The 117,897-nt window shown below is 41.1% G+C and overlaps 3 protein-coding genes across 4 annotated transcripts; 1 reads left to right on the top strand and 2 right to left on the bottom strand.

The window, feature by feature from the left end:
- Positions 1–13,055: 13,055 nt before the first annotated feature.
- Positions 13,056–71,642, top strand: slc4a4a (solute carrier family 4 member 4a; the record flags this gene model as incomplete). 2 transcript variants are annotated; one of them, XM_080499466.1, is made up of 23 exons in its annotated part: positions 13,056–13,263; positions 20,766–20,939; positions 30,187–30,322; positions 36,311–36,471; positions 39,875–40,054; positions 44,530–44,606; positions 50,921–51,078; positions 52,747–52,834; positions 53,627–53,781; positions 55,342–55,455; positions 56,662–56,836; positions 56,922–57,055; positions 57,803–58,118; positions 60,286–60,471; positions 60,779–60,892; positions 61,560–61,721; positions 62,195–62,373; positions 63,612–63,684; positions 64,750–64,818; positions 65,036–65,209; positions 66,247–66,408; positions 69,162–69,241; positions 71,513–71,642. In XM_080499466.1, the coding sequence occupies 23 exons, from the start codon at positions 13,056–13,058 to the stop codon at positions 71,640–71,642; spliced, it is 3,405 nt and encodes a 1,134-aa protein (XP_080355592.1). The 2 variants fall into 2 exon arrangements, with proteins under 2 accessions (XP_080355592.1, XP_080355593.1); XM_080499467.1 differs by lacking the exon at positions 71,513–71,642 and adding an exon at positions 67,849–67,942 and having other exon boundaries at positions 69,162–69,205.
- Positions 71,643–77,399: 5,757 nt separating this feature from the next.
- On the bottom strand, positions 77,400–99,438 carry fkbp15b (FKBP prolyl isomerase family member 15b). The gene is made up of 28 exons (XM_080499938.1): positions 99,302–99,438; positions 93,455–93,558; positions 93,280–93,358; positions 93,083–93,152; positions 92,902–92,976; positions 92,722–92,820; positions 91,756–91,905; positions 91,598–91,666; positions 90,836–90,979; positions 89,995–90,143; positions 89,564–89,612; positions 89,362–89,478; positions 88,392–88,476; positions 88,208–88,305; positions 88,016–88,103; positions 87,693–87,808; positions 87,529–87,627; positions 87,345–87,439; positions 86,775–86,877; positions 83,949–84,120; positions 83,662–83,798; positions 82,709–83,017; positions 81,794–81,880; positions 81,578–81,694; positions 81,021–81,128; positions 80,051–80,658; positions 79,048–79,144; positions 77,400–77,843 (listed from the first exon to the last, which is right to left on the bottom strand). Exons 1-28 carry the CDS (start codon positions 99,349–99,351, stop codon positions 77,763–77,765), a joined length of 3,555 nt encoding a protein of 1,184 aa, XP_080356064.1. The 5' UTR covers positions 99,352–99,438; the 3' UTR covers positions 77,400–77,762.
- Positions 99,439–101,706: 2,268 nt separating this feature from the next.
- On the bottom strand, positions 101,707–110,698 carry fgf17 (fibroblast growth factor 17). Its single transcript, XM_080499172.1, has 5 exons — positions 110,433–110,698; positions 110,286–110,322; positions 109,931–110,108; positions 106,330–106,436; positions 101,707–102,151 (listed from the first exon to the last, which is right to left on the bottom strand). The coding sequence occupies exons 1-5, from the start codon at positions 110,462–110,464 to the stop codon at positions 101,861–101,863; spliced, it is 645 nt and encodes a 214-aa protein (XP_080355298.1). The 5' UTR covers positions 110,465–110,698; the 3' UTR covers positions 101,707–101,860.
- Positions 110,699–117,897: the final 7,199 nt, after the last annotated feature.

The raw sequence follows: 117,897 nt of genomic DNA, 5'->3' as shown, positions 1-117,897 counted from the left end.
CAATAATTGAAGGCACAAGTTAACATTTTCCTCCGGCCTTTTTAAGTAAATTTAGGCTGCTTTCTTTTTTATCCATTATTGGAGGTTTACCTGTTTTGGGCCAGTTTTAGTAGATGCAGTTTTTGGTTTTTAGAATTTTTTTAATTTCCCCCTTTCTAACATTTAATTGTGTTTCCAGTTTTTGTTCCCCACCTTGTTTGCTCGTTCTGCTGTTTTAATCTTTTGTAGCTATGTTGGTCATTTTTATAATTCATACTCATTAAGTGTATTTAATTGTATGTGTGGATCACTGGTTCCTCGCAGCACACTAACAGGCCTCAATGGTACTCAATGTGGGCCATGACAGGTAAATTATAATAAGTTAATTTGAAAAAAAAATCAATATTTAATTTGTATTTGAGTTTTGAATTATTAGAAGTAAAACAACACCTTACAAACCAGTGAGTAACCGACTTTAATGTAACACTGAAATTTGTATGACTTTTATGACTTCAGACTCTTGAAGTCTTATCAGTAATGAAAACTAAACAATGATTTTGTTGAAAGATTTGGGGGCTAATTTTGCGTCCCTCTATTATCTGAACTTTATTTACATGAACCAGTCCATATTGAATGATTCTGTTTGTGAAACACATGTTTGGATGACATTGTGGATATTACACTTGGCCGGGCTCCAACACGACATGACAACTGGAAGAATGTAAGCAGAAGATAAGTGGAATTTCAGGTAATCCATGTTTTGTACCGCTTTTATATGAAAACCTAAAATAACTAATAGAACCCAATTTGCCAACATATAACCAGTAATAAGTGTTCTAATAACATTAAATATACCTTTTACAACATTTCCATGTAATTTCTTGTACTGATATGGATTTTATTTGAAAAACTTTGAGAAAATGAGAGAGCTCTGTTTAATGTGTAATTCCCAACATAGACAAAAGGGGGAAAGAGAGAGCTGTTAGGATTTCTTTTCATGGCAGGAGTCATCAAATTGTAAAATAAATGTATGGTACCTGTCTAAGTTTGAAATGACACCAAGAACCTGAATGTGTGGTCATTTTGCTGGAGGTTTGATACTTCTGATTCCAATGTGAGAGAAAAGAATAAATCATCTGTGCTATTAACGGTTAGAGTTCTACAGTGTATATCAAACAAAACTTATCAATGTATTTCTTTGATGTTGTTTTCATTTTAAACGCCCATTGAAAATAATACGAAAGTAACTTCTAACCTCGGCCTACACTATTCAATTGATATAAAAGGATATTCTGGATATTGGAGGCAAGTTGTTGTCGCCTCAGCCAGCACCTAATCTATAAATGTGGCTGTTTAGATGTTTGATGTAGCCTCTTCTCTTTTTCCCTCCCAGCTTATAATATTCTAAATACGTGATTGAAACCAGGATCCATGCTTCTTTTAAAGCCCCGGTTTTGAATAAATTTTCTTGGCTGTGGCACTTATGTATGGACAAAAATAACAGTTACGTTGAAACTGTTTTGTGATTTTCTGTCATATTGTAAGGTACGTTTTTAATGTATTATATTGTATGAGCACTTTGAGATTTTTTTCAATGAAAAATGCATTAGAAATAAAATGTATTATTATTATTTTTTTTTTTTTATTCTATGTTTAAAGGGTTTTTGACCTTGGCAGTGACTTTTGAACCGATATGTGACAGATACGCAAGTCCAGTATGTGGAGTAGTTTTTGAAATTGTAAATAAGTTAAAATGACCTGATATGATCAAAACTTTAACAAAATATTAAACAAATATAGGTACCTGCTATGTCTGTTTCTGTGTACCTGATACATGATCATTTTAGACACAGTTTTAAAAACAGGTTTAAAACTGCTAAATATTCTGTGTTCTAGTAGGATAGAAATTTATTCTATTTATATAGATATGTTTTGATCCATAAACACAGGCTATCCTAAAGGAGCTTTATGCTGCTCAACACTGCCCCCACAGGTCACCAGAGGTATTACTATGTTTGCTTTGCATAAGCCCCTTGGAAACGAGCCAAACTACTCAGTAATGAACAAAGGCTCCATGTGTGTATTTATTTATGTTTTTAAATTATATTTGATCCTTAAAAATCTATGGCCCGACAGTGAAATCAACTTTGTTTAGCAAACAACCCCCAGCCTGTTCTGTGCTTGTAATACCACTGTGGACCACAAGAGGCTGTAGTGAGTGACTCCAGTGCTTAGATCATTGGGATGAGTGAGTGTAAAATGTAATAAATGCCAGAAATGGCACTGATAACAGCTGTGAGTCGTGGCTCCTGAAAACAATATTACTGTGCATCACAATAAAAGGTATTTTAAACCACGTGGCTTTATTGAACCTGAGGCTTCTCTATTCCTGAACAGGTGGCGGAACAAATTCTCAGGTCAGCTCCAGATGTTCAATATCATCACATTCCTCAAAGACTGAAGTATTTTTTCAGTCCCCTCCCAGTTTCTCCTCCCTGTGCACCTTAATCCAGCTCTTCAGTATCGTCGTATTTGTTCATATCCTGGTTCTTGTTAAGAATCCGTCTCTATTTCCTCGGCCTTGCAGGCCTGCCAGCGGCGCCTTTCTGGCCTCCGCTTCCATTCATTCTGGGCTTTGGCGATGGATATCTGTGCTGCTCAGAGTCTGAGGGTTACTTTATTCCCTGGAACAAAGTGGAACAGCAGGTCTTGTCTGATGTTAAAGCTCAGCACACTTGTACACTTGTTTTTTTATTAATTCACAAAAGTTAGTCTTTTCTGATCACCCAGCATATTAACTGAATCAGAATTCAACAATAAATTGATGAAATGTTATGTTTATCTTCAGATTTTTTTTTTCTTTTTTTTTTTTTTGCCTGCATTTATTGTCTTTTTCAATATTGGAAAGGTAACCTGCACATTCAAATAAATGCGCACCAGCTTAAATCCAGCATATATAAACAACACTAAAACCATACACACAAGAAAGTGTAAAAAAAAACAGAGTATCCACTAAATGCTGGTTTATTCCTAATCTTGGATACAGTTGCTCACAGAACCACAAAGACCAACCGCATAAACGAGCCCCTTGGTTTGGAGTGGTGTGATTTGAGGTAAACAGATCAGGTGGATTTACATTTCGTGGAAGAAAAAATGTCCCTTCAAAGGGGCGAAGCTGGCAGAAAGTGAAGAGTCCTGTGGGAAGACAACAGGGTTCAAAACCACGGCGGAACTCTTTTGAAACTGCGCGGCGCACAAATACCTCTCGGAGCTGCCTTTCAAAGGGAAATTGAGAAGAAATGCGGCTTTGTGTTCCTGAGATGTAACGTGAGCTCGATGTGCAGCTGCTGAGTAATCGAGACAACATTCTGTTTTCTATCTTCCCCTTCTGTGTCCAAAAATAAAAGTGGCCATTGCACGAGGGGAAAATACGGAAAAGCTGACATGCTTGAAACTGCTCGTGTCCAAAAAAAAAAAAAAAAAATGAGCACAGACACTAAGTGAGCCAATAAATGCATCTGACTGACACTCTGACGTTGGACTTCACGCTGTTGGGCGACACCAGCACCTCTGTAAGTAATGTTTAAAGTTGAAGTTAAACATTATGCCCACTCCCCTGCTCATCCACGGGACAAAACTCAAAATGTGAAGCGTGTGAATAAGCAGGCTCCAGGTTACACAGCAACTAAGGTCAGTGTGTTGAAACGGCTGCAAAGTCCCGCCGAACAAGTGAGCGGAAGGGACAGTGTGACCGTGTCGAAAACGTGTCGTGACGACGTGTCTGCACTGAGAAACCTGCTCTCGGTAACAAACTGGATTTTGTGGAACTGTGAAGCTGATGGCAAGTTGATCATTTACCTGAACTGCAGTGTAAAGAACATAGAAATATAAGATCATGACAAGGGCGAGAGGAGAAACAGAATCAGGCCTCCAGAGGTCAGGGGTCGCAGGAGAAGTGGCTCCATGAAGCATTCAGAATATGTCATTTAAATAAACATTTGTATTTCATTTGCAGCTAAACCATGTAGAGCAACTACGACAGCCATAGTTTTGAGTAAATGAAAAACTTGAAACAAGACATATGGAGGAAAAAAGAGAGGAAAAAAAGAAGAACAAAATGTCTAGTATATCTAAACCTCATCTAATAACTGGGAAACGTACAGCAGCTATAAGCAGCTAAAGAAACCAACTTATACAAAATTGGTTCTGCAGTTTTCTTCCTGTTAAAGGTAGTTTTTCCTTTCCACCGTATATTTGTTCACATGCAAATGTAGCTTTTTTCTCTGCAAAAAATGTCTTGAAATAACTGTGCTTTAACACTACAGAAACTCACATTTTATTAAATTGAACAATCTGAGAAGAGACAACAGTCAATCAACCCAAAGGTATATTTTTTTCTAACTTTCTTTCTTCTTCTTTTTTATCCCCAGAAAGGAGTCACAATAAATAAATAGATAAATAGATAAATAGATAAATAGATAAATAGATAAATAAATAAATAAATAAATAAATAAATAAATAAATAAATAAATAAATAAATAGGTTTTCTGTGAGAAAGTGGTGTGTTTCTGCCTGTCTGTGTAGAGTTTGGATGTTCCTCCTCATAGTCCACAAACGCGCAATAGAGGTTAACTTGTGACTAGAACGGCCCGTGTCTGTAATGCGTTGTCTGTGTTTGTAATGTGTTTGTAATGTGATGAACAGGTTGCAACCTGCCTCTGCTAATAATTGCCTTGGATTGGCTTTGATAGTTTACAGTCTTTTGACCATGAGATTTGGAAGATGGGTACAAATTGTGCCTCGGACTTCGCTGTTCTCAGGAAAACATTAAAAACCAAATTAACCCAGAAACTTAGTACAAATCTTGGATGAATTACCCTCAACTATAATACTTTATATCGTTTATTCTTTGCAAATAAAGAAAGCCAAATGTATTTATTTTTTCTTCTCTATAATTCACATCTGAGAAAATAAAACGGGTTGTGTGTTATGACGTATTTGTAATAATGACAATTAGTTTTACTTAATTGGACACGTTTTTTTCTTCATCTCGTTCTTTTTTGGCCGTGGAATACCGAGCTGATGGAACAGGCTTGTAATGAATGTATAGTTATTCGGGTCACCGCGGCTAATCTTGTCACGTTTCCTCCAACAGATGGCGCTGTCTGTCCAAAAAGAAGGAATAAAAAAATTCCTCAGCCAGATGTCCCATGGAGAAACTGCAATGTTTGTGGAGTAAATCAAGAGAGGCCATGGAGGAACATCACTGGGAGAAAATAAAAAGGAAATTCTGAAAAAAAAAAATGTTTTTTTTGAAAGAAGCTTTTTAGTTTTACAATTTTAAGTGGGTAAAAATGCGTTGTTTTGGTTCATGATATCAAAATGAAGATGTCACAGGTCACGACACACGCAGAACTATTAATGTATTCATTTACTTGTTCTAATAATGACAAAAGCACAATAGGGACATTTAGTTTTACCTTGTGTGATGAGTTAAAAAAGCAAATCATATACGTATAAAGCGTTATAAAGAAAAAACAACAACAACAACAACTAACAAAGAAAGCAAACAATTCAAAATCCATTAATTTAGATGCTTGACTCACTCGGAAATGCAACTTTCTTCCACTTCAATGCGAAGTCACGTGGATCGTGTGCGTATTTACGCACGGCGATCACTTTAAATAACTGGACAGAAGGAGAACAAACATCTGAGAGATGATAATGATGGTGACAGTGATGGAGGTGGTGGCGCACTGGGGTGGGTGGGGTAGTTTGACCTCCCCTCTGGAGGAGTGGCGTTGACAGAAGGATGGTCCAGTCCGGCGTTGGTTGGAGGCGGCGCGCCTGTGCGCAGCCGCCACACTGTGCCACATACGAACACGCGAGCGCAACACGACGAGACTTCTTCACCTTGGTGCTGAGAGGAGACCCCCCCCCCCCCCAGAGATCGACCCCAAACACTGCGGTAAGTCTTTCACTTACCCTGGAGAGATGGGTCTGCGTTTCTTTTTCCTTTTTTTCCATTTAGGACCTCATGTGCATGTGGGAAGACGCGCCTGGGTCGCAAATCAGCGTCAAATCTCCAATCTTCTGCCTTTGGGATGAAGTTTCTTTAAAATTCTTACCCGTTTTTGTTTACTCGCGTGTCTGGATTTTGTAAAAATCCATGTTTAAAGTGCGAGTTGTGCGTAAATGCGCAACTGGAACGCTTTTACGCTGGGGCGCGCGCTAAAAGTTTATTTTCTTTAGACTCAAAGCACACGTTTACTCTTTTAAATGCATCCAATTGTCATAGTTTCATCACACACACTTTACAACTTTCCTCTACATTGTTAATCCAAGACATAACATTTTCGTGGTGGGTGCAAAAATCCTTCTGTAAGACATGTTCCATGTGTTTCCCTGTTCTGGTGTTACACTTGTCCTTCCAAGTCGATTGCATGGTGTTGCGAAAGCCTCGTGTGAATCCAGAGCGGAGAAGTCACCGTTCCATGTGTCTCTTTGTCAGGTCAAACATCAGCAGCCGCTCCGGTGATCCGCTCTCCTCAGCGCCTTCACTTAAGGAGATTTAACGCACGCAACCTGAAGACATGAGTGGCACGAAAAAGTAAGTGGCCGCTTTAAGCCGAGCAGCACCGGACGTCATGGTTCAGTCCTGGTCCTGCAGGTGTCCGTGTCTCTGTCGATAAGATAACTTGCTTGAGATAAGGTGTGTTGCAGAACGCAAGGAGAGATGTGGGGGAAAATGCAGAACAAAAGTCGAATAGAGAAAATAAGTCTGACTTGACTTAAAATGTTTAAACATATTTAATGTTGTTTTATCCAAAGTTTTACCCAATGTTGGATTAAGTACATTCCATGCATATTATGCATGCATATCAACAAAACATTAAAGATGAATAAACAAATTAAGTGGCATAAACTTTTAAAAAAAAGTGAATTCACCTAATCCTTTGAGCTTTTCTAACATAGTCCTTCTCTTCTTAAACTGGTATTTCTTCAATAATGCATTAATGGAATTTCCATCTGGAATGAGTAAAGTATTTCTATTCTACACTGAAAAAAGAAAATACTTGGACTAACTTCACTAATTGCTTCAATTGGTAAAACCTAAATGAATCACAAACTTAAGTCAATGAGTCTGATTAAGTTCAAACTTAAGGTAATGCATTGTTTTAAATTCAATAAGTAATTTTGCAAAATAGTTCAAGCAAATGAAACTTAGTGAGTAAAACAAACCAGTTATTCCTACGCAACAAATGATTTTCAGTTTTTGGCTGGACCAGCCCTCGCAGACCTACTTCAAGTCAAATCAGTCAAATCAATCATTAATGGAGAAATAAAGTGGAGTTTTTGCTGAATGCATATCCTCAGTCCTCGGTGGGTGTGGGAGGGGCGCGGGCAAATTTTCCCCCTCTTTTCAGGCTTTTATTAAAAAGTAAACCATTGTCATGAGAGGAGCTGCTGGACTGATCAAACACACATATTCTGGGAACTGCGTGAGATCTTAAAGGTTGATTTCAGCTTGAGCAGGTTAAAGTTTAAACAACCGCACATTAACAGTCCAAGAAGATGGTGAGAGAACCCCCCCCCCACACAGGTCAATAAAATTCACATTTCTATGGTTGAATTTCTTGGAAATGTAATTAAGGTCAATCCAAATCATAAAATATGCTATAAAATCTTCAGTGTAACAACAGTAGCAGAGTAAATATCAATCCTGCACAGGATGAGTTGCTTTTTATAGCTCTCGCCTGTCGCTGATATTGTCTTTTAATGTGACAAAGATTGTGGAATCTGGCATTCTCCCAACAATCTCACTTGGTTTATAAGTTGGATTGAGTATCCATAACCTAAGATTAACTCAGAATTCCTCATATCTAATGCCAGTGACTCTCATTGGATTTCGCTTTGTTAAAAAGTGCTGAATCATCACTCGTTCTTGCAATTCAGAGGAACATTGGATTCTCTGGGTGGAGCTGTCCATCTTTCAAAAGTTAATTATATTCAAATTGTCTGGGATCCCACTGTGTTTATAGGATTCTCTTTTGTTATAGTCATAGACAACCTGCTCAGAACACACAGAAAGAGTGAAAGCTGATTGAACAACTTCAGTCAAGATTGTTTCAGAGCCTATTGTTCCAGGTGTTTTGTGTTGCTGAAAGCTACAATCGGGTCCAAACCTCCCCCCCCCCAGCGGGACTATCGATTCCCAAATACTGAAGACCTCCTCTTATTGTGTGGACGGACGCTTTGACCTCCAGAGAAATATGATACTGCGTGACATTTCGTCTCGGTCTTATGAGGGCAAATCCGCAAACCTCCGATTGTGTGAATACCGAATGCAGGTTTATTCCCCCGTGGTGCTGACTCACGCTTTGGCTGCTTCGGACCCTTTTATGCCGTAAACGTGGGGCCGCATGCCTTCTGGCTGCGTCACGCTCTCGCACGGTTTCCTCTCCGGCTGGATTATATTCTACATTGCGGATTATTGTAGTTATGGCTGGGGGGAAAGCAAAAAAAAAAAAGAGAGAGAGAGAGAGAGAGAGAGAGAGAGAGAGAGAGAGAGAAGGTCTGATAAGATATCTGTGGAGTGGCTTGCAGATAGCGGCTTTTACTCTGCAAAAGAGTGCAAAGTAACAGAGTGTCACGTTTCGATGGCTTGGCCCACACGCGGTTTGGTTATTTGAAGATTCAGCCGTTGGTCTGACTGTACGTAGAATTGAAAATCCAACTTTGGAGTTCGTTTCTGCTGCTAAATCTTTTGGAAGTTTGCTTGTTCGGCTCCTTGTAGCCGGACGAGGTTATGAAACGTTCCGTGGAAGCCACTCCAGTGATCGTCCTGAGCACAGCACAGATCACTGCCGGCCATTAATTGACGAGACTCAGACAGAAGCAACTTTGTTAGAATATTTTGGAGGAATATGCAGAGAACGAGGCAAAGTCAAGGTCAAAGCCTGAACTTTGCACTTGAAATATGCAAGAATCCATTTAGTAGCTGGTGCGACTTTCCCCTCATTTCTATTGAATTACAAATGAGAGACTGACAGTAAAGGCTTTTACTCGAGGAAACAGGACTGCCTCATCATATTTGGCTTCATCATTTCCTGTTTGGGTAAAACTAAGGCCGCAAAATGCAGTGAAAAAAAAAAAAAGGTTTTTTCTTCCGTGGACGTTTTCTACAGATGTTTTCTATTTCACATATTCACCTGATGTCAGGTTTTTCAGTCTCTGCCACACAGCTCTGTGCATCTGACGTTATGTTGTACATTGTGAATGAAATGCAGCGAAATATAGGTTTTTATCAGCTTTTTTTTTTCCCCTGGGGCCATTGTGAATGTCGATAGAAATATTCTCCGTTACACCTGCTTGTCCTGGTCAGAAAGATGTGAGTGGTTTAAAACAAGAACACTACTTTAGCACATCCGTGTCTCATGTAGATTAGCGTTTATTTCATCCAGGAGAATCGTCAAATTAACGTTCTGGTCCTACAATGTTGAAATTACTTCCATCTAGAACAGGCGCTTGTTTCTGGAACCGAATTAGCGTCGTTCGCATGTTAGCCGTTAGCTCATATCGATGCTAACGAGCCTGTCGGGTAGCAACATCGCTGTGTGAAGCACCGAGCAGGGAGCGTCTCCATGGCAACAGACGCTGATCCCATTTGATCTCCTCTATCCGGTGCCTCTCCCATCCACTTTGTATGGGACTTTTTTTTCCCACAGTTTTTGGGGATTTATTTGGAATCATATTACATTATAAGAGTTTTTGAGAAAAGTAGGGTCATATACGTACATACATACATACATACATATAAACCAATATATACATGCACACAGACAAAAACAAAACCGTCCCCCAACTTTCATTGGCAAAGCTCCTGAGAACGTTACACAATGATTGACACCACTTACAAGAAAGGACAATTTGAGCGTTGATATTTCTCGTTAACACTTTATCTTTTCAATTTTAACCAGACACGACCGACCTGCGTCTGCTTCTCTCTTCAAACCAGGTTTCAATCTGGAATTCATTTTTCTTGTACTTGGTCTTTCCTGTGTCCATATCTTCCCCAATTTACCCGGGTAACAACCAATAATGGGATAGTTTTGACCATTTTGAGTGTAATAATGCCAATAATAAACAAACAAACAAATAAATAAATAACTTGACCACAATGTAATAAAACACTAAACACTTTTTACAACCATGATTGTGTTGCACTATAAATCCTTATTGAATAGATGAATATATCGACCATGCCAACCACTATACCTATTATTCATAAGAATAAAGCAGTCCTATTTATGCATTATTACATGATAGGCTGCAGTTTTTACAGTTTCAAAAGATTTTCTTTAATGCTACTTCAGGGATGAAATAGCCTATTAAATTTTTGTCAAAATGTTTTACTATAATGCATCAAACCTCTTTTTAAACTATTGCTAAGTTATTATATTATAAGCTCCATTATAATGACAAAGGACGAGGTAATTACATGATTGTGTGTTATATTCCCTTAAACCTGCTTTTCTTAGTGAAACATTAAAAAAAAAGTGTAAACTTTTAAATCAGCATCTCAAGGCAGCGACATGACAAACTATTTCAGGCGCAGTCAGTTTACTTTAATGCTGCATTTCACTCTCATCTTTTTGTTCTTCACTTGCAATTATTGGTTGTATTTTCTTTTTATTTCAGCTGAATTTCTGTCATATTAATTCTTCTTCTGAGAAAAAGAAAAAAATGGACACCCAAAAATTCTTAGGGCTTATCATGTTATCCAACTTTTTTTTTTTTTTTTCTTTTTTTATAGTTTTTCTCTTTTGGATAATGATCTAAGTGCTGAATTGCACATGAAATGCCTCTGCGGAGCAGCCCAGGCTGCCTGTCATGTCCGCGGTTGTTCCATAGGTGGCATTGGAGGAAGCTGCTGAGAGCAGGAGAGTCCTGCAGGAGATCAGCTTGGACGCAACACACCACTTTAAAATCCCACAACACAGGAAGTCTTCAGAGCTGAAAGCCTGTTGAGCTGCCGTTCCATTAAAAATGCTTTTCACTTCTCATCGGGATCAGAAGTCTGTGAAACGGGAGTGAAACTATCCCAACGTCTGAGAAAAAACTTTGTCCAAGTCATTAAATGTGGCATTTCTGACGAGTTTTACTTTCACAGCCATGTAAAAGAGCAGTTGGGAAAGTTTAATATGGGGGGGAAAAGCATCTTCAGTCACAGTATTAAACCATTTTTCTCCTTCAGTGTAGAAATGTATAGTTTATTACTAACTTATATTTATGTCAGTTTCACTAAAAAGCCTTAAGTGATTTAAATTTGCTGTTTAGAAATCTGTCTAATTTAAAATCGGTTAACTTCTTTTAGATAGTTACTGAGCATTAGGTACAAATTTGTTGGTTTCAGTCATTTTATTCATGGTTTGAACTTGGACTTCAATATATAAAGTAAATATGCACCATGTGTTAATTTTCTCTGATAATTTTCTTGGACATTTTCACTTTATTTTGTATCTGAAAGCACCATTACGAATGGAATAATGTTGATATTTCTTTTAATAAATGTAAGGAAATGTTGACCCGTTCATTATATATCCATATTGCAGGGCTCTAAAAGGAACTAAACAGTTGGAGTCAGTCCAGGAGAAACACACAGCCCACAGTATGGTCACAACCGAACTGGATCAACAAAATAACATGAAATCGAATGTTTCCCTTTGTGCAAGTACATAATGCAAATGTCTGCATTTAATCATGTTTTATACAAACTGTAATTTCAGCACTTTGCTGTTTTCAAAGATGAAGTCAAGTGTCAAATTTGCCGCTCCTATTTTGTCCTTAACTTTTCTTGCACACACACAATATGATAATTTGGGTGAATTCTGAGCATGTTCTCAATATCTGGAGTGAAAAATCAAGTGGTTCCAAAATATCTGAGACACCAGACCTGGTTTTTAATGTCATTAAATCCTTTGTTATATATTGTCGATGAGCTCGTTTTCCAATTAGTCAAAGTAAAAAAAAAATTCACACTTTCTTTTCATAAATGAAATTCCTTCATGTGGAGTTTGCATGAATGCGCAGTGTGTGGAAACCTGTTTTTTCAAGGTTCCATTAGTCAGTTGCAATATGAAAATTGTGCGTGTCAAAATCGCAATTCTAATAATTTCCCATCATATTGCACCACCCCATTTGTTATGTCAGAGTTTGTCGGGGAAATGTGGGTGGACACTTCTTGGAGAGCGTGTGTGTGTGTGTGTGTGCGTGTGTGTGCGTGTGTGTGTGTGTGTGTGTGTGTGTGTGTGTGTGTGTGTGTGTGTGTGTGTGTGTGTGTTGTCACTTGAGTAAAGCCGTTGTAATCCTGTAAGGGCGGATGAGTAGACAGACATGTGATGGCCCACTTGTTTCTTAGGTGGGCGGGTGGTTGTGGTGGTGATGGAGGTGGGGGGTGGAGAGAGGGGCTGATAGGCATTACCAGACAGATGGAGAGGCTTTGTAATGAGTGTGTAGGTGTGTGTGTGTGTGTGTGTGTGTGTGTGTGTGTGTGTGTGTGTGTGTGTGTGTGTGTGTGTGTGTGTGTGTGTGTGTGTGTGTGTGTGTGTGTGTGACTGATGAGACAATAATTCTATTCTCCCCACTATGGATGAGAAACACTTTGATTCGGCGTCGGTTACGACTCGAGGAGTTGACAGAACCCGGTCCGTTATCCTCGGCGGGTTCCAGCCTCAGTCAGTCAGTCAGTCAGTCAGTCAGTCAGTCAGTCAGTCAGTCAGTCGGTCGGACGGTTCCTCTGCGCATGACGGCCACAACTCGCTCCGTCCATCATACCCAATTAGCAGACTTCCTGTCCTCTCCCTCACCCCCTCCGCCAGATTAAAGCCGCTCCACCGTCTCTAACCGACTGCGCACTTTGCCCTCCTCAAGGACGACGCTCGTTCTCACAGCTACCCTCATTCAGAACTCTGACCTTTTTTCGTTGTTGTTGTTGTTGGAAGGGCGGGGGGGCGGGTGGGTCTGTCTGAGTCGCTCGCCCAGGTTGCCGGTCAATGACTCGTTAATGGGTGGAGATGAGCGCCACCAGCAGCACCAGACTGAGCCCCAGTCCGAACTTGCTGCAGGTGAACGAGCCAAGGCGCTATGGCTCCACGCTGTCGCTGGAGGAGAAGTGTGAACAGTCTTTCTTCCTTTTCTACTACTACAGGATGGAGGACGAGGCCGTCCTGGACCGGGGGGCGTCCTTGCTCAAGCACATTTGCGACGAGGAGGAGGTGGAGGGTAAGTTGACCTGTGGAGCTCCGCTCTCGCTTACCTCCACGCGATTAAAACAAGGCTTGCTCTACATGTTCGACACGATACATTCGGTTAAAGGTTTTACATTTCTCGAACCTGAGAAGTTGTCGAAAGCTCGATCACTTCCTGCATGTTCGCTTATCTGTTTAGCGAGCTGGCGCAAGAAAGATGTAGAACGCGGAGAGCGTGACGCCGTGTTTACCTCACTAATCCCCTCAAAGACCTACGAAACAACAAAGACGAGGAGGGAAATCTCGCAGTACACACTCGAAAAGCTGTTTACATGGTTTTGCGTCCGGCTTTAAGAGTGATTCCGACTGAGTGTGGTGAATAAGCTTTGCTGTCATGGTCGATTGTCAACGCGAGGCTTTAAAGTTGACCGTGATTGTTGAAATGTCTTTGAGTGTTTTTAGGCATATCCAGAAGAAAAAGGAAAAAATAAAAAAAATCGCATCAAAAGTAATCATATACAGAATTATTAAAATGTAAATGTTTTTTTAAAAATGTGTGGCAAAATAGTTTATTTGAGGATTGACATCCGTTAATTCCAGTGGAAGGTGTAGGATTAAGTGATTTGTGGCTGGAGCACCACATAAAAATGCACATATTTCGGGATAGAGGTTCCCGAAACTCAAATTTTCAAGCAACTTCTGGATGCACTTAAAAATAAGATTGACTTCTGGAAATCCCTTCCGCTGTCACTTATTGGCAGAGTAAATGCAATTAGGATGGTCTGTCTTCTAAGCTCCTATACTTGTTTCAAAGTATCCCCATTAATTACAAGAACTTAAAGCTGTGTGTGTGTGTGTTTGTGTGTAGATGGTGCCTTGCTTTTTCTTTGTGTATCTTTTCACGTCGTAGCTTTAAAAAGAAGATGCGACATCATTTGAACCAACATGTATCCTCTCCTTGGCTTCTTAATAAAGACATTTGAAATGAAGATACACCTGTAAATACCTACAATTTTGACATTTTGTTACACGGCAACAGTAGAAACCCTGAAAACAATAATGGGCCGTGAGTTGGTGACGTTGACTGTTTTTGTAAAGAAACCACACACGCACGCAAAGAAAAATACACCTTGAACATTAACAATGCAGTACACGGATACTTTTATGGACAGACGATCAAGTTGAATTGTTATGACGGTCAACTATAAAACTATATAGTCCCGGGAGAATAAAGACTTAGAGTCATGACACTCTGGACGATTGTTTTTAAGATAAAAGTAAATCTGTAACATAAGAAAATGCAAGACCACTGAGACTTTAAAAAAAAAACATAAAATGACCCTTAAATTCGCCATTGTTGTTATTGTCCATCTACTAGCACATGTGCAGGAAAGTTGAGTTTTTGCTCGTTTGCAAGAGAGTTGGCGGATTTTTTCCAAAAATTGTGTTTTCAGTGGCTCCGAGCACCATTGTCGTGTAAACGGGTCCAAAGTCGTCGCACCGGCGACTGAATTATATCCGTAATGAAATGTATCATGAAAAGGAGAAAAAAACCGAAATAAGATGAATTTAGTTATGTAAAACCATTGATGATCCAGGTCCAGCAGCTGCTTTGTGAATTTGATCGTCGGTTTTGACCGTCGTGCTTTTAGACCCCAGTCATCCGCTCTGCTTTTCGCCAGTCGGTCTCAAACGCTCTTTGTTTACATTTTCTTCTGCAGATTGTAATATATTTAGTTCAATAATTCTGCTATGGAGCTTGTTTTTAGTCTGTGACATTTTTCCTGCTCTGTCGGTAAATATAGTGCCGCGACTCATAGTCCAGATAATACGGTAATTGAAACGAGGTTGGATGCTGACGGCGAATTTAATGTAAGACTTTCATTAACGGGAATTAGTTGTTAGGGGGCAGTTGTGCCACTGACGGTTTAGGAGGATCTAAGAAGTAAAATGCATTTACAAGAAATTATTTTGCTGTTTGGTTCGTCTTCCGTTCCAAAATGTCGCTGATTGGCTTTTGGTTAAATATCATAGATTTGACAGTGAAATGTGTTTATGGCATCACGTCTTTTATTAAGGAATGGTGAATTTCACCTCAATGCAATCAGAATGATGAATTTGAACCCGGTCATTATAATTGCAGCGTCACAAGTTCTTGTTTTACCGGCTGTGGCCACTAGGCGGTCTCAGTCATTATGCAAAAGCTCGTGATCACAGCTTGCACAATTGATCTTCACGGCTCTTTTTCACATGTGAAAGGCTTGTCGGACGTTTTTCTCCTCCCAATGAGTCACAAGCGAATCACAAAAAAAAAAAAAGAAAAAAAAAAGAAGAAACAAGAATTTTTCTTTTGGAGACGCTTAACATTCAACAAGTATTTCCCTTAACTCAGCGATATCTTTAAAAAAAAAAAAAAAATCCCATCCGGCATTAGTATGCCGGCGGCGCCGTGTTGCCATCTTCCCCGCTGATCTGGGCAGGTCGTAGCGGCGCGGTTACTGGGGAAACTGGCGATGGCGTTGCCTCTCCTCAGAAATCTTGTGAGCTAAACAAACCTCCCAGCAAAACACCAGGATTTGGTCTCATTCAGTTTGCACTCGCAGGCAGCTCCAAAAGAAGTCCTCCCCCCCACCCACCCCGAGAAAAAGAAGAGGAAGTCGTTTCACAATGCTGCTCTGGCAGTGTGCAAATCTTGCTTTCCAGCCCCTCGACTTGACTGTTTTTTGTTCCTTCTCCTCCCGTTCTTCTACTCCCTCTCTTGTTCCAGATGTCTTCATACTCTTCTTTATTGCTCATCTGTCGGCTCTGACGGGACGGAACACACTTTATTAGCAGCTTCTGTCTTGTTTCCTCTTACTGTCACCATCTGGCTCTCTGCTGTTTTGGGCCTCCCTCTTGTTGTATTTGTCTGAGAATTCAGATCATTTGGAGCCTCTGCTGTCAAACCCACAGGTATTTGACTCTATCTGGGTGAGCTTGGATTGAATTGGTCATTATTTAGACTATTCAATTCAAGACTTAACGCCCACCCAGTTGTAAATGTTGCTGCGCTACCCAGTCTTTAAATATCTTGATGTGGGTTAGGGTTAGGATCCTTTGAACCACCTGAGGTTTCGAAAACATTCACTTCAGGGTTGCCTGGACTTTAAATGCAGCAGCTGAAGGTGTGCAGAGATAAACCCCAGCGAGTTGAAAGCCTCCAAGTTCCGTTGAAGTATGAAACCCGACTGGGTCGTCTGAGGTCCTGCCCTTTATTTGCCCCAAAGTTCTTTGAATCAGGTTGAGCAAGGAGAGCAAGGCAGCCTGGTGACTGAAGAGCGAGGCGGTCGGAGGGACGAGAGGATGGATCAGACGTTGGACTTTAAATGTGGTTTGAAAGAGGATGAAAGTCGGCACAGGAGTCGGTGATGAAAGGACGAAGACATGCTGATGTTATCCGCAAGCGAGGTGGACTTGGGATCAGGAGGTTGCAGGTTCAAATCCCCACAGTGGGTCCCTGAGCAAGTGGAAAGTCCTCCTTCCACTATGGAAATGGAGCGTTTCCACAGAGCCGGAACTTTTACATAAAGTTCCACCGTGGGAGCCGTTTTCAAAAATCTGCATTTTTCAGTTGTCGTGGAAACACACACACCCAAAATGCTATGAAAGTTTTGCGTTTTGACTTAAACATGTTGTAAACGGAACTTTAAACACTCTTTTTATTCGAACTCCTGATATATATATTTGTCAACTGGTTGTTTGACGCTCCTCCTGCTTTTTTCTTCTTCTTTTTTTTATAATCATTCTCTTTTTCCCAGTATTTTGTTCCTCAAAATATAAATTAAGTTGTGCTGTCAACTGATAAAAAAAAACTAATCAATTGCGCAATTTTCTGTAATTAATTGCGATTAATCGCATTTTTTTTCTACTGAAGCTTGTAATGGATATTTATTGAAGGAAAACCACGGAATTAATGCCGACTCAGCACACAGAGACTATATTTAGCTTTTAGTCTTTTTAGCTTTGCGTGAAACTGTTTCTCTCCAAGATGAGCAAAATAGTAGAAACATAAATGGATTAATTAACAAGCATCTAACTTAAGTCTGGATTTTTGTTCGAGTGCAGGTCCACCACTTTAACAATTTGAACATTCCTCGAAACAAAGTTGTAAACTTATTACATGAACAAAGTGGCAGAGGAGAAATCAATACTTTACCTGCAGGTATTTCCTCCAGCTTTAGCAGTTTGGTGGCTCGTGGAGGAGCATATTAGTGACCCATCACTTTATTTTGAAGAAGCCCTGAAAAGCCAAACAAACAAACCTCCCGCCATTGTGCTGCTGGGGAATAATGAAAGCCGTTGTGTTTGAAGAGCGATCATTGTTGGTTGTGTGGAGGGTTCAGCCACTTCCCCGGTCGGGTCATGTGCTGTGCTTGGCTCAGCTTTGTCCGACCTGCTCCGGTCTGACACCGATCGCACAGACGCACACAGGCTTCTGTTGTCACAAGCACTCTTGATGTTTCCACTCTTAAGGTTCCTTTTCCTTTGGCTTCCCTTGTCTCGGGGTCAAAGGTTTCAATGCGACTTCTAGCACAGCCCGGCGAATGAAGCAGGTACAACCAAAAAAACAAAATAAAACAGGTAATTGGCCAATTGGCTCATTGGACGTGCAAAATAACTCCCACTGTCCATTCAGTGCCTTCATTAGTTTGGAATCTCCGACGTGTGTTTGAGGTGACGCAAAATACTGAGGACTGTACGCTAATAGATTAATGTTGCATAATAAATATATTTGTCCGTGACGCTTAAAAAAAAAAAAATAGGTGCAACTTCACCTAGAAATTAAACTGGATGATGCTGTTATATTACTGACAGGCAATTCTTCACTTGGCTCGCCACGACTTTTATTTGCAGACTTTATTAAGAGATATTTTCCGTATGGTGCCACTTTTTCAGGCTTGTAATCTTTTCTGAATTTTCTCAGTTGTTGTTTTTTTTTTTTTTTTTTGCAAAAACAGAACAACAAACCAACTTTGTGGCTCGTCCATACGAATGAACTTCCATTGTTTATGTTTGTATCGTTGTCTGCGTGCATGTGTGTGTTTCCATTACAAAAACAATCAACAGTGCCAACTTGTGGCCCGGCGTGCTAAAACCACATTGGTTTCAGATTTCCTGCTGTTTATGTGTAAACGTACATTATTTTGTAAATGTAAAATTTTTCAGTAACAAAAAACGATTTTCACTTGAAACATTGTTGTGTAAATTGTGGCTTTAATCAAATCTCTCCAGTTCTGTCATGAAAGAAAGTTTTAAAGAAATTACCTGTCATCCAAATGTTTTTGATGAAAACTGATTTAACCAGAATTTTAATGGACATTCAATAAATATTGACCATTTGCTTTCATTTTAAAATTTGTGCTTGGGTTGACTTCCTGTCTCACTGACCTCTTCATTGGAAGGATAGGCTAAGAGTAGATTGCACCACTGCCACCTAGTGGCTGAAGCAAGAAGAAGTCGCTTGTTTCCTTTAATTAGCAGAAAATGGGGCACCCTTGAATGTTTCCTGCTAGATATTGACGTTTAAGGGAAACTGGGGTGAAAAGGCAGATCTCGCTTTTATGATTTTGGGGAAAAAAAATTTACACGTGGAGTTTCTTTTTATTTAAACTACCGTTTCTCACAGCGCAGTTTAACGCGTCTCAATGAAATCCACATCTGTTCCAAAGTCACATGATTACCAATCGACCTGTCCCACTCATTGTTATTGACCCCAAACCTGCTGAGTTCAGGTAAAGCTGTCTGTACGGTACAGTTGGAATTGCGTCAACGTGTTTAACAGCCACATAGAAATATAAGGTGTCTTCGCGGCTACGTGCAACGTCTTTTTTTTTTTTTTCTTTTCTGTTCAAATATTTGTTTTGACAGTGTACTGCAACCTGGATTACTCGGCTCTGCTGGGCTGTGTCTGGTGTGTTGTGGGTCATGTGAAAATGTTCCCTCTTGGGGGGCGGGATTCGGGACATTGGGCTCAACACGATGTTCCCAGGTTGGAACAGTCTGTGGCCCGACATCGTCATCACTTCACATTGCATCATAGCAATTCATCAGAACCTTTACTTTGACTTAAGGTGTGCAGAAACTTAAGAGCTGTCCAGAAATGCCATAAACTCATAAACTCCTTACTGTATTCCAGGCAGAAGAGTGAAAACTTCCAGCTTCTCTTCACCATTAAATGTCTCTTCTACTAAAAACGCTGACTCAGAATCATACCATTGCTTAATAAAGCTCCTTATCTCGACGTTTAACCACTGAAAGCGTCTACAACTTTAACGTAAAAGTTCCTTAACTTTACACACAACTATTCTAACTATTTATCATTCGACAAGTGTGACATAATCCTTAAACGCTTCAGAATGACAAATGTGTCCATTGAATAAGGTGAATCTGGGAAATATGACATTGCAAACATGCTAATCAAGGCATCATGCTTCATTGTTTTCCTTAATTATATAATTTAACAATTGATTGCCAATTTGAGTGATTTGCTGTGGTTGTGATGATGCACTGCTGTGGGCAGATGTTAGAAATGAAAGATTTATCATTTTGTTCCATATTACCTGTAAATGTGATGTTTCTAGCATGAATAGCTTAAGTTTATTAATTGCTATTTGTGAGAAGTGTTTTCCTTTTTTTTTTTTCATATTAGAGTTCAAAGCTTCTGTTACAGAAAAGCTAAAAGGATTTTTTTTTTAAACTTATAACTAGTGGTCAAGCTATTACTGTAAAAAATGGTTTTCTGCCTTTAAACACTGATGTTCCTTCTCTTGTCTAGAATATCGCAAACTGTATTTGAATACTCCGTCTGGCATATAGAGCGTAATCTGGCTATTAGCCAACTGAGAGACCATATTTCAGAAGTGGAGGACAGGTATCAGTGTTGCACAGTCCCTGGGAAACTACACACTTCTTGTAGGAACATTTTAAACTTAAACACACAGTTTTCCTTTATTCGAGCCCAGTTTACGCCGCGAATGTGAAAACACAAAACTTTTGTTGTGTTTTAGGTGTCTGTTTAAGCGACAACGGTCCTGGAAGATGGATTTTTATACTGCTAGAATACTGCTCTCTTTTTGAAATTGAGGAAAATGCAACTTTCTGCGTATTGTTCTCTGCGGGAATGTGTGTGTGGTTCCATTGCAAAAACACACATCGGCACCCGCTGGTGGCCCGACATGAAAACTGCATTATGTTCACTGTTTCTGCCTTTTTCTCGGAAACGGACATCGTTTTCAAATCGTTGCCGTGTAAACATTTCCACTTGAGTTGTCGTGTAAACGGGTCATTAGTATAAAGTTTTGACGCCTTCACATCTTGGGAAGTTAAAGAGAAAAATGGCTTGAAACTTTGCCGGCTGGTTGTTAAAATGACATTTTTATTGACGAACTATGTAAGAAAATGTACCGTTAGAAATGTATTTTCCACAGGCTGCGGATCTAAACACTCTTTATATACCTTATGTATATATATCCACTCTCAACTTTTCTTTTTCTGCAGGTCACCACACCGTTTACATCGGCGTGCACGTGCCGAAGAGCTACCGGCGGCGGCGGCGCCACCGTCGCCGAGCGAGTCACAAGGACAAAAAGGAGAAGCTGACGGAGAACGCCTCTGACAAGTCGGACACGGAAAACAACGATGAGGCCAGCAACAGCATCCTCAAACCTCTCAGTAAGTTCTGATGGATGCCCGTGTCAAGGGCGATTACGTACCGTGTCTGTCTCAGCTGAAGGTTGTGCTTTTTTTTTTTTTTTTTTTACCAGAGGGGGAAAAAAAATTACAAAATCTCCCTGTAACTCCCCGCGACCGCGATAAAACTTGCTGAGTCCACTTTCCTGGCCAGAAATAGCATGTGTCGAGCTGAGTGACGAGCGAGTTTGGACGGAGCAGAGTGAATTTTCCTTTCGGAAGCGGCGACGGCTCAGATGCGATCGCGCTGGTCGCCGGTACGAGTCCGTCGCTGTGTCTTCCTGCGGTTTGTGCTCTTTGCTTGTTGACATAAGCGCGTCTGTGCGTGTCCGTGCTTGTGTTGCTCCCCGTCGCCTGGACCGTCTTCCGTCCCGTGGAGAGTCGAACGTGCTCTCGGGCCGCCGCGATCTGCGGACGGCCTCACAAAGAGCCAGTTGGAGGGAAGAAGGGACGGGAAGGGAGGGAAAGGTTACGCCGGGTCGACGTGACTTAACGTGCAAAGATTAGAGTGTAAGCCCAACTCCTTGAGTGCAGGTTTGAGTTCGAACGGCCACAGTTGTTTCAGCATTCGGATGCCGGGCGATTTATAAAGTGCGAGTGACGCTGGTGAATTTAAAACAGGATGAGGCTGCAGTGAAATTTAGGTCCGATTGGGACTTCAGTTTGAGGGAGAAAACTCGTCTGGATTCTGAGGCAGAGTTCACATGGTAGAGAGGAAAGTAAAACAAAGAGAGAGAGAGCGAGAGAGAGAGAGAGAGAGAGATTGCATTGTGAACTTCATTTGAACTGAAATTCACTTAATTTTGCACTGAAATTGCACTTTTAAATTCACAGTAGAGAAAATGTGAGCAAAATAAATGCTGGACATCTTCAACTGTCATCCATCCATCCATCCATCATCCATCCATCCATCCATCATCCATCCATCCATTTATCCAATTAGAAAGGAAAAAAGACCTTACAAAGCAGCAGACTGATATTTTACGAGCATTTTCTAACAAAATGAATCAGCAGCAGCATCAACTTGTTATTAATGCCGTTACCTGGGTAAAGCCAACGTGCCGTTTCCCCCAGTGGAGACAAGCAGCTTTCAGAACATGTTACAAAGTACTTATACAAAAGAAATGCTTTTTTTTAATTTACATGTTGCACTTTATTTTACACAAAAGACCCGGAAAGAAGATCCATTATACACCTTAAAAAAATTTACTTTTAAAGTTTTGCACAATAACCATTCTTAAAATGGCATTCTAGATTTTTTTGGAAGTGTTTATTCTGCTGACCAAACCAAAGGCGTCTGCAGGAGGATTTTACTGTGTGTGTTAATGACGTGAAGCACAATTTGTCAATACAAGTTTATGTTGACGAGCATGAAATCGTACTGTGAGGTTTGGCTATTTCAGGATCCAGTCAGACTTCATAAAAAAGGGACATTGTTGGAGTTGTGGTCGATTATAGTTTTGTTTTTCTTATACTTTATATGATTTTGCCAATCAGACCTAATTGTGGTCAAATCATGTTGCTGAGATTTCCATAATAAAGAAAAGTGCTTTTAATTAAAAACAAATAATTAAAGCTATTTTATGGACTGAGAGCTGTTCCTCAAGAAGTATTAACCTGAGGGGGTGAAGACATTAACATCATCTACATAAGTGTAGATGCGCTATTTAGCGCAAATCCTATCGTTTTGCCAACACCAACCAACTGTCATGTCGTATGATAACCTCATCTGGTGCAGCCTTCATACGCAACATTTTGTCGGAAACGAAAAGAAACACAACTTCGGCACACCGGTCGTTTGGCACATCGGCGTCATCCGATGAAAATCAAAAGTAAATCAAGATTGTTGGGCTTGACTCGCCCTCTGTTCTTTTCACACTGACAACACGCGCCGCACAAGAAATTCTGGGAACTGCCGATTTACACCGGCGTTTCCTTCAAGACGGCGGACCTCCCTCCGACAATTGCATGCAGTTATTTGGGGGAAGACGTGTGTAATTCTGCGGTGACATGAGGTTTCTGTGTAACGCCGGCCCCCCTCTAGGAAAGTCCTTCACCGACTGTTTAATCCAATGATGAAGCACGCAGGCTGCGGTCATTTCCCGACACTGATGTAATTTTACACGCGCCCTGCGTGCACATGGTGTGACAAGTGGACGGAGATATGTCCGAAGTGGATTTCGCCGTGTGTACACAATCGCTTGATGAGACAGGGATTTTATTTTGGATGTAAATCCAATCAGAATAGATTACAGGCAGCCCATCTGGGTGTAGCCAGCGACTGCGCTTGGCTTTGGGAAAAAGGGGGAGTTTCTGAGATTTTAAGGCGAGATCCACGAAGTGTGACGCTCGAGGGACACGGAGGTTCTCTGGAGGGGCCGATGGAGCGACCTGATGTGCTCAGCAGGAACAGATCAGAGGTCAGCAAATTGAGCCGATCGGCACAACTGAGCTTTGGTTAATTACCAATCAAAATTCTGCTGTAAACAAGAAAACCTCAAATTTTACAGTTTTTAAAAAATGTTTTCTTTCCCTTTCTGGAGGTTTTTGTAAATATAATGTAAGATTGAAGCACACAGAGAGAAAGTTTAATGAAAGACAAAACACACACACACACACACACACACACACACACACACACACACACACACAAAAGGTGGCGTGCGCATTTTGTCCGAAAACGGAACTTGGCGAAATTTTAACCTCCAAGAAAACGTCAGTATTTTGCCTTTTTAGTGTTTTCCTCAAGAATACACGATATGCAAGTTTCCAACAAGTTTCACTGACATTTAATTTGATCCGCAGAAACAGAATGAATTTCTAAATTGGACTCACGTTGATTCGATGCATCAGTTGTCCAGTCAGTGAGTCGTTTTTAAAATCGAAGACACCCCCCCCCCCCCCCCCAAAAAAAAAATACTAATCCTGCTGAGCCAAATGTGAGTAAATGAAGAAGGAATACAGGAGAATAACACACACAGTTCCACAGATTGAGGACAGGCTGAGGATTTGAGGAAAAATAAACTTAAAATGATGTGAAATCTATTAAGAGAAGGAAGCAGCTTCCCTCAGGCGGGTCAGGGTCGTCCACGCCGTGTCCATTAAAAGAGAATCAAGAAGAAACTAATATGAAGCTGAATCTCCAACTTGCAGGGTGACGGATTTCTGACTGAAGCTCAGACGGGGGGGATTTGCTTGCAGTACATTCATTTTTTTTTTTTTTTTTTTTTTGCAGTACATTCATACTGTACATGTGTGCGCACATATTATGTCTTTAATATCAGGCGGTTGCATGACATAAGCATGAGGATAAAACACTGAGCGGCTAATATTAGTGGTGCAGACCCGAGGGGGGGGGGGGTAGAGAGTTAATGGGTTTTATCCCTCCTGTAAGACTTTGTGCTGAAAATTGGTTTAATGTTGTCGGTTCTGCCTTCATGAACTGTTCGTCTGGCTGAAAACTGAAAACACAACTCTGCAGGAGTTTGTGAGTCATGCGGTGCACCTCACGTCCCGCTGTTCTCCCTGCGTTAGGCTTTGTGGGAAACACGTCTCCCCCCCCCGAGGGGAAGACCGTCTGGACTGGAGAAGTCGTGTTTGGTCAGATGGCCTCTGCGGGGGAACGCCTCCTCCGTCCTCCGTCCTCCATGTATGTTCGCTACACGGCTACTTGACCCCTGCTCATTTTGATGAGTCTCTTCCCTTTTTTTTCCCCCCTGCCAGGATCAAATGTTCTCTCAAAGTGGATTACTGAGATTACCTCCAAACTTTGCTTGTATACCAACTGGTTTAATTTCCCAAAGTCGGGGAGAGCAAGCGAGGCCTCCTGCGGTTTAACCCAAACACTGAGATACGTTTATATGTCCATGTTTTACTGCAGAAATACTATTAATGTGTTTTTAACGTGTCGTTTATCACCATTTACTATGTCCTCTTCTGTACTGGTGGAGACGGACTTATCACACACACTAACTAATAACTATTAACTGCTATCTGTACATAACTACACAACTGGCTGCCTTCAGTGCAAACTGCTATTTAGTGTGTCTATCATGTTTGTGTGTTTGTGCTTGTGTACTGGCATGTTTGTGTGTGTCGTTTGTGTCATGCTTGTTACCTGTCTGTCGTGTGTGTGTGTGTGTGTGTGTGTGTGTGTGTGTGTGTGTGTGTGTGTGTGTGTGTGTGTGTGTGTGTGTGTGTGTGTCTCAGGTTTGTATCGTGTGTTGGTGTCATATTTGACTGTGTCAATTGTGTGTGTGTTTTCGGTCATCTTTGTGTATTTGTGTCATGCGTGTCTCTGTCATGTTTGCATGTTTGTCGTATTTAAGTGTGTCATTTGTGTCATGTTTGTCACGTGTCTGTCATGTGTGTGTTTGTGCGTGCGTTTCTGGCGTGTGTGTGTGTGTGTGTGTCATTTATGTCACGCTTGTCACACTGTTCATGTGTGTGTCTGTCATGTGTTTGTGTGTTTCCGTCATATTCGAGTGTGTCTCTCTGTAGAGTGTGTCTTTGTTGTGTCGTCTCTGTGTGTTTCTCGTACGTTTGTGTTTGCATGTCTGACTACAACGAGAGCATTTTCAATGTTATCAATACGTTGCTGTCTGTACCCGTGACTTTTCCAAACCATACGACCGACTCTTACAACCATTAGGTGATAATTAGACTCCCTTTCATATAGAAACCGTAAAGTTGTGTGGCAATATTTTCTCTGTTGTGACGAGAACTAAGACCCTCGAAACAGAACCCAGTTTTCTCTCTGTGGACACAACTTTGTTGTGTCAGTGTAAAGTTGTAAACATGTTGGGAATACCATGTGGAAGTGTCCACACAGCGTCTCTACCAGCAGAGTGTGTTCCTGATCCCACACTTCTTCAATCACACACACACATTCACACACGGATAGAGCACCTTGTCATGCAAGGTGCTCAAACCTCGGATTGAACCATCACATTGAGATTTTCTAGATATAAATACTTATCCTCACTTTTCTAAAAGCCACTACAGAAGGTCCGAAGAGCCACATGTGACTCCAGAGCCTGATGTTGACTCCACCACATTTACAGTGTGGCTTTACGTTGAGCTCGCTAACAGAGGTGATTTCATCCCTTAACCCCCCCCCACTCCCCCGAGGCTGGCATCTGTTACATTCTCATCAGCGCTCGACCACCTCGGCCATCACAACAACATACCAGAGCTGGATGGTCGGGGGTATAATGAATCAGCCTCAGGGTGTCATTCTGCATTCAGCCCGATCGCTGCTCGCCGTCCGGGCGCTCGCTGCCCTGCATACTGAACGTTGGACGTCAGAGCCTGTGCAACATTCCCTGCTTTTCTTTTTCTCTTCTCTTCTCCCCACCCCCCCAATATGATGCGAATAATCGTCAGATATCGCCAGACAGTAAACCCCGCTATCGGACCCCGTGTTTATCGCTGGGCTGAGATTTTGTGAAAAGTCAGAGGACGACGGAAGGTATTTGTGTAGGATGCATGTCAAGAGTGGGACTAAACAGGCCTTTAGTGGCAGTCACACTAAGCTTTCTGCCGGGCAGCAGGCATTCTTCCTGCATCCCCTATCCCATGAGCCTCTGCTGCCGGGACAAAGTCCTCTTTGTGCGCCCATGGCTCTTGGCGAGAGCACACAGAGCTTTGAAATTGCGTTTGAACGATGGGATTTTCATTTCCATCCCTCCTTTTCGTGCTGGCTCTCACCCCTCTTTGCTTTCACTCTGGCCCCTCCAGCCCTCCTCACCCGTCCTCCCGCCTCTGTCTCTCTCTTAGCAACTGGTCAAGTGGGACAGCACATCCACACTCTGCCTGCGACCCGCTTGGTTTTCTTCCGAGATTGCTTGCATCAGCTTTCTCATGACTCTGCCTGCTGGAAATGCATCATTGAATAATGTTTAACTTACAACAAGCTAGAGTCCCAGACATGTTGCTGAAATTGTGTGTGTGTGGGGGGGGGGGTCATGCATCAGCCTTTACTATAGATTGTGATTGTCCTTCAGTCGCGTAAAAGTTGTGTTTTTTTTAATTATTATTAACTCGGTGAACTTATCACATCTTCTCTTGCTCCTGTCTCGACCTGTTTTAAATGTATAGATTCAAAATGATCTCGCATCAACAGAAAGAGTCAATAATCTATTTCTCCAACATGTGATAAGCCCTCCTCGCTCTCCGGTCGGTCCGTCTGCTCCGTTCTGGCTTCGCCACAGCTGATTATGTTTAAATGCTCTTCCTGACACAAACTGAACAGTTGGGGATTTGTGGCGTTAAAATGTGACCCGCAAACTACAGGTTACAAGCTCACTTGCAAACCTACAGGCCAACACTGCCCGGCAATGATTTATTGATTTGTCTTGTTTTTATTAACAAGTCGGAATATTTAAAGTTGAGCTTTTTGAAAACATGTCAAGATTGTTATGGTCTGACTTTTAGTAATATTCTTCAATTTCCCAGTGTGAAAACTTGTGTCTCAAGTAATATCGGATTCTTTGCATAGGCCATAGTTTATGAGCAGAAAGTTTTATGTGACATATTCCAGCTGTGAATTTGATGCATGTACTTCAGATTCAGACAGAAATACACTACAAGGCTATGGGGGCCTGGTTGCTGCATGAACAGCATCCACTCTTCACTGTTCCTGTTGAAATCTGTGGCCATTTAGTCTGGATGGCATTTATCAGGTGAGACAGTGAGGGTTTAATGCAAAAATCCCAGTTCTATTTCATCCCAAACATGGAGGTTGTGCCTGACGCCCTCATTTGACGTATTTTAAAATATCTTGGTTTGTGTTTGTCTGGGAAAAGAGTTTGGATTAAAGACTTGAATTCAGTAATTAACACCATATATTGCAGTTTAGTATTCATAGAACTGCAGATTTGCACTTCGACGGTTCATTCAGACCCATTTTCTGGAATGAAAGCCTGAGCTCTCGGTGGTCTCCGTGCCCCTCCCTTGCCCCGCTTGCAATTGTTTGCGTGCGGTTTGGGCCCTATGGGTACTTAAAGCTTGTTTTAACTGTTTACTGTAATCAACCTAAATCGTCCTGGGTGTCGGTGTCAGCTGAGTGTGTGAAACGCACGTGGGCATTACTCCTCCGGGCATGTTATTAAGCAGGTTGTGGTTAGTTTGGCCTTGCTGCACCTCGCTCTGTGTGTGTGGGTGTGTGTGTGTGTGTGTGGCAGACAAAGTTTATCCCTCCCACCTAGTAATCTTCCAGCTGCTCGTCTGGCACGAACCTGCCGTTGTCACGGTGCGGCAAAGAGGGGGAAACTGTAATAGTCACACTACTGACGGACGAACACACTGATTCAATGAGTGAATGAGTGAATGAGTGAATGAATGAATGACGGCTGCACAATGTCGTGCACATGTGCGATGATGAGTATAGTGATAACTCCACAATTTGAAATAAGTACAAGAACTCATGCTGATGACATTAATGTATTTGGTCTTCTTAAGTCACAGTGCTCTTTCTCTTGCCCTGAATTCACACCAGCTTTGATTGGGTTGTTGTTGTTTTGTTTTTTTTCCCTTGTTGCTGTTCAGAAACGACAAGTAAAGTTCACAAGCCAAGCAGTTTCTTTACTTTGTTCTGTAGTAATTTTTTTTTTTGTTGCATTTTTGACATTTATCTTATTGCCAACAGGAATGCAATCATTAGGCTTTTTCTCATCAAGAAAGTACTTTAATTTGATGCTGAGTACTGATGTCTACTGATGGTTTCGCCTGCTGGCAGAGTATGTCGTCTCTCAATGGGACGGTTTCAGGTTCGATCTCCCATCTGGCCATGTTTCATAGTGTCTTTGAACAAGATACTGAAACCCACTGCAAATTATCTGGCACCTGCCAAGATGTAAAATCATATTTTTAGACACGATACATAAGTTACTTTTCGCTTATTTTTATTTCTTGATTTTTACAGTATAATCAAGAATGAAATTTAAAAAAATGTTTCACAAAATTGCTTATCAAGTGAAATTTACTCGCCACATTGACAGATAATTTGACCTGTTTTGAGTGTTCTTATATTTGGGCTGAACTTTTTTTCAGTGCTCAAATTGCTCACAGTGGATGGATTGGTGAGGCGTATACAACCGACTGAAGGCCACGTCTAATAGTAAACAGAACTTAGCTTTGTGACGGAGGTTAGATTTCCACACATCAGAGCCTTTGATTCTCGGCGCCTTCCATAATTTTAAGTCCTGCCTTTCGTATTTGAAGTCACTGACTTGTAATTAGGACATTTTGTACATATTGAACATCTATTTACTCGACCTCTGTATGACCATTTTCATTGGACAGGTGTTGAGGTTTCAGAGGTTTTCCCTTTTGGTTTTTGCATCGTCTGTCTTCTGACAAACCGAACTTGCTTTCCAAGACTTTACCAATGTCTTTTCCAAGTTTCACAGCGTCGCTTCCATTAAAGTGTGCTGTTCCCTCTTCAGAGTCTCATTAGACACTTGGTTATTGTCTGCACTTGGTTGAACGTCGCTGTCAGCCTCCCGCAGCCGGTTTTAAAGAGCCCTGAACGTATTATTCACAGATTGTTGAAATTGTGTTGGAAGGAGTTTTTTTGTTGCTCTCTAAATATTCAAATGAGAAGACAAGAGGAAGGAAAGCCAAGCCTGGGTTGAAGAATAGGCCAGTTTGTGCACCACTTCCTAATTGTTAATGAGGGGCTCCAGGGCAACGTGCCAGGACTTTGGAGGGCCAATGGCGAAGGCCTGTTTGAACAGCGAAGAGGTGGGGGGCACATCGGGAGCTGGGGGCCTGGCTGTGGGGACTCTGTCACCGAGGGTACCCCCTAAAACCCCATCGGCCCCCTCCAACCTGATCCGCAAAGTGCTGGAGCGAGTAGCCCAGAGTGGCTGTCACTTCCACCCAAGACTTTAATGAGGATCTAGCAGCTGTTTCAGGTCCTTCGGTCAACTTGCAGTCTGATTTAAAAAAAGAAAAAAAAAACCCGGGGGGGTCAGGTGACTCGCAGCGCCGAAGAAGGGAGGGATAACTTTCTGAAAAATGTCCAACAACAACAATAACCAGGAGGAGAAGGAGGAGGACACTGAGGAGAAGGAAGAGGAGGTGGTGGTGAAGATCCCGCCGCCTCCGCCGCCTCCCGAGGTCGACGGGACGGCGCCGGCCGAGGACGAGAAGCCGGGGCGCACGCCGCTGCCCAACGGGCATCACTGCCAGGTCATGAACCGCAGCATATTCCCTCTCTCCGCAGTCTCGCCGGCGGCCGAGAGGATCCGCTTCATCCTCGGGGAGGAGGACGACGGCCCGGCGCCTCCTCAGCTCTTCACCGAGCTGGACGAGCTGCTGTCTGTGGACGGCCAGGAGATGGAGTGGAAGGAGACGGCCAGGTAAGGACGAAGGACTCCACCGTCCAAAGCTTTCGCCACATTGACCTTCCTGTCTGTTGATTGGTCGGCGATGTCTGACGCTTTTTTTTTTCTCGACGCTATTGACTTTGCAGTGTCACAATGTGTTTTCCGTTAAGATCACGCGACTAAAAGTCATCGTCTGCTCTTCAGAGCTCACTAAGAAAACCTCTCATGTCCTTGTGAGTCTGCAGCCAAGGTCCCAGGCTCCTCTGGTTCTTTCTGTGTGGCCCACTAGTGGGATGTGATGGGATAGAGGTGGGATGATTGTTTATACATCATTAGCATTGGTTGAGTGAAGGTGAGGGGGGGGGGGGGGGGGTTACCCCCCTGGACGCCCCTGGACCCCCAAGTTGCTGCTGGCGGAGGCACCAAAAGAAAAGAGTTGCTCTTCTAACCTAAAAGCAACTTTATTTGGCAAACGAGGAGAATTTGGTTGTAAAACTTTACTAAAAGTCTTTCAGCTGCCAGGTCGGTCAATAGTTTTCACAAAGTTTTGCTCGGGACAGATAATGACTTAATGTTAGATGTTGCGTAAAATGAGCTCAGCTTGACGTTAACAGGCACTGAAGTGAAACTGATATTCACCCTTGAGTGAACAAAATATTCACATTTTGGTTTTGACAACAAGTCATCCGTTCAGTTTGTTGAACTGTTTATGAAGCATCAAGTTTATCTATGCTAAAACTGATCAGTTGAATTATTTCTGATCTGGTCTATCTTGTCTATTTCAGAAAGTGTTATGTAAAAAGTGACCTTAGTACAACAACAAAAGAAAAATCTCTGTGGGTTTCCTTGATTAGCTTAACAAAAGACAAGCTCTTATCAAATAGTGTCAGTTCCATTATTAAAATTTTTTAATACATTAAACTGATCATGCATCTGCACTGACAAACTCATTATGCTTCAAATAACTGCAGAGATTAAGAGTTGGTGCAATGTCTCACTGTGAGCACTCAGCGGACTCCCAATGAATTAAAGGTCCCACGAGTGCCGGGGAGCTCTGGCCGCCGGCCAAGGCCCAACTTTGGCAGCCAGAATGGGCAAAGTGAAAGCCCCGTATAGAAACAGCTGGTTGGTACCAGTTCAGTTTCTCGTTCCTCCGACCCTGAAGGAGGGAGGAGAGGGACTGATTAAAAACATACTCTGACGCTATGCCCAGATTAAAGAGTTACATGTACATAAATGATCAGGCTCTCAGTGTTTAAATCCAACGCAAACCCTCACATCAGCGTCGGTTTTCGTTGGATTTTGGACTTCTTGTTTTTCCTTACATCATAAAGTGTAGTTAACGATTGAAGAAGTAGTACAAAGAGTTTTACAAAGAGAAGGGAAAACACAACTATGAGACTGGTAGCTAAATGGGAAATGGCAGAAATGTCTGAGGTGATTAAAAAGGTGGCCATCGTCATACTATGAGGGTCTAACTGGCCAAAATGTAGAAACTCACATTTGTGGTAATTTTTCTCTCAAACTAACCTTCGTCTCATTTATTCAGTGCAGATTTAGTGACGCAGCAATACAGGTTAACCCTTGTGTGGCGTTCAAAAAAACTTCCTTATGTGGCGTTAGTGGCTGTTTTCAGCCACTAACTTTGACAGCCGTAAAATTATATCAGAAGAATATTTTTTTCAATTTTTTTTTGCATAAATCTGTTAATCAACCTCAGTCCTGATCAAAACTACCAATTTTTTTTTTAAAAATAGTAAAAATTAACCCTTTAAATGCCCAGTAAGAAGATGAAGTCACTGATTTTGGGAGGGGAAAAACACAAAATTACCTCTTTTCAATATAATAAATGATCAGAGACAAGAAATGTATTACATGTTATCACGGTCTTGGATATGTCAAAGATTAGTAATGCAACTGACTTTGAAGCATATTTAGTTTTTGTGCAGCATCAGCTTTTCCAAAAAACTCCCTTATGTGGCGTTGGTGGCTGTTTTCAGCCACTAACTTTGACTGCTGTAAAAATATATTGGCAAAAAAATTTTGGAAATTTTTTTTGCATAAATCTGTTAATCAACCTCAGTCCTAATCAAAACTACCAAATTTATTTTAAAAAATAGTAAAAATTAACCCTTTAAATGCCAATTTAGAAAAGAAAGGCACTGATATGGGAAAAATACACGCATTATTATCTATTTTTTATATAAAATGTGATCGGACATCGGAATTCTTTTACATGTTATTACAGTCTTGGCTATGTCAAAGGTTAGTAATGTAATTATCTTTAAAGCATATTTAGTTTTTGTGCAAAATCAGATTTTCAAAAAAACTTCCTTATGTGGCGTTGGTGGCTGTTTTCATCCACTAACTTTGACCCCTATATAAATATATCAGATAAATATTTCTTCAAAAAAAATTTCAATAAATCTGTTAATCAACTTCAGTCCTGCTCAAAACTACCAAATATTAAAATAAATAAATTCAAAATTAACCCTTTAAATGCCCATTTAGAAGATGAAGGCACTGAAATGGGAAAAAATACACACAAAATGACTCATTTTCAATATAAAATGTGATCGGATATTGGATCTTTTTTACATGTTATTATAGTCTTGGCTATGTCAAAGATTAGTAATGTAATTATCTTTAAAGCATATTTAGTTTTTGTGCAAAATCAGATTTTCAAAAAAACTCCCTTATGTGGCGTTGGTGGCTGTTTTCATCCACTAACTTTGACCCCTATATAAATATATCAGATAAATATTTCTTCAACATTTTTTTGCATAAATCTGTTAATCAACTTCAGTCCTGCTCAAAACTACCAAATATTAAAAAAAATAAATTCAAAATTGACCCTTTAAATGCCCATTTAGAAGATGAAGGCACTGAAATGGGAAAAAATACACACAAAATGACTCATTTTCAATATAAAATGTGATCGGATATTGGATCTTTTTTACATGTTATTACAGTCTTGGCTATGTCAAAGATTAGTAATGTAATTATCTTTAAAGCATATTTAGTTTTTGTGCAAAATCTGATTTTCCAAAAAACTCCCTTATGTGGCGTTGGTGGCTGTTTTCATCCACTCACTTTACAGCTGTAAAAATACATCAGATAAATATTTTTTTCCCATTTTTTTTGCATAAATCTGTTAATCAACTTCAGTCCTGATCAAAACTACCAAAAATTATTATGTTTTTTTAAATGAACCATTTAAATACCAATTTAGAAGATAAAGGCACTGATATGGGAAAAATACACACAAAATCACCCATTATCTGTGTGTGTGTGTGTGTGTGTGTGTGTGTGTGTGTGTGTGTGTGTGTGTGTGTGTGTGTGTGTGTGTGTGTGTGTGTGTGTGTGTGTGTGTGTGTCCTTTGTGCACTGACCTTGATATAGCTAAAAAATGTAAACATGCACCCAAGTTCTCGGAGCTACACAGAGTCTACATAGAGTAAACAAAAACAAAGTGCTGGCCAGGTGGCCTTTTCATCTTGAGAAGAGGTCCCTTGGCACTCAGATTTCACAGAGTTGACCTGGGCCAAACATAAACATAAACAAGGTAAGTCTATTTCAGCGCGTGCATAAGTTCTGCTGGCCATTTGCTAGTGAGAAGAGCAGGAGAAACATGAAGAGGAAATTCAGTGCAAGAGAGGCCCTGGATCTTATAATGGAGAGTGAAGAGTCATCCTCCTCAGACACCACCACCTCAGGAGAGTCCGATGCTGACTTTGCTCCACCCTCGACTTTTTTTTACCACCTACCCACTTGCCCAGGAGCTCCTGAAGAGGAAATTGGCCTTGGTTGGAACTGTGAGAAAGAACAAGCCGGAGCTGCCACCCAACATTGTGCAGGTGAAAGGTGGAGCTGCTCTCTCCTCCATGTCTGGCTTCACCAAGAACACCACAGCTGTGAGCTATGTTCTGAAACAAGGCCGAAATGCCATCCTGCTGAGCACAAGACACCAGGAGCCAGCGCTGACGGAGGGCTCAAAGCAGAAGCCAGATTGTCGTCGCCTACAACCGCTGCAAAGACGGGGTTGACAATCAAGATAAGGTATGTGCCAATACATATTTACCACATGCATCCTATTGCTGTTAGCTTTCTACTGAATTTCTGTGCTCGTAAAAGATATATATTTTTTAGTTTTGATGAAGTTTCCATATGCCAGGTGCAGCTATTTCCCGTTTTGAAATCAGGACTTATTGTTTTCTTCTTCGATTATCTTTTTAGCTTGTCGGCACCTACAGCGTCAAAAGGAAGACCAATCAGTGGCCCCAGGCATCATTGTTCAACATAGTTGAGGTCTCAGCCTATTGCATTGGTTATCTTCCTGGCGGTGGATCCCTCGTGGAATGAGGGAAAACACTACAAGAGGAGGCTTTTCTTAGAAGAGCTGGGCAACGCTCTGGTGTCTCCAGCAGTGTTGAGGAGAGAGCATCTTCCTCGAGCAGCAGTTACTGCCGCACTGGTGAGAAATGCAGGTTGCTGCAGCTGCCCCAGCAGAACCAGAAGAAGAGCCAGAGCCATCAGCAGCCACCAGCAGGTCAGGAGGGAAGAGGGGGGCCTGCATCTTGTGCAAAGGGTGAAAAAGAAGTGGACACATGCAGCCGTTGTGGAGGGCACACATGCAAAGTGCACCAGATCACATGCTGCAAGTCCTGCTGGAAGGACTGAATCCCTGCTGCTGCACAAAAGTTCATAATGTTTGTAATGTAAGATAAAAAAAATAAAGAATTTCCTATGTTCAATCACTTTATATTGAAAATGGGTAATTTCATGTGTATTTTTCCCATATCCGTGACTTTATCTTCTGAATTGGCATTTAAAAGGTTAATTTAAAAAAAGTAATACTTTTTGGTATCAGGACTGAGGTTTATAAACAGATTTATGTAAAAAAATCGGAAAAAAAATATTTATCTGATATGTTTTTACAGCTGTAAAGTGAGTGGATGAAAACAGCCACCAACGCCACAACAGGGAGTTTTTTTTTTAAACTGATTTTGCACAAAAACTAAATATGCTTCAAAGATAATTACATTACTAACCTTTGATATATCCAAGACTGTAATAACATGTAAAAAGAATCCAATATCCGATCACATTTTATTTTGAAAATGAGTCATTTTGTGTGTATTTTTTCCCATTTCAGTGCCTTCATCTTCTAAATGGGCATTTAAAGGGTTCATTTTTAATTTTTTTTTTAAATATTTGGTAGTTTTGATCAGGACTGAAGTTGATTAACAGATTTATGTGAAAAAATTTTGAAGAAATATTTATCTGATATATTTTTACAGGGGTCAAAGTTAGTGGATGAAAACAGCCACCAACGCCACATAAGGAAGTTTTTTTGCCGACAGTGCATTATTGACCGAGGGAAAAATTTAAAATCAAATTTTTAAATTGCATGTAAAAGTAAGCTTCCTCAGCAAAAATCATGCCATTTGAGCCAATACAGTGAAAGTTATGGCCAAATTAAGAGGAAAAATTACTCCAAGTGGACGTTTTTTCCCCCAATGCCACACAAGGGTTAAGAGAACTATATGTTGTAATTCCCTTGTATTTCTTTTTAAATGTCCAACCTGTTCAGGTTGTTGTTTCTTAAAAATAACATATTGAATATAATCTTTTTTTCATTTTATAGTTGGGGCTTTCCGTACTGAAGCAAATGGAAACATTTGGAATTGTCCAAGATTGTGATCCTTGTTTAATTTTATGTTTTGGCTTCTTCAGCCTTCAAATCAAACTGTTGCACCTGAACGACACTGAGTTTGACTCCCCTGCTTTAACATGACTTAAGAGACACACCAATAATGTCATATCTTTTCCTTTTTTTTTAACATCAAACAAACACACATATGTCTCGTATGTGTTTTCTGCAGCAGTAAACCAGCATCTTCACTGAAGTCATTGCTTTGTTTTTATTTATCATGTGAGGAATAACATAAAATGAACTAATATGATAAGATCTCCATGCTGTTCTGAGTTCTCAGCCTTTCCTCCTCCCCACCTTTGCAGGTGGATCAAGTTCGAGGAGAAGGTGGAGAAAGGAGGAGAGCGCTGGAGTAAGCCCCATGTGGCCACACTGTCCCTGCACAGCCTGTTCGAGCTGCGGACCTGCATCGAGAAAGGCACCATCATGCTGGATATGGAAGCTTCCACTCTCCCACAAGTTGTGGGTAAGTTCGCCCCCTCTGGCTTTGTGCTTGGCGCCGTCGACCTGGAACAGGGAAAAGTCTTAATCACTTGGAGAGGAAAGTCAAGTGTCGTTAGATTGAATGAATCTCAAGGCTCGTGTTGGAGTTCTGTTTATCTGCAAGCAACCGAGAAGTAAAAAAAACAAAAAACAATTGATATTAACTTTAGAACAAACTGTTGTTGTTATCAGTGCGTGATGTGCACTGGTCCAGTGAGGATCGGACCATGTCAGGGACCAAGCAGTTAGGCAAACAGGTTTCTCTGTCAAAGGGTTTTATTCACCCAAAGAAAATACAAAGTACAAATGAAGTTTTCTTTGACAAAAAAATGAGGTCAACAAAACAAACTCAAAATATCTAACAAACTGAGATGTTCACACAACAAACTGACCTCCCAAAATGAGCCACTTGGGAGCATATATAGTGATCGGGTAAAACCAACTAAGACGCGAGGGGGAAACAAATGATGATACACAAACTAATGATGGGGAAACTACTGAACCGAGAAGAAACCCCGCCTCTGCTATGGCAAGAGATGGTAGGGCCAACTGCTTGGTTCAGCCTCTGGTCTGTTGCCCCGCCTTCGTCACTGCCAGACGACTCCTCCCATCAGCAGAGTAACTCAAAATAGAAAAGCCTAATTAATACAATAGAAATGTGACAAACGACAGTCTTTCAGTGTGAAAATGTGTGCACTTCATTTAAACAGTGGAAGACTAGATAATCAATTATAAATAAATGGATTGAATCAAGTGTGACGTGAATATGAAAATGTTTGGGGCGTGGCTGTCTGTCAACAAGGAAGTGAGGTGAGGCGAGTGAATGCGTCACCTTCAGGCTTCGCTGTGTGGACTTGTCCGTCACAGACTATCTATGTCAGAAAAACTATCGTCTTGCAAATGTTGGAGCTAAATTAGTTTAAACTTGGCCTCCCCGTGCCAGGATAATCACTCGGTAGCCCAGTTCCTTCAAAAATATAGCTTTTTTGGTGAATTTGCGATTCTGAAATGGTTGTACGTGGGATTTTTGTGTGAGAATTTGGCCAGACGTAGCGCTTCACCTCGCCATGACCCAAAACCTGAAATAAAGCCACTTCAATAGATGGATGGACTTGTTTTAACTTGCAGTGTTCCTGGAAGGTACTCAAATGACTTTTTTTTTTCGTCCATCCAGCCTTTTTCAAAGCTGCTTTGTTCGTCTTGGACTCGTAGGGGACTGGAGCCGTTCACAGCTCACAGTGGGGGAAAGTACACAGCTCAGCCATGTGGCCTTCATGTTATTAAGTATGCACAAAGGTATTTGCAGGCCCCCGTCTTTAAAGTGCCCCTAAAGATGCGGCGAAGCATTTATTAAAGTTCTATTGACTATTTGTGAAGAACACAACCGGGTATTTAAAGAGCTTTTTGGAGGCTGTGAAGAAGTCCGAAGAATTGTACGAGGAATGGAAGTGTGTGTGTGTGTGTGCGTGTGTGTCACATAGGCATATAATGGGAAGCGGGAAATTGATGGATCCTGCAGATGAGTTAAATACAGTTTAATCGGATTAATCGTACTGTCAGATTAATCCACATTGATGCATTTATTTTTGTCATGCATTTCTAACTAACACATATAAACTAAGATATTCATAGTTTCAGTTGAAATATTTCAGTTTTATGTGTAAAACTCATTTGAATTGACGTATTACAGTATAAATTAGATTATGGGGAAAAGTATTCTCCTGTATTCAAATGTACCAGGATGCACTTTTGTTCCCCCCCCCCCCCCATACACTTGAACACATTACATGTTTTAAAATGTGTTCCATCTTCCTCATCGCCTCGTCTGCACTGCCTGCTAAACGCCTGTGAGACAACGAGGCCTGCGCCGTGTCGTGCTTTACGGCGCTGCGTGCCCGTTGTTGCATTGATGCACGTCACCGCACTCACTTTCTTCCTGCTCACTGTTTTATTGTTGCGAGCGGAGGCCCGGGCTGTACTGTACCCTCCATCAACAGTACTCTGGATAAGGTCCCTCACACACACACATATCATGCAAAAAAAAAAACTTCCCAATTTGTGGACAGCCTTCCCTCTCCAAACACTGCGAGACGATCACGGAGCCCTGCCTTCCTATATCATGCCGCTTTCTGTCCGCATGAGGGGGCAGGAGGAAGATTTTACCGCCGCGGCTGATTAATGTGAAGTAATTGAGTGCGCTGCGTTGGACCGCACAGGCCGAGCGGCGCGGGGCCTCTCGCTTTGAGGCCTGCCGACTTGACGGATGGGCCATTAGCGGCGCTGCCCCGACACAAGAGGAGGAAGTCCCCGAGGCGGCTCTCTCTCTCTTCAAGGCTCCTGACCCTCTTTTTTTTTCTTCTTAAAAATAGACTCGACCTCTTTGATTCATGTCACACCACCAAGGCTCTCCCGGAGGAGCTTTACAGTCTGGAGGGTTTTAATTGTAAAAGTGCAGTTGCTTCATCTTCATGGGGATTATTAGCTTGGACCGACGGACGGTTTCGCGAAATCGAGACTTTTTCGGGTCGAATGATGCTGAAAAGTGAGAAACGTGGACTCATTGGTATTGTGTAACAACGAGGCAGTGTGGGGACAGTTCACTAGAAAGTTTAGTAAATAGTAAACTCACTTGTTTTCTTATAGTTGTGCACATTGACTTTGTTAGCATCGCCTTTGTGTTTTTGCCTCGACATGCTTGATGAAATATTGCATCTTCGTAGAACAGTAGAAAAGAGATTAGAAATAACAAAGCATTTATTATTATTATTTTTATTAAACCTTTAATTAACTTTGAGAGCCCAAAAGAGCCCATTGAGATGGAGATCTCTTAATGGCCAAGAGGTCTGCGGCACACCACACATCCTCACAATTAAAACATTTAAAACTGATTTAACACAATTAACAATATCTAGTCACTAATAGACAAAATATAAAAGTAAGGCAGATTGCAATAAAGTGCAATAGAATTTTAAGGTGCATTTATTCACTGTAAAACACAGATGAATCCAACCTCTCTTTGAAGAGCAATAAAGAACGGAAATGATTTAAAGAAGCCATTTTTAATGTTTTGGTTTCTATTTGGAGGGTGTTACACTTTAATTCAGTTAGATTCTTTATTAGTTAGGTGTTTTCAAGGCACTTTTACAGAGAAAAACTCAACAATTCCATACGAGCAAGTATCAATTTCTTGCCAATCGCTTGGTGGTTTTCGCCCGTTTGGGCCGTTTAAATGTCCGTTCATTTGACTCTAAACTGCCTTTGTTCGTTTGTCCTGGTTTCCTTTGTCTTCAACCGGTAATCGAGGAAAACCCGAGCCGGATAAAGACGGGGAACAAGTTCTCAAATCTCTTGCCTTTCCTTTTCTCCGACCTCTCCATACCCTCCAGAGCTGATCGCAGACAACCAGATCGAGATCGGCCAGCTGAAGCCCGAGCTGAAGGACAAGGTGACGTACACGCTGCTGCGGAAGCATCGCCACCAGACCAAGAAGTCCAACCTGCGCTCGCTGGCCGACATCGGCAAGACGGTGTCCAGTGCAAGTAGGCTGTTTTCCAACCAGGAGAACGGTAATACTGATGCCAGTGTGGTGCAGTCTTCTTTTCTTTTTTTTTTTTGTTCAAGAAACGCCACAAAAGACCAAACCCAGATAGCTCAATGCAGATTTTTATTTGTATTTTTTTAGCTTGAGGTTACAGAAAAATTGATGAAGCAGCTTGAAGCTGCTAAATGCTCGCTAACATCTTAAACTGACCTTTACTCATCATTTTGAATGTTTTTAACTTGAAAAATCGTAGAATAACTAACCTAACTGTGTAAATGGCTCACCTGAAACGCCCACTCTAGGTCGTAGTACTAACTTCATCTTAACTGATCGTTATGGAGTAAATCAGCACTGATGACTGGGGAAAATTGCTCTCGATAGTTCAAGGCTTTGAGGAATCTTAAACGTAAGCGGGTGTTTCAATTACAGCTATAATATGAAGTTTAAACCTCGTGTTCAGTTTTCAACCGGAGTAACCCGGCTGCCCTCGGGGGACAAAATCTCCACTTTAAACTCTGATATTTGTAAAACTTGAGACTTAAGTCAGGTTAGAAGTTTGTAAAAGTATGTAGAGCTTGTCAAGCCTCCGTTTGTTTCAGTGAACATTTTAAGAGCGCTTCTGTCACAAAAAAGTTAAAATCGTCACGGCTTTAACAAAGTCAGGATCTTATTTTTATTTTAGGTACACACTAGATTATCTTGTAAAAGGCGTCTTATCTTCTGGCTAAGAAGGCTAATTGGTCAAATTGAAGACTACAATGACAAAAACTAAACTTATTTCTGAGATACAGCTTAAAAAGGGGAAACTGTCTAAAATCTAAAAGAGCAAAAATGACTAAAAACTGAAAAAATAGGCAAACTACTCAAAAAAATTAATTAGACAGGAAGAACAATCAAACTATAATGATTAAAATTGCTTGTTTGGCTTTTTTTTCTTCAGGAAAATAAAAAAATAAAAAAAACAAAACAATGTATATTTATAAAAAGAAAAGTTAAAAAATGCAACAAAAAAGATCAAATGGAGAAAAGGAAAAATAACTGAAAAATATTTAAAAAACACAAAAAAATTAAGAGAAAAGGGAGAATTAAAAATGTCTGGCAGCTCAAACTGCTGTAGTTAAAAGCACACAATTGTAAACAGCATCATGGCTAAAATGGGAAAATCCATTTAAAAAGAGGAAAATATCTCTGTATCTCTTTTGGTCATAAAATGCGTGACCCCTGAGTTAGAGTGACTAACAAAACTGATAAAACAGCTGAAATGGTTAACAAAGATACAATTACCTCTGTGGAATAAGTAACAAAAAAAATAATAATGAGGGGTGAAAATAGATAAAATGGAGAAAACTGCTAAAGTGGCGAAAATCAAAACAATTAGTGAACGTAAGACAATAGCCAACAAACAGCTACCACGTCTAAAGATGTGATAAAACTCTTCTAAATAGTAATGAAACATCATTCATGTAACCTAAGATGCAGTTTTTGTGTTCATGAGTTGTATTATCTTCTCTTTAAATGCAAAGTCCCGTGTCTCCAAACAAAAGATCTTCTATAGGTCATAAAAACTTCTGCGTCTCATTAGACGACGGGCTGCAGTATTAATCTTATTAAAGTGTAACGTGAACGTCCTGCCCAGGTCAAAGCTGACATTAACAATGTGATTGCTGTGATTGTAACACAATGAGTAACCAGATGTTCCGCCGTGTTAACAGTGCCATTAATCTCTCTCCGGACTTGGGTCTTTGGAAAGAAAGTCGGCAGCGATAAATAAAGATATTTATTGCTTGTATCGGGCTGAGGTCTTCCTCTGTTCACCGTCCTGCTCACTGGCAGTGGTGAATGGAAATCGGCCACACACAAAGAGCACAGTAGAGATTAAGAAAAAAAAAAAAAGACATCTTTACAGATTTGATTAATAAGTTCAACCTGTTGCTGATTATGTGGGAATAAACTTCTCTCCAAGGACTCATGCTCTTCCATCAAACCCCTCGTGTTGTTGGGCTCATTAACGGCTCCCTGAATCGCTTCTACTAACAGATCCTCGCTTCCTCTGGGCTCATCTCTTCGCTCTCCTGTCGTCTCTCTTCCTCCTTTCTCCTTTCGCCATGACATGCCGCCGCCGCCGCTAACTGAAAAGCCCGCAGTCCCCTCGAGAACTCGGTGACTTGTCTGTCGAGTCGCATCTCGATGGAGGACTTGCAGACGCAGAGGAGTAGCAGCATGGACCGGCTCAGTAAGTCCCGACGGTTCAGGTTTGACGACCGACGATCAGTTCTGATGGAGAACTCTCCGAGGCCCGGTGACTCGAAGCAGTCGAAGCTTCGTTTTAGACTGTGAACTGATGAAGCCACACGGATAAAAGACGTGAAATGGAGACGTACCAGGAACCTGTATTGGCCTGATTCGTGACGACAAGTTTTACAAATGACTCCAAATTTTACGCAGACAATATATCAGATGTGAAACCTGAAGATATGAGTTAATTTTGAGGTTCACAGCTGCATTATGTTTAAAAAAAAAAAAAAACAGTTGGGAAATTACTATATTATCTTTTTAACAGTCTGGGAACTGAGAAAACCAAATTTCCCAAGAAAAGCAATTTTTCCCAAAGCCCTCCGACTAAACTTAGCTCCTTTACTGCCGTGCTGTTTCTCTCCACATCCAGTCTTGAGTTGCAGATGAATATTTTTGTCTGCTTTACATGTGGATGAATGTGATTTTGTAATTATCTGGTCGAAAAATGTGCTTCCTTGAAACAGACGTCTCTATGTTCCCTGGAAAATCTCTCGATAATGGCGAGCAATAATGAAGCTTTGTAACAACCAATAATGTGATTATGACGGCCAATGAATTCATAATTTTGTACATTTTCAATGTAATATAGATAATAACTTACTCTCGACTTGTCTCCGTTCTCTTCACTATCGTCATTTATTATATTGTCTTTGTACCAAATGTAAGGCTTATGATGAACACAACAATTATCCGACACCAATTGACATTTTTCTGAAACAAATCGACTTTACAACCAGATTAAATATTGGCGGTTACCTGGATTTCACATTTACACCTTAGTCAGTATCTTAATTTGCATCAGAGAAACATGTGACTACATTATAACGCCAGCCAATAATATATGTACCATAACATAACATGCCAATAGTTCAATAAGTGATCGAAGTAGCATTAAAAATAAAAAAAATCCTTTTAAAATATAATAACTGCAGTCAATAATGTAATAATACATCAATCTTGGGCGTTTTTAGAGGCTTTGTGCAGTTTGCTGATTAATAACAAGCACAGTGGGTCGGATAATCATATTATTCACTCAATTGAGGGTTCAGGCCTCGATCAATTATAAAAAATACTCTATTTTATCACATTATTGGTTGTTCGACTAACATTCTTCATGGCGATGATACAAATTTTAGAAAGCTTGGCTTCGTTCTAAATGAGCCATCAGAACTGAGAAGTCGGTCGGCTGTAGTTTGTAGTCGTGATCAACTTATTTAAAAATCTCATGCAGAACCCATGAATGCAGATTTATTTTAATCACCTTAATGTAAATCTTAAAGGTCTTCTTTTTTTTTTTTTTTTCCCTTAATTAGATCCCTCAGTTTTAGTTGCCGCTGGCTGCATCCTACTGTCATTGGTGTTATTACCTGTAGTATTTCTTTTTTTTTTTTTTTTGAAGGGGGGGGGAGCAGATGCATGGAAATGAAACAGTGGCACCAGGTCTTGACTCCGCTGACATTCCTTAACGTCTGTATCTCTCTGTGGAGATGCCCCGATGTCCTCCGGGACTTAAATGCGAGGTCACGTTCGGCTGTTTGACGAGCCGAAGCCAAACGTCCGCAGTGCGTCAGTGACCGCAGTAAGACACACCGGAGCACCCGGAGGAAAAGAATTCACTGAATTCTGACCATTCTGATCAAGATGGATCCATATTTAGCTTTTTGATTGTGTATTATAAAAGATAACTGTTGTCTTTGTGCTAACATCACACAATAATAGTAAATTTTGCGGTTTTGTTAAAGCTAATTATTCTTAAATATATGGCGCACAAGTTCGCACTTGAAGGTTACGATCAAAAAAAAATTATTCTTCATAGTTGTGGTAAAAATTTAGGGAACGTGTGCGGTTTCATTCCAGAAGTGACCCGACAGCACCCACTCGTGGCCCAACATGAGAACTACATCATTTCCGCGTGTAAAGCGACGTCGTTTTCAAAACGCTGCCGTGTAAAAGCAAAACCTTACCGAAAGGAAAAAAGGCAAAAATGATGTGTTTCCGTTAAGATAAACCTGCTGGACTCGTCCTCTGGTGCTGCATGAAACCTCAAGCTCTCGTCTTCTTTTTTTTTCGGTGTTGCTTGTAGAGCAAACTGTCCGGGGCCACTGTCCTTTCCTGGGTGTCTGCTGTCCTCTCTCTCTCTCGCTCGTAAGGAAGCGTCCGCGTAAGGAAGCGTCTTAACCGCTCAGCTCTGCTGTTTCTTAACAGACAGTCCCACGACGACTCACAGGAACCTGACATCCAGCAGCCTCAACGACATTTCGGACAAACCAGAGAAGGACCAGGTGAGACTCGGGGGGGGGGGGGGGGGGGGGTTTAGTCCATTTTCCATCCTGTCGCTGTTTTGTATCTTCACTCCTTCGTCGTCGTCGTTTGCCAGAATGTGACGTCAGTTCTGTTTTATAGATGGGGTGTTTTCAGATATCAGTTAAAAAACATTAAAAGTGAACTCAAGTAGCCAACCTATTATCATACAGGAAATAATTTTACTCACATAAATAAACATGTGCTCTCTATTGGTGGCGGCCATAACGCTACAGTAATCCAGTACTAGTACATCAAAATATAGCAGCATGTACCGTCTGTGACCACTAGAAGTCACTGTATGACAACAGAATGCTGCTACAGGACAGGAAAAAGTACTACAAAAGCAAAATGTTTGCAAAAAGCAAGCAGAATTCATACTTTAATGGATGAAAGATGCTTTAGGAGATAAAAAGATTTTATTGTACGCATCATGGAAGATGGTCACATCTTCGTTTCTTATTATGTAAGAGTAGAACTGCAGTGGTGGCTGGTGGCACATTTCTTTGGTTGGGCTCTTCGTTACTCTTAAATTTCAGGCAATGTGAACTTAATTTAAATACAGTGTGTTCATAAAACGTTTTCAAAAACGTGTTTACATAAAGACCTTTTCAGGGAGTTTTTAAAATTTGCATTTTCCTTTGTTTATTCAGAGATTTGTTGCATTTCTCCTCCATTTACAGAGACTAATTGGAGCCGTTAAAAAAAAAGACGTTTAGTTTTCCCTTGTCCTCGTTTACGTGGAGACGCAGTATTTTTCAAAAAGTTGCGTTATCAAAAAGTAGCTTTTCCCCTTGATGACAGAGATGGAGCGTTTTTCAAAAAGTTGTGTTTTTCTTTGTTTACACTGGGGCGGATTTGAATTGTTTTCAAAAAGTTGCATTTCCCTCATTTACATGGATTCAGAGCACGGTGACGGAGCCTAAGCATTTAAAAAAAAAAAAGAAGCTTATTTTCAAAAAGTTGTGTTTTCACTGGCTCGACCACCGTTGTCTTGTAATCTGTTTTCACCTGAAAATGTTGTTTTGTAAACGTTGTACACAAGTGCAAAATCTTTATCCCTTTACTCCTCTTCATGATGAATTTTTGACAGTTGTGATTTGCAGTTTGCAAAAACGCAGTACTAGTTTTCTGCCACACGGAACGTTTGAAAAGGCGAGCAGTGGCTCGGCTCCAGAGGTGAGACGTGTCAATCATTTGTCCGTCGGCTGACCTGAAACGGTGTTTGTCCGAAACAAAATGCCTTTCATGCCTGAACGGTCCGCAAGGACAAAGGTGCAGGGTGGCGGTCAGATGTCACTTCGGCTTCCCGCTGAGGCGAAGAGGTCAAAGCGAGCGCAGATAACATTGTCTTGATTCCATTGTTGAAGCCACTGCGGCCGCGGCCGCTCGGCTTTGTCGCGGCTCCTCTTTAACCTGCCGAGTGTGTCGGAGTGCGGAACTTATGTAATGGTTCTGCTTAGTCAGAGAAGAAAGAGTCAAGCCGATAACTGAAAGAATGGACTGTTCACACCCCATAACACGCCTGGAATTTTCCCCCGACGAGTTTACAATCTGCTTTTTAATCTGTCCTTTAACCTCTGGTATTATCTTGATGCCATAAATACGTGAATTCCCTTTAACTCTTTAAATTAGCTGAAGGTATAAAACTCCCTCTCTCCGACAGATGAACAACGACACAAGAGATCAAATTTATGTTTGCCTGGTCTAATTATTACAATTAGCAAAAAGCTAAATTCTTCAACAAAATGTGAGCAAACAACAGCTGGACCTATCTTGTAATTCCAATTTTCACCACAAGATGGTGTAATGAGTCCTTCCCCGTGGATGATACAGTAACCGTGATGAATGACTCTGGAAGAGCCAAACTGAAGAGAGAAAGCACCCAATGTTGACTCTCAATGCGGATTAATAAGGTATTTTTATTCTATTCTTATACGAGCATACACTTGGAACCAGCTACTTTAATTCATAGTTTGACTTTTACCTCCTTAATGGAGTTGAAGGTTATATGATCGATCCACGCCAACCTCAACTTAAAAAATGTTTTAAGCCAACATTGTATATTATATAGACCTAAAACCTTCATTTCATTTTCTCTAATATACTTATTATGACCACGAGAGGTCACGTTATACCTAAATGTAGGTTATAAGTGCAGCTTTAGTAAATAAATCTACCTATTTTATATTTTATATTTAAATGAAGAATTCCTCTCCACTATGACGTGTTCATGTTTCTACTCCACTTATGACTTGTTTACAGGTCAATGATATCAAGTGGAAACGTAAAGCCTTTGTTGTAGACGGACATAATTTTCAAAACGTTACCATGTAAACGAGAAAGTTTTCCGAAACAAACACAAAAAGAACTCAAAACAAAAACAAAAGAAGGGTGAAAAAAGTGGCCATGAAGGGGCGCTGTTGCTTGTTTTTGGAATAAAACCACACTTTGCAGAGAGCAAAATTGAGAGAACCCGACACAACTAAAAATTCACATTTAAAAAGTTGCTCTTCTTTTTAATACTTTGTCTTGATAGAGACACTGTGTTTTCCGGAGCTGTGCTGTGGAGTGTGGCTTTTCTTTTTTAATTTCCAGTGTGCGCTCAAACGTTTTGCTCACATGTTTCCCTGTATGAACCGGAGCAGACCCCTGGGAGTTCGGCCCGCTCTCCTGCGGGACTGACGAGAGGCAGCTCAACAGGAAATGCACCTCCTGAAGTGACGCTCTTGCACACCCTCGCAAACTATAAATAAGACTGGAGAATTTCCGCAGGTCCTGATCTTTCCCACACTTTCCGCAAGGAGAGATCATTTGAGGACGAGGTCCGAGCTGATAGGAGGAGCGCAGTTTGATTCGGTGCACTTTTAATGTAATTTACTTTTGAAGTATTGTATTTTCACATTCTGCATAATATTTGTAACTTTGAGCAGGCCGTATTCAAAGTTTCTGTTGTACTACTTTGCCAGTTATAAGCTACCAAGTTCTGTTTTCGCTTCTGCTTCTCTCAACCGTTAACAATGTGCATTTAATGAATTAACAGTCAATGTTTTATTTACAATATTTCAACACAAGACATGTCAACGACATCGTTTTTGGCGTTTATGCCGAAACTCAGAGGGTTTTCTGAAATGAAAACACAAACAAATGCGTTTTTTTTTTCATTTTTACTGCAAACGTCACAAAAGTTGTTTTTCCATTCCGGAAAGGTTTTAAAACGGTTTGCAGACATTCGCAACGCCGCCATTTCTTAACGGCGCAGCCTAAATGAACACATGATTTCTGAAAAACACGAGTCGCGCCGTTGGAGGCTAATTTGAATGATGACGTGCTTGCTAAATATCGAAAACAATCAAATGACAACTATTATATAAAATATATTAAATAACTTTGGCTAAAAATATGTCTCGTCAGTCAAAGAATCTAAGAAACAATTGTCACAACAAGCAAATGTATTCAGTCGATACGTTTGTTCATTTTCTGGATATTTAGCAAACGTTTCTGCAGATTTTACAAACTTTTCTGTCAATTTTACAAACTTCTCTCGATCAGCCGACAGATTCAACTCAAGACGCACACAGAGACCGTTGCATTTAAAAAAAAATGTAGAACCTGGATGGTGTTTTCAGACTCTCGCGTCGCTGCCGTCGTTACAAATGAACGGCCAAAACCCAAAGACGGATTGTTTTCACTGTAAAATGTGGCCAAGAGTTTTAAACCAACTTTAAGTCTAACTTTATTTGCTACAATTTCCTCATATTTGAACAGAACCTACATATTCCTTAAGTACTTTCAGTTGATGCTGTTTCTTAGTTTTTCTGCAAATGTAACAAACTATTTGGTAAAAAAAACAAAAAACAAAAAAAAACACCAAGACATGATAAATGAAGTCTGTTTTCACCAAAAAACACTGTCATGGGATTAAGGCCTTAGAATATTGAGGTGAAGCTCAGTCCATATTTTATAAAAGTGAAACCACTCTTTTCAGATTGGATACTTAAACTGAATATATATATGTATTTTTAAAAAACCGTTCCGCTTGGATTAGCAGTCAGAGATGTACGCTCATGAAAAGCCTCCTGAAAACAAGATTTATTTATTTTTTACATTTCGCCCCCCGTCTGAAGCGTCCTGTCCCGTCACAGATCCGATCTTTGAGCCCCCGGGGGGGTGGGGGGGTGGGGGGGTTTGGGGGGGTACCGGTTTGTGAGCATGTAGTTTACGAGGGCAGTGTGTTGTGGATTAGCAGCCATCGGACACAGGTCAGGGTGTGCGGTTACGCTGGTTTAACCTTTCGACTCAATCATTTACAGACAAACTTCTCTGCCAGGGGAACGGGCTCAACGGGCTCTGATTGGATTGCCCGGTTGGTAGCAGTGGAAGGTCACCCGTTTATGGGATTCTAATCGTAAGAGCTTTTGAGGACGTGATCTGGATATTATCGACATGACGATGAAGGCCAGACAGGACTTATTTATAATCGGTTCCTTTCGGTCTATTAAATTATACATCTGTATTTTTGACGTATTCGTAGCTTTGCTCGTCAGCTTCCACTCCGTACATTAAGACTCTGGATCTGATTTGGAGGAAATCTCAGTGCCGCTTTCGCTCTAATCCAATTTCGATTCTGGCACTTGACCGACTCTCAAGTCACATTTAACTTTATCTAAGACTCTTAGCTCAGTTTGGCAACGTGAAACTTGAAACACAAGGGACTGCTTCTTTCCTTAGTTTTCTGTTCTATTCTACTCTCCTTCTGCCATTTCTCGCACTCTAAAAGGTGGATGATCGATTCAGGTGAAGAAAACCCCAAAAAAACAACAACCTGAAAACGTAAATATAATCAAAGCAACATTTTATGTGTGCCTGTCGCTTTAAGAGGTGAGCCAGTGCTTTTTGGGAGCATGTAGTGAGAATTCAGGAATACCAATGCTTTGGTTAATGATTTGGCCAACTGTGGCCACAAAAACTACAAATCAAATGCAACAAATGTTGTTTCATGTTGAAAGCACATATGGAGTGGACACTAATCAGCAGCGAGCGGCAGGCATACACAACATTTCATCTTAAATATTTGTAGCTTAGAAGTAAAGCATAAATAATTCTCTGGTAGTTTCTGAGAGAAAGAAAAAAGAAGATTTTAAAAAGACAAAAGTAGAAAATAACATTGTTAATAATAATACTGATTCAATGTGGTGGCTTAAAAAAGCTAAATGCCCAGATTTACTGTCAACAAGTCCAGGAATGAAGATCTGTGCTTAATCTGAATGAATGTTTCACTGTAAATCAGTCGGTACATTGGAGTATGAGTGTATATTTTGTGTGGGTGTTTTTTTAGTTGGAGGGGGAACAATGTCTGAATGAATGTGTATGAGGGTATGAATGTAAAACTATAAATAACTTAAAAAATTATTTTTAAATTACTTTTTAAAAAAAACAAACATAAATCATAGAATAAGTGTGTTTTTATCGAAACATTTGTGGACTGAATTTGTTTTCTTGAGTAATGGAGTTTATCTTGACGAATATAAAAAAGCTTCTAAACCAATCACAAGCATTCTACTATTTCAATAAATTAGAATTAGATCAAGTTTAGAAAACCCTTTATGCAACTACCCATTGTGGGGGGGGGGGGGGCACCGTTTGCTTTAAAGTCATTAAATGGGGCTCATGATCCCACATTTTAAACCCCCTATTATGAAGAACATCCCACGTTAACTAGCCTCTCCAGCAATTTGTCGTTTTTTTAAAAAAACGTTGAGACGATGACGACGCGTGTGCTCTGGGTGTGCTTTCACCTGCACTTCTTAAACGACGGCAGATACGATGCCTCTTTTTAAATCAAAACCGCAGCGTAATTCTTGGATTCTCATTTTCACACAACAGCAGGAACCTCAAAGATTGAGAAAGACGCTTGAGATACAAAAGCTCGAAACTTGTAAAGCAGTTTATTTGACTGTTGGAGGAGAGAGAGCGAGGAGGCGTGGATCAAAACAGACCAGAAGAGTTGATGAAAGACAATCTCGCCACGTCTTTTCGGTGCTCAGCAACTGTCTGACCTCGGCTTCAACGGCCTCGGCTTTGGGCACGTCAGAAAGAAATACAGACCTCATCTTACCACGGGGATCTCCACAGGAGGCCTCCGCCTTGGTATTTAAGTAGAATGGGGTTGTCCGGTTTGATGTAAGTGGTTTAATTCCGAGTGCGGCGGCGGCGTCGACGGCTTGCTGGTGTGAACGTAACATTTAAGCGCCTCGCCCCTCCTCTTTGCCCCCCCCCCCCAACCCCCCTCCAGCTGAGGAACAAGTTCATGAAGAAGTTGCCGAGAGACGCGGAGGCCTCCAACGTGCTGGTGGGGGAGGTGGACTTCCTGGACACGCCGTTCGTGGCGTTTGTTCGTCTGCAGCAGGCCGTGATGCTCGGGGCGCTGACGGAAGTTCCCGTTCCCACGAGGTGACCGACTCCGGCTGTCAAGTCCCCATAATACATCGAAACGCAATCAAAGTTTACACACCTGTCCACACTTTCCGGTCACGTTCTGGCATGTTTGGCGTTTATAAGCGTTACATGTGCGCAGAGCCGAGGAGCTTTATCAGGCCTGTGACCATATTTGGTAACTTCCTGTTTTTCTTCCAGTGTAGTTGACTTGTCTAAATCTAAAATCTTAACAGAAATGATAAAAAAAATGCACTTTTCTGCGTGACAGAACTTGTGATAAGCGTATAAGAAGTTTATTGTCAATCATGAAATATGATTGAACATGTTCAGCTTTATAAGGCCATTTTTGTCGTTTTAGTTTCAGAAAAGTTTCGCCTTTTCATGGCGACGTTTTGAATACGATGTCCGTTTCCATGGAAACAGCAGAAACGGCTGCTTTTCACTTGGAAGTCATAGTAAACGGGCCTGTAATTTCCACGCCGTGATGAGTTACTGTACCTCTTGGGTCTCATTGTTGGACTTGACGTTTGACACCCCTGATACTCAATAGTGTCGTAAAGCTTTAATATGTGGCCTCAATAATGAACTAAATATTTTAACTGCAGACAATCAAAGTATTTAAAGACACTTGAAATAGTTCCATTTGCATGTGAGAGTGTGTCATGCATTATGCAGTCTGGCACGATGTAAAATTTAATGTGAACCTGTAGATCGTGATAACTGAATTAGGTCAAACTGATTACTGTGCCACTGGGAAAGATGACTTGAGTGAGTAAGTAAGTGTTGGTTTTATTGTGTTGTGTTGTAGCGCTGCTCTGGAGTGTTGTTCTAAGCAAAGAGCAGTAAACAATGTCATTATGTCTCATTGGAAGCTTTTCAAGTGGTAAACTTGACAGTTATTTTTTGCTGTAATTTAGGAAACGCTCAGTATCGAGAGGAAGTTAGTGGTTGAATGTAAGGGTTTCTGTGTGGCATTTTAATTTTCAGACCATGTGTGTGTTTTTTTTTTTTGGGGGGGGGGTTTCTCCAGAGATTCCAGGTTCCAAAGACATTCATTTGAGGACATGTGGTCACTCTAAATCAGGGTTGTCAAACTAAAGGTTCATGGGCCTAAACTGCTCCAAACCACCAAGAATTGTAAACATTTCAAAGAAAACATAGATTCCTTAAAAGAAGCAGGTACAACACAAACCCCGAGACCCGAGCTGAGATATCAGTGATGCCGCCATAAAAGCGTCAAGGTCATACTGTCAGGGTCAGTTTTTGTTTTTTTTAAACCCATAATGCAACAGCTACAGATGTTTTCTGGACATTTCACTGTATTTTGCACCAGAATTTTTTTTTAATTCAAATTGGCCTTATTTTAATAATTTTAGTCATTTTCTGAAGTAATTGTTTGGTTTCTGTGAAAATATAGATATTTTCATTACGCCCTGCACCACAACAAAGAAAAGACTTTGGAATTCAAGGTATTAAATTATGGCACTGTTTTGGCCACTGAACAGAAATGTGTTCGATGACCTTGATCTAAAATGTCCATAAGTGTTCACCCTGTGATGGACTAATATCCTGTCCAGGGTGAACTCTGTCCGACACTCAGCTGTCAGTCCTCCAGGGACCCGTCACCCTGAGAGCACGTAAAAGACGGATGGACGGCTCACTCTCTCTCCTCTCGCTCTGCAGGTTCTTGTTCATCTTGCTTGGACCAAAAGGCAAAGCCAAGTCGTACCATGAGATCGGCCGGGCGATCGCCACGCTGATGTCAGACGAGGTCACACCGCCATTAACGCACACCTGCTGATGTCACACTGTTTGATGGACGCTCGCTTATTTAGCCTCCATGTTTTCACAGTTGGTTTACAATAGGATTCCTTCCAGGATAACACTGTTTTAGATGTTTTTTTGGTTTCGTGGTTGCTTTTCAACCACATATCAAACATTTGATCAAGCTACTGAATGCCTGGGATACATTTGGCAGATGGTGAAAGTTTGCCTTCAGTTTTTGTGTCGGAAGCAGGAATATTGCATCAGGAGTTGAAGGACTTCGTCAACACGACGTCGTCAAATTAGACATCTGCATTCAGTTCATTCAAATTGGTTCCAGATCAATTCTAAATAATGACAACCTCGAGTATTAGTGAGAATTACTGATTGTCTGATTCAAAGTCGGACATTAAGACATTGATTAACGTGTCATAACACCAACATATAAAGAACGCTTGTGTCCTGAACAGGCAACACAAGAAAGTCAAGGAGGCAAATGTCTGATTCTGGTGTGAAAGTGTTCAGTTCAGAAAAAATATCGTAAAAAGATAAAGACTGGGATTTGTGAAGACTTCGTAGACCCAAACTACAGTTTGCCATTGAACGTATGTAACGGCATGTCATTGTTAAAAAGCAGCCCAGTCTCTCTGCTGTCCTCTGAATCAGTTGTCAGTGTCTTGTAGGTGTACAATGCCACTCTATGTCTCTAATCTGACGTTCCGCTTGGCTTCCTGCTTAACCTTTTCTGACAGCTCGTTCACACTCCAACGCTTCGTCCTTCTTTGTCTTTGGCGTCCAGGTCTTTCACGACATTGCGTACAAGGCCAAGGACAGGCAGGACCTGCTGGCGGGTATCGACGAGTTCCTGGACGAGGTGATCGTGCTTCCTCCTGGGGAGTGGGACCCGGCCATCAGGATAGAGCCTCCGAAGAACCTCCCGCCCTCGGACAAAAGGTCTCCCAACTTTCTTTTTAGTTGCTCAAATGAAAAGAAATACAAGTCGACCCGCCTTATTGGTCACTTTCAAGTGTCTATATCATTTCCGTTGAGGAGCCTGAATGGAAAATAATCAGTAAATACCAACAAGTCTGTTGTTTATCCTTCGTTTTAGTGCAAAAACCAAACACGATCCCCCACAGTTTGCTTGTCTTACGTACTCTCCTCTTACTGAGCAACTGCACTTCACTTTGATCACAAAATCAGACAGTACATGTCTTCTACGTTGTCCCGCCATCCGCTTGTTTGATACCCCCTGTTCCCGAGCTTGTAAAGAAAGTAATAAGCGACAATAAATTGAAGGTAACCCCTTGTCGCGATCTTATCTGCAACCACAAGCGATTGAACCTTCAGGCTCCTCCATCAGTCTGCTGGTCACTTATTAAACAGGGAAAGCCAGCGGGACGGCTCGCTTCAGCTGACATGCAATGTATGTATAACCAGAGTCATAAACATACCGGTGAAACTGTACCTTATGCAACAGAGATTAGCCTGCGTCGACAGGAGTGGAGTTCACGCTTGAAAACAGGTGAGAGCGATGAAACGGAGCGTCTGTGTTAATAATGCAGGAAGTCACAGACCCGTGCCTCCTCCGAATGCTGCGTGTGCATTAACCACATGTTCCAGAAACGCAGCACTGTGCAGATTTGCTGAAGTGCATCCAGGTGTTGCGGCGCAGTGTTGAATTATGAAGGAGCAGAAACTGATTCGACGTGAAGCCGCAGGAGTCGTTTTTAGGTCCTGATTGAATAACGGTCGCTGGCCTCGGTAAATCTAAAGGAAAGTAACAATAAATGTGATTTCAGACTACATTTTAAAAAGTGGGAGATTCAACATCGAAAACAGATGTAATTGTTCTTGTGCTGGACTGAGGATCGGTTCAATGCCAAAATGACTCACTACACCATCTGGTGGTATAATGTGGTACTACGGCACCAAGCAGGCTCAGGCTATTTGATTGACTTCTGAGAGAAACGTACTATTAACAACCTAATTTGTACAGTACTTTTTCAAAAGAAGATACGGGAATATAAAAATAATGAGAAAAGTCAACAAAATCATCTCACAGTAGAGACGTGAAGAGAAATTAAACGAAAACAACTTTTTTTGAAAAGCATAGGTCGGAAGGTGTGACTTCAACTAAGAGACACTGAGTTTAGGTTCAATTGGCAGTTTTTGAGGTTTCCCTCTGTTAAAAGCACCGAGAAATGACTTGTGCTGTATGTGGTGCGACATAAATAAAGTTGAATTCTCAGATTCTCTTTTGTCTGAAGCTTCACTGATCTCTGCGTTTAGGTTAAAATATACTCGGTGAGTAAATCTTAGATATTAGAAGGTAAAACGCTTCAATCACGAGTATCAACATTTTAAAATCTGATGGACTCGTAATCACTTTGACAAGAAGAACCACAGAGTCACATAATCGCGTCTCCTGGCGTCTGTAATGAACCAAAGTTTGAATATTTTAAACCGATGCATTGCACACACTGATGAAAAGGTGTAAATATGCGTTTTCAGGAAAAACATGTACGCGGGAGGAGACGCTCAGATGAACGGAGACATGCCGCATGACGGAGGTCACGGAGGAGGAGGGGGTCACGCTGTCGGGGACGAGCTGAAGAAGACCGGCAGGTACAACATCAACAACAGAGATGGGAATCACTAGTGTCGTCTTTATTCTTGGACTAAAGGAAGAGGGGAGGGGGGGCACGAGTCACACTTTATTTTCCCACCAAACATATACTAGAGTTAACTTCATTTTAATTATTATTAATCTGTCCAGCTCATTCTGTTAAACACATCAAGAGCAATTTATTTCACACATTCCACTTAGTTTTTTCACTCAGCAGTAACCTGTGAAAACTCAACAAAGAATTTATATGTAAACATTTATATTCTTGCATTACAGCATACATTTCCAAATTTGAATTGTGCTTTTTCTTCTTGGTGACATTTTCTTGGCCTGTTGTCTCACAGTGACATCTAGTGGCTCCAGATTGTAGGTACCATGAGTGCCATTTTTTTTGGTTTTGCCCGAGGCTCAACAAATTACATGAATAGCCGCCCATTATATAAAAGTCACAGAATTCTTACTATACAGGGACTATCAGCTATCACCCAGTGGATCTGCGCCTTTGGTATGCGTCGGTATATTTCAGCTGTACGACCAAACAAGCGTCTTAAAAAAAGTGTAATGTATAGTCCAGAGAATATGGTAGAAATGGTGATATTATGTTGTTTAATCACATTCAAATCAAGAAGCTATTTTTAGTATAAGTATTACTGACTATACTGTTTGAAATGCAGACAAATTCATATTTGTTTACATTTTTCCAAATATAAGCATCCAAAAAACAAAAGTGTCACTCGTAGTCCAAAAAAACACAATATTGTTTCCCCAAGATATTCAGGTAATAATTAATTATTTAATAATTATTTAATCATCACATTGCCTTACATGCGCACTTGTTTTACAGAGCTTATTGTGAGTTTTGATCTTTAACGCAAATATTCAACAAATCTGTTACAGACCGTTGGAACATTTACACTGAAAAAAGGAAAATGGTTGGAAATATTTGGCCCCTTGGTTCAATCGGTAAAATCTAAATGAATCACCTTTTTCCAAACTTAATCTAATTCATCAACTTAAGTCTGAAAACTCGATTCATTTAGATGTTACCAATTGAAACAATTCAATTAAGTTGGTTTCACAATTTTCCTTTTTTTTCAGTGTGGCGTATATTTTCTGATCTTCATCCGGAACCTTCCCGTTTAACTCGCTGTTTCTGCTGTACGCCGATGACGCCAGCTCTTCCGCTCCTGTGCGTCTGCCCCCAGGTTCTGCGGTGGCCTCATCCTCGACATCAAGAGGAAAGCGCCTTTCTTCGTCAGCGACTTCACCGACGCGTTTCACATCCAGGCCCTGTCGGCCATTCTCTTCATCTACCTGGGAACCGTGACGAACGCCATCACCTTCGGCGGTCTGCTGGGGGACGCCACGGAAAACATGCAGGTGAGACCTCGGAGGGTCCGTCCCGACGTCTGCTGCCTCGTGCGGTGACCCCGCTGCCTCACCGTTTCCTTTCTGCCTTGTGCAGGGTGTGCTGGAGAGTTTCCTGGGCACCGCCATCACCGGGGCGGCTTTCTGCCTCCTGGCGGGCCAGCCGCTCACCATCCTGAGCAGCACTGGGCCGGTTCTGGTGTTTGAAAGGCTGCTCTTCAACTTCAGCAGGTGCAGCTTAGAGTCGAGACGATGTCAGATCCTCCGATCGGTACCCTGTTCAATCGCCCATATCCATTTTGGGGTGGGGTAAACGCACTGGGTGTGTACAGACAATAAAGACCTATTGACACCGCTGGTGTGCTTTGCTGCATTAGATTATATTTGGCTCCTTAAATTTAAAGGGGTTTTTTGTATCTCGCTTTTTTTTTTTTTTCATTTTTTGCATATTTCAGCATATTCGGATTTGTTTTCCAACTGGTGGCAGATCTCCTGTTTATTTAAATGTTAATGCTGGATTGGAAACTACATTGTCTGAGCAGTTTTGCTTCAGAAACGTTGGGGGCGGCTACAGTTTTGTGAATGACCGCAGTGCTGTTTTGTCTTCACAGATCGTCTATGTAATTGGAAAAACAAAAAAAACACTTGTATGAGAATGCAACCAAATTCATCTTGGGTCTTCATTTGACAGTGATTGGACACGTTTTCCCACTTTCTCATGAATACACAACTTTACTGCACCCCTTCATCAAATTCATGATTTATAAACACCTCGAAAAACAAGCTGGTTCCCTCACAAACTTAAACGATTATTAATTTCCTGAAGGTGCAGATCGTTTAGTATTTTGAAAAATATTTGCATCAAGGTCTTGGAAGTTCTAGGAAAAGTCATGAACGCAATTCCATGCAACACAACAAAATCCTGCGTGTTTTATCTATTTACTGAGACTGGTGTTTGTATTTCTTTCCCTGGTTCAGAGATAATGACTTCGACTACCTGGAGTTCCGTCTGTGGATCGGCCTGTGGTCGGCCTTCTTCTGCCTGGTGCTCGTGGCCACGGACGCCAGCTTCCTGGTGCAGTACTTCACTCGCTTCACGGAGGAGGGCTTCTCATGCCTCATCAGCTTCATCTTCATCTACGACGCCTTCAAGAAGATGCTGAAACTCGCCCACCACTATCCCATCAACGCCGACTTCAAGATGGAGTACGTGACGCAGTACGAATGCCTCTGTATGGCGCCGGCTGTCTTAGGTGAGACGTTGCTGCGGGATACCTTGCGTTTCACTTCCGATGTAGAGCTTCCATGTGTCAGGTGTTGACTTCCTGTTATCAGCTGGGAGGGAGGATTTGAGTATTAAACAGCCGTTATATCAGTTAGACGAATCAACAACCCAAATGTTGCAGTTTGTACCCAAAATAATGGATAATAACGATCATCTTATTACTCCCAACACTCAGTATGACAAAGTGCCCGGCAAATGGGGATGTAGAGGGGAAAATATTCCCTTTTATACCTTTTTAAAACTCGCCGCTTTAATAACATCAGGCTCTTTGGACAGACTCGACTGTATTGCCATGCACTAACATGAAATGAAATTGAGATGTACCGTATTCCGTGGATTATGACTCACACTTCATTGAAAAGCGGATCTGTCAAAAAACGTGTCATTAGATGGAAAAAAAACAACAACAACACATGTCCCACTTGTTTATAAGCAACTGCTCTTCCAGAACCATCTGTGGATTTGTTCCTCCAGGTTCTATTTTCTTGCTCCGTTGGTTAAATGTAGTAACAGATAGAATGTTTTTTTGGTGATACATCAGCAGCTTTCTGTTGTCATACAGTGACATCTATTGGTCACAGTTGGTATGTGGCGGTATCATTTTAGACGTAAGTTTCTTGACCAGGCAAGCAGATAAAACAAGTGGCGATACGGTCGTTTTCACAATACGTCCAAAACATTTTGCTGTCGATAATATAATAAAATATTTCATTTTCTGTGTATAGCCATGTTCAACAAACTGATGTTCTTCTTCTATGGTGTTTAAAATCTCAGATGTCAACTCGTATTACAAGTCATCATTGCCACCTACTGTTACGGAGTGACGCATTTGTTGAGAATCACATGTTTTACAGGTCACATCGTCCGTATGGGGTGTTTTAAAAGAGAGAAAAAGTCAAATGCTTAAATATACAGTGTCTTTGTTTTAGTTAAAAATAAAGTCATTTTCTTGTAGATTTAGAATTTTCCAGATATGGTTTATGGGACAATGGTTTGGAGAAGTATGCACTCCAAATCCTATGTTTAATGACAGGAGAGTAATATGAGGGTTAAGGCGAAGTCTAGGTTTCTGCATTAAATCTGCAGGTTGAATTTCCTGTTTGGATTGAAGGAGTATTAGGGCTTCATAAGCTGCTGAGTTTTAGGCGATTTTGTCGCGTCACAGAAGGCAAAAAAAAAAAAAAAAGAACCAATGCAGCCGTGCACTTTCGACCTCACTATCTCACAGTGTGTCTGAAGAAAAGAAGGGAGATGAAGAGGTTCAGCTGTGACTTAATGGTAATCCCCCGCTGATGAGAAGAACGACGTCTCCCTCTGATGCGCAGACACTTGGACAAATGTGTTTTGCACACTGCAACCCCAACATGCACTGCAGGCTGTCCACTATAAAATAGGAAGACAGCCAGTCGGTCCAGCGGCCGAGGTTTCTTACAATCAGAAGTCCTGGAAAAGCTTTCAAATGTTATGTTAATCTATAGAAAAGATACATTTTTGAAAACCCGATAAAAAAACGTAAATACCGTATATACCAAATAGAGTGGTATTCAGTTTTTCTGTGGTGCTTTAGCAGCATTCGTCTGTCATACAGTGACATCTAGTGGACTCGGATAGTATGTACTGGTATATTTTGATATATAAGATTCTTCTTATGAATCTTGGAAATACAGTGCATGCAATATTTATTCAACTGCAGCTAAATTTTACAGCGTGTTTAAAATAAGTAAGACCAATATCGTGTGTTGGGTTGAGCGATGTGTCACCGTATTGTCCAGGCGGCCCTCAGCCTGCTTCTCCTAGAGTTTCTTTCAACTTACTAGTTTCCAATAAGGTTGTACAATAATATCACAAAATATATTATGCGGAAAGGAATTGTGATTGCTTGTATTTTTCAGTTTTCATTGGGTTTTTTTTCTCCAGAAAACAACACGGAGACAACGGTTGATCTACTAGAAGACACTTCAGTCTGGTACTGGAACAACACAATTCTGGTGAGCGTCTGCATACTCTGTCCGAAATCAACATTATCAGCCGTACTGAAAACGTCAAATTCATCCGGATCTCAATTTACATGTGAAAGTTGAGCAAAGACAACATTTGAAAACCACATTGCCCATCAGGTGACACTTATTTTTGGTTAAAAAAGAATCGTGGTTGAGCTCTGGGTCTCGTTTTGCAGCCGATGAACGCCACGTGGTCGTCCCTGACAAGGGCGGAGTGCTTGAAGTACAAAGGGGAGTTGGTGGGGAAGGCCTGCGACTTTGTCCCCGACATCACGCTCATGTCCTTCATCCTCTTCTTCGGCACCTACACCTGTTCCATGTGTCTGAAGAAGTTCAAGACGAGCCCGTTCTTCCCCACCACCGTGAGTGTCGTACGACCATTGTTGGGCGTGTCCAGAGTTGAACAACTTTTCAGTGTCTTCGTCTTATTTGGTGGACAATTGGGTAGACGCTTGATTACTGCCTTTTAAAAAAACAAAAAAAAAACAGCCCAGAAATACATATTTTTCCTAAACAGTGCCATGTTAGACTCACGTTTAGCGAAAATCCATTAATGCTGACATGTAGCACCAAAGGCCTGTAATTTGGCGCCAGCCTCACTGACATATAAAGAAATGTATTCCGGTTCATGGAGCAGCCAGTCAACACCGACCGTCTCCTTTTGCCCAGGTGAGGAAACTCATCAGTGACTTCGCCATCATCCTGGCCATCCTCATCTTCTGTGGAGTCGATATGCTCGTCGGAGTCGAAACTCCGAAACTCATCGTGCCAAGTGAATTCAAGGTGCGTCTCAACCTGCTGCACAATAAAAATCACAATGGAACGTATAAAGAACTCGTAAGATGGCAATAGTTCAGTTTGTATTAGCAATAACGATATAATTATTCACTATGATGCTCCATGTAGAGTTGCCAGAGAAGTTAATCTTAGTTGCCCTCCAATCGTAAATTGTTAGTTTGATCCCCGTCTTATTGGAGAAATCCATTCTGCATACACAAATGTGAGCTTCACAGAGCTCGGAACCACATTGCACCAATAATAACAGTTAAAAAAAAACCAAAACAAAACACATCGCTCTTCTGGTTTTGCATGATAGGCACTTTTATTTTCATAACATGTTCCATCAAACATAGAATAAACTCATTTTTATAATTGTGTGTTTGAATTAAAACAAGAAAACTTCATTTGATTCGGTTGTCGTGTGACCCCCTCCAAATGGCTCAATACACCATCTTGTGGAAAAAAAATGGAATTACAACACACGTTGTAGCATGGTTAGCCAGTTTGTTGTTAGCGTCTTTCAAATGTGACTAAACACCCATTAATCATTGTGTTTCGGGGACTTTTCATTAATTGTCAGAGTATTTTGGCATTTTTGTAGAAGTTAAACCCCCCCGAGTAAATCATTTGCAGTTGAAATGGTTTCTAAAATATCTTGTTTTCCTCGTAGCCAACAAGTCCTCACCGGGGTTGGTTTGTACCCCCCTTCGGTGGAAACCCCTGGTGGGTGTACCTGGCGTCGGCTCTCCCCGCCCTCCTGGTCACTATTCTGGTCTTCATGGACCAACAGATCACCGCAGTGATCGTCAACAGAAAGGAGCACAAACTAAAGGTAAAGAAGAAGACGAAGAAAAAAAAAAGAAAAAACCCTTCGTGGGTAAAAAAAAAAAATGTGGATGTTGAGCTACAAGTAAAATGTTCTATTCGAAGTTTTATTGAACATGAGTGAGGGGTTTCTCCCAACTGATTTATACGACAGGAGGATTTTCATGTATATCCTACAACAAATTGCAGTGTGTACAGGACAAGGTCTGCCTTCACACTGTTGTAAAATATCGTTCTTCTCACGGGAGTGAGAGATGTTTCAACACGGTGGCTGCACATGTGTCGATTCAAAGGAAACTTCTTGCAGCCGCGGCCGAAGTTGAGCAACCATTTCTTTGATTTCGGCCCGATTGCAGAATTTTCATACAAAGACTAAAAGCTGCTTTTGGGGGGGGGGGGTGTTTCCATGTTTTCCTGTATTTGCAGCTGTGCTCTGCACACTGAGAAACAGACTGACCTTGTGCTTGTTGTCCGGATCAGAAAGGGGCAGGCTACCATCTGGACCTGTTCTTGGTGGCCGTCCTGCTCATAATCTGCTCCTTCATGGGCCTGCCGTGGTACGTCGCCGCCACCGTCATCTCCATCGCCCACATCGACAGTCTGAAGATGGAAACGGAAACTTCGGCCCCCGGAGAGCAGCCCAAGTTTCTAGGCGTAAGGTAAGAAAGACAACTGTAAAGTGAGCTTCTTTTTTTCCCCGTCAAAATACACATACAGACTCTCGTTGTCTATAATATTCTGAGGTGAGATAGTAGAAGTGTGTAACCTGGGTAAAACAGTCTACAATATTTGTGTGGAATCAAAGCGCATCATGCTCTTAAAAAAAACAACAACAAACAGCGCAGGTGGAAAGAGTACAGCTGATCTATGAGAAATCAGATTTACTACCAACAAATGTACAACATGAGATTCAAGGTTTGCTTTGAGGATCTCTGGACATATTTTCCCAAAAGTGTCAAGAACAAATCATTTGATCCAATATGCCATGAGGAGCAGCTCGGTTAAGAAACTGAGGCTGTTTCGGGTTTATTGTGTTTACAAAAAATACACACGTTGGATAACTGTTGGCTTTTTTAGATATAGAGGTTAACGACACAGGCCTTCCATCAAATCTCAGAAACGTGTCGTGAGATTTCTTTATTGGCTGAGTTTCATGCAATTGTAGGTTTATTGTTCTTCTATTTTTGCAAATATTTCTCCTGTGTCATGACATCGTAAATTTTGATGGAAGTCAAAATGACAAAAGCAATCTATCTATGTCTATAAATCTGTTAAAAAAAACCATGAGTCAAAGCCTCTCTTATGCTCTGGAAATTTTGAAGTGGCAAAAACACTGTGCATCAGATGCGAGTTTCTCTCTTCAGGTGTTTTTTTTCCCTCGATTTTAAACGATGGACTGACTCATCGCACCATCTTTTGGCACAAAGTGGTATTACCGTTTCCTGCTTTCACTGTTTTTTTCATTTTAGATTATTTTTTTTCTTTAAGTTTAAATTTGAAAAAATTTCATTTTGCTTGATTGATTGAAGCAATATTGTCAATGATGGCAAATTACTTAATATAGAAATATTTTTTTTTAACTTTTTTTAAAACTTTTAATAGATCGTTCATGTCTACATTCAGATTGTTCAGATTTTGTTTGGCTTCCCTGGACCTTGAGGCCCTCGGCGACCTCCTGATGGGTCAGCTGTAAGCTGAGCAAACAAGGTCTCGCTCCAGACTGTAACACTCCAACTTCCTAGAAAAACACGGGAGTTTGTTCTCAAACTCAAGTCGCTCCACAAGAGGGAACAACTGCAACTGTTATTCAAAGCTGCTCCACATATATTTCCTGTCCCTCTTATGCTGTACTTCGACGTGGAGTGAAATTCCTTGTTGTGTTTGTTTGTTTTTGCAGAGAGCAGAGGGTCACGGGTGTTTTTGTCTTCATCCTCACCGGACTGTCGGTGTTCATGTCTCCAATGTTGAAGGTAATCCATCAACGGCCCGATGCGTTACAAATATGATATTTGTATATTCCCGTCATTCGTGGCGCATTCCTGACATTGTTAATGTGACGTTCAGATGCGTTAGATTAAATATTCATGACTGCTGGTCAACAACTGGAAAGGTAGAAAGGGTATTTTTGTTGTTCGGTGTTTAGGCTGCAGTGTTGTTGTTGTTGTTTTTTTTAAATAAATCAGTTCACAGAATCAATAATATGAATTGTATTGTAAAATCAAAAGTGTGTGTTTTCCTCGGCTTTCTTACTTACAGTAATATTTGAGAAAATATCTTTTTTTTTAAATCTAAAGTAAGGGGGAAACACTTTTTTTTTGTTTTCCTAATATGATGTCTTTATTTCTGGTGAAGTGAATTTAAAAGGTCTGTGAAGATTTGACACGTCCAGCTGGAGAATGCAGGGAAGATTTGATGAACTCAACAACCACTTTTGTTCTCCTAGATTTAGCTTTCAAATGTACTCACGAAACAATAATCGAAATCTTCCCCCTTAAAAACCAACTAACTCCAAGAAGGAACTTAAACGAACAAAGAGAGATTGTTTACTTAACTAACAGAAAACTGTTCATCGGTTTTCTCATACCAGTCATCAATACGCAACCCTAAACTACGGAGCCCCCGAAGGGACATGGAGAAAAAAAAAAAAGAAGAAGAGGAAAAAAAAAACTTGAGATCTCGCAAAACTTTCTCGGGATCTCGCAATAACTTTTGCGAGATCTCGCAAAAGCCTGTCCTTTCGCTAAGCACTGCTTGAATGTCTTTATATTTTAGGCCGATTTCAAAATAAAACTCTCTAAGCACTCTGGGGGTGTACGGTGTCTCTGAAAGGACAAACTTAGTCGATCCCATACACGACGTGCATATATAGCAATAAAGTTTTGCGAGATCCCGAGATTTTTTTCCTCTTCTTTTTTTTATTTTCTCCATGTCCCTTCGGGGGCTCCGTACTAAACTAACCAAAATAAACATTGATTCTCTCTTTCTTTGTTTTTTGGCTTCGTTAATGAATCATGAATCAATTGCCCCCCCCCCAGTTCATCCCGATGCCTGTCCTGTACGGAGTCTTCCTCTACATGGGAGTCGCTTCTCTCAACGGAGTCCAGGTAAATGTGCACTTTTTTTTTTTCTCTTGTATAATTTCCATTATGGCAGCAGAGCTCCCTCAGTGGACGTGTGTGAAAGCAGGTTTCCTCAGTGTGTGTGTGTGTGTGTGTGTGTGTGTGTGTGTGTGTGTGTGTGTGTGTGTGTGTGTGTGTGTGTGTGTGTGTGTGTGTGTGTGTGTGTGTGTGTGTGTGTGTGTGTGTGTGTGTCCGCCTGCAGTTCATGGACCGGATCAAACTGCTGCTGATGCCGGCGAAGCACCAGCCCGACCTGGTCTACCTGCGCCACGTCCCCCTCAGGAAGGTCCACCTCTTCACCTTCATCCAGGTCGTCTGTCTGGCTCTGCTCTGGATCCTCAAGTCCACCGTGGCCGCCATCGTTTTCCCCGTCATGGTGAGACGCCTCCATTTTTAAAAGACGGACTTCACCGCCACAGTTAACAGACAGTTCTGTTTATGTAAAAATGGAGTGGATGAGATATTATTCACGAGGTGGTGCTGTTGTTTGTTTTTGTACTAGAAACCACATGGAGAGAACAAGACATTACAAACAGGCGACCAAGTTGGTTTGTTAACACGGCGACTGTCAGCAAAATAAAATGTCCAAATCCCAGGAGAATAAGGGCGTCACGAAACTCCATTATTGTTATCGTCCACCTACTGAGCATGTGCAGATGGAATACTGACTACGGCCGTTGTGCACATGGGCAGTGGCGGCGTTTCAAAAAAGTTGTGTTTTCCCCAGTTTCAACAGAGACGGCGGTATAGTGCTTTCAAAAAGTTCCACTTTGGCAGCTGTTTTCAAAAAGTTGCATTTTCGGTGACTCTGAGCGCCATTGTCAGATAAATAAACTCTAATATCCCTACTGAAGTTTTGCATTTTTATGAGGGCTGTAAAAAAAATGAACGCGTTAACGCATATTAATTAATCCACCATCATTAATTTGACTAAAAGTATTTCTGGTGGTTTGTCTCGGTAGAATTACTGTCGCGGACGGTATTGTATATATATATAGTCTTTAAATCTTGTTTATTTAAATCTTTACTTTGACTGTAACATAAAATCTTATTATATTGTTGAAAAAAGAGGCACATTTTGTTGTGAGCATGAACGGTTAAAGGTGCTAATTGTGATTAATCACAATAAATCCACATCAACCCTGCGAGTAATCTGATTTAAAAAATAATTTCCCTGCCAGCACCAGCTTTTATTTGAAAACATTGTCATGTAAATGTGGCCTCAATGGAGAAAAGTTTGCATTATTCAAATAATCTGTTTTTTTTTTAATGCACAGCTGTAAGTCCGGGAAGTGATTGATAATGTTCCCGCTCAGTCGACTGAATGATCACGTTTAATAAGAGTTCAAATCGGATAGCGTGCCGTACCTTTAGACCGGTGTGTGACGGCGTCTCGCCTCCTCCGTCCGTCAGATCCTGGCTCTGGTGGCCGTGAGGAAAGCCATGGACTACATGTTCTCCCAACACGACCTGAGCTTCCTGGACGACGTCATCCCGGAGAAGGACAAGAAGAAGAAGGAGGACGAGAAGAAGAAGAAGAAGAAGCGGGGCAGCATAGACAGCGACGCCGAGGACGTAAGTGATTATTCAGCGTTCATATTAAACCTGAGAGAATCACGTCAGATTGAACAAATAAGTGACCATTTAAAAGCAGCTACTGTTTATTCATTTACCAGATTAGTTGTTCCCTTTTTTTTTTTTTTCCTCTCAGTTTTTCTCCTTCACAGCCTGACGTTCCGCAGAAGGGAAGCCACCAGGTCACCGACGGCTCATTTCTTTCATTTTCAGTTCAAAAAGGCTAAAAAGAGAGGGTTTCGGTTCGATGACCTTGACTTTAGCATCGCCTTTGTTTTTCAAAATGAGTTTTGAATGGTTTCGTTAAAAAAGGCTTATCAAAACTGAACCGTGTCGTTAATTTCACCGTCTTCTAAAGTTGGAGACTTTGAGCTGAAACACTTTGTAAAAGCACATAATTGAAAACGACAGGTTTGGTAAAGACAGATTTTTAACCTCCAAATAAGACGTCAAATTCCTTTATCCTCTTTAGGTAATAGTTTCAAAAATTGCCTCTTTTAAAAATCTACAGCTTCACATTCAAAGATAATTAATAGTTTGTGAAAAAGCTGTCAAGCTTATGTGAACCAGAGTTCACTTGAAGTGTTTTGTAGAAACTTTTGTCAATAATCTTTAAACACAACATAAGAAAACAATAAGTGCTAAAATGCTAACTCGGGCTAATTGGGTTTTTTTGGCATCAAAGATCTCTTGGTTGTATCACACTTTTATAAAAACAAAAACAAAACAGCAAACAAATTCCCTCTGTGAACAAGAAAAAGTGACCAGAAGAAACTAAATCAGCCTTTTTTGATGATGAGTTGGATGTTTTCTAAATTCCCTCAGCTGCTGTTTTCTGGACCATCGTCACCACTTAATGACAAAATCTAACTTTCCTCAACTTTGTCATGAAAATATGGCAGAGTTTAAACAAGATATTAGAATACTGAAGCACAAAAAAAAAACCTAAACATTATTATGGGAAATATTGCGTTTGAAACTTTAATCGTAACCCAAATTCCTTAATTTCTTAACTTGAAGCATGAAAATAAGATGATAAAAGCCGTTTTTTTAGTCAGTTTGTAGTTTGAGCTGAAGATTAATGGAAAAGCCATTCATCATGAGGATTATATAACAATCAGAACATTTCAAAAACACCAAAAAGACTTAGTTGATGTTTTCATTATTGTGTGAAAAGGTGTGACTTGTAGTCATGCTTTCACGTCTTTTGTGCTTCATACAATAAAATCCAATTAAGTCAACAAACCTTTTAAGTCTTCTTCGGTATAAAATGGCAGTTCTCACGGCGCTCACAGGCTCATCGTCGCCGCCAACTGGTGGAGTTGGGTATTGCGGCCCCCGACTGCTCCGCAGAGTTGTGGGTTTAGCGAAGCGAACGCTTGTGATTCCCAAAACGTCGGCAGGCGCCGGGTCTCAGGAAGTGTTTTCTCTCTCCAACAGTCCGACTATCCTTACACTGAGAACGTTCCCAGCATTAAAATCCCCATGGACATGATGGAGCAGGAGCCCTTCTTAGGTGATAAGGCCTCCGACCGTGAGTACGCTCAAACTCGGAGGGAGACCGCTGCCGCTCCTCCTCCTCATCCTCCTCTTCGTCCTTCTTCTTCAGCTCGCCTCAAACCGTCTCTGCTTCCTCTGCAGCGTCTTCTGAGGACGTCTTCTGAGGACGTCTAGTTTCATTAACCGCTGCGTGACATTAACGACCCGCTTTACTGCCTGTGTTCTTCTCTCCAGGCCTGGTTCTTTCACTAAAACCTGCATGAGATCAACGTTTTCTCTTCATTTTTTGTGCCTTTTCTGTTTAAAATTCTCGCCTGCTTGACCTCATCACTGTTTTTCTCGTCAGTTCAGTGTCCAGCTGTGGTTCTTCTCTGTGTTTGGGTCGTTCTTTTCTATTTTGAAACACATTTGCAGGTTATTATTACAGAAGAGTTTGTGTGAAGTATTTTTTTGGTAAAATGTACATCTCTTTAAAAAAAACAAACATCTGAAGGTGAACTATAAGTAAAATATCAAGGTATTGCCTCCTAGTGCAAAACTAGTCTAACAATCTTTCGCTGCTTCATCACTGTTTTATATCTCCACTCTTACTAAAATATCAAAAACCTGAGTTACCATTTTAAAGAAATTCGACATTTTCTTTGTAAAGTGTTAAAAAAGTCAAATACAAGCTCATCATGTGCCCCGATTGAACTCTGGCCTGAACTGATGGTCAGTTTTTGGTGACGCCATCCAGCACACCATTAACTCCATATAATGTATTTAATATGTCAGTAAATAATACAGTTTTACAGTTTGTATTGTTATTTTTCAGTGTTGTAGTAAAGGCGTGCTGAGGGAAGACGAATATGATCTTATTCCTTCTATTAAACGAGTTATCGACAGACACAATCTCCATTTTATAAATCGTCGAAGACTATGTGTGACTGACGGAGCCTTTCTGTTTGTTTACATTTCAGTTTTTCCTTTGTCATCTTAACTTTATTAACATTAGAAAACAATTAACATGAACAGTATATGTTACGAGCCGATTTATTGAGATTGAGCAATTTAAATAAAAAAAAAAACAAGGTTTAACATGAATTGAAGAATTCAGAAAAAGAAAACTCAAATAATCCAAAACTGAATTGTTATTAAACGTCAGTGACTTTTGGGCTCGTTGCTGCTGCTGTGCTCATTTTCGCGATTAAAACCTGCAGATCAACTCGGCAACTTGCATGTTTAATTACATTTTTTGTTTGTTTTTTCTTCAGGAGAGAAGTCCCCTTCATTCCTTGAGCGACACACGTCGTGCTGAGCAGCTTCGCTACTACCAGGCCAACTACTTATCCAGGTGAGGGAAACTGTGAATATGTGGAGGCACCGGAGGAAAGATGAGGCCAAATAAAATGGCCACTGCTTTCCTTCTCCTCTTTTTTTTTTTTTTTAATTTGAAAGGTCCTAAAAGGTCAGAATCTGGACTGACGATCTAACGTTATGAACTTTAAAGGTCGCCTCTGCTAATTAGCTTAGCTGTGGATAAACTGTATTTCTCTTCAATGGGAAACATCACATGTCAGGTTCACTGTCTCCTCACTACCAATCCGTCAAAGAAATGTTACGGTCCAAATATTGTCGGCTTTCCGCTTTTCTGTGCCCGTATAGAATAAATGTTTCCCACTTTGTTTAAACCTACGCTTTTTTTTTAAATGTATTTTTTACTTTTTCTTCTCAAGAAACATAAGTAGGGATGCGCAGATACACGGTGTGATACTTGTACTGCACTAAAATTAAACTACAATTAATTAAAGTAAAACATGACTTATAATTTGGGTGTTTTAACTGCATTCTCAATAGTTCTAATAATACATTTTGACTTCATTTGTCCATTTTTTTTCATACAATTTTACGAATCCTTGTTTTAAAAAATGCCGCATAATTTTTTTCAAAAATATATATTTAACATTTCAAGTATCATCTCAGCAATTTTAGATTTCACATTTGCGTCAAAGTGTGATTGGTAACTTGAAGTTTTCATTGGTTTTTAAGATTGTTTTGAAAATTGATTTCGGGGCAGGAAAACAAATCAGTAGAATTAAATATATATTGGCTATATAGTTTCTGAATTGTCTGTATTTACATATTTGAGGACATTTAAAAGCTAAACGCTACTACAGAGCAAACGTTTCCACTCGGTGTTATTTTCATGCATCCAGACGAGCAGTTCATAATCTGGAGCTTTGTGAAACACAATGACTTCCCCTGCATTTGTTTTCCACAATCTTGATTTAAAAAATTTTTGTCTGAGCTGTGAGAAAAAGTTTGATTCAAGCAGCTGACATAAGCATGTCCCATCAGTGCTTTTTGTTTATTGCGTCAGGAATACACAGATTGTTTGAGCTTTGGAGAAGACAATCATTCTTTAAAAAAAAAAAAAAAAAAAAAAAGGCAAGAACAAGCTTTGGGAAAACACTTCCAAGAAGGGATTATGTCCTTCCATGGAGAGTAGCGGCAGGGTCCAGGATGACGGCGTGTGCAGGGTCACACTCTGCTCGCCGGCCACGCCGCGGCCATGGAAGAGGATTAGTGTTTCGGACAATGTGTGATGACGGGATGTCAAGCAGGGAAATTACAAGACTTCCTTTTGAGATCAGACTGGCGACTGGGTTTCGGTTATGTGATCAAGTAAAAATGGATGGTAAAGCAGACGCAGACAATTTTACAGGAAAAATGGTTCGTTTAGTTGTTTAATGTTGTTATTGGACTGTTTTCAATAAAGTTTCAATTGGCTGAGAACAAGCTGACTCACACTTCAACTACTCCCTCCTGTCCATTTTGAAAAAAGAAGCAAACGGTAATACCACTGATGACCTGTGGGGGCAGTGTAGAGTATCGTGTGATAGCGTTCACAACCAGCAAAATAACAACAAAAAACTAGCGTAGTTTAGGCCCCATTTACACAACATTTCAAGTGAAAACGCATCGTTTTGGTTTCAGAACGATTTCGCATTCCGACAGCAACTTTTTGAAATCGATGTGAGTTTACACAGAAACGGCACGGACCATGAAAAACGATGTCGTGAGCATGTCGGGCCACTAGCGGGTGCTGTTGTTTGTTTCTTTTTTTTTTTGTAATGAAACCACACACACACGGACGTCTCAGCACCCCCCCCCCCCCCCTCCCGTTTCCATGGAGACTGAGTCAGAGCATTTTTGAAAAGTTCCACCTTGGGGGGGCCATTTTCATCAGTTGTTTCATCAATTGTAGAAATCCAGATTATCATCTGAATGCAGCATGAACCGAACAGCGACATGGAGTTTAGCAGTGATGTAGCGTCGTAATTTATTCTATTTCTTGACCGCAATGGGAGAATTCCTGTGGCCTCTTTGATACTTTGAGTGTTTAAAATACGACTTAACTTTAAGCGTCCAGCTCAGCTAGCAGGGGTCCAGTGTCTTTTTAGTGTTTTCGTCTGACGTTTAAAATGCCAGCGTGAGTGTACCAGGCGTCCTCACCACAGGTTTTAATACTACCTAATAAATCCAATTCAAAAAATCGAAGAATCATCAAGTTCCTGTTGGAATCTAACCGTTGTCACTCGGTTACCTGTTTTGTTTGTTTCAGCCCGGAGATGAGTCCGCTGAAGTCTGTGCCTCAGATTAGAATAGACATGGACCCAGACGACGACGACGACGACGACAACGACAACAACTCCTTCTACTGGAAGAGCCGCGGCTCCGAGACGTCTCTGTAAGAAGAGCGGAGCGCCGCCGGGCAGCCCGCCGCTCCTTCTACTGACTTTAAACTTCACTGAACGCTGGCGGACGAAAAAATTAAACAAAGGGAACGTGTGTTTGAAACAAACTGATACACTAAAGAAAACGTTGTTTTTTTTTGTTTGTTTGTTTCCTTTAATATTTTTTTTTTTAAGTATTTCTTTCCTCCTTCATCTTTTGTTAGTATTTTTCACACGACGGCAAAAAAACGGTCAGTTTGACTCGAACACTAACACGTCTAACTCTATGCAACCCCCCCCCCCGCACAGGAAATGCTGCACGCACGGAGCGACCGCCCTGCTGTTTTTATATAAATACACACAAATATCGGAATTTTTTTTTAATATATATATACATAAATATATATATCAACCGATTACTCTAATAACATTTTCCTGTAGCAGGGAAATGCTGTTTTTATAGTTCTACCTCTTGTTTTTAGATGGAGCGCTTATTATGAACAAACACGCCGCGTTGACTTTGAACGCATCGCGACGCTTCCTCTCCGTCCTCTCGTAGAGTCGGAGTGACGCAAGAGATTTCACTGTATTATAATGAAAATAGACGTTTGAAGTGAATTAATTAATAACAGCACATTTGTACGTGCAGACCTTTGTCACTCTTTGATGCAGTTTTTAAAAGTTTATTTCGCTCTTTCACCTTCTCCTCGAAGCTTTTGTTACTTGTTTAAATTCGTTTTCCTTTTTTAATGATCACGGTGTGTGCATGTTGGTCTTTTTTGTTTGTTTTTTTGTTGTTGTTTCTTTGTGGGTAGAAAAAAAACCAGTTCAGCGATACATAAATCATCTGACTTTCCTCAGCCAAACTTAAACTCTAACTAGGAATGCATATCATGTAATTTGCTTGTGCTGCACAAACAACTTTACCTAAGTGGCTTAACGGAGTTTGATCCAGACTGAACATCGTAGTCAAGATATGAAATAAACGATCCACAAAAGCTGTTCGTTGAACTGCTTTTAGTTCACTGCAGGTTGGCTTGAGTTTTTAATCAGCTGTTGTTGGAATGATCTCAACGTGTTGGATTTTTCTTTCTTTCTTTCCTTTTTTTTTTGCGTTTGATGTCACTTGTCATGTCATGTTTGTGCACTAGGTGGCGGTGGTGAGTCACTGTAGCGTCCAGTTTGTCCTCTGAGTTTAGGTCACCCGTCAATGATCCTCATCCTCAACTCCACCTAGTGGTGTAAATTGGTATTACAAGAATATTACCGCTAAGGCCAGTTCGTCGGTTAATTAATGTAAGATATACATTTTGGTTTTCGAGATGGTATCAACTTGTTTTGTTAGATTTTATGAATGTTTTTATATAATGTTTAGACATTCAGGAAGCATGTATGTATTGAGCTAATAAACTAGCCTCAGTCTGATAATATCTCAATGAAACACAAGAGGGTGTCTTGAGTCACAATAGTGTCCAATGGGCCAAGTTTGCTATAAGTCAGCGGTTTGCATGAACTTCAGTGATGATTAGACGAGAGCAACACACCACTCCACCTAGTGTTGCCCATTGGTATTACAAGAACGTACAAGCTAAGGCGAGCTATATAACATAATAAAACCGAGTATAGTAACTATGTCTTACAGATAGTCAGGTTTTATCAATCGTTTTAGATCGTGTTTTGAGTTGGGAAATGTAAATATTGTTCCTTCAAGATTTTCTGTTTTCCTACTACTGGTTAATGAAACTAAACACGATGTCGGTTGAAGCTCTTGGTTACTTCTGACGAGAGAAAACTCCCCAAACTGGTAACAGAGAGCAGTCTGGACGCCACAGAGACTCAGCAGTGCACAGGAAAGTGACATTTTTGGGAATTCTTTTTTTTCCAAACAGTATATTTAAAATAATATTCACTGTGTTTTGTAATTCAGTACTTGTTCACTGATGAAGAGGATGTATAATCTGCACATTTTAACATTTTTATTATGGCATTTCCTACAGTGGCCAGTGAGTTCACGTTTAAAGAATAATTTCAGATATAAATACTTGATCATTTTAGGCCACAATCAGAAAATAGTCCTACTTTATTTCAGCTTGGTGTAATTATAATTTATATGGCTGTTGTGGCACTATGTTCTTCCTCTCGACTGTAGATTCACACAAAATCGAAAACAAGTTCCAAAATAATTTTTCTTCTCCCACTTAAATGATCAGTCGCGCTCACAGTGAGTTAAAGAATGATTTGAGCTATCCTCCTCTCACTCTCCAGCAAATCACATTTTGAGCTGAATTCTAAAGTCCCTAAACATTTTGGACGGTTTGTTAAATGATCAGAACGTCAACGGGTCCAGAAAACCTGCTAGCACACTAGCAGTAGCTGCTAAACACAGCAAGCAAGCATGGCGCTCGTCTTTGTTCAGATCAGGCTCCGCTTACACGATGTTATCAGGCGAAAACGGTAAGCTTTTGGTGCATTTTGGGTCGTGGTTTGGGTGTTTTCTGAAAACGGCAGAAGTGCAAAGTATATTTGCGATGCGCCAATCTTCCATGAAAAAGGGCGGGAAACGCAACCTTTCTCAAATGCGCTGTGGTCATGGGGAAACAATTCTTCATATGTGCGAGTAGACTGGAGGATTCAGTTAATGCTGCTCACTACTGCACATTTACTGCACCAGGGGTCTGCAACCTTTAAGTGGATCCGCGAGGTTTAGCTTGATACGGCCTATAGCTGTTATGAAGTTTCAATTGCAATTTAGGATGGGAAACATTTCATTAAATTTTTGGACCTCTATTTTTTCCAAATAATTAACATTTGAGCTTTTTTTTTTTTTTTTTTTTTTTTTACAATATCCAGTAGTTGTGCATGTATTTTCCCCATCTTTAAGTTTCTTTGTTTTATTCTGGAATTCAAGTCTTATTTTTTCTTACTTTCCCCCCCCAGTTTTCTTGTTCATTGTAGTTTGATATTTTCCCCTTTTCAGTCAAGAGTTAAGAGTCCTTTTTTCTGGTGGGTAAACAAGCTTAAAAACAAGTTAAATGTTTGTTTGCGTATAATTCAGTTAAAGTTTCAGAGAGCCGCTGAAGAGTCTTGAGAGCCACCGGTTGCGGGCCCCCGTATTACACCGTCACCTGCATACGTGGAAACATTTCTTACAGCAGATACTCAGTGGACTGATACGATAGTTTAAAGGATCTTCAAAAGAGCTTGACTGTTTATGTCACACTGTTCTCTACGTGCATGCTTGATTAACGTTGGAGTAATTCCTTATTTCCTTGTTAACATGTAAATTGGTGTTGGACCTCAGTTGAAGCTTGCCTGAAATGCTGGAGTTTTGAAAGTGCCTGAGTTTTTTTTTGTTTTTTTTTTCTAAATAAACCCACTTCTTTTAGATTTAGTGGTTAGCTGCTATCCATTAACCGCTAGCTGTTAGCCGCTAGCTACTAGTCACCAAAAGGACGAGTATATAAGCTTTGAATCAAATACAAATTACCTTGTATTTCATTTTAAAGGTGCGGGGTACGTTGCTCTGCAGTGTGGGGGTTTAGACGGCTCCACAATGTTCTTTTAATTAATTTTTCCATTTTAGCAAAGGATCGCTATGCTATCGCTATGCTGTCCAGTTCCTGCGGCCAATCAACGCCCACCTAACATCCGTACCATTCAAAATCTTGCATGTAGTCGAGAGAACAGTCGCAGTATGAAAAGCAGTCAGAATGAGCTCTATATTTGATTCTTTCCCCTAATTTTAAGAATTTATTTAAAGGTGATTTAAAGGAGACTGGATGTGTGAAAACACCAGGTTATGATTCCTTTTAAACTACTTAAATTAACCAGATAAACCCACTGCTTGACATACGTAGCCAAATAAACATGTCTAACCCCTAAGTCCCGCCCCTTCCTGTCGCCTCTTTTCCATTTCCTGAGTAACATTCAACATTGCAACAATCAACAATGTCGCCACACTGAATCTCTTTGCGGCACGACGACGCACTTTTTCCACCTTCTTCTTCTTCTTCTTCTAACTATGTACATTTAAAAAAGGCTTGTCGGCTCAAACCAAAACACACCAGATCATTTTGTAACCACGTTGTGTTTGATTTGTTTTCGTTTTGGTTAAAGAGATGAAGCAATTCACAGTTTTCTTCTTCTTTTTTTTTTTTTTGTTCACAACAGCGAGTGGAAATGAGTGTGTGAGCATGTTGGACAAAATCCTATGATGTGAAATGAAACTTGTTAATATCTAGCATCCGAAATTACTGATGACTTTTTTTGTTTGTTCTTGTTTTGATTAACTTTTTGTGACTTTTTAGAAGAGGTGAAACAGTTTATTTTAGAATTTCTATTTTTCAAATGAAGTGTAATTGAAAATAAACAGCTATCAAACAGTCGCAGTGTCTGAAGGGACGAAAGTGAAGAATAAATGAACGACTGAAAGGACTTTGACTCGTCTTCTCTTGTGTCGTACACTCGTCTTGATGGATGGGGTCGCTATTTCGTTAACGACCTTTATTAAAATTGAGAAACATCCTGAGTTTTTTTGTTTGTATGGGGAAAATGTTCATTTAAAATCTCAAAAGTGAAAAATATCCTATGTACAAACAACACAATGGAAATGCAGGACAGCACATGCTGTGATTATGTTGATCAGAAAATGAGCAGAATGTAGTTTTTAATCATCTCCTTTGAAACAGAAGTGACCTGCCTCCATGATTACACATCTAACATCGCCCTCTAGTGTAAGGCTCGAGGTATTACAGGACCAGGGTGAGTTACACAGCCAAAGATGTGACCACCTCTTAGGTTAAACTCGGTGGATATGAATCCATTAAATTCAAGGGGCTTTACAAAAAAAATTGTAAAGCTTCCTGCTGTTCGTCAGTCTTTAACTGCTGGCTCCAGGTCAAAAGTCTCTTCCTTCTCATCTGAGGAGATTCTCTCACAGTGAGAATTTTTATATTTCCATATTTCATGATAAGCGTAGCATTGCTAAAATGCTGATTTAGAAACAGTGTGTGACCTGTGAAGAACTTCAACTCTCCCACGCCATCGGTTCATCCTCCATGAGTCAACTTCTGTCTCTGAACTACAACTTTTGTCTTTATAAAGGGTCTAATATTAAGCATGTTGGTCAGAAAACAATGAAAACGTTCTGTACACATATACTGCAGGTGATTGATGTGGCCCTTTGAGCCCTCGTTGAGTTTTGATGGCTGACCGTGTGATGTTGTCCAACGTAATCCATTTCAAATAGGAAATCCCGGTCATAGACTATAAAGGAAATTGTAAATCCAAATGGTCCATTTTAAAGTTTGTCAAGTCTGATCATTGTAGGATGGAAAAGAGAAAACTCCTATATATTGATAAACTCAATAGATTACCAAATTTCAGCCTTACAGAAGGAAAAACTTGTGAGTCCTGACCTTAAAATCCTTTCATAATCTTATTCATGGACGAAGTCACATCTTTGTTGTAAGATGATAGTAATTCCAGTCGCCTGCTTGCTGCTGTGCCGAAAAGAGAACACGATCATGCAAATGTATCGAGTGAGGTACTTTCAGGTCAGCAGGCAAGTAAAGCAGCCGAAACGCTGCCGGTGTTTCAGATCTGCTGGTTTCCATGCCATGTGGTGACCGTCTCCTGAACAGTGACGGGTTCTGTGACAGCGTCAGTCCTCCACAGAGCGACTGTCACCCACTGAGATGAATAAAATAGAGCTCTTAAAAAAAAAACAAAAAAAAAACTAGATAAATTAAAGTCATCATTTCCCATTTCCTTTATTTTCTTGCAGTAAAATTCAGGTTAGCAAAACAGTGAAAAAGCCGTAAAGCTGCGAGCTACAGGTTAAAAAGGTGGTTTTGGTCCGGTGTGACCCCGCAGGCGGGATTCACTCCAGCAGACTCCATCCTGCTACACATGAACATCAGGGATCGAACACATTGATCGCCCCACAGGGACTGACTGGTCTGTGAATCACAGGCTTATTTTCCCCGACACGCCGTCTTCTCGGCGGCGACGGGTCAGCCAGGCGACGCGGTTCGATTCCCGGCGGCGAGGCCCCCCCCAGAGTGGTTTTTGCCGCTCCGCCGGAGCCGTCAGACGAGCCCGCGAAGCAACTCATAAAGAAACATTCGGCACGCAAGGTCAGTTCAACCAGTCCAGATCGTCTTCGTCGTCTTCATCGTCACCGAACAGCGGCGTGGGCGGAGGGTGACCCTTCAGACTCTGAGTGGAAACATCAGAGGAACAATCAGAGGAACAGCAAAAAAAACAAAAAACAGAACCAACAAACAGCTAGAATTGCGCAACAAGACGAAAAGAGGCAGGAAAGATTATTTTAAGGATGGACTTATTAACCACCTTTTTAAAGGGCGAGTAGAAGTAGGAGTTGTAACCTTGAGCATTTGCTAAAGTCTTTCATTGTCACACTCCATATGCAAACGATATACGAAGGATGTGTGCTGCTCTATGTCGACGATACGCACTGTCTAGTACTATGGGCACAGTTTAGCATGTAGCATCACTGGCGTGTGAGCCCTGAAACCCTTTAGCACGTAGCGTGTAGCATGTAGCACGGCGCCACTGGATCCTCGGAGCGGTTAAACTGATGAGCGACATCACACGAACTCTGCTGGTGATTAAACTTCTGGTGTCGTACAAACTATCCTCGGCTTCCTCTTGATATTTTGACAGAATATAATTCAACGTCCGTCTCACTTTTATCCTTCTCATTAGCATTAACCACCACACCGCTGAGCTCTCTCGTGTTGCCGACCGACGGCTTCACGAGTTTTCTCTGTGCAGGACCCCATACTGGTGCCGTTGCATCACTAGATTGTCTTTTCGGACAGTTTTTCTCAATTAGTCTGAAACAATTCGAAAGTCAGATTATTTCTTTCAATCTGGATTTAACATGCATTTGTGGGATGAGCAGCAGACCTGAAAAAATTGATTAAAAATATATGTATTTATTTGTATTTTACAAATCTGAAACTGGGGTACATTTAGAAGGAAATAAAATCATAAAAAATAAATAAATAAATAAAAGTCTCCTTTTTTAATCTTTCAGTTCAAAGGAAATTTACAAAAAGAATCTTTTTTTAATTAGCAAAATATTTTTTTTAATTAATGCAATTCAAAGTGAATATTTTATTACTTTAAAACAGACTCATGATTTATTAAACAATGATGTAGAACTAACTAGTTCTAGAGAAACAAACCTCAAGAACGACTCTTTAAATGTTTTATACACATTAAAAAATAAAAAATAAAAACTTTCTGAACTCTGGGTTTTCATTCATTAATCTTTTTCATGACAGATCTTTCATTATAAACGTCCTCCGCTCAGCCGCTCATGCCACAAATGCACATTCCAACACACGTGGCAACATTTGAAGTGGATCAGAGCGTCATGCGGACTCTTCCTCACCATCTCGTCGTCCTCTTCCTCCTCGGTCGGGGCGGCGGGAGGCTTGACCGGGCTCGCCTTCTCGAAGAACGGCTCCTCTCCGTTTTCCTCCTTAGAACTGAGGGAGGAGACGAAGAGGAGAAGACGAGGAAGAAACAGAGAGGACACGGAGGAAGACACAGTCGAAGGGACAGGGGGGAGGAGATGAAGGGGGGAGGAGACGAGTAAGAGACAAAGGGGAGACGATGAAGGTTAGTTAACAGGAGGTTAAAACGAATCCTGAAAAAAAGGAGAGTTTTAATGAAGCGGTGTGAGAGAGTTTGACGAGATACGAAGAGTGAAACGATCACATGTTCTTCACTTTCAGTCTGCGCTCCGGTGGGAAGAATAAAGAGCTCCACAAGGACACACAAATATGTTTTCTTAACAAACAATGATCTCGTGAGTCACTGCAATTACTTAGTCATAGTGTAATAACATGAGCATAACGCAACAACTTCCCCATATAACAAATCTCATCTTTTTAATCTTTTATTACAGCATATTAATCTTTAAGTAATGACAAAATGTTGAATTTGTTTTAGTGCAAAGAGGTGAGATAAAATGAAAAAAAACAATACACATTTGATTAATAGCTTGTCAGAAAACTTGAAGCAATTGACATATTGTGCCCTTTTTTTTCTTTAAATCTCATTAATTTACATATTTTTAATTTATTTTTATTAGCGTTGCCCAATAGGGAAAAATACAGTAAAACCATGAACTCCTTACATTTCATTGCATTGAAACATACGGACAAATCATTGATATTTATTCTTCATTTGCTGCAGAAACAAAGAAATCCATCCGGCGTCTCCACCCGACGCCAACGGTGACGCCGCTACACCTCTAATCTCAAGTCTCTGTGTTTCACTAAAGAAGTCCTTTTCTTTGTCACTGGCGGTTTAACGGCCCACAGGTTCCTACGTTTGTCACGTCTCTGGATTCTCTCTCTCTCTCTCCCCGTTTGGGGCTGATCACTCACCTGCTCTGGGTGGCGCCGGGCGGCGGAGGCGGGTTGGCAGGAGGTCCGAAGGCTTCCGGAGAAGCTCCGGGAGATTCTCCCGCATGCTGCACCTCCTCCTCCGACTCGGCCTCCCTTCCGTCCTCGGGCCGTGAACCCTCAGGCCCGTCCTGCGCAGACTTGTTGGCGCCTCCTCCTCCTCCTACAGGACTCGAGTGTTGCGCCTCCTCCTGGAGCTCCTGCCGAATCTCCGCCGGTTCCGCCGCCGGAGACGGACGGGGATCCACAGGATCCGGAGCCTCCGTCGGCCTCGGCGTCTCCGCCTCAGCTTCTGGTTTCGCCTCCTGCACAGGTGCCTCCTCCTTCTCCTCCTCCTCCTCCTTTGGTGCTTCCTCTTCCTTTTTCTCCTCTCCCCTCTGAATTTCCCCGACTTGCTGAGATTCAGTCGCACCCTCCTCCTCCTCCTCCTCCGCTTCCATTTCCTTCTCTCCATTCAGATGAGGTTGCTCCTCCTGTTCTTTCGCTTGCTCACTTGATTCATCCACCTGCTCCTCCTCCTCCTCCTCCTCCTCCTCTCTGGGTGTAACAGCAGGTCTGTCGGCACCGCTGAGAAGCTGCAGAGTTACATTCTGACGAGAAAAAAACACCACATGGTAGAAATCTCATGTGATCTGAGGCTGTTCTCTAAATGTGAGTATATAAAGAAAGACCAAGGGTCCGAGTTTAGATCCCTGTGGAACACCACTTAAATGACTCTGATGAGATGTTCAATCTATTAAGGATGAAATGATAATAATAGCAATTACAGCGACGAATTAGGATTTATAAGAAGAAAAATGGTCCGAATACAGATCCCTGTGGAACACCACATGCTAATTTAAATGCTTAATCAAGGATATAGTCAATAATATCAATAACACACACTTAATTTAAATTCATCTACTGATTAAAGATACGAGTGGTCACAGTAAAGTGTAAAGTGCACACTTACCTTGATGGTACTGACGATCAGGGCGAGCACCGCCTGTCCACTGTACGTCTCTCCGAGGTCGAACTCGCCCCGGAGAGAGTGAAACACTCCGTTCATCACGCGCTTCACCTGTGTACACACAAGCAGTTATAACAAGTGTGCGCCACCTACAGGTGATAAGATGCCGCACGTCTTCAATAAAACTCATGTTTCCATCTTTTGGGGCCGTCAGTCTTTAATATGTTTCAGACTTCATTCATTATTGTCTTTAACAGTCAGATTTGATTTAAAATATTGCTCTGTGGATGATAATGAATCGGCATCAATATATTTACACTTTTATATTTCATAATGTCACAGTTGAGTAATTGTTGCATGTTCAGTCCACTCGAGGACAAGAACAATTCGGGAATGCAAGTTTATATTTTACTATTGACTCAGAAGTCGAGAAGATACGCGACAACAGCGCCACAGAAGACAATCACAGATTTTTTTCATTTAAAAAAAAAAAAACAGATTATAGAAGTATTTTCTCTTGAACTCGTCTCCTTGGCCCCGAGTGTCGTCCTTCTCCTCACCTCTGCCGCCGTGTCCCCCGAGCTCCTCCCCCCGTCCTCCTCTCGTCTCTCCAGCTCAGACACTCGTCTCTCCAGCTTCTCCCTCTCGGCCACCGCCTGCTGCTCCAGGGCCGCGTACTGAACGCGGGGAAAACGTACGAGCTCATCGCATTTGAAAGTTTGACCATTTTTCAACTTGGAAAAACTATCACGAGCACGGGGGGGGGGGGGGCTCACCTTCTCCTGGAGGAGACGCAGCTCCTCGCTCTGCCTCGGATTCGCCCTCGGCTCGTCCGAGTCTCTCCACTGCTTCAGAGCTGTGAGCTGAACACAAAGACGAGCATTTCCAGTTGAATTAAAACACAGAAGCCGGCATAAAGTCGGCTCAAACAATTCACAGAAAACACACCAAGGATCCATCAATTGATTAAAGTGTTGCACACTGTTCCAGCACTGGGTTCTAATAAACGAGAGGGCAAGAGAAAGAGCACTTTTGATTCAAAGACCAGTTTTCAGAGCAAAAAGACATTAAAATCTAAATGTTAAAGCAATATTTAGCCACGCTAACTCAAAACTGCATTCAACCCGTAAAAAAAACACTTTAAATGTAAACAAACCATAGTTTTAATGCAAAAAAAATTATTTTTCAAACCGACTGCCTGTAAAGTGTACAAATATTTATCTTTATCTTTTACAAACTTGCGTATATCAATAAAAGCATTTAGATTTTTGGTGTTTATTTTCTTCCTCTCTAGTGTGTGGAAGCTGAGGAGGCCCCACTTCCTCCTCAGGCCTCACCTTCTCCTACAGCGGCCTCACCACCTCCTGCAGAGGCTCCACCTCCTCCTGCAGAGTCCTCACCTCCTCCTACAGAGGCCCCACCTCCTCCTGCAGAGGCCCCACCTCCTCCTGCAGAGTCCTCACCTCCTCCTACAGAGGCCCCACCTCCTCCTACAGAGGCTCCACCTCCTCCTACAGAGGCTCCACCTCCTCCTACAGAGGCCCCACCTCCTCCTACAGAGGCTCCACCTCCTCCTGCAGAGTCCTCACCTCCTCCTACAGAGGCCCCACCTCCTCCTACAGAGGCTCCACCTCCTCCTACAGAGGCCCCACCTCCGCCTGCAGAGGCCCCACCTCCTCCTAAGGCCTCACCTTCTCCTGCAGCTGCCTCAGCTGCTCCTGCAGAGCGTCTCTCTGCTCGCTCAGCTCCGTCGTCTCCCTGCGGTGATGCTCCTCGGCTGCGGCCGCCACCTGCTGGCTCCTCGCCCTAAACTCCTCCTCCAGCTCCGCCTGCAGCTGGCTGAGCTGCTCCGACGCCGCCTGGTCGTTGCTGCTCCGCGCCCGGCGGAGCTGAGCTCGCACCGCGTCCACCTCCTGCTGGCTGCTCCTGCGGAGCTCCTCCACCTCCTCGTCGCGACGCTGGCGCTCCGCCTGCCACTTCTTCTTCCTCTCGGAGAGAGTCTGGAGAGACGCGGCAAAGATTACATACCGAATATATACATTCCCGTCAACAGGGGGCAGCGCAGGTTGTTGGTTCGGTCAACAGGTTTTCTAATAATTCCAATAACTTGTTGCTTCATGCAACACGTTCACAGCCTTGAGTCCTTGTTTCTGTTTTTTATGTACTACTTTCTCTGATCACACATGAGCTGCACTGCGCCACACATCAGTGTTATTCCGCTGCTCCACACTGCCCCTACAGGTCATCAGGGGTATTACACACTGGTTACCCTTTTCTCCCTCGACTTGATTCAACATACAATAACTTATCGATTCATTGTGTGTTTAGGTACCGAGAATCTCGGAAACGTGTTTTAACCCATTTGGGACTGTATTGGATGATTTGCGTCACGTAACACTACAGTATGTCTATGCAAGTCACCAAAGATTAAATTACATTAAATTAGATTACATTTTCCTTTTTTTCGTCCCGCACTGGGGAAATGGGGATGACATGCTGTTACAGGAGAGAAAAAAAAACATAACCCTTAATGAGGTTTATTTTTAAAACTGATCCTAAAACTAATCTTTACCTCTTCGCTTTGCACCCAATTTTAATCTAACAGTGCTCTGAACTAAGAGAGCGGAGCTGCGCGTGGACTCACTCGTTCCAGGCTCTCTTTATCCGCCTTCAGGTCCTGCAGCTCCTCCTCCATGCTGCTCGCTCGCAGCTCCATCTCTTTGCGTTTCTGCTTCTCTGAGCGGTGCTGGGTCTGAGTCCGCTCTGCCGCCTCCTTCAGCTCTGAAACGGCCCGATTCAGTTTCACCATTTAGGTTCTGCTCGACTTGTCAAACCTCAGAGCTGAAAAGTTTCTTCACGTGGCCTCATGATGCGACATCCGACTGCAACAACAAGCCCGTCAGAGACTAAAAGGAATCATCATCGTCGTACCTTCCAGCTGAGTCTCCAGAGCGGCGATGTGCTGGCTGTGGCCCTCGCCGTCCTGCAGCGCCGAGCTCAGTTTGCCCTGCAGCTCGAGGGCCTTCTGCTGGTGGGCCGACGCTTCCAGCTGCAGCTGAGAGAGGCGAGCCGCAGACGAGGCCAGATCCTCGGTGAGACGGACCTGAAGGGGGGGGGGATCAGAGGGAGACGGGTGAGGAGGGCGGAGGAGCATCGAGTGGCTGCTACAGAGAGAGAGAGAGATGGTCTGGATGAGAGGAGGGCGAGCGGTGAGAACCTGTGGGCGGCAAAAATCGTGATGGAGGGAGGGGGGGAAGAAATAAAGAGGCCAAACGGAAATAAAAAGATCAAATAAAAATGCTGATGTGATGTGAAAAGGACGACCCGACAGTGACAACAGGTCAGATTGGGATCAAATAGCAGCTCTGCGATGAATCTGTTCTGCTCTCTGAACACATATCATACAAAATACTGATTTCACCTTGTGTTTTTAACACCTGAAACTCCCTCTAGTTATAAACTGGAAAATTTCAGGTCTTTTCTTTATTATTTTGAGTTCAGACAAAGTCATTTCTATGACATCATTTCCTGTCCTATATCTATGAAAACAAAAAGCGGCCCACAAGAGGCTCCAATATCCTGTTGTCAAACCAAGCAAAATGCTGAAAATGTCAAAGGAAACCCATATATTTATTTATTTATCAAGAATAGTAAAAAGCACCCGAACTGTGACAGCAGTGTTGGTGCCGTTTTGTGAAAATATCAAGTTTTGATCAAATACACTCTGCTCCACAGCACGACTTCACCGGCCCATTCCAGATAGAATTGGGCCGTCTGCGGCTCCGAAACTAAATCATCTATAAATGGAAAAATCAAAAAGCTCCACAAAAAACATTTTAATGCATTATTTTCCTTTGCTGACAAACTACAATAATAGTGTTTAATAATGTGCATTATTTGGAAGGACGCTGCCTATATATGACATTTTAGATGCTTTCCTATGATAAAAGTTTGTGATTTCATCAGACTGTATTCAGAATATATGGTACATTATGTTATATTTAGCATTTATTGCCTTCCATTGTACATTACCTTATAATGCACACATGAGATGATATTGTGTACCATCTATATTGAATGAACGTTTCACATTGGGTATAAATACCAATAATCTGTGTATTATCCTATATTGTACACTTTTATTCAATTGTGTACAAATTATGCAATATTATTTGTATATTATTCAAATTCATATGTTAATTTGATGCGATCCCCACTTTGCTGCTTTATTATCTGTAAAAAATTGAATATCCAGTCTAGTTTAACGTGATCTAATATTTTTTGAATGAACAGATTAAAGTCCAAAGGTGCTAAAATTAAAGCGTTGATTTAAATTGAAGAGGGGGAAAAAAAAAAAAACGGTTCAAATTTCTCCCGGTGGTTAATATTGAGACGTTACTAGTTGACCCCAGTCTGGTGGCGCTTTGCGGAGAAGACAGGCTCACCTGGCCGGAGCCCGGGTCCTGAAGGAGTGCATGCTGGGAAGAGAGAGCAGTAGGTGCTAGAGTTTCCCTCCGAGCAGCAACAACAAGCAGCAGAGAGCAAAAGAGTCCCGTTAAAAGCCTCGCCGCTAAAACCCCGCGGGACGACTGAGCAACCAGAGCTCCTCACGTCGTCTCATTTCTGCATTTTCTATTCAGGTTTATTTTCATCCCGGCGTGTTCGTTCACTCTTTCCACAATCCTGCAGAAGTCCGAGACTGATGGAAGTGCTACACTTTCCAACTTCTTTTATTGAGTTGATGCAGTTTTAACAGGAGTGACAACTTCAGTTTAAATAAATTTTAGTTTAAAAGTTTTTTTTTTAAAATGGCCCAACTAAAAGGTAAAGTTTATTCTTTTAACTAGACCAGGGGTGTCAAACATGCGGCCCGGGGGCGAGAACCGGCCCGCCATGTGTTTTTTTTTTTTTAAATATGAAAATGAAAACTGACAGAGGCTGATCTAAAAACACTAGATTGGCAAAAATGACATTCAAAACCGCCCTTGGTTAGGATTTGACTCCCAACATTAATGCATCTGTGGAGGTCACATAATGCAACACCTTTCACAATAAAACAATGAGTCCAACTTATGTGAAATGATACTTTAGACACGTAAACTCAAAACAATTTCCAGATGATGACAAATTGTTTTAATCCGATATCCAGATACAGGTGACTGAGGGTTTTTTTTTTTGTTCTTGCAGTTACAAAAGGATCAAAAGAAGGAAAGACTTTTGCATTTGTCCATATCTGCAGTTTAATATGTTATGTTTGACTTGTTCGGCCCTCCAGAGGTCAGATTAGGTTGGATGTGGCCCCTCAACTGAAATGAGTTCGACACCACTGACCTAGACCCTGATGAAGAAAACAAAGGTGGCTCATCGTGGTTTTTTTGTTGTTTTTTAACAAAAAAATAATAAAAAATATCACACAGTGCAATTATTCAATTTTAATCTATCCCATTTCTCATCCTGCTCTTTTCTCATTTCTCTTCTGCACTACTTTTTAAAATATATTTAAATACTTATTTTTTAATGCCTTTTTTACCGGTTGCTAAGCAACGACATTTTGTCACCAGTTTCCTCACTGTGTGATGTACTGTGCAATGACAATAAAGAAAGTCTAAGTCTAAGTCTCTAAGTGTCCAGAAAATCTATCATCTATTGTCCAGAAAATCTGGTACTTGTAGACCTGCAGGTCTTCGGGTTTTACTGCTCCGGGGGGATCGGAGCATCCTGCTGAAGTCCTACGGTCCAGAATGAGTGTGGCCTCACCTTGTCCTGCTCGGCCTGCAGCAGCCTGGCCTGGCTGTGCTCGCTGGAGGACTTGAGGGAGTCGGTCCTCTGCTCCAGCAGCTGGTGGCTCTGCTCCATGTACCTGGAAAACCCCAGCGAAACGAAAAAAGTCAGTTTTTCTCCAGTGTCACGACTTCCAGTCCATATTCTCCTGGGTGTTAGGTGGTTTTATAGTTGACAGTCTCTGTAATTAACAATCCAACTTGTTCTCACATTGCTAATATTCAGAGCGTATCAGTCTCTGCAGGGACGTGTGTGTGTGTGGTTTCATAACAAAAACAAACAGCACCAACTCGTTTCTACAGGTTTGACATAAATGGACAAAAGTTTTTAGAATGTTGCCGTGTAAACGCGAAACTTTTCAGAAACGACAAAGCATAAACGATACGCTTTCACTCCAAACGTCGTGTAAACAGGGTCTTATGTGAAATATCTATGTGTGAATATCTACATCTATTGTCCTTATTTGATATGGTTACAACTTTCAAGAAAAAAAAACAAACAAAACTCATCACCACACTTAACTGGAGCTTGTTTCTACGTTCTCACCTCTGGTTCTCGTTGATGAGATCTCCGATCTTTCGGTTCTGTTCCTCGACGCGAGAACTTTTCTCAAAGACCTCCTTTTTCAGACATTCGTTCTCCTGCAAAATAGGAACTTTTTAAAAAAAAATCACGTCCAGACGGCGTCAAGTCCGAGCAACTTCCACAACGCCCTCTGGAGAAGAAGTACCTGGACAATCCTTTGGATGTTGTGCATGATCATGGAGGTCTCCATGGACATGTTGGACACGCCCATAGAGAGACTGCCCTGTCTCTGAAGGTCGTCCACCTGTGGAAACACGTGTCACTAATCCCGTTTCTTGTCGACCGAATTCAGGTTGGAGCCGTCTGTACCTTCGACACCAGCAGATCCACTTTATCCGCCACTTTCCCCACAGATAACCGGATCTCTGTGTTGTGCTGCCGGGCCTCGGTCATCAAGAAGGACGTGACGTCACCGGAGCCTGGAGCTGGAACGCCAGCCACAACACCACGGTGCCAGATTAACAGTAGCCCCAAAGTTTAATCCCATTTACAAATAGCAAGGCTGCTGCTTTTAAACGGGAAGAACAAAAGAGAGCATCTTCCCCCCTACTAACATCCAGATAATAGAGCATCTTCCTCCCACTGATTGTACAGATTATCGTTTCTCAGAGGGGGGGGGGGTTGGGTCTTACCCATGTAGGGGACGGTCTGTGTGGGGTAGACCTGGCCGACCGGCTGCAGCTGTGACGGAGCCGCAGGCGTGTGCGCGTAGGAGTAAGGCTGTGAAAACCACACGAACGCTCAAGATGTGAAGATGCAGCCACGTTATTTTTTTGCTCCATTGCAAAATGCTAAATTTATCCCCAAACGTTGCGAAAGCTCACCTGGAAGGCGTGGTGGCTGCCGCCCAGCAGCCCCGGCTGCGGGGCGGCAGAGGCCATCAGGGGCATTAAGGCGGAGATTGCAGCAGGATGAGGATGAGCTGCAGGGGCACAAAAAAAACAACTATTTAATCTAAACTCGTGGCTGCAGATGGAGTTAATAAAAGAGGAAGAGGAGGAAGTTTACTGTGAGCAGCAGCTGGAGCAGCAGCGGAGATCGGCACCGGAGACGAGGCTGCAGGGTGATCCTTCGCTCTGCTGCCGCCCGTGTCCTGGAAACAAACACACCACATCATTTAACGTCATGTGAGCGCAGCTCGTAGCTGAACTGAAGCTCAGAGTAAAACAGCTTCGATCTGGAATGATTGACGATAATCTCAACGTGAAAAGAGAATTTCCGTCTCAAACCCCATAAAAAAAGAGGGTGGCGAGTTTGTGAACTTCAGTGTGCCTGATAAATAAATACCTAAATTGATGGAAAAACAGACCAACATCGGTCAGATATAAAAGAGAATAATACCTAACGAGGACAAAAATATAAATTCTCCAAGCCAGTATTTCTCAATACAGACATATTTTAATGAAACTTTGATTTAAATTGGAAAACAAAAAATGTTACAACTATTAAACTAACTTCATGACAAAACAATATTTCCTTTATTTGTCATTAACGCTACAAAGGGAAATAGATAACATTTATAACAATAATTACAATTTTGAGGAATAAATATCTGGATTCTAGATTTAGAATAATTATTTTGGAGGGATGTTTGACAATTAAAAATAAAATTACTGGAAAACACATTGAAGTCATGTAGATGAAGGATTAACGGGGGAAAACACTCAAAATTTTATGAAAAAAGCTGGAATATTTCTTAGATTACGAGGTGCAAAATTTATGGGAAAAATATTACATCTTTTAGCTTTTTCTGACTTTTTTTTAATCTTAACGTAAAAGTTAGAAATTTGTGGTGAAATAATTAAACATTTAGAGCTTCCTTTTTTTTTAAGAAGAAGAACAGAAATTTATGAAGCAAATTCAGAGAAATATCCATAGCAACCTATAATTTCAGAGTTTGTGAGCTGTGGATGTCTGTATTTTTTTTTTTTAGGGTGATAAAGTAGAAATAATCCCATCGGTCACGTGTTTGACAGACCTCCAGCTCAGAGTCGCTGGATTCGGGCTGCCCGGACACCCCCGTCAGGAACGGCAACATGGGCTGACCCATCTTCGCCATGCGGGATATGAGCTTGGCTTTAGTGGTGTCTGGATTCTGAGAAGGACATTGAAAAGAAGTTTTAAAATGAAGGACTGGGATTATTACAAGTGGATCCGAACACGGGAGTGAAGGAGCTTACGGTGAGCTGCTCGCTCAGAGAGTTTGACTTTGACCGAAGAGGCGTATCCCTGAGAGAGAAAGAAACCAGAGTTTAGTGTGTTTTTGCAGATTATGGAGCGCTTTCCTCCCGCTAACATCCAGATTATAGAACTTCTTCGTTCTACCAAGTGATGCAACTTCAAACACCCAGATTACAGAGAATATTCAAATTTGAACCCGTCGAGTACCTGATGACTCATCCTGCACTCAGGGGCATGTCCTCGCTCTGCAGCCAATAGAAATGCTTGGGATACTTTCTAAGCACGGCCCACACAATATTTATTTATTGACTGATTTATTGATTTACTCCTGAAATTGTTCCATCAAATTTTGGAAGACTCCCTCTTTGCTTTGGAGCGCTTGAATATGCCTCTTGTGCCGTTCGGCAGGGGTTCACCCGTTTCCTCTCACCCTGGTCTGCCGGGGCCGGAGGCCTGAACCGGGGCCTCGGGGGTCAGGCTCTCCACGCTGGGGGCCGGGGAGGGGGCCGGCGAGGGGGCGGCAGAGTCTCTGGAGCTGGCGCTGGCTTGATCAGAGCCACTGTCCTTGGAAAACTTCACCTTAAGAAGAGAAAATAGATATAGGCTCGCCAAGTTTGATTTTAAGAGCTTCAATTAAAAATAGGGGGCCCCTCAAGGGGGCGACGCATTTAAAGGAAAACACTATTAGCACAGGACTGAAAACGATGTGGTAAGCCTGCCAGGCCACCAGTTGGCGCTACGGCTAATGTGTGCAGTGTTTCGGAAAAGTTCCATTACCCTCCGTTTTCACGGAGACAAGGGATTTTAAAAAAGCTACGTTTTCCCTCGTTTCAATGTAGACAGAACTTTTTTTTGTTTTTTTTTTTGTTATCCCTCGTTTACATAGAGACAAGTTGTGATTTCCCCCGTTTTTAAAAGGTTCCACCTGTGGAAACCATTGTGCATTTTCAGAGGTCATGTAAATATCTTTATCATGTTTCTGTATGTTTTCTGTATTGACATGACGCCATTGTTTAAACTGGGGCCTGAGGGAGGAGGAAAGTGAATATTTTTGTTTGACTTATCGAGTAAAACTATGGAATATTATATAATTAAAGACTTTGTGTTGCTAAAATAAGCACTATATTTATATATATATCTAGATAGATATATGAGAAAGTGTGCAAATAACTGAGGTTAATAGAAGAAAAAAAGGGGGTAGAATATTGAAGTTTTACTCAGTTTTTTTCCCCCCATTATAAAAAGTCAATCTTTCGTCATGTGAGATTTACCCGTCGGATCTCGGCCTCAAAGATCAGAGTGCTGTTCGCCGGGACTCGGTTGGGGACCCCCTTCGCTCCATACGCCAGGCTGGGTGGAATGATGAGGAGACGCCGGCCCGACTTCTTCATCCCCAGCATGCCTTCCTCCCAGCCCTGACCACACAGAGGGCATCACTTTACACTGGCTTTTCTTTTGTGGGAAGATTCATCCAAATAACGACAAATAATGTGTTCAGTTACACGTCTTCGTATCTTCTGAGGACTCCGGCTTCAGATTAGGTGTCAAAATGAACAACAACAACAACAAAGGGAACCTTATAAATTAAAAAGTCTAAATAAATTCATAAAGGACTTATTTGAGTCCCATATTTGTTAAAAAACATTCAAAATGAGCAGATTTGGTTCAGTTCAGTCTTTTCCAAAATGTCAACATCTTTACATTACATTGACTGAGTTGTTTTTTAAGTTGCTGTTGTATTGTTGTATCCAGTGCATCGAGCTGAGCAAAGATATGTAGTGCACTTACCAGGTAATAACATTAAAAAGTCCTTTTGTATTAAAAACAAATAAAGTGGGAATTAGGATCCCATTATTTAGTCATTTTGCAAGAGTTTCGAACATTACGTGGTCATTGCAGATCAATATTTATGATATTACATGTTCTGACACCACTGTATGTGATGTGAAATTAAATATGTGGAGAAAAATAATATATAAAAAAAAAAAAGGCTTTTTCACAACCATATGAGAAATACCATAAGCTGGACTCACTTTGATGACTTTCCCGGCCCCGATTTTCAGCCGCAGCAGCTTGTCCTTGTTCTGGTTGGTGTCAAACATCTGAAACGACACCTGAACTTCAGCGACTCGCTCACCGTGGGAGAAAAGAGGCTCTGGGGTCGACAGAAGGCGGCATGTGAGCGTGTGACCTGTCCGACGGCCTGGTTCTGCAGCAGCCAGCCGGTGTAGACCACCTCCAGAGAGTCTCCGTGCTCCACCGGCGGACCCTCTCCCAGACTCAGGTCCTGCACCACCACGGCGTCCAGACAGGGGGCGCTGTTCGCCTTGGCCAAACACACCTGGTGGGAAAGGAAGAGACCATGATGAGTGATGTACCGATGCCACTTTTGTGAACGATGAGTAGAAGTATGAGTACAAACCTTTCGCTACTTGCTGATGGCGAGTACTTAAAGCCTAATTTATACTTCATATACAAGCAATACGCAAAGGCTGTAGGGAGCACAGTTTAGAATAAATCTACTGTATCCATGGTGATTAAGTTACTGGTGTACGAACTGGCTTTCGTCTCCTCTTCGCATTTTGACAGAACGTAACTGACTGCTCTACTGTCTGCCTTACTTCTGTTATTCTCATTAATATTAAAGAATCTCCAAATCGTGGACGTCACTCTTGTTCACCTGCAGCTGACGGATGATTTGATTTGAATTTATTTGGATTTTCCACATGTACATACAACATAAAAACATACAAAAATATATTATTCACTATGTTTACATGTAAAAAAAACCCTGAGGATGACCAAAAAAAAAAGGAATAAAAGGGACTTATTTCCATTGTGGTCTGATAAAAAAAAACTAAAATACAAAATAGCGACGCTATGATGGAACTATTAAATACAAAATTGTACAAAAACGACAGTATACATTTAGAACAAATGGATAAATACAAGTTCTACCGATACGTATCTATTGCAGAAAACCATGTATCGCAGATGAATATATATACATTAGAAAATAAGCTATCGCATAGCGATTAATCATAGAAAAGAATAGCACAAACTACTCTAGTATCAGACCCAGATACCCAATACTGGTATAGATACCTGGGCATCCCAGAGTAATCCCAACCTGAACCCCGCCCCCTCCGTCTCTCACCTCTTTGCAGAAGTCTGATGCGGATTTGTCCGACTCGAACATCAGGGACCAGTTCTGCCTCTGGTCGTCGTAGAACGTGCAGTAATTGTTTGGCTGTACCTGAAGAACAAGGGGTCACAAATCAAGTTTCCGCCCCGTTTGTTTGTTTTTAACCTCCCCACCAGAACCAAAACGACTCACCGTGAAAACGAAGCCCGTGTAGATCTTGGCGGCGGCCACTTGTTTCTGTTGGCTCATGTAAAGCAGCAGCTTGTACTGCGGGAGAAGAAAAAACAAGCGCGTTATTCAAGCCGAATAAAAGAAGTCGGCGATGATAATCTGAAAGGAGTGACCACTTAGCGTAGCCCCCCCGCCCCCCCACCTCTTTGGTGGCGTGGCTGCCCAGCACGGCCGCTCCCAGCTTCCCCTGCTTCACGTATTGTCCGTTGATACTGCAGCCAGACAACACAGCACGGGGAGACTTGTGACTTCTGTTAACACACTTTACAACAGTCTTAAGCCCTCTGAAAGGAACTCTCCCGGCCCCAGAACCAGTTGAACAAATCAGCCTGAACTCACTATCTGAAGGCCTGAACCGCCGTGGCGAACAACACTGCCGGCGCCCCCGGTGGAGGAGCCGCTTTCTGATTGGCTGGAACTGCGAACGGAGTGAAATGTCAATGTCGGAACGTCCCAGCGACGGACCGACGGGTCTGCGGACGTCTCGGTTTGTGAGGGGGCGGGGTTTCCTTACCCGGGTTGGAGGTCTTGCGGGGCTGTTTGGGGGCCGTGTACTGGAAGGATTCATTCCCGCCGCTGGCCTCTTGATCCAACCCGAACAGGGACGCCAGTTTGGCCCTGAAGGATCAAAAGGTTATCTATAAATACAACAATGTATTACATATAACCACACTTATGTAGCGTGAAATGGTCGAGCCGACTCTCCCATCAGCTCCGGTTCGTTCCACTTTCACGGCACAGACGTTCTGGTTATGAGAAAAGCCACTCCTGGGAGGTTCTCGTCTTCATTTCAGACGTCACTGCGTCTATTAAATCTTAAAGTTAACCATCAGTGAGCTTCAGGACTTATCCGTCTGCACAAAACTGATAGAAGTGACACGAAAAATCTAATAATCAATCTCAGTTTATCAGCTGCACATTCATATAGTATTAAGCGGATCACAGAGCCATCTAGTGGTCACATTAATTATGACAGCAGCAAGTAAGGTGGTGAACAGACTTCAACTATGACTTATTTATTCTTGCTTTTTACATCCAGTTTTATTGTAATATAACAGATTTTCATATTTCATAAAATATCTTAAGATTCCGGACAAATACAACAAAAAAAGCTGGCTGATAACATAAGCGACTAGGCTAACAAAGCGAGATGACGTTTAAATAAGCAAAAATAAATTACTTGTGGTACTAAACCAGAGATACAGAAACAAACCACTAACAGCATAACGTCATCAGTAAAATAGGGCCATAACAACATTTAAATTAAAATTTTATAGTGTTTCTTTGTTGTGATGCAAAGTATAAATGATGAAAATGTCTTCATATTTTAAATTTTGTTGAATAATTCATATATTACATAGGTTTCCCCCTCAATATATACATTTCATAACAAAAACAGTCAGATCCAAATTTTTTCGAAGCTCTAAAATAGAAAAATCTTTCAAAAGAAAAACCCTCCAACAACTTTTATCATCATCACACAAACATCGACAACTCCATTTATCGTCCCATTTGGTCAAGTATTTATGGATTACTGTACGAATACTCTGATATCACAGGTCCTACCATCACAGTCATGAGTACTTCTGCCATTATTTGACAGATTTCTGCAAGAAACACAAACATCTTGGCCACTATGTCTTAGTAACATCTTCCACAAGCAAAACTGCTTCTAAAATATGACACTGAGAAGCTAAAAACAAAAACAAAAAAAATTGATATTCTAGTAAAAATAAGAAATGGGAGAAAAGCTGATTGACAATTCATCTTGGCAGCAAACCACAGACCAGGAAACTCACATCTGTCAAGTCAGCAGAAATAAAATATTACAACGCTCCAACTGTCAAATTCACACACTTTAAAACCAACACATTGCACATAATTGTCCATTTGGGGAAAAAACACATTATAAATACTCAAGTACAAGAACCACATGTCACCCATGACGAGACAGTAAAGATGAAGTATTAAAATCCGTTTTTTTTACGAGCCTTTACAGCAGCTCCGCATTGTTCTAAGACGCATTCCAAAGTCCAACATTCTTCAGTTTACCTGCAAGATATGAGATTCTAGCCACTCAGATGCTAAAAAGTCAATATATTTTGTGTTTTTCTTGCACAAATAAAGAAGAAAGCCGTATTTCCTGCTGGATTCAGCAGCTTCCCCACCGACGCTTGGACCTTCCTTTCATATTTACCAATTGTGGTCGCAAACTGCACAAGTCATAAACAATGAATAATTATCAGTTTTTATCAATAAAGTCCAAACTATTGTGATGTTTTCGGCATCTAATGTACTGCTGCCAGGACACTCTTAGAGATTTTTAATCTCAATTAGGTTTTTTCTCGTAAAGGTTAAAGAAAATGTAGTCAAAACAAAGTAATACTCAGTACTGGAGCAACAACTCAATTTTCACTTATCTGACTAAGATTTCTCTAAAAAAAAATAAAAGCCTCCAAACCAGCAAAAACATCAATTAAAAGCTCCACACATTTCAGAAGTCATGAACAATTGAAAAGTCGTCATTTTTGCCAAGAAAGACCAGACTTTTGTGACGTTTTCAAGCATTTAACACTAATTCTGGAACTAAAACGAAGCAAAACCTTTGAAACAATAGAGTTTCACATAAATATTAAAAAATGTTCTATACTCAATGCAATCAGGAATATTCCGCCTAATGTTTCTGCAGAAACCTCTCGTCGCCGCCGGGCTACAAACCTTGACGTTTGTTCTGCACTAACGTGCTCTAAAAAGTTATCTGATAGCGGGAGCGAAGAGTCCGTCACTGACCCCTGGAACTCCTTCCACAGGTAGTCGCCGGAGTCTCCCAGGACGGACACGTTGAAGGCCCGGAGGCCCTCATCTCCCACGGTGAGGAAGGCGGGACAGGACGGCCAGTCTGCCGGCATGTGGGACTCAGGGGAAAGAAAGAAAATCCCTCCAAGCCAAGTCGTGGCAGATTCGACAGGAAAAAGAACTGCGAAGTGGCGAGCGGCCACTTCACCTCGCTCCTCTTAACAGGCAGCATGTGAGAGGAATTATCCTCCATCACACGCCTCCTCCCACCACGCCCCCCCACCCCCGTCACCCGCCTGGCTCTCGAAGGCTGAGAGTCAATGTTCGTGAAAGTGTCTGAAACCGTGTCGGTCTGGATTCTACTGCTTTGTCTTCTATATCACTGTTTTTCAACCTTTTCTTGAGCCAAGGCTCACTTTTTTTCTACGGAACAATCTCGAGGCACACCACCACCTGAACATGCTAAAATGTGAAACTCTGTAGCCTATAACAACAATACATAGTCGTTCTCGTCAAAGTTTTATCAACAGGAATCAAATAAATAGATATACCTTCAGAGACAGAGAAAAATTTTTTTTCCCAATTTCTTTTTTTTTTTACTCACTCAGTGTGAAACCTGGATCTGGTTGGATGATATCCTAGCAGGAATAGAAGACAAACACGAAGCTCTTCCTCAACAGCTCTCTGTGATTAACGAGACTGACGTCTGTCAGTTTCGCTTTCACCGGCACACCTTTAACGTCTTGTCTCAAAGTGCTGTGCTGCCATCTATTGGCAAAGGGTATTTACACATGATTACTCTGCAACACACTGCTCTCACAGCCGTTCCATATGATCACGTCGGACTTTCTGCAGTTTCTTTCTTTGTTGTAACAATTCTTGTTGGGAACAGTTCTTATACTGTTGGAAAGTCGAGTTTGACGGTTGAATCCACAAGGAATTTGCAGTTTTTCAAAGCTGATGACGGTTTGCTTACAGATGTGGGATTGACAAACTGTTTCAGTGCAATTTTTTTTTTTTATATAACATTTTCTACCAAATCAAAAGGCTTTAGATTATTTTTTACAATTTAAAAACTTTTTTTTTTTTAATGGTCCTGTCCAAGTTTGTAAAATTCCAATTTCCCTTTTTAAATTTGTTTGGTTAAATATGACCATTTTACTGGCCCGATCAAAAAATGTCTATACGATACATATAAAGGGAAGGCAAGTTGCAGCTGGTTACATTGGGCTGATGCGACATCATTTACCCAGAGACACTGTAACCCTGCCTGATCATGACAACAACCACATAAAACCTGCTTCTACTTCATTTTATTGAATGGCAATTCTTCAGGAAGTTGAAGGTATATGTTGATGCTAAACACACGGTGATTACATTACCCTCCCCCCCTCCATTTTTTAAATTTTTGTTTAAACAGACAAGAAATGAGTCACCGAGATCATTGTTTACAGATCATATGTGGCTCATTGCACAGACATCCAACAACAGGCCGGATGTTCTAAAATAAACAACACTGAACCAGTCAAAGACTGCAGAAACTAACAAATCAAAAGCAGCAACTTGTTAAACTTTGTCGTTTCATGGTTTTTCCCCCGAGCAGTTGTGTAAAACCTCAGCATCTTGGATAGAGGCAGTACATTTCACACCGTGATGCAAGACGTGACGCAAATCCCACAGCAAGCTATGTATTACTGTCTTCTTTGAATCCACATGAAGTGACTTGACCCGTGTGGCTCACATGTACAAGTTAAATCAAATTTGCTGCGGAGTTTCCGAGACGTCATTCAGGCATGTGATCATCCTTCAAACATGGGAAAAAAAAAAAAAAGGTCCAGACTGATCCATAAATAACTTTTTCTCCAACGATTTCTGTGTGAAAGTTGTGAGTTTATCTTCACTCTATCCGTTTCTGAGATTATCATGACATTTTATACAGAAGTCATCTGTAGAGAAAGCTTCGTCTGTAGGAATCATGACCTAAAATAACCAAGAGTCGAAAAATAATATCAGAAATACAACGGGATTATAAGAGGGCTACCAAAACCTCTCAAAATCACAAAATCTGACACAGAAAGACCAAAACTGAACGCAGCTTACTAAAAACAGAAGGAAAAGATGCAAAAATACGGCACAAAATTGGTCTTAAGGTAAATATCAAACACAAACTACCAAAGGAGACAAAGTGATTAAAATAAGAGGAAAAATGTATACAAATCAAACAAAGCGAAGCAAACAATATTAAAAAGACAAACTCCAACACACTAACAACAAAAGCAGAGAAAAAAGAAGGATAATAAACAGAAAATGATCAAAATAGAAATTAAAAATCAACAAATATAGAATGAAAACTTATACAATTTGATTTAGTGGCGCTTAAAATTAAATAGATTATAAAATGTTTGACAATCAAAATGTAAAAAAAATAAGGACAAAAAGTATCAAAGTGACTGAAATCAGAGATAAAATGACACGAAAAGTAAGAAAGTTAAAACTACCAAAGAAGAAGCAAAACACAACAATCTGGATCAATAAATCTGAAGCACATCAGAGGCAAACCTGAGAATTATGCAAACAAAAATAACCACCAAACTGTGGATTAACTGAGGGGATCACAGGGTGTTTTCTTACATTTGAGAACTAAAATATAAAAAGATCAAGTAATATGATCAAAGATGCAAAACAACAACAAAGAGACACATAATGATGTAAAAATCACCTTCAATACGTCTAAAATCACTACAAAATGACAAAAACAGGAGCAAAATCAGAGAACGATCATAAATGTCCGAGTCTGAACTTTGACTTATTGATCTTTTCTCCTGGTTGATGATTTAACCGTGTTCAACCCTCGATTCTGTATTGAGGCTTAATCTGAAAGGAAAACAAGGAAAACCTTCCTATTCGGCACATATATCCAATATCCATATCCAAATAAATCTCAGATTTTGAGTCTTCTCTGACAAGTTTGAGTATTAAAACATTCAAAAATAAAGAGAATTTGAAAAAAAATGAACAAACAACTACAACTTTCCTCCCCAAAATATATAAAAAATTACAAAAAGTAAACTTTGTGACTTTTTTCCAGTTGATAATAGTGAAAGTGACCTTTACTTCCAAGGTCTCCGCCACAGTTTGGGGATTTAAAGATTTAGTCAAGATTTTCCTAGTCTCATAAGAGTAAATTTCACAACAAGTTTGACTTTGAGGAACACGAGGGGCCACTTTTTAATTCGGCACGGATAAAATTCCGATCAGTCACTTTATTTGACTGAAATCTGGAGTTTTTGAATGCTTCCTGTCAGATTAGGTGGAAAAAACCCTGCAGATTAGAGACCCATTCATCAATATTACACTGAAATATAACATCACATCGGAGCCGAATCAAAGAAAAGCAACGAAACAGTGATACTCTGTCGCTTAAGACGTGTTAGATACACGTCAGGTTGGCATAAATGAGTAGTATGAGAAGAGAATTGTCCAAAACTGGAGCAGAGCTAAGAATGCTAAATGCTAGTTAGCTCGCAGGCGAAATCGCGTCGGCGTCACAAAGTGTCACACTCACCCTCCGGCGGGAGATAAAAAGTCTCCGTCCTCGTCGTCCCCGCCGAACATGGTTAAAATCTCAAGCTCAAATATGAATAATTCAGACAAACGCGGGCAGGAGTGGGATGTTTTTTACATGACTGCTCTGTCGCTTCCTCATCATGGAGACATCAGCTGACCGGCCACATGACCCGGAGGCGACTCCACCGGGGGGCCACCAGGGGGCGACAGAGACCAACACGGACATCACCAGAGCCCAATAAAAAGACCACCAGCAGATCACTAAAAACCACAAGTTAAAGGTTTTGAAAAGAAATGTTGGTGTGCAACATCCAACAAACCAAACAGGATTTAAAAAAAATTTCTAAAACGGAACACATAACGCTTAAAAAATCCTGTCTGGAGGTTGGTGGTCACGTGGCGTTATCCTGTGGTTGTCTGAGTCCTCGTTAGGACTCTGTGGCCCTCCGGAGCTCCGTCATTAACGCGACAGAAATAGAGTCATTACATTCACTTCCACTGGTAATTCGCTATAAGACTCAGGCCTTCCCTCTGTGCCAAGTTCATTAAGAGAGCTTCATCATGTGGCCGACGTCCAAACAGGACTCTAATCTGTGATAACACGCTGTCACTCACAATTCGATATGGAATCGTAACCAGCCCTGCGTTCTGGGGCTTATTGTCTATTTTTACTTTCACCCTCTCACAGTGTGTGGATGCACGGCTTCCAGAAACCTTCACACTAAACTCAAATATACAAGAGCCAAGCAGCGGAAAGGATTGGTGGAGGTGGTCTTGACCTTGACTGGATGGATTTGATATGAAGGACATTGGTCATTAAAAAACTGTGAAATCCTGTAAACAACCAAACAGACATTTGGTACTTTTAAAGAAACTGGAAAGACGATTGATTAGAATATAATCCGACTGGAAGACGACTTCTCAGCTGTTTTGATTGCGGCATTTCGTAACTCAATTTCTGGTCATTTCACCGCATGACTTCTGTTTCTGTGCAACTGAAACACCAAACTTGCACCTACACTGAGCGATCTGAGCAGAATACATCTCATTACATTTCTTCATGTTCACATTGATCCGGGGACAATCGTTTATTGAAGCTGAGAAAAGCCTTTGTCCCGGCTATGTTCACAAAACGGCCCCCATTACATGCAGGATTGAAGTATAGATACCACCCGTTTGTCAAAGTGGTATAACATTTGATTTGTCATTATTTACATCTTCTATCTTTATAAATCTTTGGCGCTGGAAAAGTAAAGGTGAAGCCAGGTTCAGGTAACGAACCTGTTTACAGCTTTACATGGGAAAAAAGACAGAAAGATGTAATTTATTATTTTATTAAAGCTGGAAATGTATTCAAATTTTTTTTCTATTAATGTTGTAATATATTAAAGGGATTTCAGAAGAATATGTATGTATGTATGTATGTATGTATGTACTGACTATTTGTTTCTATTTCAGTAAAGCTAATATATATATTTCATTCAACACAAAAGTTATTAAAAAATAATTTATTTATTTATTTATTTATTAAAATTGAGTTCTCATTTTGCTCGTGTAACTAAAGGATTGTCCATACAATTCATTATTTATTTCAGGATCTTTTAATTATTTTTTTCATTTTTTTTACCACTGATTGTGGATTGAAGATTATTTTAGGCATAATAAAATAAACTGAATGACCTTTGATAATCTGAATTTTTGTCATTATTTTGTTTTAGGGGGTGAATTTTCTACCCATATAGGGGAGGCAGACTTTGAATATATTAAGATTATAAAGCTTCTTTGAGAAAATTCATTTATGTATCTTTAAGCAGACTCAAGCGTGCTTTTTATTTTTATCTCTAGAAATCAAGAATAACTTATTAGAGCCATTTCAGCCCAGATCATCAGTTAATATTAGCTTTCACACACTGAACACATAGAAATGATTCATTCACTATCACCAAAATATGTTCTGCTTCAACAAAGTTCAAACTGTGGATTTATTCACTTTTTTTTCTTTCTTTTTTTTCTTTCTCCAGTTAAACTGAGTTTTTGGGACTGGGGGAATTTTTTGTGAGCTTTTGTAGAAATAATGAAACCTTGTAGATTTGAAGGGGGCACTAAGGGGCCCACATTGACTTACAGCCCCCGGAGCTCCTCAGGAGGTTAACCTGGCCATTTACAACCTGCTGATCTTTTACAAACACTCATTTAAGGCAGATTAAGGTCAGAATATTTGTTTTTTCAGAGTTGATTTATTGTATCTTGACTAGAAAACACCTGAATAGAATCAGAAACATGAATGTGACTTGGTTGATGTGTTTGATCTAAAATGTAAGATTGTGTTTGTGCAATCGCTCTCTCTCACACACACACACACACACACACACACACACACACACACTCAGAGGACAATTAAATATAACCCGTGTGCTTTACTCTCTTTCGTTATTTACACATGATCATTTTACAGCAATATTACTTTAGATTTACAGCGTCCCGAGCCTTTCTCTCACTATCAAAAAAAAAAACATGTACAAAAATAAAAATCTGTGTCTCTCAGTCCGCGGCCGCGTTAGGAAGAGGTGCGCGACTTCCTGTTCCGCTTGGCCCGCCGCGTGGACGGAAATCGGATGAACTCAAAGTGTTTGCTTTGGTCGGTGTTGGGGAAGGGCGGCGGGCCGGTGTGCAGCCGCTTGATGAAGTGGACCTCCCTCTGGTTCTCCCTGGTCCTGGAGGCCTTGATGGGCCTCCCTTTCCTGGTGAAGGCCACGAACCAGCCCTTGTACTTGGCATTCTGGAAGGCCGTGTAGTTGTTCTCCAGCACGATCTCGGTGAAGATGCAGTCCCTGCTCCGGCCACCGGGCTGCGCAAACAACAGAGGAGACACGGGAGGTTTTTCGACGGAGTCGCGTTTCAGTTTTGTGGGATTTCTTAATGATCACATCGACTTCCAACACGTCAGTTCGTCTTGGGATTCGACTCTGGACACGTTAACATTGCTAATTAGTCTTTATTAGTCTTTTCTCGTTGAAGCAATAGTGTGAACCGCTACACCACTATGGAACTAGTTGCAAGACAATGTTTTCAGTAAAAAAAACGCATCGTTTTATCAATTCCATTTCAGAAAAGTTCCGCATTCAGTAGACTGCAACGTTTTGAAAACGATGGAAACGGCAGAAACGCTGAAAACGACGAATGGAACCGTACACACACATTCTCGTGGAGACCAATATGCTATAGGCATTAATAATAGAGAGCACACGGAAAAAATTGTGTAGACAGATGATTAAGTTGGATTGTTATAACGGTGACTGTCAAAATAAAACGTCAAAGTCCCAGGAGAATATGGACTGGGTGTCACGACGCTCTGGAGGAAATCATCTTGTTCGGCTAATGACACATGTGCAAAATAATTATTTTCTACAGCCGTAGAAAAGTTGCATTTTCCACGGAGATGGAGTTGCGTTTTACGTAACTAAAATTTGTAAAGTCAAATGTGTCTGGAGCCACAAAACGCATTAAGAATCAGGACAATACGACTCATAGTTTTTCTATGAACGCAAACAATTCATATTAGGTTTCATGTCTGACGTTTTACCTCTAAAATGCAGAAATGTGTAAATTTTTAGCCATTTAAAACACTTTTCATTGGATTTTTGGCTGCTAGTTTGTCATTTTGATTTAGCCGAGTCTTTTACCTTTTCAACCTGGAGATAAAATTGCGACAATAAATGATATAGAAAGATGCTAACTACATCGTTTTCAGCGTTTCTGTTGTTTCCATGGAAATTGACACCGTTTTCAAAACGCTGGCATGTAAAGGCGAAACGAAAACGCAAAAGCGACATTAACTTGAAACGTTGTCGTCCAAACAGTGCAAAACTGTTATTTTAGATGTGCTTTCTTGAGTTTTGCAAACCGAATTAAAAAAAACAAAACTTGGTAATGTTTTACGAAGCTAGTCGGCTAACACGCGAGCTGGATGGTAAAACTTTACTGTTATTGTTGCAGCTACGGTATGTTTTTCATCAATAGAGACACAAAAATTATATTTAAAAAGCATAAAATCTGCGTCCAATCTTTGATGGCTCGTTTCATGCTAAGCTATTTACACGAGTCTCGCCGATATTGTAGCAGCAAGCTAACAAAAAGCTGATTGTTTTAATGTTTTTATTTTGCCTCTTATATTTTTATTTCAATGTACAGCACTTTGTCTCAGCTATGGCTGCTTAAAGCGCTTTATAAATAAAGTTGAGTTGAGTTGAGTTGAGCTGATCGCTGACGTATCCACGTGTCATTTATAAAACCATGAATCAGAAATTCCAGAAACTGTTTCGATTCGTTGTTTCCTGGAACCAGATCAAAAATGAAACCCTGGAAATGTATAAATGGAAATAAATGGATGAGATGCTTTAAAAAAAAAAGAGAGAGAGAAAAACCCCCTTGTGAAGTCATCCCTGTCTCGTGTGAATCCGACTTTCTCTTATCAGCAAACGGAGCATCGTCGCACAGATTTCAACACTCGTCACTCCGGCAGGAGGGACAGATTTATGGCTGGAGGTGTCAGCCAGACATGGGAATCCATCTTTTCCATTTCCGCCAGGGGAAGCGGAGGGTTGACTTATGACCGAGCGCACACAGGCGGAGCGGCGTGTGCGATGATGGGAGGATATTCCCCCCCCCCCCTTCCCACTGGTCACTCAGGCCCCGGCCCGGAGAGGATCCCATGTTTCGGGGACCGGTAAGACTTTCCACAAAGTCTTGGGATTCTGCGTCTCATCATGCCACAATCGAAGGAATCTACTATCATAACACACATTTAATAAGAAAGCTCTGCAAACAGTTCCGTTCTCATCTTCTAAAGTGACTTCACCTTTCAACCGAGCTCATATGTTTTGGTGATACACTAAGTTTTATAAACACATTTCCATGAAAATGCAGATTTTTTGCTGGGTTTTTTTACAAACCGTTTGGGTTTAATTGTTCCACTTTAAAATCACAGACTTGGACAACTTCCCGACACATTGATACTCCTGTTAACTCTCCTCTTTATAATATTGATCACATGGTCATACAATTTTTTGGATTGGTTCATTTGGCCACTAGAAGTAAGTTGGTCAATGCAATTTCAGTAGTATCTGAGGACTTTAATGGAAAAGTGTTAAATCGGTATTGGGTCAGTGTCAGACTTAATTTTTATTATATTAATCTCTATGTAATACTTTTCAATAGGAAAAAAAGTCTGTTTCATATATTTGATCCGTCCTTCGCAGTCCGTTCCAGCCTTTATCACAAAATAAACTTTTAATCTTTCTTTATCTTAAATCTTTAAACTATCCTTTTTTTGTGTTTCATCAACAGTAGATTGCTTGAGTAAAACTAAAAAAGGAGTGAAACATAGCTTTTATATTGCTAATGATGTAGCATTGATATCAAATGCATCAGTTTCCTGCAGAACGGCTCAGAAAATCAACTTATTTTATGCATTTTGGAGGAAACAAAAATCAACCTGGGTTTCTCATTTGCGTCATAAAATGGACGTTATTCATTGTTCACGTTTTGAGAAAATATATTTAATTCAATTTAAAACATTTCCATCTTGCATTCAAATGCTTTTGCACCAAAACAAAGAAAAACTCCTTTTGTTATTGTTATTTATGGGCTTTATATTATCATAATATTTTGTGATAATGATTCATTTGTGATATTTTGCTCCATTTATAATATTTCGAGGTTAATTGTATAGCCCGGGAGAACTGGTAGAAATGAAAATATGCTACAGCAAATAGCAGCAGGACTTATTTGAATGTTTACCGGAGCTATTTGATCATCTCTTATGTGGTTTTCAGAAATGTGAAGAAACACAGGTAAAGTTTTAATAAAGAAAAATCCTTAAATTAGCTCATTTTGGCAAAATCTCCACATTCTGATTCTTTTTTTTTTAACTACATACTAAAAGATGTTTAGCGCTGCTAATCAAACAGCATTCGAAGGCCCAACGTATATATATATATATATATATATATATATATATATATATATATATATATATATATATATATATATATATATATATATATATATATATATATATATATACTGTAGGAAATGTATCCAATTAAAATGATTATTCAGATAGGTTGGTCATTTTAATGCTTTTCTACAAGTTTCTTCATATTTAAATGGAATCTCATAGTGTTTATAAAAGCTTTAAGGTCTGAAAACCTTGAAAAATGTAGGAGCTTCATAAAAGATTAAACACACATTGGATCAAATTAGTATTTTACTGTGCTACTGTATTCTTAAAAACCTTCATACTCACTGAGATATAATATAATTTATATTAATTTTATGGTATATTTAGGCTCTAATTGTACCATCCCCACTTACAAATGCAGCCCCTGACCTTGTTTTTTGTTTTTTTTCCCAAAAATAAAGTCTAGATCTTATTGTAATATAATAAAGAAACGCATTTGACTTGCCAAACTCCAAAAAAACAAACAAACTGTATTATGTTGTTACGACCCCATTAATCAAGTACATGTAAACATAGAATCACATTAAAGGAGGAAGAAATGCAGATATTCTAAACGCTGAAGCGAATTGAAGTGGTTATTCTACAAAAAAAGAGGAAGAATATTACAAATTAAAAGGCTCAAAAGATTAGTTAATAGTTTTTGTTGTGGTTGTTAATAGTTTTTGAGGAACTGCAAAGAGAGAAGACTGTGCATCAGTAAACACACGTTTCCTTTAACCACTTGAAATCACCTACTTTGAGTTGATTTTCTGTGATCATACGTTGTTTACATGTTGTGATAGTCATATTTGGTTGATTATTACAAACAGAATGAGCCGAAGAAGCCCAACACAGCAGAACCTTTAACACAGCATCGTTGCTTATCGCTTCAGGGGTCGTATTTTTATCGTACAATTGAACACGACAGCAGTTTTGTAGAGAAAGCAAACTTTCAGTCAAGGTCTATAGTATGCATATAAAGGCAAAATATAAAAAACGTCTGGAAGAAGTGTTTTTTTTGTTACCTTCCCGACGAGCTTGCCCTTCCGGTTCATGCAGAGGTACCGTCCACTCTCTGCACCTCGTATCCTCACTCGACTGCCGAAGGTGTCCGTCTCCACAAAGAGGCGCGCTGCGGGACCAGAGAAACGTCACGCCGTGCAAATAGTTCCACACGCAAACAAGACGACTCTACCCGGGATTCAAGGCGAAAGCTGAGGCTCCGTTTCCACGGCGACATGCAAAGTGAGAACATACTGGGGGTTTTTTTGTGTGAAAATGATGTGCGTTTCCATGGCAACGCCAGAAACATCAAAACGTGGCATTTGTTTGGTTGCTGTTGGTAGTTTTTTTGTAATGAAACGACACACATGAGCGCAGAGAACGATGTGTTGTAAATATTAGAAATGGGAAAACACAAGCATTCTTAAGGAGAGACGACCAAGTTGTATCGTTATTACAGGAGAATTTGGAGTCGAAACCATTGTTGTTATTGTAAATCTACTGAGCATGTGCAGAACGTTTGTGTAAAGGACAAACACTTATAGACCATTTTCAACAAAACCTACATTTGTTCCCCTTGAAAAGTTCAATAAATGAGGACTTTTTGGGTTTTTTTTTGGTTTGAACATTGACAAGGTGAAGCGGAAAGAAAGAATCTAGAAGAAGTTTATCATGATCAGTTCTTTATCATCTTTTTTTTCATGTTTTGGGTGCTAAGGGACTGCAATATGGCTTTAGAGCTACATGAAAGCTACAGGAGTGATATCAGTCACCATATATACATATATACATACATATATTTTCTTTTTTTGTAATTTGTTTTTAAAAAGACACACTTTAAAACTTTTTAAGTTTAGCAAGATACTTAAAAAATAAATCGCAGGCATGACTTTACACGTTAATGTTGCTAACCTTTTGTCAAAAACGCCAAATTTTAAATATGAAAAAATAGATATCTCATAGAACGTTTCAGACGCAGTTACTTTGACATGTTGATAGACGTTTTTATGCTAAGCTAATCTATTTTAGGTTCCATCACCCCAGTATGAGAGTGATAGGATTTAGATTTTTCAGTGTTTATCTGGTAAGAAAAGCCTCTTTTTTTCCCCCCTACAAGACAATAGAAGTTGACTGTTGGTGTTGATTGGAGACGTCAGACTGTCGTTAGCGGCTATTCAAAGCCGATTACACTAATGTTATCACCGCACATTAAAGAGCCGCGTGAGGCTGAATACACAACCTCGGCGGAGTTTTAAGACGCAGTTAATTATGGTCACTTATGGGCGTTGCTGCAGCCGTGTGTATTGGGGCCGGCGGGGACACAAAAAAAAAAAACTGGTCCTAATCAGGCGCTAATTCGCCAGACGACATGTTTCATGGGTGCAGCAGGGGAGGCCGACTCCTCATAAAGGCCTGAAAGCAGCTCACAGAGGTGAGGGGGCGGGGGGGTGGGCCGGGGGGGTCCGGGTGGGGCCAGCCCGGGACGTCGGCCTCCAGCCGGGAAGCACAAAACTGCAGATTCTCACTTAATTGACCCATTATTGTTCCACCAAAAACCAACATCCAGCTGCTGGGAGGCCGAGGCAGCGTGGAGCGAGGAGATGGTGGACTCTTACCTTCGGCTTCGTTCTGACTGGAAATCTCTTAAAAGCTCTACAATCATCATTTATTCATTCCAGCAATCTGATGTGATACTTTAAAACATTTGTGACCATCATGAGACTAAAGAAGTGAATGATATCTCTTAAATTAACCCCCAAAAAAACCCTCAAATGTTGCTTCTGAAGGACTTTTTATAACTGTTTAGAACTACAATCTAGAGCTATAGCTACAACTTCATTTTAGTGTTTGTCATTTTTATTCAGTCTGATTTAACTTTACACCCATTTTACATTGATTAGCTCATTTGTAACTTGTGAAAGTTACTTTTAAAGCTCACAATTGAGCTTAAGTCTGTTGCTTTGTCATGAAAAACCCCTAAAATGTTTACATTTGAGCACATTTAAAGGCAATTAAATTGAATGGCAGTTAATGGACACACTGATAAACACTAATGTTGCAATTCTTTGTTTAAACGTGTTTGTGATTGATGCGCATTGAAAACTACTATCTAATTTGCTTTATTTGCAGATTTGAAAGAAAACCCTGAGATGCGTTGCTAAAAAAAAAATTTTTTTTCCTCAGTACAAACGCTAAATAAATTCATATTATTAGAACCATAGTATCAAAGAAACACTAATGCACATTTTAAAAGCAGATTTAGACCATTTTAAGCATTCATTATAATCTGATTGATACACTCCTTCAGTAACATTTTTTATTCGAAAATATGTCTTTCTAGTAATTTTTACTCTTAAAAGTAGATAATCAGCTGATTAATAAACAACTAATGTTGCTGTTCTTGGTTTGATTGTATTTGATTGTATTAGACATGGTTTACTTCAAGTCTCTGTTGAGAAATAGGCTGAAACATCTTGTTTTGGACTCAGAAACAATATTATGGTCAGATTCTTATAATGAGAGATTTCTAAAACAACAACAACAAAACAAAAAAGTATTTACACTCATGCACATTTAAAAGTGAAATCAAGCCATTTTATCATCTAAAATCAGGTGATCGGTATAACAGGTCTTGATATAAAAGCATTTCAGGTATCTCAATTAAAATGACAATTTAAGCACAGATTAAAATGTTTTGTATAAAAATATTATTTTTATATTTAGAAGTGAAATTAGCTATTTTTAGCATGTTAGCTATAGATATAGCACATGTTAATCAAGCATTAATGTTGAATTGAAGTGCATTTAAATACATTTGTCATGAAAAATAACTGTTTCACCAGAAATTCTTTAAAGTATTGTGGAAAAACAGAAAGAAAAATCGCATGCAATCCGGATTATAAGTTCACTGTTAACATATATCAAGTTATTTTTGGCAAAGCATCAAACAAACCTTAAAATATTAAACTATTCACATTTATGCACAACTAAGAAGTTGGATTTGATCAACACAAAACAGAAACACAGTTAAATGAGTGCTTTAATGATGCAGCTCTTAATTTAACTTCATTTATTTATGTTTTTCAGTTAATACAACTATTTCACTATAGTTTATTTAAGAAAAAAATGGGATCCAGGCTGGAATTCATTAGAGTTTTTGTAAAAAAAACAAAAAACAAAAAGACAAAACATGTAGTAATGTCTTTTTTCAGGCCTCAACAAACAAATATTCTGTTTATTATCGTCAGAGAATCAAAGAAACTGCAAAATATGACCATTTTAAAGTGGAATCTAACTATTTCATCACTTTTAAAAACAATCAATCATCTGACTGATGCTGCAGCTGCTGATCTAAGAGCAACTTAAGGTATTTCTTAAAGTCTTTATTTTAATATCTTGAGATTTAAAAAAAATAATTCTGAAATAGACTCAGATATTTGTAGACTAATTAATTGACTGCAGCTTTAAATGTTACTGCATTTAACTGCATTTAATAAAAGTTGATGTATTGGATGGATGCGTCTTTACCCAAACAGGCTTTGTGTGTGTGTGTGTGTGTGTGTGTGTGCGTAAGACGCCGAACCTCCAGAGGGAGAAAAACACTGATGAGAGATGTGATCTTACCGTACATATTGCCATCCTCGGCGGTGGCGGTGACCCTTTTGCCCTGAATCTGGACGTGTTTCCCGCTGGTGCGGCTGTAGAGCTGGTAAACCCTGACCTGTCTGCGGCTGAGCTGGTCCGTCACTGCGCCCTGCGTCCTCACATACTGGTTAAAATTAGGAGACGGGTGATTCTCCCCCTTTTTTTTTATGCAAAAAGGGAAAAATAAAGTACATAATTTTGTCTTTCTAATCTGCTGTTCAACTACTGATTTTACAGTCTGAGTTAACTGGACATGTAAAACGTGTCAAGAAAGGAGCGGGGTGCGTGCGTAAAAAGCGCATTCGCTCATTTGTTGGTTGTTTTATTCTCTTACCTGAGTGTGACACCACAGCACGAAAAAATGAAACGATCTGCAGAGGCAACGACACACAAACGCGTTATTATGGCGGATATGAAGTGGAAATCGGGGGAATTTAAAAAAAAAGAAAAAGAAAAGAGGAAGCGCGTCCTTCTCTCTTACATGTAAAAGCAGCGCCGGTTTATTCCATACATCCTCCAATTTATTTCATCCGGTCACAAGCGGGATTGCGGACGCGGGTAATTCCCCAGAGACAAATCCCAACACCGAGTTGCATATGCAGTCCTCGACCTGTCCATCCACACCAGAAAGTCTCCTGTTTCTTCCTTTCTTGTCCTCACATTGATCCGGACGGCGGGGTGGAGAGGGGCGCTCCGGAGGGGCCGCGCGGCGCGTCAAAGCCGCATAAATCCATTGTCTTTTCAAGAGGTCGTGATTGTTTAAAAAAAAAGAAAGAAAGAAAGAAAAGAAAAGAAAAAAGAAAGAAGAAGAATTTAAAAAAAGGAGGAAAACTTTTGGAAATGAGAGGAACAGTTGTGTGCGGGAGATTCCTGCCGTCCAGTGCGCGTCTGCTTGGGTGTGATGCAGGTTTTGAAAAGCCCTCTCTGACGCGCAGGGACGCGGCTGCTCTCCGGTTAAATGTTGCTGGGGGCAGAAGTCCCTCCACACACACACACACACACACACACACACACACACACACACACACACACACACACACACACACACACACACACACACACACACACACACACACACACAATGAATGTGATGAAACTGAGAGCAGTTGAAAAGAAAGAAGTGCCAGCCTGTTTATGTCTAAAGCAGATCACATTGTATTTAAAATAAATAAAGAAATAAATCACCGAGGGGCCAAACAGCAGCTAATAGGTGGGGCAATTAGGTGTTAGACACCCCCCCCCCCCCCCCTTCTCCCCTCCTTTTAATCTCATGTTAACTGGTCACTTCAAGCTCAGGCTGAAACAAAAGGTGCTGATTCATCTTCATTTAATCAACATTCAGCAGACAAATACGCTTCGGTTGAGGGGCCCCATTTACATGACAACGTTTCAAGTGAGAACGCATTGTTCTTCATGTTTCCATGAAAATGTTTTGAAAACGATGTGCTGAAACCAATCATACTTTACGAACCCTCTTGCGGAAATCTTTCTTTTCCACACTGACCAATCCGATTTCAAAGACCCTGTTCACACGACAAGGAATACGAGTGCATTCCACAAAACTTTCTTCACTTTTGGGGGGGCGATTCTGTTTGCACAACACTGGTATGCGGATTCCCTGTTATCCGCGTAGTTTTCATACCGTCTCCCAACAAGGTGTAAAGATTCTTTCACGGTCGGGATTCCACCCTGCAGAGACTGCCGGCGGTATGGGAGCCTGATACTGCGCATCTCTCCTCCTCCCTCCTCATTGAAAATAGTTCCTTCTGCTCACGCGTCTTGTAAACAAACATGGCGGACCGATGGTGGAATGACTCGCAGTCCGTATTCTCGTTTTATCGTCCATATCGGTAGTTTAATCGTTCGTCGTCAGTCCATACGAATGTCGGGTGCTCTTGATTTTGTTCACGTTTATAGCGTATTGTTCTCTGCACACTTGTGTGGTTTCATTACAAAACCAGGCAACAGCGCCCTCCTGTGGCCCGGCATAGTAATGTCATGTAAATGTTAACAAATTGCCTCACTTGTAAGTAGAATTAACACCCGTGTGTATTTACATCTTCTTCCTGACATCCAGGTTATAGAGCATCTTCCTCCTTCAGCCTGTTGAAAATGAAACAAAATTAAATATCCAGATAAAATTGTTGAATTCCAGACATTCCAATGCTGGTTTTTTTATTTCCTTAAATCCTTACAAATTGTCCTCAACTCTCACATGGTGCATTTTTATTTATTTATTTATTTTTTATAGCTTCTAATTTGCTTTCCTCATACTTACAGTGGATGGAAACCTGAAAAACAAACCCTGCCAGTAACCCCAGTACTCTTCAAACTAGAGTAACTGTAATCAGGCAGTGCCTGCTGTGTATTTTGGTAGCTGCTGGTTCCAGATGAGTTTGTGGACAACAGCGTAACACGAAGCTCCAAGTGCCTTCACGTCTTGCCCTTCTCACGTTCTCTTGACCCCGCCGCCACCACCCTCACCCCCTCGCCGGGGGGAGGAGGAGGGGAGGGGGGGGGGGGGGGGGGGATGGAGGGGGGGCAATGAAGTAGTAAAACGCAGCAGTTAGGCATCCCCGACATGTTGATCTGCTTTTAAGTGGCTGACAGGAGCCGGCAGCCCCACGTGTTGATGTCACGTCTTACAGTACGAGGACGCGTCGAGCCGTCACTCCACTCACTTTGGTTTTAACATCAACAGGCACTTAGTGATGTGAGTGATGATTTAACGGCACGGAGCCGCTGATCAATAACCTCCAGGCAACAGAGGCCTTTGCAGCTTTTCACTGTGCGTTTGCGTGTTTGGTGGTGTTTTTGCATCCCCTGCATGACTTATGTTATTATCCCCACTTATTCTATCATTTTTGTTTATTTTCCTCAGTTTGCTGAGTGGTACATGTTTTTTCCCCCTGTGGTATTGGTTATTTTGCATCCCTTTATTGTCATTTGTGTTCAGTTTTTGCTCTGTTTGTAGCTCATTTTTGTGTATCTTCCTGTTTTTCAATATGTTGGTCTCTTCTTTGGAGTGACACTTTAATACATTTGCAATAATTAATCAATTCTGTTCATCTTTGAGGTCATTTTGCATCCCTTCATGACTCACCTTTTTAATGTTCGTTTTTTCATGCAAGTTTGGTTATTTTGCATCCCTTTGTTGTCATTTTTGTGACGTCATTTCATTTTCATTTCAGTTGCGAATCACACGCATTTGGCTTCACTTTGCACCGTCTGTTCACTGATGGATTTGAGCAATTTTTTGTGTTTGTTTGCATTTAATATTTGTCTTCTTCCTTCATATTGCATCTGAGTCTGTTTCCAATTGAGTCTCTCCAAAGTCAGTTTGTGCCTCATGTTGTCTGTTTTCTGTCTTTATAGGTTTATTTATGCTGCTTATTTATTGTCATAGGCTTTAATTGTTCACCCATTTGCAGCTCTTCTCTGGTCCCTTATTATATTTTTGGTCTTTTTCATCACATTGGGACATTTTATCTCACATGTTGCTTCTTTCTAAATATATGTATTTTCTCTTTATGGTGATTTTCTGTCATTTTTTGGGGGGGTGAGTTATTTTATTTCTTCTTTGCGCCACATGTTTGTATTTGACAAGTCAGATGCAGAATGTGTAGATCAGGGTCGTAGTCATTTCTAACTCACTTATTTAGTTTTGCCCTGCTAAATGTGGACGGGCGGTGACCTCCAGAGCTCTTCAGCCGGCGTGTGCAGGATCTAACAGGGATCCTTTTTCTACTTGATGGTATGTTTGGCTGTGGGAGTGCTTTTGCATGACCTGCTGTCATCACTGTGGAAGTCACAGATCTGCAGCTATGCCGTCTTGTCAGCAGGGCGTTTAGGTAATGGGATATAGAAAGAAGGGGGGAAAACCTTGGATCCCTGCGACATGCAGGCTGTGCGGCTCCGACGGTCGAACGTACAGAGCCGAACACTGTAAACGTGCTGTGTTAATCCAACGGGCTCATGTTTAAATCTCGTGAAAAAACAAGCTTGTGCAGAGGTTTTATGTTGGTGTGAGTCGAGCTTGCAGGTATAATTTCCATTATAGGATCATAAAACAACCAGGAAATAATTTCCTTTTGACTTTATGTAATGTTTTTCCTTCCTCAGGTTTTAATATTGAATATTGTGTTTATTGTGTTTGGTGTGTGTGTGTGTGTGTGTGTGTGTGTATAATCTGGATGTTCTGTGAAGTTACAGTCAGTGGATCATAGATGCTCTATAATCTGGACGTTGGCGCAGCGAAGGTGTTCTGTAATCTGAATGACAGTGGAATAACGATGCCCTGTAATCTGGACGTTAGTCGGAGGAAGATGCTCTATCGTCGAGATTGTCTGCATTTACGTCAGTTAGTGGGAGGGACTCATTTCATGACAGTCATCTGTCACCTTACTGCCAATAGAAGTGAATTATAGTAATTTGTTCCCTTATTCAACATCAATCACACCAACACTTTCATCGTATTGGCCAGCCGCCTCCCTCTACATGAGCAGAAATGAGCCGTAAATTCAGACCGAAGCTGCCGATAAATGTGCGTGATGCATTTAACTCCGACTTGAGAACACAAATAAGTGCTTTGTGTGGTCCCAAAACGAACGGCACGGAAAATACAAACTGCCGCGGAGACTTCTGAAACTCATTTCCCATGCAGCCCGGGCCCTTCCTCGGGGCTACTGTAGCTCCAGTGACAAGTGAAAGGAGAACTGGTGGTCTCCAAACAGCTCTGACCACATCGTAAAAATCTCCGCCATAAAGAGCAACTGGCCACTCTTTCTGACCCTGCGAAAATAGAGGCAAAGGATTCAGAAAGTGGGTGGTCCCCCCCCCCCCCTTCTTTATGAATGATCAAAAGGAGAGAAAATTCTAAAAAAGAAAAAAGGAAAAAAGAAAAAAAAAGTGGCGGATTCACTTGGACGAGCAGCCGCCTCTTCATCCGCCTCTTCTGGTTCTCCACGCCAGCCGAACCGGCGGCCGGGTCAGTCTTCAGTGCACCGATTCAGCCAGCCTGGGAACGTTACGGTCATCTGCTGCTCCACTTGGGCCTCCTCTTTCTGCACGGCGAGGTGGAAATGTACAGCTCTGTGCTTATTACAAAGGCTTGCTGACCCTAAGGTATCGCCCTGCCATTTGCAAGCCGACCATTTGAGCTCGCCAAATTTGACACAGCTGACGCGGGCAATAAATTTGAACTAGTTTCCCCCTCCCCCTTTATCCATAATGAGCGCTGCCCTGCAAAGCCTTTGAACACACACACACACACACACACACACACACACACACACACACACACACACACACACACCAGCAACGTTAATGTGATAATCATATGATCAAGCAGCTCAAGTGTAATGAAATGTAGGATTGGCCGTCTAACCAATAGCAGTAGGTGATTGGCATTATGACATTTTTTATTTTTTACCCATTCAATCAATTACTTCTTTTGTTGATGAAAACAGTTGTACAGTCGCTCTCTCTCTCTCCCTCCCTCTCTCTCTCTCTCTCTCTCTCTCTCTCTGGTCTCATCCAGTTTAACCAAAACAATCTTTTTTCTCCCGTCGTTCTTCCTCAAAAAAAAATTCCACCCCCATGTCACTATGACCACGGCTCAAAACGAGGTTCTACATATGCCAGACCTTTAGGTAGTGCTGTCACTACCAATACACCAAAAATACACAGAGAATACTTCCTGCTCATCCTCGTATTAGAGAAATCCAACATATCACCGTATTAAACCAACGAGCATCGGCAGCATCAGCAGCTTCTGCAGTACGACCTGGAGCGTCGACCGTGTGCGTCTTCTAAAAAAACGGAGCGCAGTTTGCACGATCGGCCAAAGACAACGTGAAACGGCTCGTTTCATGTCGCGTCCTCGTGTGGACAGGCCATTTCTCTCTGTTCTGTTTTGCTTTAACCATTGTCAGTTTACGATTGCAATGCCTGTGGTTAGCATTAGCTTGCTATTTTTGACATTCCTCATTAATCCTAATCTAACTCAATCCTCCTGATGACAACATTAAACTTGGGCTAACATCCAGATTATATTATGGACTATTTACTGTTACAAGTAACTCAACTAGTTACTGAACTACTTTTTAAAGCAACTTATCAGCTCCTAATTAACTTTTTGCAAGGAAATAATCATAAATATGATGAAGACAAAATAAACTCACAATTATAGACCTTGAGAATAACCGCAGCAGGTGGTTAATTAGAGATTTAATTGCTTTGTGAAGGTAGCGGCTCTTAAATCGTTCCAATGGGTCTGACGCCAGCTGATAACGTGATCGTCTACTTGTCCATTTATCTGACGGTTTACTTGCTAATGCTAATCAGCTAGCATAAACAGAGGTCCAGTGTGGTAACGCCACTTTCAATCTGACCGTCCGTCAGCCCCTCTGCCAATCACTGCTGCGGCTGAAATGTCAACCGCTTATGCGATCCGAGCAATGACGGGTAATGGACCCTTCATTTTAAGAGGTCTTACATGCCCGGCTTTACTGTTGGAGGGACATGAAGCCTGGAAACCACCCCCAGATTTAGTGAGCAGAGTGTGTGTGTGGGTGGGGGGGAGCTGTGGAGGATCTGTTCGGGCTAATGGGTGACAGACAACATTGTCAGGGTGACCAGACTGTGCAAATCCCCCCCCGAGTCCCCGAGCGCTGCCACGTCCAACAGGTGAAACCCAAGTCGCTGATCCGTGATTAACACTCGGCAGTTCCAGACAGGCGCTGACCGCTTCATCTGCAGGCCAAGAAGCTGGGAACATGACGGACTTCAAAACTAATAAAGTGACTCACACAACTGCGATTCTGTGTGTGTGTGTGTGTGTGTGTGTGTGTGGGGGGTGGGGGGGTCGGTCGGTAATGGAAATAGCCGGGCAGCGTCCGGCCACGCCGAGACTCCAGAGTCAGACGGGGCCCAGCATCTGTGTTATTTTTAAGGAGCAAAATGTCACTGAGCAATGAACATGCTCACGGCGCATATCTAACGGGGTTAGATGCAAGGTCACTCCAGAGGCAGATCGCTTTCTGAAGACCGGCGCTGTTGTAAATGGGAGTGACACACATGTCGCTCACTTTGAAGCGGTAACCCAAGACCCCCGAGACGGCCATTGTTAGCCCGTCCATCGATTGGGCGGGCGCGTGCACGCGATGCGCTCCCAGAGGATAATTTCGCGAATGAAACGCTGCGTTGTGGTTGGGTTTTACAGCACCTGCCATGCAAGGTGCCCTACCACCATTGGGAGTACTTTTGGGTCTTTGACATATGGTGGAATCAAACCACTTTTTTTTTTAACCACATTTGAATCATAGTTTCACCAGGTATACAACTTTACTTACTTTTTCCTTGGCCTCTATGATTAAGGCCCGTCTGAGGGTTAAATAGAGGTCATTTACAAAAGGAATCCTCCACAGTGACTATTCTAACCATCGGAGGACTGATTATACAGTACGTAGGTCTATGTATACGGTGGAGTCTGCATCGAGAGCTGGAGGAAACAAACACCACCCTCGACCGCCTCCTAATCCTTGGTAGTTTCTTCATTCTTGACACTCATATGCGACATCACATACATTTTATTTCATTTCGCTATATACACTATGGCTCTATATAGGCGTTTCACGTGAGAATCACAGATCAATATGACGATTATATCACCGACCACCCTCTGCCCTGCCTGTAATCTTCTGTAATCTAACTGTAACTGGCTCTTTTTTTCTTTGTGTTCTAACCACTATGACAGATATGTCAAATTTGAACTATATGGTCGAAAAGGTCAATCGGGGTTTAATTATGTAATAATTTAGGACATCCTTTGGTTCCTTTACGGGAATCACTCTGACAGTGACACAGTGACAAGCTGCATTGACGTAGACGAGATTAAGTATTTAGCGGAACGGCTGAACAATTCTTTGAAGGCTGTCAGGAGTTTG

Source organism: Blennius ocellaris, assembly GCF_963422515.1.
Source record: "Blennius ocellaris genome assembly, chromosome: 7".
In the NCBI taxonomy this organism is placed as follows: domain Eukaryota; kingdom Metazoa; phylum Chordata; class Actinopteri; order Blenniiformes; family Blenniidae; genus Blennius; species Blennius ocellaris.
Note: the sequence above shows the minus strand (reverse complement) of the source record. Positions and strands in the feature narration are given on the sequence as shown.

Excerpts from the sequence above, each read along its gene's own strand:
- fkbp15b (XM_080499938.1), bottom strand. The coding sequence starts at position 99,351 with ATGTTCGGCGGGGACGACGAGGACGGAGACTTTTTATCTCCCGCCGGA. Across the intron at positions 89,479-89,563 it reads CTCTGAGCGAGCAGCTCACC|AATCCAGACACCACTAAAGC; the intron begins GTAAGCTCCTTC and ends TGTCCTTCTCAG. Across the intron at positions 77,844-79,047 it reads AGGAAGAGGACGACGAGATG|AGTCTGAAGGGTCACCCTCC; the intron begins GTGAGGAAGAGT and ends GTTTCCACTCAG.
- fgf17 (XM_080499172.1), bottom strand. The coding sequence starts at position 110,464 with ATGTATGGAATAAACCGGCGCTGCTTTTACAT. Across the intron at positions 106,437-109,930 it reads CGAGGATGGCAATATGTACG|CGCGCCTCTTTGTGGAGACG; the intron begins GTAAGATCACAT and ends CTGGTCCCGCAG. Across the intron at positions 102,152-106,329 it reads AGGGCAAGCTCGTCGGGAAG|CCCGGTGGCCGGAGCAGGGA; the intron begins GTAACAAAAAAA and ends TTGTTTGCGCAG.